The sequence below is a fragment of the Dendrobates tinctorius genome, unplaced genomic scaffold, assembly GCF_039654945.1.
Source record: "Dendrobates tinctorius isolate UK_male_01 unplaced genomic scaffold, ASM3965494v1 ptg000013l, whole genome shotgun sequence".
In the NCBI taxonomy this organism is placed as follows: domain Eukaryota; kingdom Metazoa; phylum Chordata; class Amphibia; order Anura; family Dendrobatidae; genus Dendrobates; species Dendrobates tinctorius.
The window spans coordinates 1809172-1939356 of record NW_027361681.1 but is presented as its reverse complement, the minus strand read 5'-3'; the positions used below and the strand labels follow the sequence as shown (position 1 = coordinate 1939356).

At 45.5% G+C, this 130185-nt stretch overlaps 2 protein-coding genes and 1 long non-coding RNA gene across 4 annotated transcripts; 1 reads left to right on the top strand and 2 right to left on the bottom strand.

Moving 5' to 3' along the window:
- Window positions 1-8913: 8913 nt before the first annotated feature.
- LOC141067904 (uncharacterized) lies at window positions 8914-72761 on the top strand. 2 transcript variants are annotated; one of them, XR_012226490.1, is made up of 4 exons: window positions 8914-9065; window positions 35189-35341; window positions 58330-58498; window positions 70323-72761. It is a non-coding gene; the product is annotated as an uncharacterized lncRNA (long non-coding RNA). The 2 variants fall into 2 exon arrangements; XR_012226491.1 differs by lacking the exon at window positions 8914-9065 and adding an exon at window positions 16771-17210.
- On the bottom strand, window positions 55622-58621 carry LOC141067888 (lysophosphatidic acid receptor 6-like). Its single transcript, XM_073558255.1, has 2 exons — window positions 58388-58621; window positions 55622-57018 (listed from the first exon to the last, which is right to left on the bottom strand). The coding sequence occupies exons 1-2, from the start codon at window positions 58544-58546 to the stop codon at window positions 55945-55947; spliced, it is 1233 nt and encodes a 410-aa protein (XP_073414356.1). The 5' UTR covers window positions 58547-58621; the 3' UTR covers window positions 55622-55944.
- LOC141067454 (P2Y purinoceptor 4-like) lies at window positions 59585-60610 on the bottom strand. Its single transcript, XM_073558058.1, has one exon. The coding sequence runs from the start codon at window positions 60608-60610 to the stop codon at window positions 59585-59587; it is 1026 nt and encodes a 341-aa protein (XP_073414159.1).
- Window positions 72762-130185: the final 57424 nt, after the last annotated feature.

Genomic DNA, 130185 nt, shown 5'->3' with positions numbered 1-130185 from the left:
CCTTCTGAACTCCTGACGTTGCGCCTTAGACAATACTCTATCACATTGCATAGGTTCAGACGTCTGTTCAACCGGTGGCAACACCTCTCGTGCAATCCTGCGTTCACGTAAACGCCGATCAACCTGAATGGCTAATGACATAGAATCGTCCAGACCAGAGGGAACAGGAAATCCCACCATAGTATCTTTTACGGCTTCTGACAAACCCTTCCGAAAGAGAGCAGCCAAGGCATTATCATTCCAGGTAGTAAGGACCGCCCACTTTCGGAACTTTTGACAGTACAACTCTGCAGAATCTCGACCCTGGTTCAATGCCAACAGGGTCTTTTCAGCCTGATCAATAGCATTAGGTTCGTCATACAACAACCCCAAAGCTTGAAAGAATGCGTTCACATTAGTCAGAATAGGATCATCTGGTTTCAAAGAAAACGCCCAATCCTGGGGATCGCCACGCAGCAAAGAGATGACAATTTTAACCTGCTGTGCGGAGCTCCCTGACGAGTTAGGCTTCAAGGCAAAAAATAATTTACAATTATTTTTGAAACTCAAAAATTTAGATCGATCCCCAAAAAATACATCAGGTGTAGGGATCTTTGGTTCAACAGCATGCGAACGAGCAAGGTAGGCGGAAATTCCCCGCACTTCCGCAGCGAGCTGCTCCACATGATCAGACAATTGCTTTATCTCCATTGAGAGAGAAAAAAATTCCCCCTACGGCCTCAGAGATATAGAGGAAAGAATATACACACCCCTTTTTTTTTTTTTTTTTTTTAAACACAATTCTTTCCTGCAATTGAGTACCCTAGGATCTGCGGTATGGCGGGTGATTCTGTTATGATTGAGTCACCGTAGGAGGCAAAAACAGAAATGCTAGCTAAGTCCAGAAAACCAGAGAAGTTGGCAGCTATCGGATTGCAGACCCCTGAACCTATCAACACAACTAGCAGTAGCCGTGGGGGGTTCCTACGATGCCCTAGACCCCTCGATCACAGCCGGAGAATTAAATAGGCCTAAAGAAAGAAAGGGGAAATCTAAACTATCCCCAAAGCAGACCCCAAAGCAATAGGCAGCCCCCAACATATAATGACGGTGAAGCAAGATGAAAATACTAACAGACAGAAAGATAGACAGAGCAAAGAGGGGCCCAAGCTAACTACATAGGGAAGGACAGGAAGGCTGCTGTCTGCAATCCGTGAAAAACCCTATGAAAATAAGAGCCAACAAACTGACAGTGAAAAAGGCCCTGAAGACGCTAGGCTTCAAAAAACTATGTCAGCACTCAGGAATATACTGAAGACAGAGCTACAGGCAAAAGGAGATTCAGCTCACCCCAGCAGGGGATGGCAGAATACTGAAAAGCAAGGAAAACAAAAAACAAAACAAAAAGGCTAACAGCCAAAACAGAAAACTTAGCTTTAGGAGCAGGAATCAGACTGGTGTCCTAGGAGTCCACAGAGAATTCACTTGCAGGGTAGAAGGGCGTCGGCAGCCTTATATCCAGTCTGTGACTCCACTCAGCCAGTCATCCTCATTAGACTCAGGTGCCTGATAATCAGGCTCATTACCTTCCTTCACCAGAATAGGGAGTTCACCAGAATCCAGTGACGAAGGGGAAAATGAACTCACAACACACCCCGTACCCACATGTCTCAACTCTGTACACCCCGTACACACGCGGCTCCGCTCCGTACACCTCGTACACACATGTCTCAACTCTGTACACCCCGTACACACGTCTCAACTCTGTACACCCCGTACACATGCGGCTCTTCTCCGTACACCTTTTACACACATGGCCACGCTCTGTACACCTTGTACACACATGGCTCCACTCCGTAAACCTTGTACACATGCGGCTTTGCTCCATACACCTCGTACACACACGGCTCCGCTTTGTACACATGCGGCTCCACTCCGTACACATGCGGCTTCGCTCTAAGGTATACACCTCGCACACACACAGCTCCACTCCGTAAACCTCGTACACATGCGGCTCTGTGCCGTACACCTTTTATGCACGTGGCCACGCTCTGTACACTTTGTACGCACATGGCTCCACTCAGTAAACCTTGTACACATGCGGCTTTGCTCCGTATGCCTCGCACACACGGCTCCGCTCCATACACACACGGCTCCACTCTGTACACCCCGTACACACGCTGCTTTGCTCCGTACACACGTGGCTCTGCTCTGTACACCTCGCACACACGGCTCCACTCCGTAAACCTCATACACACATGCGATTCTGCTCCTTACATCTTTTACACACGTGGCCACGCTCTGTGCACCTTGTACACACATGGCTCCACTCAGTAAACCTTGTACACATGTGGCTTTGCTCCATACACCTCGCACACACGCGGCTCTGCTCCATACACACGCGACTCCACTCAGTACACACGGCTCTACTCCGCTCCATACACACACGGCTCAGCTCCATAAACTTCGTACACACAAGGCTCAGTTTTGTACGCCCCATACACACACAGCTCCACTCTGTACAACTTGTACACGCGTGGCTCCGTTTCGTACACCTCGCACATGTGCGGCTCTTCTCCGTACACCTCGCACACGTGCGGCTCCGCTCCGTACACCTCGCACACGTGCTGCTCCGCTCTACAACTTGTACACACGTGGGTCTGCTCCGTACACCTCGCACACGTGCGGCTCCGCTCCATACACCTCATACACATGGCTCTGCTCCGTACACCTCAAACATGTGCGGCTCTGCTACATCCACCCTGTAAACCCCCCTGACCCCACACATAAAACTTCCCTTATTCAGCACGCAGCACAGGAGAGTCTTGCATAGTACAATGAGGCCCCTGATCATGTGACCTCGACTCCTCCCCTCCTGTGACCTCATCACAGGTCCTGTGGCAGAGAAGAGAAGACAGCAGAGCAGTGATGGAGATGATCGATAGACCGACGGCTGATAAGCACAGGACCTGTGATGAGGTCACAGGATGGGAGGAGTCAGTGGTCACATGATCAGGGAGCCCTGACTCCTTCCCTCTTGTGACCTCATTAATTACAAGGCTCTGCACACTACCGCAGCACCAGCGTGAAAAGGGCGAGGCTAAATTGTAGGTGCTGGCTGCATGGCACGTTATCTGACTGACTGCAGGGGCGGCACCACACTGCTGCCCCCTCTGTTCAGGGACTTGATGCCGCCCTGAGCCAACGGCTCAAATTGCCCCATTATAGATGCGGCTCTGCTACCAGGAGCGGTGCTCCTGCAGTGTATCGTCGAGTTTCCCGGAGTTCTGCAACTCCGGTATCTCGCTTTCCGGCTCTAGAGCTGCGTGTGAACTTTCCCACGCAGCAATGCTGTAAAGCGAGAGTACCGGAGTCAATGAACTCTGGTAAACTCTTGCACATGCGCAGTAACACACTGCAGGAGCTTAGCTCCTGTCAGTGTGTTTCTGCAGCTATTAAGAACGGTCACATCTCCTGAGGTGACTGTTCTCCATGGCAGATCGTCGTGGGACACTCGTTTATGGACTGCGTCGGAACAGGTGGTATAAATTTGTTTTTTTCTAGGAGATCGATGGCTTCGCAATGGATTGCCTGTACAATAAAAAAATGGTCAAAAATAATGTGTTTTATTTCATTAAAAAATTTTTTTTATTGTCTCTGTTTTTTTTATAACCTTTTTTATATTCTTCTTATTGACATCTCTCCATTATTAACCGGGGTTAATGTCAAAGGTGACATTAACCCCTTTATTACCCCACATCCCACCCCTGCATGGGAGTGGGAAGAGAGGGGCTAAGTGCCAGAATTGGCGCATCTTATAGATGTGCCATTTCTGGGGTGGCTGCAGGGTGATATTTGTAGCCAGGGGGGCCAATATCCACGGCCCCTTCCTTGGCTATGAATATCAGCCCGCAGCTGTCTCCATAGCCTTTCTGGCCCTAAAATATAGGGGCACCCCAGGTCATTTTTTTTTTGGGGGGGTCCCCTATTTTTAGTGCCAGAAAGTCTACGCAGACAGCTGCGGGCTGATTTTCCTAGCCTGGGAAGGGGACATGGATATTAACCCCTTCCAAGGCTATAAATATCTAACTGCAGCTGTCTGCTTAGTCTTTCTGACCCTAAAATATAGGGGGACCCCACGTCATTTTTTTGGGGGGGTCCCCTATTTTTAGAGCCACAAAGGCTACGCATACAGCTGCGGCATGATATTCCTAGCCTGGGAAGGGGACATGGATATTAACCCCTTCCAAGGCTCTAAATATCTAACTGCAGCTGTCTCCTTAGTCTTTATGGCCGCTTAATAAAAAAACTCTTTATTTCATTAAACAAATTTTTTTTTTTCCTTTTTCCACTTTTTGACTAATAATGGATTGGTGTCTTATTGACGCTTCTCCATTATTAACCGGGCTAAATGTCACCTATCAATCAAAGGTGACATTAACCCCTTTATTACCCCATATCCCACCGCTACACAGGAGTGGGAAGAGAGGGGCTAGGCGCCAGAATTGACGCATCTTATAGATGTGTCATTTTTGGGGCGAATGCGGGCTGATATTTGTAGCCAGGGAGGGGACAATATGCACGGTCTCTTCCTAGGCTAATATCAGCCCGCAGCTGTCTGCGTAGCCTTTCTGGCTATGAAAATATAGGGGGACCCCCAAAAAAAGACGTGTGATTCACCCTATATTTTATAGCCAGAAAGGCTACGCAGACAGCTGCGGGCTGATATTCATAGCAGAGGAAGGTGTTAATATGCATGTCCCCTTTGGAAGGCGATGAATATCAGCCCGCAGCTATCTGCGTAGCCTTTCTGGCTATAAAATATAGGGGGATCCCCATGTCATTTTTTAAGGATTGAAATAAGGTTTATGGTATTGATTTGTGTTGGGATTAGGGTTAGGGTTGGGATTAGGGTTGAAGGAATATGTTACCTCTTTTTACACCTATCAGCTTTTGTCCCCGCCATGGACTTATCTACAGCATTCTGGAATGCATTCTGTAATTGCCAGCAAAACTCGATCACTGCCACCCGACAGGCAGTCTCTTTTCTGCCAGATGTCCCTAACAGCTCTAGAGAACCCTGCTCCAATCTACAACTATGAACAGATTTGGATGGGGATTTTTGGCCTATTTAGGCCCAGAGAACAAGGCCAACAACCGACAGCCCCTGTGCGCCAAGAGAGTCAACACAACAGCTTCACCCAGCAGTTGCAGGCAGCAACAAATAATAGGGTGGGAGACTCCGCATCAGATTGCAGTACTGGGTATGGATATTACTATAATTTAAATTAAAGTTTTCTTTTTGTTTATCATTTTTTGTTCATTTTTGAGGAAATGGACTAATATGTGTCCATAACGTTCTTTCACATTGAAAAAATAAGGTGACACGTTTGTCATGAATGTTAGTGTTTACAAAATAAATTTCTAGTTTTCAAAACTATCTTTTGGTCCTGCTTGGTACTTCCTATGTTCTCTGTCTTTGCCCGTTTCTATAGTGAAAAGTAACTTGGTACTCAACTTAAGGCTCAATAGAAGAAAATTTTATTATGCAGTCTGCAAAACGTTTCAGCCTACATGGCCTTCATCAGTCCGACTGCTTAAAAGTATTGTGGAGAAATGGGGAACAAGCGTGAGTTCCTACTGTAATAGAAGACTTGTAGGTGAGCTATCCGGCTCCCTAGTATCGTATATTAATTCAGAATAGTTGTAGGAAGAACCTGTTACGTTGAAAAGGAGGCTTGTTACCAGTTTCTCTGTAGTTATATTAGTTGCCGTGTGGTAGTATAGCAGGTCCTTATGAGGCATGGGAGGTCAGTGGTGATGGGCGTCAGGCTGGACGCGGTTTCCGCCACTTGTCTCGTCACAGAGCCGGACAGCTCACCTACAATTATTACAATTACTATTATTGATGAACAGATATATATGACCACTGAGCTGATGTACATATATATATACAATACCCAAAAGAAGGGGTCCAACAGCATTCGTGATGGAAAGGAGGCGCAATGGTAGCAATCAATTGAACACTTTCCTAGCCATACAGGTGGAGCAAAGATTTTCCCTAGCAGGGTTTTTTTTGCTGAGCAAGATGAACAAAAACTCAGCAAATACCATAAACTCCCCAGAATGATCTATCAAGACTATCATGTGTGCGTCCACACATGTGAATTAATGTGGGCTGCAGGACCATCATCCGTCCCAGAGCAAATAATAAGTCCAGCAGTGCCAAAAAATAATGATAAGAACCCAAATGTGGGATAAGTCCCATGTGTATCGCCACACAAAGGTGGCTTCCTCAGGGAAAGATAGTATAGGTGGTGGTTCCTCACGGGGTCAGCTCTCCCTGGTTGGGTGGGTGCCACGACCCAGAGAGTCCACAGCAGAATCTGACTCCATCACAGTACCTGACCGCAGGACTATGGGATAGAGGATAACTATGATGGGTATAAAGCCGCAGGACTATGGGATAGAGGTTATGAATGATGGCTATATGATATGACTAATGTCTAATAATAATAATGGAGGATATGAAGGACTAGATGTGCGCCCGATGCTATTGCATCGGGAGGGAAGTGTGTGTGTGGGGTGTGTGAGTACATGTGTGCGTGTGAGTACGTGTGTGTGAGTACGTGTGTGACTACGTGTGTGTTATACATGTGTGAGTACATGTGTATGAGTACGTGTGTGAGTATGTGTGTGTTATACATGTGTGAGTACATGTGTATGAGTACGTGTGTGAGTATGTGTGTGTTATACATGTGTGAGTACGTGTGTGTGTGTGTGAGTACGTGTGTGTGGCTATATTTGTAAAAGCAATATGGAAAATGGAAGAGGTTGGACAAGGAAGTGACATCATTTTTTTTTTTCTTGAGTCTATTTTTTCAAACTTTATTTATATCTGATGCTGTGAAAAACGCAGACAATTCTGCAGTTCAAAACCGCACTTACAGTCATATGTTAAAGTTTGGGCACCCCTATTAGTGTTAACCTTTTTTCTTTATAACAATTTTGTTTTTTGCAACAGCTATTTCAATTTCATATATCTAATAACTGATGGACTCAGTTATATTTCTGGATTCAAATGAGGTTTATTGTACTAACAGAAAATGTGCAATCTGCATTTAAACAAAATTTGAGCGGTGCAAAAGTATGGGCACACTTATCATTTTCTTGATTTGAACACTCCTAACTACTTTTTACTGACTTCCTGAAGCACTAAATTGGTTTTGTAACCTCATTGGGCTTTGAACTTCATAGCCAGGTGTATCAAATCATGAGAAAAGGTATTTAAGGTGGCCACTTGCAAGTAGTTCTCCTATTTCATTCTCCTATGAAGAGTGGCATCATGGGCTCCTCAAAACAACTCTCAAATGTTCTGAAAACAAAGATTATTCAACATAGCTTTTCAGGGGAAGGATACAAAAAGTTGTCTCAGAGATTTAACCTGTCAGTTTCCACTGTGAGGAACATAGTAAGGAAATGGAAGAACACAGGTACAGTTCTTGTTAAGCCCAGAAGTGGCAGGCCAAGAAAAATATCAGAAAGGCAGAGAAGAAGAATGGTGAGAACAGTCAAGGACAATCCACAGACCACCTCCAAAGACCTGCAGCATCATCTTGCTGCAGATGGTGTTACTGTGCATCGGTCAACAATACAGCGCACTTTGCACAAGGAGAAGCTGTATGGGAGAGTGATGCGAAAGAAGCCGTTTCTGCAAGCACGCCACAAACAGAGTCGCCTGAGGTATGCAAAAGCACATTTGGACAAGCCAGTTACATTTTGGAAGAAGGTCCTGTGGACTGATGAAACAAAGATTGAGTTGTTTGGTCATACAAAAAGGCGTTATGCATGGAGACTAAAAAACACAGCATTCCAAGAAAAACACTTGCTACCCACAGTAAAATTTGGAGGAGGTTCCATCATGCTTTGGGGCTGTGTGGCCAATGCCGGCACCGGGAATCTTGTTAAAGTTGAGGGTCGCATGGATTCAACTCAGTATCAGCAGATTCTTGACAATAATGTGCAAGAATCAGTGACGAAGTTGAAGTTACGCAGGGGATGGATATTTCAGAAAGACAATGATCCAAAACACCGCTCCAAATCTACTCAGGCATTCATGCAGAGGAGCAATTACAATGTTCTGGAATGGCCATCCCAGTCCCCAGACCTGAATATCATTGAACATCTGTGGGATGATTTGAAGCGGGATGTCCATGCTCGGCGACCATCAAACTTAACTGAACTGGAATTGTTTTGTAAACAGGAATGGTCACAAATACCTTCATCCAGGATCCAGGAACTCATTAATAGCTACAGGAAGCGACTAGAGGCTGTTATTTTTGCAAAAGGATGATCTACGAAATATTAATGTCACTTTTATGTTGAGGTGCCCATACTTTTGCACCAGTCAAATTTTGTTTAAATGCAGATTGCACATTTTCTGTTAGTACAATAAACCTCATTTGAATCCAGAAATATAACTGAGTTCATCAATTATTAGATATATGAAGCTGAAATAGCTGTTGCAAAAACCAAAATTGTTATAAAGAAAAAAGGTTAACATTAATAGGGGTGCCCAAACTTTAACATATGACTGTAAAAACCGCAGATAATCCGCAGCAAAACGCAGCAAAAACCGCAGCAAAACCACACCTGCCAGGCCCGGATTCGCAACTTACCCAACCGGGCATTTTCCCTCTCCTCTGGCCGCTTGCCAGATAATGCGGCAGCCACCGGCCTCTTTTTTCCTGCCACTGGCCCTTTAAATTTGCTGGCACGGCGACAGGCAGCGGCACCCTAGGGGTTAAGAACGTGCCGCGACGTGACGCTGCACGTCGTCGGACGTTCTTTGAGGGCAGAGAGCCGGAAAGAGCACGCCTCCGCTATGCTCTTCTGTCACTGGCTGCCTGCAGGCAGCATTACTTGCCAGGCACAGACACTGGCCTATCATCAGCTTTGCCGCGTTCACTGACCCAGGCCAGGAAGCAGGAATCTGAGGAGGCTGGGCAGTGGGAGCTGCTGTGCGCAACTCGACTACTACCCCCGTGCGTCGGGCTCAGACCAAGCTGAAGTTCAGGACAGGTCCAGTAAGTTCATTCAAAGCGGTGCGGGCCGGGGGTGAGCTAAAAGAGGCTGGGGGGGGTGCACTAATGTGATGGATGTATATATATATATATACAGGGCATCGCTGGGGGGGCCACCATCTGCCTGCACTGATGTGGATGTATATTACAGGGCAGGACTGGGGGGCCGCCATCTGCCTGCACTGATGTGGATGTATATACAGGGACTGGGGGGGCCACCATCTGCCTGCGCTGATGTGGATGTATATACAGGGGCTGCCATCTGCCTGCACTGATGTGGATGTATATACAGGGACTGGGGGGCCGCCATCTGCCTGCGCTGATGTGGATGTATATACAGGGCAGGACTGGGGGGGCTGCCATCTGCCGGCGCTGATGTCGATGTATATACAGGGACTGGGAGGCCACCATCTGCCTGCGCTGATGTGGATGTTGTGAGGTAGCGCTGTCATTTAAGTATTATTATTATTATTATTTTATTATTATTATTTATTTATTGTTATAGCGCCATTTATTCCATGGCGCTTTACAGGTAAGGAGGGGTATACATAAAAACAAGTACAATAATCTTAAACAATACAAATCATAACTGGTACAGGAGGAGAGAGGACCCTGCCCGCGAGGGCTCACAATCTACAAGGGATGGGTGATAATACAGTAGGCGAGGGTAGAGCTGGTCGTGCAGCGGTTTGGTCGATCGGTGGTTACTGCAGGTTGTAGGCTTGTCGGAAGAGGTGGGTCTTCAGGCTCTTTTTGAAGGTTTCGATGGTAGGTGAGAGTCTGATATGTTGTGGTAGAGAGTTCCAGAGTAGGGGTGATGCGCGAGAGAAATCTTGTATGCGATTGTGGGAAGAGGAGATAAGAGGGGAGTAGAGAAGGAGATCTTGTGAGGATCGGAGGTTGCGTGCAGGAAAGTACCGGGAGACGAGGTCACAGATGTGTGGAGGAGACAGGTTGTGGATGGCTTTGTATGTCATGGTTAGGGTTTTGTAATGGAGTCTCTGGGCAATTGGGAGCCAGTGAAGGGATTGACAGAGGGGAGAAGCTGGGGAATAGCGGGGGGACAGGTGGATTAGTCGGGCAGCAAAGTTTAGAATAGATTGGAGGGGTGCGAGAGTGTTTGAGGGGAGGCCACAGAGCAGGAGGTTGCAGTAGTCAAGGCGAGAGATGATGAGGGCATGGACTAGGGTTTTTGCAGATTCTTGGGTGAGGAATGAACGGATTCGTGAAATATTTTTGAGTTGAAGTCGGCAGGAAGTGGAAAGGGCTTGGATATGTGGTTTGAAGGAGAGATTAGCATCAAGGATTACTCCGAGGCAGCAAGCTTGTGGGACTGGGGAGAGTGGGCAGTCATTTACTGTAATTGATAGGTTCGTAGGGGGGGTCACGTGAGATGGGGGAAAGATGATGAATTCTGTTTTGTCCATGTTGAGTTTCAGAAATCTAGCGGAGAAGAAGGATGAAATAGTGGACAGACATTGAGGGATTCTGGTTAGTAGGGAGGTGATATCTTGTCCAGAGATGTAGATCTGTGTGTCATCAGCGTAGAGATGATACTGAAAGCCATGAGATTCTATGAGCTGTCCCAGGCCAAAGGTGTAAATAGAGAACAGCAGGGGCCCAAGGACTGAACCTTGTGGGACTCCGACAGATAGGGGGCGAGGTGAGGAGGTGGTGTGTGAGTGGGAGACGCTGAATGTCCGGTCTGTTAGGTATGATGAGATCCAGGATAGGGCCAAGTCTGTGATGCCGAGGGATGAGAGGGTCTGTAATAATAGGGAATGGTCCACTGTGTCAAAGGCAGCCGACAGGTCCAGGAGGAGGAGGACAGAGTAGTGTCGCTTGCTCTTGGCGGTTAAGAGGTCATTGGTGACCTTAGTAAGGGCAGTTTCAGTGGAGTGGTGTGCCCGGAAGCCAGATTGTAAGCGGTCGAAGAGGGAGCAAGAAGAGAGATGGGAGGACAGTTCAAGGTAGACGTGTTGTTCCAGTAGCTTGGAGGCGTAGGGGAGAAGTGATATAGGGCGATAGCTAGATACAGAGGATGGGTCAAGAGAGGGCTTTTTGAGGATAGGTGTGATGGAGGCATGTTTAAAGCTTGAGGGGAAAACACCAGTTGTTAGTGATAGGTTGAAGAGATGGGTTAGGGTTGGGATGAAGACTGTGGTGAGGTTTGGTATGAAGTGGGATGGGATCGGGTCGAGTGCACAGGTGGTGAGATGTGATCTTGAGAGTAGAGTGGAGAGTCAATCTTCTGTAATGGTGGAGAAGTTGGTTTTGAAGGTGGAGGGCTGGGAAGTCGGGAGGAAGAATTCTGGGGGTTGTTGACCAAAACTTTCTCTGATGTTATCAATCTTCTGCTTGAAGAATGAGGCAAAGTCTTCAGCTGAGATGAATGGGGAGGGAGGAGGTGCTGGGGGGCGGAGGAGAGAATTGAAGGTGTTGAATAACTGTTTAGGGTTGTGAGACAGGGAGGATATGAGAGATGAGAAGTAGGTTTGTTTAGCTGTGGCGAGTGTGGTCTTGAAAATAGTGAAGGACAGTTTGAATGCGATGAAGTGCTCGTTGGAGTGGGATCTTTTCCATCTGCGCTCAGCAGCCCTGGAAGCTCGCCTCAGCTCTTTGGTCAGGCTGGTGTGCCAGGGCTGTCTGTTGATTTTGCGAGCTTTGGTATGTGTAAGTGGGGCAGCGGATTCCAAAGCTACAGCTATTGTGGTGTTATATAGAGCGGCAGCGTCATCCGCATTGTGTAAGGAATCTGTGAGAGGGAGAAGGGATTCAGAGAATGAGTGTAGGTCAAGGTGTTTAAGATTTCTGCGAGGGTGTGAAAGTTTGTGGGGTGGGGATTGTAGACATGGAGTGAAGAGGGAAGAGAATGTGAGAAGGTTGTGGTCGGAGAGAGGAAGAGGTGAGTTAGAGAGGTTAGATAGGGAGCAGAGGCGGGTGAAGATGAGGTCCAGGGGGATCACTCGCTTGCCAGCCACAATATCAGATCCGGCACAGGTTTTCCATAAACCAGTGTAGTCCATGCGGTTTATTAAACATCATAAACCATGACCAACAATATACAGTATAAACGGCATAGCGTCCATGACAGAGCTTCACTCTGTTAGCAATGTCCAATACGCAGGCTTTTCAGCCTCACAGTTATATCTCACCTTGTCAGGGTTCTCTCATGGCTGCTTCTCCATACTGCAGATATTCATTCCCTCCAGGGAACTCTCAGGCACTTGCAGCCATTAAACACAGTGTCCACATGCTTTCAGGAAGGTAGCCACACGAGACCTTCCAAACGGACCAATCAGGTCCCTGCATTCACCACATGTGACCTACCCTGGCCACATTATATGGTCCATAGCCACGCCCACCGGGTCACATGACTATGACCTCATCACAGGTCCTTCAACCACACATATACACTTTACAATAGTGTTATTAAACACACCCCCTGGGTGGGTTTGTAGGTAACTAGTCCCTGACACATTGAACCAGCACCTCAGCAGTATCACTGCTGATTAACACACACATAAATCTCCATCTCAAGGCCACGCACCTTGAGATACATAACGGTCATTCAGTATCTTGCCATTCATCCACTCTCCTGGGACATCCATGCAGCGCCCCCTAGTGGACACAGTGGTCACTACACCACATAGTATATACAAGGGCTGGACTGGTGGGCTGCCATCTGCCTGCACTGATGTGGATTTTTATACAGGGACTGGGGGGCCGCCATCTGCCTGCGCTGATGTGGATGTATATATAAGGGCTGGATTGGGGGGCTGCCATCTGCCTGCACTGATGTGGATGTATATACAGGGATGGGGGGGCGCCATCTGCCTGCGCTGATGTGGAAGTATATACAAGGGCTGGACTGGGGGGCTGCCATCTGCCTGCACTGATGTGGATGTATATACAGGGACTTAGGGGCCGCCATCTGCCTGCACTGATGTGGATGTATATACAGGGACTGGGGGGCCGCCATCTGCCTGCACTGATGTGGATGTATATACAGGGACTGGGGGGCCACCTTCTGCCTGCGCTGATGTGGATGTATATACAGGGCAGGACTGGGGGGCTGTCATCTGCCTGCACTGATGTGGATGTATATACAGGGACTGGGGGGCCGCCATCTGCCTGCGCTGATGTGGATGTATATACAAGGGCTGGACTGGGGGGCTGCCATCTGCCTGCACTGATGTGGATGTATGTACAGGGCCTGGGGGGCCGCCATCTGCCTGCGCTGAAGTGGATGTATATACAGGGCAGGACTGGGGGGCCACCATCTGCCTGCACTGATGTGGATGTATATACAGGGAAGGACTGGGGGGGCCGTCATCTGCCTGCGCTGATGTGATGTATATACAGGGCTGGGGGGCCTCCATCTTCCTGCGCTGATGTGATGTATATACAGGGCAGGGCTGGATTGGGCTGCCATCTGCCTGTGCTAATGTGATGTATATACAGGGGCTGGGGGAGCTGCCATCTGCCTGCACTGATGATGATGTATATAAAAGGGCTGGGGGGGGCGCCGTCTGACTGGTCTGAGATGAGTGATGTGATGTACATTATATACAGGGGCTGGGGGGGCCAGGCAGAGATGATGATGTACAGTTGTGGCCAAAAGTATTGACACCCCTGCAATTTTGTCAGATAATACTCAGTTTCTTCCTGAAAATGATTGCAAACACAAATTCTTTGTTATTATTATCTTCATTTAATTTGTCTTAAATGAAAAAACACAAAAAGAATTGTCCTAAAGCCAAATTGGATATAATTCCACACCAAACATAAAAAAGAGGGTGGACAAAAGTATTGGCTCTGGTCGAAAAATCATGTGATGCTTCTGTAATTTGTGTAATTAACAGCAGCTGTAAATTATCTGTGGCACCTAACAGGTGTTGGCAATAACTAAATCACACATGCAGCCAGTTGACATGGATTAAAGTTGACTCAGCCTCTGTCATGTGTCCTTGTGTGTACCACATTGAGCATGCAGAAAAGAAAGAAGACCAAAGAACTGACTGAGGACTTGAGAAACCAAATTGTGAGGAAGCATGAGCAATCTCAAGGCTACAAGTCCATCTCCAAAGACCTGAATGTTCCTGTGTCTACCGTGCGCAGTGTCATCAAGAAGTTTAAAGCCCATGGCACTGTGGCTAACCTCCCTAAATGTGGACGGAAAAGAAAAATTGACAAGAGATTTCAACGCAAGATTTTGTGGATGTTGGATAAAGAACCTCGACTAACATCCAAACAAGATAAAGCTGCCCTGCAGTCCGAGGGTACAACAGTGTCAACCCGTACTATCCGTCGGTGTCTGAATGAAAAGGGACTGTATGGTAGGAGACCCAGGAAGACCCCACTTCTTACCCAGAGACATAAAAAAACCAGGCTGGAGTTTTCCAAAACTTACCTGAAAAAGCCTAAAACGTTTTGGAAGAATGTTCTCTTAGTCAGATGAGACAAAAGTAGAGCTTTTTGGGCAAAGGCATCAACATAGAGTTTACAGGAGAAAAAAGAGGCATTCAAAGAAAAAAACACGGTCCCTACAGTCAAACATGGTGGAGGTTCCCTGATGTTTTTGGGTTGCTTTGCTGCCTCTGGCACTGGACTGCTTGACCGTGTGCATGGCATTATGAAGTCTGAAGACTACCAACAAATTTTTCAGCATAATGTAGGGCCCAGTGTGAGAAAGCTGGGTCTCCCTCAGAGGTCATGGGTCTTCCAGCAGGACAATGACCCAAAACACACTTCAAAAAGCACTAGAAAATGGTTTGAGAGAAAGCACTGGAGACTTCTAAGGTGGCCAGCAATGAGTCCAGACCTGAATCCCATAGAACACCTGTGGAGAGATCTAAAAATGGCAGTTTGGAGAAGGCACCCTTCAAATATCAGGGACCTGGAGCAGTTTGCCAAAGGAGAATGGTCTAAAATTCCAGCAGAGCATTGTAAGAAACTCATTGATGGTTACCGGAAGCGGTGCTGTGGGGCTGGTGTGGTGATGTATGTACAGGTGCTGCGGGGCTGGCTTTCGATACTTGCGGTACTTGCGATTCTTACCTCTTCCCACTCCTCCGCTGCGGCGTCTTCTGACTGTGCTGGTTCAGGTCAGAGGGTGCAGTGATGTCACGTCTGTGTACATCTGCCTGAATAGTCACAGTGCAGAGAGCCGGAAGACACCAACGTTGAGGGGTCCGGAGCAGAGCAGCAGCAGCCAGCGAGGAGAGGTCAGGATTTCAGTTTTTGTTTTTTTTCTATGTTTTGAGCAGTCGAGAAAGGAAATCATATCCCTATTAGTATCTACTATGAATTTAATTCTTATTCAGATTATATAGAACAATATCTACGATTCATAGATGATATTTTGATAGTGTGGAAAGGATCAAATGATTTAGTGTCTAGTTTTAAAGATTACTTAATGATAATAATTTAAATTTGTCCTTCATAGTAGATACTAATAGGGATATGATTTCCTTTCTCGACATACAACTGAGTGGTGATAGTTCAAACAAAAAAGTAGATTGTCACCTTTTCCGTAAAAAAATTTCAGGAAATTCCATTTTGCATGCTTCTAGTCAAAACCCACAACATGTGATCAGGAATATCCCCACAGGGGAATTCATCAGAGCTCGTAGGTGCTGCACCGATGATAGAAAATATAAGGAAGAATGTGATAATATCAAAAAAAGGCTACAACATAGGGGTTATAATTATAAAATGGTCAAAAAAGCTGAAACAAAGGCTAATGAAAAAAGTAGAGATCAGTATTTACTTCAGTCAAAAAAATCAGATAGGAAAGATTTTTCCAATGAAATGATTTTTTCCACTACATATCATAGTAATTACTACAAAGTAATCAATGTTGTTCGCAAACATTTACCATTATTAACTACTGATAGTACGCTTAGGGAAATTCTAAAAAATGGTTGTAAATTTGTCCCAAAAAAATCCTTGACAATAGGAAATATAATCTCTCCTAGTGAACTCAGTGAGAACACAGGTAAAACAGGTTGTACATGGTTATCTACGAAAGGCTCATTCAGATGCGGGCAGAATTCATGTGGTTTATGTAAATTCATGATAAATAATAATAAGTCTGTTACAAGCAATGAGGGTCAAGTATTTAATCTCAAAACTTTTATGAATTGTGCTACTGATTACTCTGTTTATATTATTTTTTGCACGATATGCAGAAAACAGTATGTAGGGTCCACTAGTCGTAGTATAAGAAGAAGGTTGTCGGAACACATTTATGACATCAATAATATCACTACCCGCAGTCTTTCGGGGGCTTCTAAGCATTTTTTGCTTGAACATAAGGGAGAATTGAGCAGCCTGCGAGTTAGTGCTTTGGAATTTGTTCCTGCTCCTCGGCGTGGTGGTGATAGAATTAAACTACTCCAGATGACTGAAGCTCGATGGATTCTAAAACTTAACACCAGATATCCAGCAGGATTAAATTTGAAGCATGAATTGATGTATCTATGCTAAAATAGTTGGAAACATAGAGATAAATTGAAAGGAAGAGGAAGGGAAAGGAATTAAGATAAAAAGGGAAAAACATTATTTTATTTTTTTATTTTTTCTTTATTTTTTAAAAAAAAAAATATTTTTTAATTTTTATTTTTTTTTTTTGTGCGGTGGTGTGCGCCTGCAATCCTATCCCATCCTGATGAATTTATATATATAAAAATAATTTGGTTAAAAAGTGACTAAACTATTAGATTATCACTAAGTGAGAATTCACATTGTAATATGTTTGTATAAGATGGATGTATCATAGGGTTAATCCAGTGAGGTACTATTACTAACCTTGAATTAGTGATTCTGGTATTACAGCTGATTCTGGTGGGTGTTACCCAAGGCAGCCTTCTTTGGTTGCTTTTCCTTGATAAGTGCTACATTTATCCGGTATTTTATGCTATGATTAAGGGTCAAATATGATCCGAAACGCGTAAGCCTACACATGCTTTTATTACATGGTATTGTAATTTTTAATGATGGACTAAATAAAGCCTTTTTTTTATTTTTCTATATCGTGTGCTGGAACTACAAAAGTTTTTTTCACTAAGAATTTTCTCCCAGATGGGGATGGATTTATTCCGTGCACCGAGATCATGGAAAGGAGGACTGGGAAGGCTGGATCAGGTGAGCTGAAGATTAATTCTATATTGCCTGTATGGAGGACTATGTGGTGCCCATAATACTGTATGGAGCAATATATGGAGCTCATTATACTGTATCAAGCAATATATGGGGCATGTTATTCTGTATGGAGCGCTATGTGGTGCCCATAATACTGTATGGAGCAATATATGGAGCTCATTATACTGTATGGAGCAATATATGGGGCATGTTATTCTGTATGGAGCACTATGTGGTGCCCATAATAGTATATGGAGGACAATACTGTCTGGTTTCTGACCTATTGTAGAATGTACAATAGATATCAGTCATGTAATGTAAGAAGTGAAATCTTTGGCATTGTATATCTATATTTCTTTGCTGTATCTATGAATTGTGGTACGTGTTAAAGAAGCCCACTGAGACTTTCACCCGGGGCCCACAAAAACCTGGAGCCGGCCCTGTATGAACTGCACAGTACCACTTCTCCTGTCGACATTGGACTTTGGGAGGGTCAATATCGGTTTAGTATTTTCAATATTACTATGGCCAGATAAAAATAAAATATTGGAACAGTTGTTTAAATGTATTATCCCAAGTATAACTTTCCAATTCCTGGAGATCCGACTGCTGGGACCTTCATGATCCTGAAAATCGGAGCTCTGTAGAGCACCATGTAAATGCAGCTGTGGTCGATCATACGCACTGTGGTGCCATTCACATGTGGCTCTTCAAATATCTCCTTTTAGGAGAGTGATGAGGGGACGACAAAGTATAGCAAAAATTCACTGATCGGGGTGAGGAGTGTTATAGTTTGTGGGGTCTGTGTGGCAGGGCTGCTTTTTTGTCCCAGTCCGGCCCTGGTTTCTGCTAAGAGCTGCAGTTTTTGTGCAGAAAAATCCACAGGAGAATCTGCAACGTGTGCACATAGCCTTATAAATAACTGCTGCGGCTCATCATTGTGTAGATACCTAAGTGGCCACAAGATGGCACTCTCTCCCCACTGGAAACTATTGTTTACTTGAAATGATCTATAGCAGAACTCTGATATACTGTATGTAATGTCTCAAAATATAGGACGAGGGGAAGAGGGAAAGTCAGCTCACCACAGCATGTTGTTCTGTTAGGCTAAGTGCACACGTACCGGAACTCTCGCAGAAATTACCACGAGAATTCCGGAATTCCAGTCCGCGGGAAAATCGCATTTTAAATTCCAGCGATTTTCCCGCGGAAAAACTAGCATTTTGGAAGCGTAATTAGCTTGCAGAATGCTAGCGTTTTCCAAGTGATCTGGAGCATCGCTTAGAGAACTGATTGACAGGTTGGTCACACTCGTCAAACATAGTGTTTGACGAGTGTGACCAACTTTTTACTACTGAGGCCGCCTATGCGGCATCAGTAGTAAAAGATAGAATGTAAAAAAAAAATAAAAAATGGTGTTATTCTTACCCTCCGACGTCCCGCGCAGCCGTTCCCAGTAATCCTTTGCGAAAATGCCCGCGATGACGTCCGTTCTCGCGGGATCGCGATGTCTCGCGGTAATTCGCGATGACGCCGCGCAAATGACCGCGAGACTTCGCGATCCCGCGAGAACGGACGCCATTGCGGGCATTTTCGCAAAGGATTACTGGGACCGGGAGCGTGGAGAGAGGTGGGAAGGCTGCGCGGGACGTCGGAGGGTGAGAATAACAATATTTTTTATTTTTAAATTCTATTTTTTACAGGGATATGGTACCCAAAGCCCGGAGGACAGTCTCCTCTCCTCCGGACCGTGGGTACCATCCGCAAATGTTCTGCTTACTGTCCGCATGGTGTGCACAGCCACATGCGGAAAGTAAGCAGAACAATGCATTCCTATGGGTGCGGGATCGCCGCGATTCCGCAAATGAATGAGCATGCTGCGGTTTTTACCGCGAAGCGATTCCGCCGCGGCAAAAACTGCAGCATTAGCACAGCATTGCGGAATCCCATAGGAATGCATGGGATGCTTATTTTTCGCAGCAAAATCGCGCGGTTAAAACCGCCGTGGAAACGCGAAAAAAACGCCACGTGTGAACTCAGCCTTAGTGGAAGCCCTCTGCATGGAACCACCCAAGTCCAGGGCGTCAGCAATCAGCAAAAAGAAAGGAAGGTGTGCTCCAGCGATGAAACCATCCACTGATGTATAAAAGTAATAGTTTATTTCTTAAAATACATGTAATGTCTGGTTTATTAATATTTAGCCTTGTAGGCAGTGTGAATGTTGGATGGTTCTGAGTGGTTTAGGCTATTTGCACACGATGCGTTTTTGCGGCTTTTTTTTACTCCTAAAATGCAATGGAATATTAAAGCAAGGTAATTCAATGACAATCCTGAAGTGTGGTGCACATGATCAGTAAATTTCCATCCGTACTTGCAATGTTTTATTTTCTGCAGCATGTCAATTCTTTTTGCGTTTCTGCAGCGTTTTTGAGTCATTCACTTAAATTGAGTCAGTCAAATCTGCAGCAAAAAACACAGGTGTTAAAAAGTTTGAGGATTTGCTGCAGATTTGCTGCAAATTGTCAAATGAAATTATGTCAGAAGGAGGAAGAGTGTGTGGGCGGAGAATACATGCGTGTGTCTGTGTCTGTGTGTGTACCCATGCGACAAACAGCCCATAGTGATTGTACATAAGCGTTGTCTGATGGGACTACTACTCCCATCCGGCTATGTCTGCTGTCACATATAACAGAGACAGCATGAGCTGATGATGTGAGAATAGTCTCATCATCCAGTGCCTCTGTTCAAAAAATCAAAACATTTACATAATTACATACATATTCACATAGAAAATACATACTCACCGAACACCTAATCACCGACGCCCTCATCTCCTGAAAACACTCAAAAATATTAAACCAACATGTACTCGCTGTCCGCCATAGTCCATTTAATACCGAGTGTCCCATGGCGATATCACGTGTAGAGCAGTCACATCGGGAGATGTTATTGCTCTACCCAGCCTCCGGCGATACACTGCGTGAGCGATTTCCTCCTGTCAGTGTATCACTGAGCTGCCCTGAGAGTTCATCAGCTGATCAGCTCCGGTTCTCACGCAGTGGTGCCGTAAGTGACAGCACCATAGCTGATGAACTCCGGTGAACTCTCTGATGGCAGCTCAGTGATACACTGACAGGAAGTAATCGCTCCCGCAGTGTATCGCCGGAGGCTGGGCAGAGCGGTCTCATCTCCCAATGTGACTGTTCTACACGTGAGATCACCATGGGACACTTGGTATTACGTGGACTCCGTCGGACAGGATAATATTATATGTTGGTTTATTATTTTTTGATTGTTTGCAGGAGACAAGGGCATCAGAGTTTAGGCGTTCAGTAAGTGTGGTAAATTTAGATTCAATAAGGAAGTCTGTGATTATTTCAATTAAAGGACTTTATTCTGGGTGTCTGTGTTTTTATACAGTATAACTATGGTGTTAGTAATGGATAGGTGTCTTATAGATGCCTCTCCATTACTAACCTGTGGGCTTAATTTGTCACCTGAGAATACAAAGGTGACATCAACCTCACAAAAATGAACCTCACTTGCTACGGCTACATGGCAAGTGGGAAGAGCGAGGCTAAGTGCTAGAATTGGCGCATGTGCGCCATTTCTGGGGAGGCTGAGAGCTGATGTTATTAGCCTGGGGGAGTACCAATATCCATTGCCCCTTCCCAGTTTATTAATATCAACCTGCAGCTGACTGCCTAGCCTTTGCTAATTCGATTTTATAGGGGGACCCCATGTCACTTTTTTTTCTGGGGTTCCCCTATAAACTAGCCAGTAAAGGATAAGCAAACAGCTGTAAGCAGATATTAATCCCTTCCCGACCTTTGACGCCACATAGCCGTCAAGGAAAGTCGTGCCAATATCACCCATGACGTCTATGTGGCATCATGGATTGATTGCCCCCCTGCGGGTCAGGTGACCGGAGTCACTGAAAGGTCACCCGACCCGCACACAGAGGACACTTTAAAGTCCACCCCAGGGGGCATGGCTTAGCCCCCCACGTGCCTACAATCGCTCTGATTGGCTGTTTCACTTTTAACAGCCAATCAGAGCAATTTGTAATATTTCACCAATGAAATTTGGTGAAATATTACAATCCAGCCATGGCCGATGCTGCAATAGCATCTGCCATGGTTGGAGACCGAGACCCGAACCCCCCCACACTGACTGGCTGGGGTGATCGACCCCCGCCTCCGACGGACAGCGCAATCTGCCGCCGCCGTTAACATCAGCTCCCCTTCCCTCCTCTCCCCCACCTTCCGATCCCCCCCTCACCCCCCACGGTACCTACAAAGTCCCTCTGGCCGTCCCAGTGTCCCGCCATCCCGGAACATGGGTGCCGCCATCTTGGAAAATGGCGGGCGCAAGCTCTGTGCGCCTGCCGGAATTTGCTGGCTGCAGATTCATTTTTTCATTTTGATCACTGTGATAAACTTTCAAAGTGATCAAAATAAAAAAAGGAAATACACCCCCCTGTTTATCACCCCCATAGGCAGTCACAAATAATAAATTTAAAAAAAAAAAAATATTTTTCCATTAGGGTTAGAGTTAGGGTTAGGGTTGGAATTAGGGTTAGAGATAGGGTTAGGATTAGAAATAGGGTTAGGGTTGGAATTAGGGTTAGGGTTGGAATTAGGGTTAGGGGTGGGATTAGGGTTAGGGTTGGAATTAGGGTTAAGATTAGGGTTAGGGGTGGGTTGGGGTTGGGATTAGGGTTAGGCTTGTGGTTAGGGTTATAGCTGGGATTAGGGTTAGGGGTGTGTTGGGGTTAGAGTTGGAGTTAGAATTGAGGGGTTTCCACTGTTTAGGCACATCACGGGGTCTCCAAACGTGACATGGCGCCATCATTTATTCCAGCAAATTTTGCGTTCAAAAAGTCAAACAGTGCTCCCTCCATTCCTAGCACTGACGTGTGCCCAAACAGTGGTTCACCCCCACATATGGGGTATCAGCGTACTCAGGAAAAATTGCACAACAACTTTGGGGGTCTAAATTCTCCTGTTACCCTTGGGAAAATAAAAAATTGGGAGATAAAAAAATTATTTTTGTGTAAAAAAAATTATTTTTTTATTTTCAAGGCTCTGAGTTATAAACTTCTGTGACGCACTTGGGGGTTCAAAGTGCTCACCACACATCTAGATAAGTTCCTTGGGGGTGTCTAGTTTCCAAAATGGGGTCACTGTTTCCACTGTTTATGCACATCATAGGCTCTGCAAACGTAACATGATGCCCGCATGCCATTACATCAAGTCGGTATTTCAAAACGTCACTACTTCCCTTCCGAGCCGGGACGTGTGCCCAAACAGTGGTTCCCCCCACATATGGGGTACCAGTGTACTCAGGACAAACTGGACAACAACTTTTGTAGCCCAATTTCTCCTGTTACCATTGTGAAAATAAAAAATAGCGAGCTAAAAAATCATTTTTTGAGGAAAAAAAAAATATTATTTTCACGGCTCTGCGTTATACACGTCTGTGAAGCACCTGGGGGTTCAAAGTGCTCACTGCACATCTAGATAAGTTCCTTAAGGGGTCTAGGTTCCAAAATGGGGTCATTTGTGGGGGAGCTCCAAAGTTTAGGCACACAGGGGCTCTCCAAACACGACATGGTGTCCGCTAACCATTGGAGCTAATTTTCCATTCAAAAAGTCAAATGGCGCTCCTTCCCTTCTCAGCCCTGCCGTGCACTCACAGTGGCTCCCCCCACATATGGGGTACCAGCGTAATCAGTACAAACTGGACAACAACTTTAGGTGTCCAATTTATTCTGTTACCCTTGGAGAAAAAAAATGGGCTAAAAAATCATTTTTGAGGAAAAAAATGATTTTTTATTTTCACTGCTCTGCGTTATAAACTTCTGTGAAGCACTTGGGGGTTCAAAATGCTCACCACACATCTAGATAAGTTCCTTGGGGGGTCTAGTTTCCAAATGGGGTCACTTGTGCGGGAGCTCCAATGTTTAGGTACACAAGGGCTCTCCACACGCGACATGGTGTCCACTAACAATTGGAGCTAATTTTCCATTCAAAAAGTCAAATGGTGCTCCTTCTCTTCCGGGCCCTGCCATGCGCCCAAACAGTGGTTTATGACCACATATAAGGTATCGGTGTACTCGGGAGAAATTGCCCAACAAATTTTAGGATCCATTTTATCCTGTTGCCCATGTGAAAATGAAAAAACTGAGGTTAAAAAATATTTTTGTGAAAAAAAAACCTTTTTTTTTACGGATCAATTTGTGAAGCACCTGGAGGTTCAAAGTGCTCACTATGCATCTAGATAAGTTCCTTGGAGGGTCTAGTTTCCAAAACAAGGTCACTTGTGGGGGAGCTCCAATGTTTAGGCACACAGGGACTCTCCAAACACGACATGGCAACCGCTAAATATTCCAGCATATTTTCCATTCAAAAAGTCAAATGGGGCTCCTTCCCTTCTGAGTCCTGACCACATGACCACATATGAGGTATGGGTGTACTCAGGAGAAATTGCCAAACAAATTTTAGGATCCATTTATCCTGTTACCCATGTGAAAATGAAAAAATTGATGCTAAAAGAAAATTTTTGTTGGAAAAATTAAAATGTCAATTTTATCCTTCCACGTTGCTTTAGTTCCTGTGAAGCACCTGAAGGGTTAATAATCCTCTTGAATGTAGTTTTGAGTAGCATGAGGGGTGCAGTTTTTAGAATGGTGTCACTTTTGTGTATTTTCTGCCATATAGACCCCTCAAAGTGACTTCAAATGTGAGGTGGTCCCTAAAAGAAAATGGTTTTGTAAATTTTGTTGTAAAAATGAGAAATTGCTGGTCAACTTTTAACCCTTATAACTTCCTAATGAAAAAAAATTTTGCTTCCAAAATTGTGCTTATGTAAAGTAGACATGTGGGAAATGTTATTTATTAACTATTTTGTGTCACATAACTCTCTGGTTTAACAGAACAAAAATTCAAAATTTGAAAATTGCAAAATTTTCACCAAATTTCCGTTTTTTTCACAAATAAACGCAAAAATGATCAACCTAAATTTACCACGAACATGAAGCCCAATATGTCACAAAAAAACATTCTCAGAATCGCTAGGATGTGTTGAAGCGTTCCTGAGTTATTACCTTATAAAGGGACACTGGTCAGAATTGCAAAAAATGGCCAGGTAGTTAAGGTCAAAATAGGCTGGATCATGAAGGGGTTAATAGCCTGGGAACCTTTATGGCTATTGGCTCCTTCCCAGAATATTAACATCAGCACTCAGCCGTCGGTTTTCCCTCTGCTGGTTCTGACAATTATGCGGGAACCCACGCAATGTTTTTAAAACTTCTTTTTTGAAAAATAAACAGATATTTCACACAGATTTCTGGCAGTTGCTGTTTTGTTACAGCATATGTAGGTTAATTATGTTAATGCTCCTACATAGCCTGGTGTGTGTGTCTTAACTTAACTCTTTATGTACCCTTTTATTAATGAGGGTATCTGGCTGACACCTGTTCATTACTAAACCTCGGGCTTGGTATTGCATATGTATCTATCTATCTATATATATTCACTTTTATTTGTTTTGTGTGTGAAAACACAAATTTGAACATGGTATGTAATGACATTATGGTCTTCAATGGAAAATTAAAAAGAGATTGAACAAGGAAATGACATCACAATTCTTTTTTTAATAATGTCTTTATTTAGCCGTATGGATTTACAAAAACGCATAAAGAACTAGTGTATTTTCGCTGCGTTTTTCTGCCAAGAGATGCAGAAACCTTGCAGAAATTTCTGCAAGCAAATATGCAACATGCACACATAGCCTAAATAGTGATTTTTGGGAATTAGGCCAGGGTCACACTAACCGGCGCAAAATACGGTCCGTAGTTTACAGGCGTAATACGGATGAATGACCTCTAAATAGTGCTCCGTAGGTCATCCATAAGCAAGGTGTGGTCGCGTAATTTGCGCATGTCTGCATCCGTATGTAATCCGTATGGCATTCGTATGCAATCCGTATGGCGAGATTTTCTCGCAGCCTTGCAAAATGGACATTTAACGGTTTTGAGGCCTGCAAACTATTTAAATCATTAGCCTGCACCCTATTTATTGGCTCAGGAACAGGTGGCTGCCTCCATTCTGTCCATTTGTGACCTTGCCTTCACTAGGTGTGTTGGTGTTGTATGTGCAACATGGCAGAGGGTCTGAGTTTCAATACAACTGAGCAGGTTCTCTTCAACTGGCTTTTGTCACGGCGCTTTGGGCAACCATACCCAGTGATAGTGGATCCGCGGAGGAGGAGACGCATGTGGGTACATCCACTTTTGAGGCAACGACTCACAAGAGGTCATTTTCACCGCCTTCTATGCGGGAGCATCCTGTTAAATTTTATCAATACTGTCACATGAGCATTGCCACATTTGATTTACTCTTGGAGACAGGTTATCCCAGGGCGTACTTTCAGGACACAAGGATGCGCAAAGCTATATCTGCAGAGGAGCGACTTCTACTCACATTACGGTATGTACTACACAACCACATTCTCTACGTTCATAATGTGTGAGCCAAAGTCTGTATTTATTGCTTCATGGACTAAGTTTAATGCCCTCATCTTATTCCACATATGTTTAAACTTACAGACCAGAATGTTAGGTCTAATATGTGCTGAATATCATTTACTCATTGTGCAACCAAATATGTGTGTGCTAGTCTATCTCAATTCCTACCAAGTTTGGTAGGCATGTAAATTATTTTTTTTTTCTTTCTGCATTCTAAAATTATCCATTTCTGTTGTTCTTCAGCTTCCTGTCCACTGGCCTGTCTTATGCCGCCCTCCACCATGAGTTTCTCATTGGAAGATCTACCATTTCTGGCATAGTCAGGTCAACATGTATAGAAATCTGGACAAGACTCCATCAAGTCGTCATGCCCGATCCCAGGATGGAAGACTGGTTGAGGATATCAAGGGACTTTGAGGAGGAATGCCAGTTTCCAAATTGTATTGGTGCCCTTGATGGAAAACATATCCGGGTGCGTAAGCCGCCGAACTCTGGCTCCCAATTCTTCAATTATAAACAATACTTTACTGTTGTATTGTTGGCTCTGGCAGACCCTCAATACAAGTTTATAATTGCTGACATTGGGGCCTATGCAAGGACGGGAGACTCTAGAGTCTTCAATACTTCCATAATGGCTCGGCGGCTATGCACCAACCAGTTGGATCCACCACGCCAGCTACCAGGCTCCACTGAAGAATCAGTCCCTTATGTCCTTGTGGCAGATGTGGTGTTTCAGTTAACACGCAATGTCATGAGGCCATATCCCCGCCGCAACCTTGACCACAGGCGCAGAATTTTTAACTTGCGCCTATCACGTGCTAGGCGACTGGTGGAGTGTTCCTTTGGCATTCTTTGTGCCAAATGGTGGGTACTCCAGTCTGCCATTCAGCTGAGTGAACAAAATGTTAATGAAGTTGTTAAAGCGTGTGTGGTTCTTCATAACTTCACCAGGATACATGATTGTTCCTCCTCTGCTGGTGTTGTGTGTAGGGTGAGACCACCTATCTACCCTCAACGTAGACCGCTCTCTCGGCTGAAAGTGCGTGATATTTTCACAAATTACGTTATCTCACCTGAGGGGGAAACTTCTTGGCAAGAGCATGCTGTGTCAATGTTATAATTTTGGTTTTTCTGTGTGTCTAAATATATATATTTATACCCCTTCGTATTCTATGACTGTTTCATTGCATCGGTAAGCGTATGATTAGTATGCTGACACTGTTTTAGAGAAATCGCACAGATACGTAAACTGTAGTAGACAAATTTTTACTTTTGCCTTTTTTTTTTTTTAAAGGCAAACATAATATTGCCATATGCAAACTATGGCAATGGGCCAAATTGCCCTTTTTGCATAATAAAACTTTTTTGAAAAGTAACATTTTCAAACAAACCAAAAAAAACCAATATGCAATATCAACATTGCTACATGAGAAAATTTCCCTACAAAGGAAAAAAGAGGTAGTCTCTAGCCCCAAAATTATTGCTAAAAGATAACACTCACATTTCTTCAGAATGTTTTCCAATCATATTAATATTCCACCCTGACAGGCAAGGCTACCTTACACCTTTCAGACAGATATTGCATGTACAAAAGAGAATATTTCCCCGCCCTATACTGTAAAGTGAAAGGATGACAATATACTACTCACTTGCTAATGCCTAGGAAAGGCGTGCTGGCCTTAGTGAAGTAGTCACCTTTTTAGCCAGCTATGTATAGTAACAAATCAAGGCGACCAACCTTAATAACCTCGCGCACTCTCTATGTCTTAACAAGTGAGTAGTGTATTTTCATCCTTTCACTTGACCAGTATAGCATGGTTAAATATTATCTGTTCTACACACATGTAATATCTGTCTGAAAGGCGTAAGGTAGCCTTGCCTGTCATGGTGGATTATTAATCTGATTAGAAAACATTCTAAAAATATGTGACTTTTCACATTTTTAACAAACTTTGGTGATGGAGACCACCTGTTTTTTCCTTTGGATTGATATTTGTAGCATCAGTGAAACCGCACTGGACATCTCCTGGCATCAGACTGATTGTGTAAAGAGAATTATAAATTCTCATACGTTGGGGAAGGAGAACGCGGAAGAGCAGCCTGTGGTTGCTGCTGGCTACTGTGCCCAACATCGCCCTGTGTGGGGCCATACTGATGCCCATGATGTGGGAAGTGTCCTGCCTCCTGTGAATGTTGGGGGTACTGGCCAGAGTAATAATGGGGAGGGGCATCTTGTTGGCTGTGGTAGGGACGTGTCTCATACCCCCCAACATAGCCATATCGTCCCCAACCAGGTTGGGACCAGCCTCCAACACTTGGTTGGCAACAAGTGGCCATATTGGTGGGGTTGGCTAGAGGCAGATATTTGTGGCTGCTGTATTGAAGGTTGGGTAGTGGGAGGAAGGGGGTGAGGTGTAGGCCCACGTATTTGAGGATCCTCAGATCCTGCTTGAGCATGCATTTGTGGGGGGGTGCCTAAGGCGCATGATATTTCTTGGGGAAAGCTGCCACCTCTCAATATATTCAAATAATTCGTAGGGCGTATTGGGGTATGTGCACCCATCAAGCAGGATCTGAAAACATCCTCTAATACGGAGCCTGACGTCATGGGAAAGAGCACAGAGATAATTGGCCAGGCTGCATGAGTATGCCTCCTCCCCATCATCACTATTTACTCTGGCTAAATAATTTAGGACCCCAGTGTCCACATTAGTGCGGGTATCAGTGGCAGCTATTTGCCGCCTTCGGCTTCTTCCTCGCCGGGATGTGGCAGCAGGCTGTGGGGAGCCCCGGATGTGGCCAGTTGGGCTGCTGCTGATGTTGCCCTGCTCCTCTGCTCTTGCTGATGCTGCAGCAGCACCAGATGGTCCTGGTGGTGGGCTTTGGGGCGCAGGCAATGGCACATCCTGACTCGATTCTTCACCCCTGCTCCTAGTAGGGGGAGAAGATGGGCCAGCCACCTCTTCCCCTGCAGAGCCAGGATCGATGATGGGGTCTGTTTCCGAGCCAGTTCCTCTGTCCGTAAGGTTGGACTGAGTTCTGTTATGAAATAGAACAGAGCCAAAAATAACTACATATTTTTGGCCCTGTAAAGTATCTGTGTAATGTGGTGTGAGGTATCTACTTACCGTCTGAGATCCAGAATTGGGGCGAGGAAGGAGAGGCGGTCATAGTAGATGTACTTTCTCTTCACATAGCCCGCATCCCCACTCCTGGACCGCTGCTGACATTCCCGGCGGTATTGGTCCCGGATGCTTTGCCAGCGTCTCATGACATCTTCCACTGCAATGTGACAGGAAATATTGTCAAATTCACATATTTGATAGGTCACATTTGCTACCAGTAGTCTAGGCATGGGGCCTTCTGGGGTGTGCTTTCTATCCATGGTGGCATATGTAATTGGGGCATACAGGCCAGATACACAGGGTCACATTAGTTTATGTATCAAGTAACTACACTTAAAATAACTTGTTTGGCTAGGAGGATGAGGAGCTTGTGGCCTGGCCCAAATTATGGCTGTGTCAAACCACGTGTCACATCAAAATCTAACGGCCTCATGAGGAAAAAAGTACAAGCACAGGAAGGGGGGTGCTGAATCTATATTCATTTTTTGTTCTGCGCTAATTTTAATCATTTTTTGGCTTGTACTTACTAATTTTCTGCTGCTCCTCACGTGGCCGATCACCAAAATCATGGAACATCTGCCTACATATGCGCCTCCATGACGCCTCCTTTCTTGCCCGGTTGGCATAATGGGCATCACGTTGGTCCCATAGTTCGGGCCGCTCCTGCACCAGGACAATTAGCATTTCCACATTAAGAGAAGTGGACGCCATGATGCTGCTGTACTCCGTGGAGGCGTACTTCCTGGATGTCTGGAGCGCTTTTTGAGCTCATTTGCATGTCTCAGCTTCCTGATGATGGATTGGGCCATTTCCTGGCAGCAGCCAAAAGACCTGCGCATTTCTCGCAGGTCACAAGTGTGGTCCGTGTGTAATCCGTATTTTTTGCGCACCCATAGACTTGCATTGGCGTACTACGGCCGTAGTACGCTGACAATCGCAGCATGCTGCGATTGGCACGGACCGTAGAATACGGATGAGAAATATACGGCTGGTGCGAAGTACCCCATAGAGAATCATTTGTCCGTGTCTAATGTGTGCTTTTTACGCCTCTCACTCGTCCGTATTCCTCTCTAGTGTGACCCCGGCCTTACACTGTATATATTTGAATTTTGTTTTTGTTAAAGGAGTTTTCACTTATCGTTAGAATAGGTCATCACTGTTAAATCAGTGGGGGGCTTTCCCTCTAACCAGCTGTTATCTTACAAAGCAAATGTGTGAGGCTAGTCACTACTTAAGACCCCGTCTCACATAGCGAGATTGCTAGCGAGATCGCTGAAGCGTCACCGATTTTGCAACGCAACAGCGACCTCACCAGCGATCTTGCTACATGTGACACGCAGCAGCGACCGCCCCCCCCCCCCCCCCCGCTGGGATTTAAACCTGGTGCTAGAAGCCCTTACAAAAGAACCGTATGAGCCATTACATCAGCTACCCCTAAAGTTTCTGACCCTAAAAACGATCCTGTTAGTGGCCCTTACGTCAGCCCGCAGAATTAGTGACTTACAGGCTCTCTCGGTAAATCCACCTTATACGCAAGTCTTTCAGGATAGGGTAGTGTTAAGAACAGACCCCGCTTATCTGCCCAAAGTAGCATCAGATTTCCATCGGGGTCAGGAAATTGTCCTTCCATCTTTCTGCGAGAACCCAAAAAATCTGGGGGAGGAAAAATTCCATAGTCTGGATGTTAAGAGAGCTCTCGTAGAATACATATCTGTCACTAGCCAGTGGAGGGGGTCCCAGTCCCTATTCGTAGCTTTTCAGGGTGCCAGGAAAGGCTATGGGGTTTCAAAAGGGACTATTGCTAGATGGATTAGGGAGGCCATTAGTGTAGCCTACACAGCTAGTGGTATCCCGATTCCTGACGGCATCAAGGCTCATTCCACCAGAGCCGTGGCGACCTCCTCTGCTGACTTAACCTTCGGTAGAAGGGTGCTGCAAGCGGTGGTCCCTCCCTAAGGTGTTTCGAAGTCTCTAAAAATCTCTCAGGTGGTGCTGTCATTGGTGAAGAGAAAACCACCATGGTTACTTACCGGTAGCCGTTTTTTCCGGAACCCATGACAGCACCCGTATATTCCCCCCCCTTTTCACCGTATGGGTGTGCACAATTAGTAGGGTGTTTTTGAGTGTTGTGGTGTTGGATTAAAACATGTAACTAACCGGGAAGTCCTCTCAATGCTCTGTAACCCAACTGAAGCGGGGGAGAGGTGCCGCCCCTTATGTCTCAGTAGGTTCCTGTCCTGGCGGGGCGGATCCCTCTCTCAGGTGGTGCTGTCATGGGTTCCAGAAAAACCGGCTACCGGTAAGTAACCATGGTGGTTTTCTGTGCATGAGGACATGGCAGTTAGGGTCTCTCTTTGGGAAAGGCTTCCTCTGTCCTGCTGCATTTTCTGGGTCATAAGCCCTTAGAATTTTTGGGAACTCTTGATTTACTTGATCCAAAATTTCCATGTGATGGTGATGATGGAAGATCAGACCTGGTTAGTTTAATGCCCCCCTACACATTAGACTGTCAGCAGAAGGAGACTTTTTCCTGACAGATGATACCTGGGCAGAAAAGGAACTGGCATGTTGAATTATGACCACCGATCATTTTGTTCTCATGGAAGATAAATAAGTGTTCACGTAATATATGATCCCATCAAGTTCATAAGAGTGAGCGACACACTTTACAAAAAAGAGATCCCCTGTAGAGAACCCTAGAGGCCCATATAACCGTTTAGAGTTAAACTTGCATGCGTTTTCAACAGGAAGAGAGGAGGTAAGCCGCTGACAGAGGTGTCTGGTAGAAGCCATCTACTCTGAAAACACAATGAAATTCCAACTGCCCAATCCTTCTGTCAGGAGACCCCCTTACACAGCAGATTGGGAGATGGTCAGCAGGTTCAGCAACTTTCAATTAATGTGTATGGGGGCTTTCAAGATGTGGACCTTGCACTCTGTTAGTGTATGCTTTACTTCTCTCTGCCTGTTTGCGATTCTCAAAACAGTTTATTTAAAAGTTTGTTATGCGGCTCCTCTACTGTTCCCACTAGAAACAAATTGACAACTGGGTCCCAGCATTTCTCTTATGAAAGGAACGAGTCCCTGTGTAAAGGGGTTAAGTAAGCAGGGCCGGCGTTAGGGGCAGGCAGACCAGGCAGCTGCCTAGGGCCCCCGCTCCCCCAGGGGCCCCCAGCTAGCGGCACATCACACAGCTGCTATAGGGCCCCTTGAAGCAGGGGGCCCGCTTTCCCCCAGTGCCGACTCCCCCCGCCACCGCATTGAACTATACCGGCGACTGCCAGTACAGTTCAAAGCAATAATGGAGGAGAGAGCGTCAGCCAACGCTCCCTCTCCCATCATTCCCCGCTCTGCCACTGACACAGCGGGTGCGCGATGACATCATCGCACTCTCACTGTGTGCCGGCAGAGCAGGAGACAGGAGCAGCCAGCAGCGCGGGCACAAGGAGAAGGTGAGAATAGTTTTTTGGTTTTTTTTAATATATCAGTGTGAGTACTGGACTGTGGGGCCATTCTGGGGGGGCGCGGCTATATGCTATGCTGGGCTATACTCTGTGCTGGGCTATATACTATGGTGGCATTGGTGGGCTTTATACCATGCTGCGCTGTATACTGTGCTGGGTTATATACTATTGTGGCATTGGTGGGCTATATACCATGCTGGGCTATAAACTATGGTGGGCTGTATTTATACTATGCTGGGCTATATACCATGCTGGGCTGTATACTGTGCTGGGTTATATACTATTGTGGCATTGGTGGGCTATATACCATGCTGGGCTATAAACTATGGTGGGCTGTATACTATGCTGGGCTATATACCATGCTGGGCTGTATACTGTGCTGGGCTGTATACCATGCTGGACTGTATACTATGGTGGGCTATATACTATGCTGGGCTATATACAATGCTGGGCTGTATACTGTGCTGGGCTATATACCATGCTGGGCTGTATACTGTGCTGGGCTATATACTATACTGGGCTGTATACTGTGCTGGGCTGTATACTGTGCTGGGCTGTATACTATGCTGGGCTATATACTGTGCTGGGCTATATACTATGCTGGACTATATACTATGCTGGGCTATATACTATGCTGGGCTGTATACTGTGCTGGGCTCTATACTGTGCTGGGCTATATACTATGCTGGGCTGTATACTGTGCTGGGCTGTATACTGTGCTGGGCTGTATACTATGCTGGGCTGTATACTGTGCTGGGCTATATACCATGTGGTGCTGGGCTATATACCATGATGGGCTATATACCATTTGGTGCTGGGCTACATACCATGCTGGGCTATATACCATGGTGGGCTGTGCTATATACCATGTGGTACTGTGCTATATACCATGGTGGGCTGTTCTATATACCATGGTGGTGCTGTGCTTTATACTATGCAGCTGAGTTATATACCAAGGGGGTACATTTTACATTATAATCTATGGGGGAGGCTGTGTTATATAATATGGGGGCTTACATTATATTATATGGGGAGGTGGGCAGTATTTTATTCTATTTGGGGCTACATTATATTCTATGGGGGGCTGTATTATATTTATTATATTCTATGGGCGGTGATTGCATCATACTCTATGAGGGGGCTACATTATACTATATGAGGAGGCTACATTGTATTCTATGGGGGGGCAGCATTATCTGTGGGGGCTAGATTACATTGTATGGGGGCTTTATTATATTCTATGGGGGCTGCATTATACTATATGAGAAGGGCTACATTATACTATATAAGGGGCTGCATTATACTCTATGAGGGGGTTGCCATATATTCTATGGAGGGGCTGCATTATATTCTATGGGGGGTTACATTATATTCTGTGGAATAGCTGCATTATACTCTGAGGGGTAGCTGCATTATGCTCTAAGGGGTGGCTGCATTATACTATAAGAGGGGGGCTGCATTATATTCTATGGGGATTACATTATATTGTATGGCGGGGCTGCATTATACTCTGTGGGGTGGCTGCATTATGCTCTATGTGGGCTGCATTATACTGTATTGAGGACTATGGAGAATACATTATATGATGAACTATGGTGTGCATTATACTATGGGAAGTGAATTGTACTACATGGATGACTATGGCGGTGCATTATACTATATGGAGCACTATGAGGAGAGTATTATACTATATGGTGGACTGAGCAGTGTATTTTAATATATGGAGGACTATGGGGAGTGTATTATACTATATTGAGGACTATGGGAAGTGTATTATACTATATGGAGGACTGAGGAGTGTATTATACTATATGGAGGACTATGGAGTACATTATATTATATGGAGGACTATAGGGAGTGTATTACAAAATATGGAGGACTATGGGGAGTGAATTATGCAATATGGAGAACTGAGGAGTTTATTATACTATATGGAGGACTATGGGGCACATTATATTATATGGAGGACTATGGGGTGTAAACTGTAGATGTGCTGCTGATAACATGATACTGTATGGTGATTTGTTAGTGATCCATTAGTGATTGTTCTGTCCCCATCATTCTTTCTCAGACGGTGGAAAGAGGCCGGGAAACAAGTGTTGAGCGACTTCAATATTGTGGATCACACTCATTTAGCGGCCTGAACTTAGCGCATATAAATACAACCGAAATGCTTCTGTGTGATGTGCAATATGTTAGCTTTTGGGGCCCCATTTTAATCTTTGCCTAGGGCCCCACTTTGCCTAAAACCAGCCCTGTAAGTAAGAAATGTTCTTTGTTGTATTTATTACGCTTTGCTTACTGGTACTGCTACATGTGTACATGTATTACCCCACTTATGAATGGTACTGCGACCTCTTCTGGGTATTACCATTGTTTTGTCCTTATGTTTTACTATATTACTGTGTTTACTTGCACATAGTTGTGATAATGTCTTACTGCATTTCATGGTTGGTCACTTATAGTATAGGGAAAGCGATCTCAAACAAACCTCTGAAGCCTTCACAGAACAGCTATAGTTATACTGAGAATAAATCCGCACAGGTGGATTCGATTTACTAATTCTATAGGGGCAGTTGGTCACTTTGGATTTTATTTCAAGATATGCTAGGGGGGCTGAATATAAATGCACATCACAATTTTCATCTTTATCTTTTTAGAAAATCTTGTAGCATTCCTTTACACTTCGCAAATACTTGCTACCTTGTGTTGGTATATCACAAAATCCCAATAAAATACATTTAAGTTTTTGGGTGTAACGATAAAAAATGTGGAAAAGTGCACAAGGATATGAATACTTTTTCAAGGTACTGTACATTAAAAAGTTGCTGGGTGTTATATTTTCTGTTTACTTATTCATAGGTGGAAATTCCCTGGAAATGGATCAGGACCCAGATGTTATACATGATCGGAAATATACATTTTTATTACTATCATATGACTAATAAGACCACAGTGCAAGGATGACACATTTAACAGCGACAGTCATTCCTAGAAGCAAATTTCAAGAAAAAGGTAATGAAAATGAAAGTGACCAATATTTGAGTAAATGAAGCCTCTATTTCTCTTTTACTTAGTGTGGCAGGGCTCAGCTTGTAGGAGACAATTATAATTTTTTTTTACTGAAACATATAATTTATTTAAAGATCATATATTTTATCACTGGTCCATTAACTTCTTCACGACCTTGCTATTTTCCTTTTTTTCGCTTTCATTTTTTGTTCTCTTTATTCCCAGAGCCATAACTTTTTTATTTTTCTTTCAATATGGCCAAGTGAGGGCTAGTTTTTTGTGGGATGAGTTGTACTTTTGAATGACTTCATTGATTTTACCATATAGTGTACTGAAAAGCAGGAAAAAAAATTCCAATTTTGGCGAAATTGCTAAAAAAGTATAATTTCACAGTTGTGTTTTTTAATTTTTAATTTTTTTTTAATTTACCATGTTTACTATATGGTAAAACTGACCTGCTGCTATGATTCTCCAGTTCAGTACGAGTAGGCAGATACCAAAGGTGTAGGTTCTTTTTTATTTAAGTGGTGAAGAAAAAAAATCAAAATTTTATAAGAAGCAAAAATGGCCCCGTTTTCTTACACCCGTAGATTCTCCACTTCTGGGGATAAGGAGATGGTTGAGGGATTATTTTTTGCACTCCGAGCTGACATTTTTATTGATACCATTTTGGGGTAAATATGATGCTTTGATCGCCTGTTATTACATGTTATGGCAATGTTGTGGTGACCAAAAAATGTACCGTAATTCTGGAGTTTTGATTTTTTTTTTCTCGTTCCGCCATTTATTGATCCGTTTATTATTTTGAATGGGGCAAAAGAGGAGTGATTAGAAATTTTAGATTTTTTTTAATATATTTTTTAACCCCTTTACCCCCAAGGGAGGTTTGCATGTTAATGACCAGACCAGTTTTTACAATTCTGACCACTGTCAATTTATGAGGTAATAACTCTAAAACGCTTCAACGGTTCCCAGTGATTCTGAGACTGTTTTTTTGGGACATATTGTACTTCATGATAGTGGTAAAATTTCTTCAATATGACTTGCGTTTATTTGTGAAAAAAAACAGAAATTTGGTGAAAATTTGGGACATTTTCCAACTTTGAGTTTTCATCCCCTTAAATCAGAGATGTCATACAAAATAGATAATAAATAACATTTCTCACATGTCTACTTCAATTTTAAAACCACATTTTTCTTTAGGACGTTATAAGAGTTAAAAGTTGACCAGCAATTTTTCATTTTTCCAGCAAAATTTACACAACCATTTTTTTAGGGACCACATCACATTTGAAGTCACATTGAGGGGTCTATATGATACCCCAAAGTGACACCATTCTAAAAAAATGCACCCCTCAAGGTGCTCAAAACCACAAGATATTAACCCTTTAGGTGCTTCACAGTAATTTTTTTTTTTTTAAATTAATATTCAACTTTTTATTCACAAAATTTGACTTTAGATCCAAATTTTTTTAATTTGACAAGGGTAACAGGAAAAAATGGACCCCAAAATTCATTGTGTAATTTCTCCTGAGCATGCCGATTCCCAATATGAAGAAGAAAACCACTGTTTGGGCACACAGCAGAGCTCAGAAGGGAATGAGCGCCATTTGACTTTTTGAATGCAAAATTTGGTGTAACAATTGGCATATGCCATGTCAAGTTTGGTGAGCCCCTGATGTGCCTAAACAATGAAAATGCCCCACAAGTGACACCATTTTGGAAACTTGACCCCTTAGGGAACTGATCTAGATGTATGGTGAGCACATTGCTTCACAGAAGTTTATAATGTTGAGCCGTAAAATTAAAAAAATCAAATTTTCCCCACAAATAGGTTTTTAGCACAAAATATTGCATTTTCATAAGGGTAACAGGAGAAATTGCACCATACAGTTTGTTGTGCAATTTCTCCCGATATATGTGGGGGACCGAGGAGGATAACAGGGGAATAAGCGAGGCAACCAGATAACCAGAGAGGTTGGTAACTTAGCGGATTGCAGACCCCTAAACTGACAACACAACTATAATTAGCCGTGGGATGTACCTAGGATGCCCTAGACGCCTCGAGACAGCCAAAGAATTAACTAAAACACAAACAGGTAGCACAGATGATCATTATCATCTTTTCATCAGCACTTGCTGACTACTACTGTTATATGTTTTACTGCAGGATATTTCTGCACAATTGTCATTCTGTGCTCTCTGTTTATGTTTGAGTCAGTGGGTGGTATGAACAGTGTCCTACCGACTTGTTCATATGTGTGCATATCACATGTGTTTTTAATTCAAAGAATTAACTAAGCCTAAAGAGAGAAAGAGGAAAGCTAAACTGCCCCGGAGTAGACCCCCAAAGGAATAGATAGCCCCCGAACATATATTGCCGGTGAGACAAGATGAGGCACAAGCACAGGCAGAAAAATGATGGGGCCCAAACTGTCTAGATAGAATAGGACAGGAAAGGATGCTGTCTGCAATCACGCAAAAAACCCTAGGAAAAATTCCAACACGTCTGGTATGCAAAAATACTGAGGCCACACGACCTCTCCCCCACGACACTGATACAACAGGGGATTAGAAACACTGCAAGACTGACATAAGCTGTGGCAAAAGAAACAGAGTCCAGCACAGGTCCCAGCAGGGAACCAGGCTGGACTCACACCAGCAAGGCAGAAATCAGAGAAAAGCAAAAAATGGAGCAAATGCAAAAAGATTCAGGCAGACAAATAACTTATCTGAAAGATGCCGGATGAAGCAGGAGGCAAGCAGACTTCCAAAATGCTCAGGTAGAAATCCAAATCACCGGCAAGAGCTGAGGGAAGGTTGCTCACTTAAATCACTCCAGTCTGTAACACCTGACCTTCAATCATCCTGCTCAGGTGATTGACTTCTGTCAGCCAGACCAGCTCCATTTCCAGCAGCAACCACCAGAGGGAGCCAAAACTCAGAAGCCAGGTCAAAAGTGTTCTCAACAGGAGGGGTCACGAACCCTCACCCATGCCACCAGGCTGATCAGGAAGGGCCCGGTGAAAGGTGCGAACCAATCTCTCAGCATGAATGTCACAAGCAAAGACCCAAGAATTATCCTCCTGACCATAACCTTTCCACTTGACCAAGTATTGGAGTCTCCGTCTAGCCAGACGAGAATCCAATACATTCTCTACCTCATGCTCCAAATTACCCTTAACCAATACAGGGTCAGGGGGCGCCGCCATAGGAACTACTGGCTCCAAAAACCATTTCAACAAAGATTTATGAAAAACGTTATGAATCTTAAATGTAACTGGAAGGGCCAAACAGAAAGAAACGGGATTAAGAATTTTCAAAATCTTATAAGGTCTAATGAACCTTAGCTTAAATTTTGGAGACGCAACTTTCATAGGAATGTTTTTTGAGGACAACCAAACCATATCACCCACTTTCAACCAGGGACCAATGGTCCTATGCCAGTTGGAAAACCGTTGGGGATTTTCCTGAGAGTGGGACAAACTTATCCAGCACTTGGTCCAAATCTGCTGTATTCTCTCTACCTCAGAATCCACACTTGGGCAGGCCAAAGCTTCCACCTGCCCCGAAGAAAATCAAGGATGAAACCCAAAGTTACAGAAAAAAGGAGACATCAAAATGGCAGAACTAGCCCTATTGTTTAGCGCAAATTCGGCCAAGGGCAAAAATGAGACCCAGTCATCTTGATCAGCAGATATGGAACATCTCAAATAGGATTCCAAAGTCTGGTTTGTTCTCTCAGTCTGCCCATTGGTCTGACGATGAGATGCAGGGGAGAAAGATATCTGAATTCCCAGTTCAGAACAAAAAGCTCTCCAAAATCTGGAAACAAACTGGACTCCTCTATCCGACACAATGTTCTTAGGAATCCCGTGCAAACGAACCACCTGTTGTAAAAGCAAGGGCTCCAACTCAGAAGAAGATGGCAACTTTGGGAGTGGTACAAGATAGACCATCTAAGAAAATCTATCACAGATCACCCAGATAACAGTCATTCTCTGAGATACAAGGAGATCAGAAATAAAATCCATTGAGATATGGGTCCATGGCCTCCTGGGCACCGGCAGGGGCATCAAAAAACCACTAGAACGAGAACAGGGCTTGGACCGAGAACAAGTCCCACAGGACTGCACAAAATTCCTGACATCACGAGATAAGTCAGGCCACCAAAAAGACTGACTCTCCAAATCTCTGGTACCAAAAATACCTGGATGAGCAGCTAACGCCGAGCAATGAATTTCAGACATTACTCTTCTCCTCTTCTCCTTGTATGTCAGGGACCTACAATTTTCCCATAGGGCATCGTTCAGGTTTGTCCTCCTGAAATTCCTCCAGGACACGTCTCAAATCGGGTGAGATGGTGGAAAAAACTACACCCTCACTTAGAATGGTAGTAGGCTCGGTCACATCAAGAGAATCCGCAAAGAATCTCCTAGAAAGGGCGTCCGCCTTAACATTCTTAGTGCCCAGAAGAAAGGAGACCACAAAATTAAAACGTGTGAAAACAAGGCCCACCTAGCCTGTCTAGGATTCAAGTGCTTGGCTGATACGAGATAAATCAAATTCTTGTGGTCGGTGAGGACCACAACTTGATGTCTTGCTCCCTCCAACCAATGTCTCCACTCTTCAAATGCCCACTTTGTAAGAAAAAGTCCTTACTGAGAGCTGGAAGAGCCGGGAAAAAGATGTAGATAGTCCTCTTATCAAGCTGAGGTTGAAGTTTATTGAGAGATACACGGCAGCACAGGTACAGAGAGTCAGTAGAGCTGAAGCATGCGGGCACAAAACAGGGATCCACACAGGCGAAGAGTCGCTGAGAAATCTGGCGATGGAAAGGTACAGTGGCATAATGGCTGTGGAATGGCCCCGAGCAACAGTAACAGGGGCTTCTTATACATAATGCGAACAAAGAAAACTGCATCTTGCCACAGAGGGCGTTTACATGATAATTCTAGAGAACCATGTGTTTTAGAGCAGAGAATATAATGACATAATACAACGACATTAATTAACGTTTCCCCAAACAACACTAAAACCCATAAAAGTCATTGCTATCTATAGCTACTGTCCTCAATTTTATCACTGCTTCCAGCCTAAATCCATGCATTTGACATTTTAATAAGTTTGTTCTCTACCAACACTATCACGTATACACACATTGACCATATATTTGTTAACCCTATTCCCCTATTGATCCAATTTTCTTTTATCCACGTCTGCCAAGTTTGCTAGGAGACATGATCTCATTTTACATCCACTTTTCCAAAGTACATCTTAGGCCGGTTTCACATTTGCGTTAAAGGTCGCAGCATCGGCCTGCGCACGGCCGCCGCTAAACCCCACCCCCTGCCGCACCTCCGCCTGTAGTTCCACCTCCGGGCGCATGACGCATCATGCGTCCCCTATCTTTATCACTGAGGATGCAGGCCGTGCGCAGTATGCGTTTGGCGGCGCTTGCTTCCTTTTGACGGTGCGCCGACTGCAACCAAATTGCAACAGGTTGCGTTTGGCGCTGGTTGGCGCACCGTCAAAAGGAGGCAGGCGCCGATAGAACGCATACTGCGCACGGCCTGCATCCTCAGTGATAAAGATAGGGGACGCATGATGAATATATATGAATCTAATGAAAATGTAGAGTCCCTGTGGGTAGAGATAAGGGGAGGGGGGAAAAATAATAAATTACTGATAGGGGTTTGTTATAAGTCTCCAAAAATAATGGAAGCAACAGAGAATATCCTCATAAAGCAAATAGATGAAGCTGCGACTCAAGGAGAAGTCATTATTATGGGGGACTTCAACTACCCTGAAATACATTGGGGAACCGAAACCTGCAGTTCCAGCAAAAGTAATAGGTTTTTGACAACTATGAGAGACAATTACCTTTCACAACTGGTTGAGGACCCAAAAAGAGGGGGGTCACTGCTAGACCTAATATTAACCAACAGGCCAGACCGCATATCAAATATAAGGGTTGGGGGTCACTTGGGTAATAGTGATCACAAATTAATAAGTTTTCATGTATCCTTTAATAAGATGTGAAGTAGAGGGGTTACAAGGACACTAATCTTCAGGAAGGCAAATTTCCAACGGATGAGAGATGATCTTGGTGCAATTAACTGGGACGATATCCTGAGACATAAAAATACACAAAGAAAATGGGAGACGTTTATTAGCATCCTGAATAGGACCTGTGCACAATATATACCGTATGGGAATAAACATGCTAGAAATAGGAGGAAGCCACTATGGCTAAATAGAGCTGTAAGGGACGCAATAAGTGACAAAAATAAAGCATTTAGAGAATTAAAGCAAGTAGGTAGTGATGAGGCATTAACTAAATACAGAAGATTAAATAAATTCTGTAAAAAGCAAATCAAAACAGCAAAGATTGAGACAGAGACTCATTGCCAGAGAAAGGAAAAATATTCCTAAAATATTCTTTAATTATATAAATAGTAAAAAACTAAAAGATGATAGTGTTGGCCCCCTTAAAAATAGTCTGGGTGAAATGGTGGATGAGGAAAAAGCCAATATGCTAAATGACTTTTTTTCAACAGTATTCACACAAGAAAATCCCATGACGGATAACATGACCAGGGATAAAAATTCTCCATTAAATGTCACCTGCTTAACCCAGCAGCAAGTACGGCGGCGGCTAAAAATCAATAAAATTGACAAATCCCCAGGCCCGGATGGGATACACCTCCGAGTACTGCATGAATTTAGCACAGTCATAGACCATTATTTTTAATCTTTAAAGATTCCATAATAACAGGGTCTGTACCACAGGACTGGTGTATAGCAAATGTGGTGCCAATATTCAAAAAGGGGACAAAAACTGAACTTGGAAATTATAGGCCAGTAAGTTTAACCTCAACGGTGGGTAAAATCCTGGAGGGTTTTCTAAGAGATACTATACTGGAGTATCATGGGTTTACAAGGGACCGTTCCTGTCAGACTAATCTGATAAGCTTTTATGAAGAGGTAAGTTCAGGACTGGACCAAGGGAATGCAGTGGACGTGGTGTACATGGACTTTTCAAAAGCTTTTGATACGGTGCCACACAAAAGGTTGATACATAAAATGAGAACAATGGGGATAGGGGAAAATATGTGTAGGTGGGTTAAGAGCTGGCTCAGGGATAGGAAACAAAGGGTGGTTATTAATGGAGCACACTCGGACTGGGTCACGGTTAGCAGTGGGGTACCACAGGGGTCAGTTTTGGGCCCGCTTCTTCTTTTTAACATATTTATTAATGACCTTGTAGGGGGCATAGAGAGTAGAATTTCAATATTTGCAGATGACACTAAACTCTGCAGGGTAATCAATACAGAGGAGGACAATTTTATATTACAGGAGGATTTATGTAAACTAGAAGCTTGGGATGATAAATGGCAAATGAGCTTTAATGGGGATAAATGTAAGGTCATGCACTTGGGTAGAACGAATAAGATATATAACTATGTGCTTAATTGTAAAACACTAGGCAAAACTGTCACTGAAAAGGACCTGGGTGTATGGGTGGACGACAAACTCACATTTAGTGGCCAGTGTCAGGCAGCTGCTGCAAAGGCAAATAAAATAATGGGATGCATTAAAAGAGGCATAGATGCTCATGAGGAGAACATAATTTTACCTCTATATAAGTCACTAGTGCGACCACACTTAGAATACTGTGTACAGTTCTGGTCTCCGGCGTATAAGAAAGACATAGCTGAACTGGAGCGGGTGCAGAGAAGAGCGACCAAGGTTATTAGGGAACTAGGGGGTCTGCAATACCAAGACAGGTTATTACACCTGGGGTTATTTAGTTTGGAGAATCGAAGGCTTAGGGGTGATCTTATTACAATGTATAAATATATGCGGGGACAATACAGAGACCTTTTTAATGATCTTTTTAATTTTAGACCTGTGACTGGGACAAGGGGGCATCCGCTACGTCTGGAGGAAAGAAGGTTTAAGCATACTCACAGATGTGGATTCTTTACTGTAAGAGCAGTGAGATTATGGAACTCTCTGCCATATGATGTTGTAATGAGTGATTCCCTACTAAAATTTAAGAAGGGACTGGATGCCTTTCTTGAAAAGTATAATATTACAGGGTATACACACTAGTTTCCTTAATATTGCGTTGATCCAGGTAGCTAGTCTGATTGCCGTATGTGGAATCGGGAAGGAATTTTTTTCCCCAATGTGAAGCTTACTGTTTTCCACATGGTTTTTTTTTGCCTTCCTCTAGATCAACATGTTAGGGCAAGTTAGGATAGGATATGGGTTGAACTAGATGGACTTAAAGTCTCCCTTCAACCTTAATAACTATGTTACTATGTTACTAGTTCTATTGTAAAAGTTGAATCTTTTCCTAACTTTTACAAGATGGCTGCATGGTTCATCATGACCATTCTCTTACTAGTCCCCCTCTTGTACTCTGCCCAGAGTATAACCTACAGTACTGTAATATTCATGGGTGAATTATTAAAAATAAGAATATTGAGGTAATTCAGCGCTTTATGCACGTGTGTGTGTGTGTGTGTGTGTGTGTGTGTGTGTGTGTGTGTGTGTGTGTGTGTGTGTAAGGCAAAAATCCCTAAAAATAGCACAAACATATAATAGAAAAAATAATTCAAATATTAGTCCCCCAAAAAATAAGTTGCACAATAATTAAGTCTATTGGTCTTTTTCTTCTCATTCTTTGGCTTCTGGATTTTCCTGATCTTCTCCCCCTCTCACAATATCAGAGTCCCACTGTATAGTGTGAAACATCTCCTGAACATCCAATAGGTTCATGGTCCCAAGAGTAGAATATGAAAATCTTCAGCTGACCTGAAGAAAATAGAAAAAAAGTGGAGTATCCGTCCTTACCAGAAATCTCAGTAAAATAATTAAGAAGTCTACAATGATTGATATGAACAATTTTAACACCTTTGTAGCTTGAAATTTGAGCAAAGACTTAATCATTGTTGTTGGGATGTAAGGCACTAGCCTGTCATTAACCCTTTTGTAGTACAGGCACTACCCCTCAATGGGCAGGGACTCAAGGGATTTGAACAGGGATGAGTCTCCATCCTGCTCCTGTGCCTTCACAAGATCTTGAAGAGGAGAAAAAACAAGGGGGGCTCTCTGGGTTTTTTAGTGACTGCAGCAATGTCTTCTTGGGGATATTTGTCATCGCCCATAAGGGCAGCTTCCTTGGCTGCGTGGTCTACATATGCATTGCCAAGGATGTGGGGATCAGGAATCAGCCTCTGGTGCCCTTTAATTTTACAGAAGGACCATAAATTTGGGAATTCTTTGCCCCGCTGCTCAATTTGTTTGAGAATGTCTGAATGTTGCAAAGACTTATTCTGTGAGTCAACCATCTCCCTCAGGGCCCATACATTGAGATACACGGTGAGGGCAGAAACAACATATGCATTGTCACTGAAGATATTCATTGGCTCCGTACACAAGAATGACCTGTAGAGCTGCTTCCTATTCAGCTCTCTGAGCAGAAAAGTGACCGGGGAGTTTATACTGCAGCAGCAGTGGCTTAGCTGGAAGCCACACTGCGAGGCCTGTGACGTAGTGACCCTCATGCCAATATCAAGCTACGTCAATATAGGCACAAGGGACTCCCTCCTGGAAGTCTGCTTGAAAGGGGGAGGGAGTGACATTAGCCTGTTTAATTTGACAATCGTGACTTTTTCCTGCATATTGCATCATCTGGGCTAAGTGATATTTCTCACCCACTTCGACTTGTAAGTCTCTAGTCTCAAAATCAATGATCCATTGGGCCATTCTCTGTGAATTAGTACCTGATGCTTTCCCTTTCAACAAAGTTTTTAAAGTAACATGCGGGGTTTGGAAAATTAAAGGAGCAAATTCCACTATATGTCTCACTTGATTCATAGTCCAGTGCACGTCCAGTAGGTGCTTCATGCACAAAGTAAATCCTTTTTCCACGGGGTTGAGCAACCTTGAGTAGTAACCTAGGGCATACAACTGACTAGACACTTCTGGGCTTTCTTTGGGCCTTTTTTGTAGAAGCACAGAAGAAATAGAGACATCACCGGTGTGAGTCTGAATGTAGAAAGGCTGGGTTAACCAATGCAGTAACTGCCGTAAGGACATGCTTCAATCCCTAAAAAGCCTGTAAGGCTGCTCCCTTCTACATTGATAGGGGCAAATTCATTATCAACATCTCTGAGTAAATCATACAGTGGTTTAGCCAGATAAGCAAAATCTTCAATAAATTCTCTGGAAAAATTGATAAGACCCAAAAAATTTCTGAGCTCAGTAATATTAGTTGGTATGGGGACAGCTTGAATAGCTTTAACCCTGTCATGCATGGGTTTCTTTCCTTCTGCTGAGACAGACACACCCAGAAATTTAACCTCTGATTTAATCAATTGTACTTTGTCTAGACTCATTTTGAGTCCTGCATCTTGTAAAGCCTGACAAACATTCTCAAGGGTCTCTTTGTGTTCACATTCATCGACAGTTTGAATCAATAAATCATCCACATATTGTAGGACTTTGACTCCGTAGCCAAGGGGTTCTAACACTTGAGCCAATGCCTGATGGAAATACACAGGAGAACTGTGAAATCCCATGGGCAACCGCGTGAACAAGTATTGCACATTCTCAAAAGTGAATGCAAAGCGGAGGGCAGATTCAGGTGTAGGGGTACTGAGAAAAAGCCATTTGCAATGTCCAAACAAGAAAACACTTTATAATCACTCCTCAGCTGTGACATAACTTCAGGGACAGATGCAAAAAGGTGAGCTGCTGAGGGAGTGTACTTATTTACAAGTCTCAGGTCTACCAGCATTTGAAAACTGCCATCTTCCTTTTTTACAGGTAGAATAGGACTGTTATATGGGGAATTACCTTTCACAACAACACCTTGCTTTTCTAATTCACTGACTGCAACCCTTATGTAAGGGATTGCGTCCTCAGGAATACGGTACTGACGCTGGAAAGGTGGCAGTTTTTCACCATCAATTTTAACCTGAGTTTGCATTAACCCACAATCAGTTTTCTTTGAGATCCACAATTCAGGGAACCTTTGCTTCTATTCATTTTTCAAAACATCATTGTCAGCATTTTCAAGATTTTCATCAGTACATAATCTGAAACTAGCAATGGGTAATTTGTGACTCTCCTCTTCCTCCTCCACAGGTACAATTACAGAACAGATAGTGGCTTCTTTATTCTGCCACAAGACTTTGTTACATAAATCAACAGCAATTCCCATTGCTCCCAAAACATCAGTACCCAAAATAGTGGACCGTAACTGTGTGTTTACCCAAAAAGTGCATCGAAGACCCTTTTGCTTCGATCCCCCTGTGTCCTGAAATCTCAGGTTCACTGGACGACTTTTTGCTGCTTGAATACAGGAGCCCTCAAATCCTACCAAAGTAGTAGTCTCAGGCAGTCCAGGGGGTGACTGCAATTTATGTCTTGTTACTGAAACTGAGGCTCCTGTATCGATGAGGATGTCTTCCCACGGCAGCCCCTCTATTCTCCCTCTGACATAAGGTTCTCTGTCCTTGCCCAGGGAACGGGGGGCAAGGAGGGTAAGGGAACAGGGGGAGCACCCCATCAATCAGTGTTACCTGCGGTGGGAAGCCCGAAAAATCCATCCCCCATCTGGACACGGCTTCCGTCCAACAGCTGCCACCTCCGCCCCAAAGAGATCTGGGTCGCCCTCCCAGGGCCGTGGGGTACTCGGTACGGGGCCGGTGTCAGCGGGATGTGTCACAGCAGCGGTGACCCGGTCCGTGGCCCCGGGCGCCCAAGCAAAGGCCGGTGTAGAAATGGTGGAATGTAGTTAGTACACTTCGTACACACACGGCTCCGCTCCGTACACCTCGTACACACATGACTCCACTGCTGCAAACACCTCATACACACACGGCTCTGCTCTGTACACCTCGTACACACATGGCTTCGCCGTTCTGTACACACACGGCTATGCTTCGGTACACCTCGTACACACACGGCTCCACTCCGTACACCTTTTACACACACAGCTCTGCTACATCTGGGTCGCCCTCCCAGGGCTGGTGGGGTACTCGGTATCGGGCCCGCGGATCTTCAAGAGAGGGTTTTGTCACGGCAGCTGTGACCCGGTCCGTGGCCCTGGGCTCCCATTTTAGACAGCGGAAATGTTCATTGCACGTGTGGACAATGGTTGAAATTTGGTATAGGAATGATTTATGACGCCACCTGTGGTGTTCGGCAAGGGAGGTGTTAAGCCGACGCTGCAGACAGATCCTCCGGGACAGATGGTGTGGTGCAGCAATGATGTTATAGCCCTCCACAGGCAGGGCTGTTGTCCCAGGGCAGGATAGGTGAAGAGACACTTAGATGGTGTAGTGTTTGGTGCAGGGGATGTAGCAGTACCAGGCGGACGGATGCAGGAAGGAATGGAGGACACCAGGGCATGTAGTTCCAAAGCTTTACTCACAGTCTGTAGTGCCCGCTTCTGTGCCGTGTCCTCCGGGTCAGGGACTCAGTCAACCTTCAGGCAAGATGGAATACCCCCTTCCAACACTCCGCCAACTTATGTGCCTTTTCTGAACGTCTCCTCTATAGCGCCTTTAAGTGTGAAGATCTCCTAGTACTGAGTTACACTGGAGTTCCTCCTGACAGATGTTCCCAAGAACTCTACTTGTACGGCAGACAGCTGTAGCCTGCTTCGGGGACTCTCTACTCCTGAGTCCCGGCTCTCTATCCGTGTTGCTGTTGTGCCCCCAAGCCTTAGATGGGACTAGTGCATTTACAGCCCACTACTCCACCGGTGTCTGCTGCAGAACCATTAGTGTCCATACAACCTCGGGGACCGGGCCCCGGCCTTGCGCTTAGAACTTCTAGGCAGGGTTCTTCCTCTAACCCACGTCCTCTGTGTTCCCTTTCACTCCTACGTTCCGTACTTGTCTTTCCCTTCTATGGAAGCTCAGGCTTCGGTTCAATGTCTTTCTCCTTCTTTCCTTTCCCGTGCCAGCTGGCTTAGATCATTGAGGCAGCTGCAGCACTCCTTCCTCCATCCCTCTTCCAGGGATTTCCTTTCCTCACTCCTCTCTGAGTGACTTCCTCCCTCAGACTGACCTCAATCCTAAAACCTTCCTGATCTTTTATATGTATTCTCAACTCCACCCACCTCCCAGCACGTTTAGTGTTCCAAGCAGGGAACCACCAAAGGTGCTCTGCTTCTCTCTAAGCAAGGAGGCACAATGTGGTTTTGCTGAACTACTCTATTGTGTGGGGTGCGAGTGTTAGAGCGTGGTCAGGAGCCTCCAACTTACCTGGATGGTGGGGCACCACACCTTAGGAGAAGGTGCAGTACCTCTGTGGCAACTGAGCCTCAGGGGCACCACAGATCCTTAGTCAGGGTCCAGTCCTCATGTTCCCGTAGCTCCCTCATCAGCGGAGCATAGGGATGAGGAGGAGTGACCCCTCCCTGAATAGCATGGATCTCCAGGCGTGGATGAGTGGGAGCTGTTGGGGAAGGAGCGGGAGCAGAAGGCTCCTGAGAGACTGGGTTAACCATTTGGAGACTATTATACTGCTGATACTGCCTAGGGTCATTCACTGCTGGATACGGAGATCTAACTCCGAAAGGCGGTCTAGAGAATTCCCGGGGCTGTTGGGGGTGAAATGGCGCCTGGGGTTCAGTCCCTGGCACTAGGTTGGGACAAAATCGTCTAACGTGTCCTAGCTGTCCGCAAAGATAACACGAGGGAGGACCCCTCATGGGATCCTGTGGGGGATCTGCTGAACGGGACCTGCCCATTTTCGGCAGCTGGCGGTACCCCCGCCTGAATTCCTGGCCTCCCTGAATCAGCAGATACACCCTGAGGTGAATGGTATGCAAAAACATTGGACTCATCACCCTTCACCTCGGACTGCATTGTCCTAACATTGGTTAACAAAGCCTCCACAACATCTTCAATAGATTCAGCATTTTGCAAAACTCCTGATTTAAAAACTCCATCCAAGGACACCTTTTTTACAAATTGTTCCATCATAGCAAATTTATCACCCTGGTCCATAGTATCTAAGGTCTTATCAAACACAACACACCAGGCTGCAACCCATTTATCTGCCTCTATCCTGAGATCACTCTCCTTCTTAATTTTAAAAGAATCTACCAATGCCGGAGAGGGCTTTCTCCCCCCTAACTTCTGTGAGATCACAAACTTCATTCTCCCCTGGGGTTCTGTCAGATCATACTGAATTCCTTTTGCTTGCTGGGCTTTAAGATGGGACATGAACTCAGGAGGCACAAAAGACATGAAATAACGGGAAGCATCCTCCTTAGATTTAATTTGAAATTTATCTAGCCATGATTCAAAACCAAGAACATTACGAAACTTTCCTCCCAATTAGGCAAATTTTTAACAAATTTAAGATGGACCAGGGACATTTGGCCGGGATTCATCTTAGAGGTTACCTGATCTCTTTGAGACAAAACGGCTTCTGCACCATTCTCAGAAGCATCTATCTCCACCTGAAATGGGAGTGAAACATCAGGTTGCTGTAGAACCAGAGCAGAAGTGAATCTCCGCTTAAGCTCCTGAAATGCTGAGACAGCCTCTGGAGACCTATTCACCACATCAGTGCCCTTTTTGGTCAAATCCGTCAGAGGTTTAACAATACCAGAAAAATTACTTATAAATTTACGGTAGAAATTAGCAAAACCCAAAAATTTCTGGAGAGCCTTCAGAGAAGTGGGCTGAACCCTATCATAAATGGCCTGTACCTTGGCCGGGTCCATTTCAATAGCAGACGGGGACAAAATGAATTCCAAAAACGAAATCCTCTGTACACCAAAGAGACATTTCGATCGCTTAACATACAGATTATTTTCCCTCAAAATCCGGAACACATTCCGGACATATTCCACATGAGAATCCCAATCACTGGAAAAGATAAAAATATCATCCAGATAAATAATCAAAAACTTATCCACAAAGTCCCGGAAAATATTGTTCATCAAAGATTGAAAGAAGGAAGGGGCATTAGTGAGCCCAAAAGACATCACCAGGTGCTGAAAATGTCCCTCCGGAGTATTAAATGCCGTCTTCCATTCATCCCCGTGCTTAATGCAAATAAGCTTATACGCCCCCCTGAGGTCAAGTTTGGTAAACCAACAAGCACTTTTAACTCTGGAAAATAAATCAGGGGTAACGGGTACTGATATTTAACAGTGATTTTGTTAAGGGAACGACAGTCAATAAATGATAATAATAATAATAATAATAATCTTTATTTTTATATAGCGCTAACATATTCCGCAGCGCTTTACAGTTTGCACACATCATCATCACTGTCCCCATTGGGGCTCACAATCTAAATTCCCTATTAGTATGTCTTTAGATGATCTTAATGAGCCATCTTTCTTGGCCGCAAAAAAAACCCAGCACCTAAAGGTGAAGAGGATGGTCTGATATGACCCTTCTCCAATGACTCCTTGATATAAGATCGCATAGCATCATGTTCAGGTACCGATAAGTTGAAAAGCCAACCCTTGGGAAATTTACAACCAGGCATCAACTCAATTGCACAGTCATAATTCCTATGAGGAGGCAAAGACGCAGACTTGCTCTCACTAAATACATCAGAAAAATCAGCGAAATAGTCAGGAACATCATGAGACTGGCGAGAGGTGGAGAAAACAGGAGTGTCACTAAGAACACATTGACAACCCCAACTCACCGCAGGCACAGATTTCCAATCCAAAACAGGATATGGGTTTGCAACCAAGGAAAACCAAGTACAATAATATCATGTAAATTGTGTAACACCAAAAATGTACAATTCTCTTGGTGGTGCGGGGCGACCCGCATTATCACCTGGGTCCAAAACTGGGGTATATTCTCAGCCAAAGGGATTGCATCAATACCCCTCAAAGAAATAGGGGTAGGGAATAGGAATCGAGAAATAGGAATAGGGGTCCGCAGGGGCACCATGGAAAAACCACAACGTTTGGCAAAGTCAAAATCCATCAGATTCAATGCTGCTCCTGAATCAACAAAAGCCTTAGCAGAAAATGTAGACAAGGAGCAGATCAAGGTAACTGCCAAAAGGAACTTAGGCTGTACACTGCCCACCACAAATGAGTGAGCAAAACATTTTTCTCATTTAAGGCAGACAGAAATAGTATGAGAGGCGTCCCCACAAAAGAAGCACAACTTATTACGCTTTCTAATCTCTTGACATTGCGCACTAGACAAAACACTATCGCATTGCATGGGTATTTTCCGCAGCATGTCATTCTTTTTTGCGGAACCGCAGCTGCAGTTTTTGTTCCGGGAAGAACGAACATACAAATCTCTCTCTCTCTCTCTCTCTCTCTCTCTCTATTTCTTTCTCTTTGAATCTGATGGATTTTGACTTTGCCAAACGTTGTGGTTTTCCCATGGTGCCCCTGCGGACCCCTATTCCTATTCCTCCTATTCCTATTCCCTACCCCTATTCCTTTGAGGGGTATTGATGCTATCCCTTTGGCGGAGAATAAACCCCAGTTTTGGAAATCCCAATTTTCCCATCGGTGCATGCGCAGGCTTATGTCCTGACTGGGCGTCCTGTCACTCACAGTCAGCGATGTCAGTGGAGACCAGGTACATCATTGTCGGCAGTCTCTGTTAACAGCTTTTAGCCTCTGCTGGTTTTTGCCCGCTCTGGCAGTTCCCCCTCCCACAGAAGCCCTGACACTGCCCTCCTGCGAGATGCACGTTCCCACGGCAACTAACTGATTTGCAGCGTGCTGTAGCCCTTTTATCTTAGCCACGCCCCCTACTCCTAGGTGCAGAGGATGGTCCGGGGCTTTAAGCTTTCCCCCCGTGAAACCTGGGTGACAGCCCCGACAGTTCCAGATCCGTCATTCAGTAGGTAGGCCTGGTCCGGGTTTTCTCCTTACACCATGACCAACTGGGAGAGCCCATGAGGTGCCAGAACAGCAGAACCCCCCCTATATGTGACCCCATTTTACAAACTACACCTCTCAATGAATTCATCTAGGGGTGCAGTGATCATATTGACACCACGGGTGCGTCACAGAATTTTATACCATTGGGCAGTGAAGAAAAAATAACTACATTTTTACCACCAAAATTTTGTTTTAGCCCCAGATTTTACATTTTCACACAAGTGTGTAAAAATGGCATCAAAATTTGTCCCACAACTTCTACTGAACGTGGTAATACCCCATATGCGGCTGTATAGTACTACTTAGCCATACGGAGAGACTCGGGAGGAGCGGAGCGCTAGTTGCCTCCTGGAGTGCAGATTTTCCTAGAATTGCTAGAAGATGAGAATCCCCCCTCGTGACCCCATTTTGGAAACTGTACCTCTTGGGGAGTTTATCTACAGGTGTAGTGACAATTTTGACTCCATAGGTATTTTGCAGAAACAAGGAGTAATGAAATTTGACAAGTGAAAATTGCAAACTGCCATTGTAGTGACTAGTATGCTGTAGTGACCAGTACGTTGTAGTGACTAGTACCTTATAGTGACCAGTACGTTATGCCCAGCCCGTGCTTCTGGAGACATGCACCTGTAAGTTAGGCAGGCTCTCATCGCTTCAGAAATCCCAAACGTGGACGCAATATGTGGTTAAGGTACACTGTGGGGCTCATAAGGGATGGGGGCATTTGGATTTGAGAGTGGAGAATTTTCTGAATTTCTTTTGGTAGATGAGGAGCCACTTTGCTTTTCCATAGTGTTTGTACTACCGGTAACGTGGAAGCCCCCTATATTTCTGTTAACAAATAACAGACCTGAGTGGGGACTTGTTTTTTGTGTGGATTGAGTTGAAGCTTTTATTGGGAACATTTTGCAGTACATAATGTTTTGGATCACAATTATCCGGCGCTCGACTCTGACCACTTACTTTGGGGTTTCCATATAAATCTGAGTGACGTGATTCAGATGAAACCCACGAGGGATCCATTCACTATAGTGAGGGGTTAACTAGTGGGACAGTTGAAGGCTATGTGCCCACGTTGCAGAAATGCTGCGGAAATATCCGCAGCATTTTTGCAACTCCCTGCTGTGGGTAAAACGCATGCGGAATTCACATGCGTTTCCCGCAAAACACAAGCGTTTTGCAAGCGTTTTTAGCTTGCAGAATGTTTGCGCTTTTCCAAGCGATTTGAAGCATCGCTTGGAAAAGTGATTGAAGGTTGGTCACACTTGTCAAGCATAGTGCTTGACAAGTGTGACCAACTTTTTACTATTGATCCTGCCTATGCAGCATCAATAGTAAAAGAATGTTAAAAATAATAAAAAAAATAGGAATATACTCACCTTCTGTCGGCCATTGTTATTGTCACAAGGCATCCCTGGGAACGGAACTTGCCGCCAGCGCCAATGACGACCGGAAGGTCTCTGGGGGCCGACAGAAAGTGAGTATAACCCTATTTTTTATTTTAATTCTATTTTTTACAGGGATATGGTACCCAGGGCATGGAGGAGAGTTTCCTCTCCTCCAGACCCTGGGTACCATCCGCATATGAAGCGCTCACTTTACGCATGGTGGGCATAGCCACATGCATAAAGTGAGTGTTTCAATGCAATCCTATGGTGGCGGAATCGCCGCGATTCCGCAGAAATGATGGACATGCTGCGGATTTTACCGCTATGCGATTCCGCAGTGGTAAATTCCGCAGCATTGACACAGCAACTGCGCAATCCCATAGGATTGCATGGTGATGCTTTTTTTAAAAGCGTTTTTTAAGCATTTCCACAGCCGCAAAAATGTGGCGTAAACACATCCCCATGCTGAATAAACTGTCAGCTCTGCACTGACAGAGAAATTTGCTGATCATGCACTGCGCATGATCAGCAAGTTTCCTAGCTCTGGTAACCCGGATGTCATCATGACGATATCGGGGTCCGGCGCCACACATCTCCATAAGCACACCACCTTTTCTGGCATGTACTACTCTGACATGAGCCATTTTAAGCTGTGTTTTGTACAACCATGTGCCATGCTACTACTATCTACCGTGATCATATGGGCAGGAGCATGTATGTATAGCATACATCTATATACATTGAGCTTATGCACTTTACTTTTTCCTACTTTTTACTACTGTATGTACAATCATGCATGCTCCCTTATCCTATTTACATTTTCACAATTTATGTGTCCCCATGGTTGCCAATAGCATGTTTGTATACTTTTAAGTTACTCGTCTATGCAAAATACATTTTTTAGCCAATCTGTGCTGTTTGCTATGCAACTTCACTGTATATGTGCGACTTTGTGCCCCCATTTGCCCTGATACTTGTTCTGATAAAGGCTACCTTAACATTTCTTTCTCCTTCTACTTTAAATTTACCGTTAGACGGGTACTTGGTTTAATTTTGTTTTTGTTATTTAGGTGAGCTGTCTGGCCAAGATCACCACCAGTCAAAAGCTTATTCTCTCTGGTGTTTGATTGCCTGATTCCTGTGCTGAGTTCTGATCTACTGCTCTCTTTTGGAACATGTTCTGACTATCCGTTTGTTATTGTCCCTTTGCTTACCTGCTATTTCTGTGGTATTCTGACCATGGACTGTGACCTGAATTATGCCTTTAGTCTTTTCTCTTAATTTTCTACGTGCTCTCTTGTTAGTGACCCTGGAACATCTGACTTTTCTGCCTCAGGTCCTGTCCGCGAGTTGTGACTAGCATCACAGAATCTATACATCATAGGCCGTGAAAGGGTTGAAGCATCACTACAGCATTTTTTAATTATTTTAGCACTGGAGTGGTGTTACTAATATCAGTTCCCTGACCCTAGTACTATACTCTCCAGCCGCTGTCTTCAGCTGTTCCTGGCGCCGCTCAAGTCCTGATTTGACGTCTTGTGACTTAAACTTCTGAGTGACTAGAAGTTGTCAATGTAAGTCTGTGAGAGCCTTGTTCTGGCCTTGTTCTGGCTCTCATAGACTTACATTGAAAATTGGCTTCCAACTCGCCCAGCAAACACTGGACACCAGCAGGTCACAACCTGCAGAAGATGACCTGAGTGGTGCAGAGAACAGAAGAAGACGGTGGCGGGTGAGTATATTACTTTCTTACTAAGTACAGAGAAAGTACATTAGTGACACAACTCCAGCAATAAAATAAAAAAATGCTGGAGTGGCTGTTTAATGCCATTTTATGTATTTGCAGTGAACAATTGATGGCTATGGTATCCTAGAAAGTCTAAGACAACGGATATCAATCAGAGCAAAATTAGAACTGGCCTGACTGGGAATCCTACAGAATTGTAGTTTTGCAATAGGTGGGTAGTACATATGGTGCAACTTTAGAAGCTTTTATTTAACTTTACACAACCTATTACAATTTGACAATTTTGTTATACATGCAGTGTTGCCCATCGGACCACAACTCTTTCCCAAATAAGCCATACACCCTTTCTGCTGGGTCACACCTTTTGTTTAGAAATTATTTATAACAAATAATAAATCAGATGCACGTCATATGCGACAGTTTTTGGTAGCAATTAGGCTGTAATTCTTGCTCAAAAGTAGGAAATTTTCCTCAAAGGGTTTGAAAACATATTTGTGCAATTGGACATCCAATGGTCAAACAAGGTGAAAAAGACTATAATGTTTTTTGAAAGTTATTTCTCAACACCGGTTGACAGTGAGAGTCCTGTGTCGGTGGTGCTTGCTGTTTGGTGAGGACCATGTTGTCCTGACGTAGTTTCTACTTGATTACTCGGAGCTTTGTCCATTGAGATTTTATCATCTTTTTTGAGACAACTACACCAGCTTGTAAATGTGTGCTTGAACCTTTCTGAAGCATAGCAGTACAGGATGGGATCCAAACAACAATTGGTTCCTGATAGCATCCATGTGACATAATAGGCTACTTCAACATTTTCCAGCAAGGAGCACATAGATGGGAAAAACAAGGTGATGGTCACCCCCATGGTTCTGGTGATGTGCACTGGAATGTAGCAGATTATAAATATTATTAAAGAGACGAATATCGTCTGGACAGATTTGGAGACCATGACATTGGTGAGAGTATTCATGGGATTCACTTTGAGGATATATCGACTTAGGAGACTGTAACAGACTAAGGTTGTAGTGAAAGGAATAAGGAGACCTGAGAAAAGGATGACCCAGTTCCAAACAAAAAATAAAACCGCTTGCTCGGTTTGATGAAAACTGAGACATTTTGTGAGTCCGTGAACTTCAGAGGTCCGCAGAATGAAGAAGAATGGAATTCCTTGTAAGAGGAGACAAATCCAGACAGCAATGCAAAGTTTTGTGATGAATGTTTTTGTGGTCAAGGTCATTCTCTTAACACTTTGAGCAACTGAAAAGTACCTGTGAATACTAATGATAGTAAGAAAATATATACTTCCGTACATGTGAGTGCTAAGGAGAAAGACCTTAAACTGGCATAAGAATGTCCCGAAGGTCCAGTGGTCCTTCAAGGAGTAGATGATGATCAGAGGAGCTGCTGGGGTGATGATTGCATCAGAAATAGCCAAGTTGAATTGGAGAATCACTGTCGAGTTCCATTGTTTTACCCGAAACCAAAATATCCATAAACTAATACAGTTCAGCATGAAACCGATGAAGAAGATGAAACTCAAAAATATCGGGATGAAAGGATTAATTCTTTGAGGCTGACAACCTGTAAAATTTGCAGAAGTGTTCAACATCCCGAATGTCGTTTTGAGCTGAAACATTAAATGCACAGATGACACAGTCGTTAAGAGATTACAAATCAGGGTAAGACCATTTCATAAGTCTTGTAGTAACTCACGATGTAGTAACTTAATATATATTTCAGTTTTCTTGAAATTAAGAATTCCCAATTAAGGCAATGCAAAGTTGCCAAGAAGGTGTTGTGTTGAAATGTGATATGTGTAAAGTATATGAATGTTGTGTAAGAAAAGTCACAAGTTGTACAAGGCTGAAAATCACAAAAGTATGTCAGTTATATACTGCTTATCATGGTAGCTAAGGGAAAAAATTATGTTTGACAGTCAGCAAAGTTAGTGAACAGGGCTATATGGCATACAACTACCATCGTTATAGTTTCAAGCTAGCCTTTAACATGGTGCTGAGGCAGCAGCTATTACAGTTCCAAGGTAGCCATTCACGTGACAGGAAAATATTGCCTATTGTAATTTTCAGGAGCACTATACATGACATGTAAGCAGAACCCCACATTAGTTTCCTTGTGGGCTTTCACATGACTTCAAAGCAGCCCCCACTAGAGTTCCCCTGTATTCTTTACTATAGCATGGAAGCAGCCCCCACTAGTGTTCCCCTGAATTATTTCCTATGACATGGAAGCAGCCTCCACTTCTGTTTCCCTGAATCCTTTCCTATGCCATGGAAGCAGACCCCTCTACAGTTCTCATGTATTCTTTCCTCTAGCATTAAGCAGCCCCCACTACAGTTCCCCTGTATTCTTTCCTTTAGCTTAGAACTAGCCCCACTACTGTTCCTCTTGTATGATTTCCTATAGCATAGACCCCACTACTGTTCCATTGTAGTCTTTCCTGCAGCATGGAAGCATCCCCCACTACTGTTGATTTGTTTTCTTTCCTATAGCATGGAAGCAGCCCCCACTACAGTACCTTTGTATTATTTCCTATAGCATGCATGTAGCCCCCACTACAGTTCCATTGTATTGTTTCATGAAGCAGACACACCTACAGTTCGATTGTTGTCTTTCATATGGCATTCAAGCAGTGCTCTCGTAGCCCTTTACATTACATAGAAGTACAGTAGCCCTCACTGATATACCTAACCTCATTTAATGCATCTGTATTACTGTCAATATTTTTAGAGTTATACCATAAATGTTTTATTTTTATATACTGTACTCTCCATTCATCAGTTATTTGTGTATTTAACATAGTAAATTGATAGTTCAAATTGTTTGTACATCCTCTTAATAATAAGTGAAATACATGGATTTGTCAGACCATAAGTTCATCCATAATTATCACAAATTATTTTTTTGTCTTTTTTTCTAGCAAGTTGTGTAATATACAAAGGAAACAGTTGTGGTGATGTAGGAAATAAAGCACTGACCTGATCACAGCTCTTCCAAAGGTGACTGAAACTGACAGCTGCAGGACGTTTTCTGTACCACTCTGGATGTAATGCGCAATAAGTACCTTCCACTGGTTCCTCTTGTTTCTTGTAAGTTACAGACAAAATAAAAATGCTAGACACAGTAAAAATGCCCATATCTTAAGCACTGTTGTTGGGGGAAGTGAGAAGTGCTGTTCTGCTACTTATTTATAGGATTATTTCAGTAAACCATATTCTGCTCTCACAAACACTAATATTCAAGCAGTGAAATACTTTACAATATGAGAGTCTACAAGGTGTACCACACTTGCAAAATTTTCAATAGTCCTTTATAGTTCCTTGAAATTTAACACACATCCTTTTTGGGAAGATTCACACGATCATGTTGTGGCCATATTTTCTCGACCATGTTGGTGACACCGTTTCTTGGCCTACTGTGGATCCCCTGACCCTAATTAAGTGTTACTATGTGACTGTCTTCAGTAAGGAAGGGTGACCTCAAACTGTCCCTGAAATTTGGACCCTAACTATCCCTGTCCCAGGGGTACTCGTAAAGGTAGAGAGACCCTAGATTCCAACCTTACTATGCTTCTGTTAAACCCTGATCTGTCCCCTCTCCCATCGCCTGACGCATGGGGCAGAAATGTAAGGTAACAAGACACAAAGACAAAACAGAGATAACAGAAAACCTCTATCATACAAAAGCAATAACCAACAATAGGGAGGAGAATAGGGACAGGGAGCAATAATCTAAATGGGAAAAGGGACCAAGAGATAAACACATGTACTTCAGCAAACCACAGTACACTACTACAATACTACAACTACCCTATTCCAATCACATAGTTATAGCACACAGCACAGGAAGACAAATCTTTCACTAGCAGGGACAAGAAGGTCTGACCAGTTTCAGATCACCAGATCAAAAGCAGCTGAAATGGAGCTGCATGCTTCTGACCAGCATAGAAAAGGTCTTCAGCACCAGAGGAAACTAAATCCATGTAATATGGAACAGAAATCACAACATCTCTAAAGAAGACCTGCGATTCATTACCCGATGTGACCGTTTAACTCCAGGTCTTCCAGGGGGCGTTACACCCTTGTGACATTAAGAGCATCATAGGCAATCAGCTTCCTAAAGTTCATAATTGTGATGAATAGGTGTATCCAGCATTATTTTCATTAGTCATTTTTTTAGGCGAGAGACAACCTGTTTTTGTCATGCTCGAGGGAAGACCCTGGTGATGATCTTCTAAAGCTGACATCCATTTTATCTCTACTGCCTCTTCTTTGACTTTGTTGTAAGCTAAACCGTCTCGTAAATGTATTATTAAATCTGTCTGAAGCAAAACAGTATATTATAGGATCCATACAGCAGTTGGTTCCCGATAGCATCCATGTGATGTAATAGGCCACCTCAACTTTTTCCAGCAAGGAGCACATGGATGGGAAAAATAAGATTATGGTGACCCCCATGGTTCTGGTGATGTGCACCGGAATGTAGCAGATAATAAATATAATTAGGGAGGCACATATCGTCTGGACAGATTTGGAGACCATGACGTTTGTGAGAGTGTTCATGGGATTAACCTTGAGGATATATCGACTGAGAAGACTGTAGCACACCAAGGTAATGGTGAAAGGAACAAGAAGACCCAAGAAGAGGATGACCCAGTTCCAAATAAAAAATAAAACAGCTTGGTCACTTTGATGGATGCTGAGACATTTTGTGACTCCATGAACTTCAGAGGTCTGCAGAACAAAGAAGAATGGAATTCCTTGTAAGAGGAGACAAACCCAGACGATAACGCAGAATCTGGTTATTAAAGTCTTCTTGGTCAAGAATATTCCTTTAACTTTGTGGGCAACCATATAATATCTGTGAATACTGATTAACATAAGAAAATATATACTGCCGTACATGTGAGTGCTGAGGAGGAAGACCTTCAACTGACAGAGGAAGGTCCCAAAGGTCCAGCGGTCGGTCAAGGAGTAGATGATGATCAGAGGAGCTGCCGGGGTGATGATGGTGTCTGAGATGGCCAAGTTAAACTGGAGAATCACAGTCGAGTTCCATTCTTTTTCCCGAAACCAAAATATCCACAAACTAATACAGTTAAGCACAAAACCGATGAAGAAGATGAAGCTTAATGAGATTGGAATGAAGATGCGAATGGATTGAGGCTGACAGGTAGTGACATTTCCAGAAATGTTCAACATTCTAAAAGCTGAAAAGAATGAGATCATTTAGGTACAAGTAAAAAAAAATACAATTCTAAGGATAGTTAAAAATGGATTTATCTTCAGCATAAGTTATGGCTTACAACTTGGTAAAGCACTGGACAAGCAGGGATTACTGGAAGGTTCAGTTCTGATACCTACAGAACAGTGAGACAGGATGTAAGTCAGGAACAGTACAGAATAAGTAATTTATGTATGTACACAGTGACTGCACCAGCAGAATAGTGAGTGCAGGTCTGGGGTATAATACAGGATCTAATTCAGGATCAGCACAGGATCAGTAATGTATGTACACAGTGACTGCAGGAGCAGAATAGTGAGTGCAGCTCTGGGGTATAATACAGGATGTAACTCAGGATCAGTACAGGATCAGTAATATATGTACACAGTGACTGCACCATCAGAATAGTGAGTGCAGCTCTGGGGTATAATACAGGATGTAACTCAGGATCAGTACAGGATCAGCAATGTAATGTATGTACACAGTGACTGCACCAGCAGAATAGTGAGTGCAGCTCTGGAGTGTAATACAGGATGTAACTCAGGATCAGTACAGGATCAGTAATGTATGTACACAGTGACTGCACCAGGAGAATAGTGAGTGGAGCTCTGGGGTATAATACAGGATGTAACTCTGGATCAGTACAGGATAAGTAATGTAATGTATGTACACAGTGACTGCACCAGCAGAATAGTGACTGCAGCTCTGGGATATAAAACAGGATGTAATTCAGGATCAGTACAGGATCAGTAATGTAATGCATGTACACAGTTACTGCACCAGCAGAATAGTGAGTGCAGCTCTGTTCAGCTGCTGCTCATTGTGCTAATTGTGGGTGTGTTCACTGCTGATCCTGCTGTGTGCTCCTGAGCTCTGAGAAACAACACCTCTCCACCCTGGGACCTGCTCTCTCTCCTACCCAGGGAGGGAGTGGGTTTCCTGGGATGAGTGAAGGAGCCAAGTCCCAGGCTTCTGTTTCCCGGACCAGGCCAGCGGGGAGCAGAAGAAACCAGCAACCGGCCTGCACATCAGAGGACTCGGGGGGTGAGACGCTCCACCAGGAGTCGCAGCAATGTGGCTCCTACTTCCCCCCCAGGTCTGCAGAGACCCAGAGAAGCCATAAGGCTTCCAACATGGAGGAGAAACCTGCTAGCAGCGTGCAAGATGGCGGTCCTTCCGGAGGAAAGCTGAGTGCTCACGGAGGTAAGGCAGACCTCGCTGAGAAAAGTTGGGGGCTGCAGAAACCAAAGGAGTCTGTGTCCACCTATGCCTCCCAGGTCATGAGTCACCTCCGTGAGTATGAAGAGGCGAGCAAGACCATCAGGAGGCTCCGGGAGGAGATGCGCTGCACTTGCGCCAATGCTGCAGGTTCCTCCAGACCCAGTAAGGCCCAACTCCAGGCGGAGGTAAAGCAACTGAAGCTTGATATTAATGCGCTGGAGGTGAGGAAAGCATTCCTAAGAGAAAAAAGTGGACCATTTAAAGAGAAACTAATAAATGAGGACAGATTTAGAGAAATGGCTGATAACAGAGAGCAAAGGCAGATGGGGCTGCAGCCTGAGAGCCAGGTGGATGATGATGATGATGATGACCAGCAGAAAGCCCCACCTGGCAGCCTGCAAAGTCACCCGCAGGCCACGTGCAGCGAGCTCCCTGCTGGACAGGCGACATTGGCATCTGGTCACAGTTCTGCTGGCTCTGGGGAGGACAGTGACAACAGCGGCCAGGGAGGGGCATTAATGGCGGAGATCAAGCTCCTGGAGTCCCCAGTGCGCCTTCAGAACTTCCATCTTGGTGATGATTTACCAGAGGAGGCACCTGGGGACCAGAAGAAAAAGGTAAAGAAAAACAAGCTAAAGCTCCAGGAAGTGGTGAGTTTTGTATATGCCTCCCTCCCTGTACCCCCTGAGTCAGCTGCAGGGTCAGCTCGCTGTATAAGCCCCATTGCCCAGCCCAACCCGGGTTCTGCTGTGGATCTGGTGCAAAGGCGTGGGGAGAGTACAGAGCACGGTAGTGAGGCGCAGAGCTCCGTCTCTGCTTGTAGTAGCGGGGACATAGCAGCAGGTGCATCAGCCGAGAGGCGGGACAGTGAGGGCGGCCCGGCGGCGGGTATATGGTCAGGCCACGAGACTGTGGTGTGCTCCTCAGTGGGAGGGGGAGCGGCCCAGTGTTGGGGGCAGCTCCGGTAGCCTCGGCGCCCCTGAATGCTGTTGCCGCTGATCACTTAGTTGAGAAGCGGCCGCAGTGTGACGGGAGCTGTCGGGGCAGGGTGCTCCAATCCTCGCAAGATCCTGTTCTGCGTAGGTGCTGCTGGTCAGCAAGATCCTGATGTAAAGGATCAGCGGCGCCTCACAGCGGCAAAAGATCAGCGGCACCTAGTGAAGCAAAGAAAAATACCAACTGATGATGCAGAGGGCACCCGTAAGTCCAGGGCTGAAGTCCCCTCCAGTTCTGTGGAGGAGACTGAGCCCCTTGTGCCTGATGTGGAGGTCAAAATACCACCCCCTGTTGTCACTGGTCCAGCAGGAGTGAATGTGGTGGGAGGTGTGGACGAGGAAATTTCTTTGTCTAGTGGTGTGGTTGCTGGTTTGGTGGAGAGTGAGGGTGTTATGGAGGTGGGTAATAGTGATACTGCTGGTGTTGATGTGTTCCGGTTGCCCCCCCGGTGGTGGCTGTACCCGTTATTAGTTATGCCGCTGTCACCTCCGGGGGAAATAAGGCGTCCTCCTCGTCTCCGGGCTCTGGGGACGGCATGTTGCAGCGGCGTCTCCTGGAGGCTCTAAAGAAGGGGGAGCAATCACTAATGGTAGAGGGTTGAGAAATTGATCTATCCTTCTGGATAGAGAGGCATGGCCTCGGGGCCTTCTGAGAGCAAAATGGGGGAAATACAGTGTGGTCCCTTCCGACAGTCGGGCCAGGTAGTGTGCATAGGGATGTGGTCCGTCTTCGGTGGAGGGGCAGTGATGCGTGTCCTCCAAGGTCTAAGGTTGTGGAGCTCCTGCTGAAGATGGGCTTTAAGGCTATTGACATCTACGCCTTGATACAACCCTATTCCACGCCTGAGTTTGATGTCAGCTTTGTTCGGACAGAGGGGCTTGAGCTCTTCTGGTCGAATTATGAGTTGACAAAAAATGAGCCCGGCTGGCGAGACTTTGCCATCCAGGCAGTGTCTCGCCAAAATCAAGTCAAGAAAGTGACCGTGATGACCTGTAACGAGTCGCTTTCTTGTTATGACATCATGACGTGGCTTGGCAGATATGGAGAAGTGGTGGAGATGCCAAAGAAAAACCGTGATGAGTATGGTATCTGGTCAGGGGCCTGGACGTTTATGGTAAAACTTAAGCGTTCAGGTGGTACGGTTGCCCACATTCCATCATCTGCCTTCCTGGGTAGGGATCATATCCAGGTCTTCTACCAGGGGCAACCGAAGCTCTGTCACAAGTGCAGCGACCCCACACACTTCAGTGCAAACTGCACTGTGTACAAATGTGCTTTGTGTGGGTATATCGGCCATCTTGCTGCATCTTGTGTGGAGACTAGCTGCCACCTGTGTGGTGACTTGGGTCACCCATTCAGCCGTTGTCCTCGATCCTTCGCTAGTGCAGTCATCACCCCAGTGGGAGAAAGCCGTGAGGCTGATTCTGCTGGGGAAGGGACTAGCAGGGGTGAGGGAGCTGAGGGGCCAAGGAGGAAACGCAACAAAAAGATGCCTGCTCAACTGAGGCGTCTAGACAAGCGCAGACAGGAGAGGGAGCTGGGCGAGCCCCGGGCTACTGCCGTGACCCCTGTCCTGGATGCCAGTCTTGCTGCTGAGGCCCCGAGGGATGATGAGTTGGATGAGGAGGTCAGGAGGATCCACAGGGAGGAAACTGCCCCTGCTTCCGAATCCTCCCATTATGAAAGTATGGATGAGGATAATAGGCAGTGGCTAGAGGACAAGCGTAAGCTCGGCACCAAAAAGAGAAAGAAGGGAGATAAAACATCTTGTCCTGCTCTGACCAAGGTACCTAAGGAAGGAAAAACTGACTCCCCTCTGATTGGTCTTTCTAACCGGTTCCAAGTCCTTGAGAACATCTCTTCCTCTGAGGAGGAAGCTGAGGGTGAGGTTCCGGCTTCGGTGGAGCTTACAGGGGGTGCCGAGTCTCCTTCTTCTGGGAATGTAAGGTCCCTGGAGGGAGGGACTGGCCCAGAGTCCGGAGACGAGGACGACAAAAAAAAGTCACGTGGGAATGGACACCTCTGTGTCATTAAAGAGGGGGAAGGATTCCTCCTCTGAAGCAGAGGATAAGTGGAGTGGGAAGAAGAAAGCCATCTAACTCAATCACGAATGATGGCAGTACCCACTCCATTGACGCTGGCGTCTATTAATGTCGTCAGCATAAAGTCAAATACAGACAGATTTGCGGTCTTTGATTTTCTCAGCCGTGTTGAAGCCGACATTTTCTTTTTGCAAGAGACCAGACTGCCAAACATGGCAGACGTGTTCAAAGCCAAAAGGGAATGGAGACTTGGGCCCTCCTATTGGTCTCATGCGGCTGAGCCGTATAGCGGAGTGGCGGTCCTTTTTACTGCACCGGTGGAATGCCGACGGGTTATTGAGTTAGAAATGGGGAGGTGCCTGATCTTAGATGTCCTCATGAAGGGACAAGAGCTCCGGCTTATTAACATCTATGGTCTCCAATCTAAGTGGGACCGGAAGTGTCTCTTTATGAGGATCAAGCCCTACCTTTTTAAAAAGTCGGCAGGTTGTCTTTGGAGGGGACTTCAATACTGTCACGTGGCCCCAAGATAGAGGAGGTTCCAGAGACAAGCTGACTTATGATAGCGTTGCCCTTAATTGTATAGCTAGTGAGGCTTGCCTGGTGGATGTGCACATTCGGCACACCCCAGGCCACGAGGGGTTCACCTATCATAGAGGTGACTGTAGGTCCAGAATAGATAGGTTTTATTTAAAGGAGGAAGCTGTCTCTTCAGCAGTGTCTGTTGTTGAGGTGGAGTTCTCCGACCACTGTTTAATTTTGCTTTCTCTGAATGTTACAGAGACCCTTCGGATGGGAAGAGGCTTTTGGAGGCTCAATTCATCTCTCTTGGAAGAAACAGATATAAGACAGTCCTTTGAGGATTTTCTTCAGAGCCAGGTACCCTTACTGGATCTTTGTAGTAGTAAGTCAGAGTGGTGGGAGATGTTCAAGAAAAGGGTGGCGAGATTCTTCCGCCAGCTCTCGAGCCTCAGGAGTCTGAACAGGTACCGCCTGTATCAGGGTCTGAGGAGGAAACTCGAGCATCTTGTCTCAACTGGAGGTAGCCGCGAGGAGATCTCCAGAGTGAAATCTTTGCTCATGAGGTGTCAGTACGATAGATACGCATCTTTGGTTTTTGAGAGGGATTACGGGAACTACCGCTCGCCCGACCCTTACAGAAACTGCAAGATGTTAGTGAATTGTAAAGTGGTTACAGGACTGGTCGACACTACGGGGTCCCTGAGGCGATCCAGATCAGGGATCCTGGAGGTTGTCAGATCGTTCTACTCACACCTCTTGGGGAAGAGGGATCTTGATTGGGATGAAATGTCGGCTTTTCTGGCTGAAGTCGTTCCCGAACCAGGGGTAGACCCCTCTCTTGACGTTTTGACAGAGATGATCAGGGAAGAGGAAGTTAAGTTGGCGATTGAAGGGCTTGCCCAAAAAAAAAATCACCCGGTCCAGATGGCTTAACATGAGTTCTGTAAGACCTTTAAGGACGCTTTGGTTCCCCTCTTGACTGAGGTATTCAATGAGTGCCTTTCCTCGGGCACTCTGCCAAAGTCAAAGAGGAGGTCTGCCCTGATCATCTTGTCAAAGGGTAAGGACCCATCGTGCATTGAGAATTGGCATTCCTTAGCACTTCTCAATGCAGACAGGAAGGTTCTGGCAAAGGTGCTGTTTAATCGGCTGGTGAAATTTGCACCCCAACTCCTTTCAGAGGCCCAGAATTGCTCTGTTCCAGGTCGCAGCACATTTAGTGCTGTGCTCGTTGTCCGAGAGTTGGTGGAGCAGGGTAGGGCTGGTCAGTGGAAGGGGTACATGCTGTCACTGGACCAGGCAAAAGCGATTGATCGGGTTAATCATGAGTACCTCTGTTATGTCCTTCTGAGATATGGCCTGCCGGGGGGTTGTTGATTGGCTTAAAACCTTGTACGGTGGGGCAAAGAGTTTCCGGCTTGTGAACGGCTGGATTGGCAGCTCTTTGAGGTTGGATCTGGTGTTCGCCAGGGTTGTCCCTTGAGCCCGCTGTTGTACGTGTTTGCGATTGACCCACTTCTTAGGAGGGTGGAGCGTGGACCGTTGGCCGGGATCAGGATGGACCGGGCAGCACCGGAAGCCACTCTGAGGGTGGTGTTGTATGCCGATGATGTCACTGTTTTTGTTTTTTCTCACGAGGAGGCAGGGTGGCTGATGTCAGAGGTAGATTGCTACTCGGAGGCATCTGGGTCCAAGATCAACCAGGATAAGTGTGAGAGTCTCTGGCTGGGAGGAGATCCTGGTTTTGATCTCCCGGACACCCTTCCAGGACCCAAAGTCTCTGCAAAAGTCCTTGGCATCGAATTTGGCCAGGGGGATTACCCCAAACAAAATTGTGACAGCAGGCTAGAGATTGCCACTCAGAAGGTGAACCAATGGAAGGGTTTGTCTTTGACCCTCAGGGAAAGGGTAAACCTGATCAAAACTTACCTGCTCCCTTTACTGATTTATCTGGGCAGTGTGTGCATCTTGCCGGAGTCTCTCTAGACTCGGATCTACAGTTTGTTCTTCCAACTGTTATGGGGGAATAGACTGAACCTGGTCAAGAGTGAGGTTACTTACCTACGAGGAGACTAGGAGGGTTGGGTATGGTAAATCCTGTGGTATTCCTTGTGGATACCTTCATTAAGATCAATATTGCAAACCTCTGGAAAGAGAGGGCTCCTCCGTGGGTATTCTCCTGTAGGGGATGGTTTCAGCCTTTCTTCCAGGAATGGGAGACAGGAGGGTAAGTGAAGGATTTTCACACACCGTATGGACATCTTCCGGCTTACGCTACCTTGGTTCTGAAGGTAATTCGCCGGTGGGGTCTGGGAATGTGGGTGATCAGGACTCTGCCAAGGAAACTCCTTGATAATAGGGTTCTGTTGACCCATTTCCAGAGGCCTCTGGTGCTCAGGGATTGCCCAAGTCGTGATCTTGGGGTGGGTTTGCATCTTTTGAATTCTATCAGGATCACCTCGAAGTTTTGGGACTTGGCTTAGTGCTGCTTCCATGGGAAACTGCATGAGGGACAATCTGAAGTGTAGGAGCTCTGAGGACAGGAACTGTCCTCGGGAGCATTGTGGTAACGTGCTGGAAAGCATGGACCATTTCCTGCTTCATTGTCCCTTCAACACAGAGGTGTACAACAGGGTGGGCGCCTCCATTGACTGGTCAAGGCTGGCTGGTCTCTCCTATGTGGAATGGGCCTATGGAGCCTTCAGAGACCTTGGTGGCCGGGACCGCTGCACATTATTTCTAGTTAGCGCAGTGGTTAGGTATCACACGTGGAACGCACGGTGCTTAGCATCGACGCAACGGAAAATCCTCCCAGTGGACGATGTGTTTAGGACCATACTCGGTGACCTGGTGAAGGTGCGCTCTCTGGAGTATGAGAGACTGGGCACACGTAGGGCCGCTCTCCTCTGGAGGGGCTTTTCTTTTAGTGTGCCCTAGTCTGGTCATCTCCTTTCCTGATGGTGGGCTGCCGCTGACACTGTAGCTTTTTGTTTTGTGATTGGTATACAGTGATGTAGGGCTGCAGGCGCCGAACTTGGGTTTTGTGATTTGTGGGAGTTGTAGTGTTTATTTCTGTATATATTGTATATAGGGATATAGATTTGGGTCTAGGTGTTAGGTTGGGTGGTGGGAAAAGGGGTGAGGTGGGTTTATCTTGTGGGACTATGGGACACTGGGGTGTTTGGGGAAACACTGGCACTGCCTGATCTGGCCTATGGACGTTGGACATGGACTGAGGCATGAGACGCAGGACCAGCTCTCAGGTCAGTGCGGGGATTGGGAATGGTGGACTTGAGTGTGGGGTGTTTAGTTTAGTCTTGTTTTTATTTGTATAGTTTGTGGTTATTTTATTTAAAATTTAAAAAACAAAAAACAAAACAAAGTATGTATATAGTTTTTGTTTGCTATTGTTTATTTTATTTTGTTTGTTATTAGTTTGTTGGTGACTGGACCAGAAGGTGTAAGTACTTAATATTAGTTATTATTCTGTATATATGTATAATATGTGTGACAGGAGAGAATGAGCTGCTGGACCAGTGTTCAGTATACGGATTATTTTCTGGCTGATATTCTTGTTATTTCTGTTATTATTGTTATGTTTTTCATTTTTATAATAAAAGATCTACAGGATGTAACTCCGGATCAGTACAGGATCAGTAATGTAATGTATGTACAAAGTGAATGCGCTAGCAAAATAGTGAGTGCAGCTCTGGGCTATAATACAGGAGAAAACTGTGGACTAGTACCTGAGAAAGTAAAGTGTTTTTACAACAGAAAGTAAGGATTAGATAAAATTATGATCAGAGGTGAGCATACCCTTTTAAGATTTTGATTTTCAACAGCTTTAACTTCCAGTACACATTTCATTAAGGTGAATGAAAAAAAGAAACATATGATAAATGGACAGTGACTATAAATAAAGCATAATGGCATACATGCTCATACCTGCTCACATCGGGTCATACGTCGAGCTGTCAGATCAACTCTGCTCTGTTGTCTTTACAGAAGAAAAGTAAGAAGTTGTATCCTCATAGTCTATATGTTAAATATGAAGAAAAGCCCCTGAATGTATCATAGTTAGGGAAAACTTAGTTATCATTGGGGATTTCCACTGGGAAAGGTCAGGTGTTAAAAAACTAAAACTGGTAGCCACAGATAGGGGATTCCTTAATGAAACCCCCCGCTGCTCTGACCACAAGTCACTGTTGTCATAAGTGGAATGTGAAACTGTGGTCGGGTCGTTTGGCATTATAGGCGGTATACCACAGTAACATGAAGGAGCTGTATGGCGTTATTTGCCTGATGTATGATACTATTGTCTAGACACTGACAAATAGTATTACGTGGGTTCACTGGGGCCTGTTATAAGTCAACTGGATGGCACTATTCAGACACTATGTGTCGATATTTTTTATTTTTGGACACAGTATCACATTGTATTGTGCGGGCGGCACTATTGTATTTACATTCAAGGCAGTATTATGTGGTGTCTGTATGGCACCATTACATTGATATTATATATATTAATGCAAAAGTGACATGACAGGAAAGAAAAAGTGTATTATTACCACCTAAATGTGATTAACTTCTGAACAGGTTTCAACAGCCGGCAGACTCTAAGGCCGCTATTTGGCCACGAGTTGCCATGGCAAACATCAGGACCACACAATCATGATCACAGTGTGCCGATGGGGATAAAGAGGAGGCTGCCACACTCTGTTATCCATTTACAGTGAAGGAAATAATTATTTGATCCCTTGCTGATTTTGTAAGTTTGCCCACTGACAAAGACATGAACAGTCTATAATTTTAAGGGTAGGTTAATTTTAACATTGAGAGATAAAATATCAAAAATAAAATCCAGAAAATCACATTGTATAAACTATATAAATTTTTTTGCATTTTGCAGTGAGAAAAAAGTAATTGATCCCCTACCAACCATTAAGAGTTCTGGCTCCTACAGACCAGTTAGACACTCCTAATCAACTCGTTACCTGCATTAAAGACCGCTATCTTACATAGTCACCTTTGCAAAAGACTCCTGTACACAGACTCAATCAGTCAGACTCTAACCTCTACAACATGGGTAAGACCAAAGAGCTTTATAAGGATGTCAGGGACGAGATCATAGACCTGCACAAAGCTGGAATGGGCTACAAAACCATAAGTTAGACACTAGGTGAGAAGGAGACAACTGTTGGTGCAATAGTAAGAAAATGGAAGAAATACAAAATGACTGTCAATCAACATCGATCTGGGGCACCATGCAAAATCTCACCTCGTGGGGTATCCTTGATCATGAGGAAGGTGAGAGATCAGCATAAAACTCCATGGGGGAACTTGTTAATGATCTCAAGGAAGCTTGGACCACAGTCACCAAAAAACCATTGGTAACACATTACGCCGTAAAGGTTTAAAATCCTGCAGTGCCCACAACGTCCTCCTGCTCAAGAAGGCACATGTGCAAGCCTGTCTGAAGTTTGTCAATAAACTCCTGGATGATTCTGTGAGTGATTGGGAGAAGGTGCTGTGGTCAGATGAGACAAAAAGAGTGCTCTTTGTCATTATCTTTGGCCCACAGCCTCCAATGCCCATCTTAGCTGCTCAGCCCTGTTCCTCCAAAACCAACTTCTCTACCATAACAGATCAGCTCTCCACCCTCCTGTCAAGATCACACCTCACCACTTGCACGCTTGACCCGCTTCCGTCCCACCTCATCCCTAACCTCGCCACAGTCTTTATCCCTACTCTAACACACCTCTTCAACCTCTCAATTACAAATGGTGTCTTCCCCTCATCCTTCAAACATGCCTCAATTACACCCATCCTCAAAAAGACCTCCCTTGACCCATCCTCTGTGTCTAGCTATCGCCTGATATCTCTTCTCCCTTATGCCTAAAAACTACTAGAACAGCATGTCAATCTTGAACTGTCCTCCCACCTCTCCTCTTGCTCCCTCTTTGACCGGTTACAATCAGGCTTCCGACTGCATCACTCAACTGAAATTGCCCTAACTAAAGTCACCAATGACCTACTAACCGCCAAGAGCAAGCGACACTTCTCTGTCCTCCTTCTGTACCTGTCTTCTGCCTTCGACACTGTGGACGATTCTTTCCTGCTATAGATTCTCTCATCTCTTGGCATCACAGGCTTGGCCCTATCCTGGATCTCATCATATCTAACAGATCGAACATTCAGTGTCTCCCTCACCACCTGCTCACCTCGCCCCCTGTCTGTTGGTGTTCCTCAAGGCTCAGTTCTAGGACCCCTACTCTTCTCCATCTACACCTTTAGCTTGGGGCAGCTCATAGAATCCCACGGTTTGCAGTATCATCTATATGCCGACGACACGCAGATCTACCTATCTGGACTTGACCTCACCTCCTTACTGACCAAAATCCCACAATGTCTGTCTGCTATTTCAGCTTTCTTCTCTGCTTGCTTTCTAAAACTGAACATGGACAAAGCTGAATTCATAATCTTTCCCCCATCTCACTCTACCCCTCAACCAGACCTATCCATCAATGATTGCGCACTTTCCCCAGTCCCGCATGCTTGGTGCCTCGTGATCCTCGAATCTGCCTTCTGTTTCAAGCCACATGTCCAAACCCTTGCGTCCTCCTGCCATCTCAAACTCAGAAATATTTCCTGGATCCATGCATTTCTTGACCATGAAACCACAAAAACACTAGTGCATGCCCTTATCATCTCCCGCCTTGACTACTGCAACCTCCTACTCTCTGGCCTCCCCTCTAGCACTCTGGCACCACTCCAATACATCCTACAATCTGCTGCCTGTCTAATCCACCTGTCTCCCCGTTATTCCCCAGCCTCTCCCCTATGCCAAGCCCTTCAATGGCTTCCTATCGTTCAGAGGCTCCAGTTCAAAACCCTAACTATGATATACCAAGCCATCCACAATCTGTCTCCTCCATACATCTGTGACATGGTCTCCCGGTACTTACCTACACGCAACCTTCGATCCTCCCAAGATCTCCTTCTCTAATCCCCTCTTATCTCTTCTTCCCACAACCGCATACAAGACTTCTCCAGTGCTTCCTCCATAATCTAGAACTCTCTACCCCAGCACTTCAGACTCTCGCCTACCATGAGAACCTTCAAAAAAGAACCTGAAGACCCACCTCTTCCAACAAGCCTACAACCTGCAGTGATCCTCAGTCTACTGAACCGCCAAACGACCAGCTCTACGCTCTCCTAGTGTATTCTCACCCATCCCCTGTAGACTGTGAGCCCTTGCGGGCAGGGTCCTCTCTCCTTCTGTACTTCTGTGTGCCTTGTATTGCTAATGTTTATTGTACTTGTCTATATCTACCCATTTTCTCATGTAAAGCGCCATGGAATAAATGGCATTATAAAAATGTATAATAATAATAATTAACTCAACTCGCCGTGTTTGGAGGTAGAGGAAAGCTGCCTATGACCAAAAGAACATCGTCCCCACTGTCAAGCATGGAGGTGGAAACATTTTTGGGGGGTGTTTCTCTGTTAAGGGCACAGGACTACTTCACCGCATCAATGGGAGAATGGATGGAGCCATGTACCATAAAATCCTGAGTGACAACCTCCTTCCCTCCTCCAGGACATTAAAAATGGGTCATGGCTGGGTCATCCAGCAAGACAATGACCCAAAACATACAGCTAAGGCAACAAAGGAGAGACTCAAAAAGAGGCACATGGAGGGAGTTGAAACTCCGAGTTGCCATCGACAGCCTCAAAATCTTAATGATTTAGAAGTGTACGGAGCGAAGCCGTGCATGTACGAGGTGTGCGGAGCGGAGCCGCGCGTGTACGAGGTGTGCAGAGCGGAGCTGCGTGTGTACGAGGTGTGCGGAGCGGAGCCGCGCGTGTGCGAAGTTTGTGGTGCGGAGCCGCGTGTGTACGAAGTGTGCGGAGCGGAGCCACGCATGTGTGAAGTTTGCGGAGCCGCGCGTGTGTGAAGTGTGCGGAGCGGAGCCACGCGTGTTGTGAGTTCATTTTCCCCTTCACCATTGAGGTCTGATGAACTCCCTCTTCTGGTGAAGGAAGGTAGTGAGGCTGATTACAAAGCACCTGAGCAGAATGATGATGACTGGGTGACTGGAATTGCTGACTGGATATAAGGCAGCCGACGCCCTTCTGCCTTGCGGGTGATTTCTCTGAGGGATTCTTGGAGACCAGTCTGATTCCTGCTCCTCAAAAGCTAAGTTTTTCTGCTCTGCTTTTTGCATTTGTGTTTTGGTTTTGTTTTGCCTTGTTTTTCTGATTTCTGCCATTCCCTGCTGGGTGAGCTGAATTCCTTTTTGCTCTGTCTTCAGAAAATACCTGAGTACTGATATAGTCTTTTTGAAGCCTAGCGTCTTCAGGGCTTTTTTCCCTATCAGTCTGTTGGCTCTTGTTTTTGAGAGGGTTTTGGCGGATTGCAGACAGCAGCTTTTCTATCCTGTCCTATATAGTTAGCTTGGGCCCCATCATTTGCTCAGCCTATCTTTCTATCTCTGTGAGTGTTTTTTCATCTTGCATCACCGTCATTATATGTTGGGGGCTGCCTATTGCTTTGGGGTCTGCTCTGGGGCAGTTTAGATTTCCCTTTCTGTCTTTAGGCTATGTAGTTCTCCGGCTGTGATCGAGGGGTTTAGGGCACCGTAGGAACCCACCACGGCTACTGCTAGTTGTTGTTGTTAGGTTCAGGGGTCTGCAATCCGATAGCTGCCAACTTCTCTGGTTTTCTGGACTTAGATAGTATTTCTGTTTTTGCCTCCTACGGTGACTCATTCATAACAGAATCACCCGCCATACCGCAGATCCTAGGGTACTCAATAGCAGGAAAGAATTGTAAAAAAAAAATGTGTGTATATTTTTTCCTCTATATCTCTGAGGCCGTAGGGGGAATTTTTTTTTTCTCTCAATGGAGATAAAGCAATTGTCTGATCGTGTGGAGCAGCTCGCTGCAGAAGTGCGGGGAATTTCCACCTACCTTGCTCATTCACATGCTGCTGAACCAAAGATCCCTACTCCTGATGTGTTTTTTGGGGATCGGTCTAAATTTTTGAATTTCAAAAATAATTGTAAATTATTTTTTGCCTTGAAGCCTAGCTCGTCAGGGAGCTCCGCGCAGCAGGTTAAAATTGTCATCTCTTTGCTGCGTGGCGATCCCCAGGATTGGGCGTTTTCTTTGAAACCAGATGATCCTATTCTGACTAATGTGAACGCATTTTTTCAAGCCTTGGGGTTGTTGTATGACGAACCTAATGCTATTGATCAGGCTGAAAAGACCCTGTTGGCATTGAGCCAGGGTAGAGATTCTGCAGAATTGTACTGTCAAAAATTCCGAAAGTGGGCAGTACTTACTACCTGGAATGATAATGCCTTGGCAGCTCTCTTTCGGAAGGGTTTGTCAGAAGCCGTAAAAGATACTATGGTGGGATTTCCTTTTCCCTCTGGTCTTGACGATTCTATGTAATTAGCCATTCAGGTTGATCGGCGTTTACGTGAACGCAGGACTGCACGAGAGGTGTTGCCACCTGTTGAACAAGTGTCTGAGCCTATGCAATGTGATAGAGTTTTGTACAGGAAGCAACGTCAGGAGTTCAGAAGGCATAATAAGCTGTGTTTTTTTTGTGGAGATGCCTCGCATATTATTTCTGTCTGTCCTAAACGAGAGAAACGTTTTGCACACACGTTTTCTGTGGGTGGTGTTCAACGTAAGTTTCTTCTGGCAATTACTCTGATCTGCTCCCTGTCCACATTTTCCGCCAAGGCTTTTGTGGATTCGGGAGCAGCCCTGAACCTAATGGACTTGGATTTTGCTAAACGTTGTGGATTTCCGATGACACCTCTGCGGACGCCTATCCCTTTGAGGGGGATTGATGCTACTCCTTTGGCTAAAAATAAACCTCAGTTTTGGACCCAGATGGTAATGCAGGTCTCCCCAGACCATCAAGAAAATTGCAGATTTTTGGTGTTGCATAATTTGCATGATACCATTATTCTGGGGTTTCCCTGGTTGCAAATTCATAATCCATTTTTGGATTGGAAATCTGTGTCTGTGGTGAGTTGGGGTTGTTGGTGTGCCCTTATTGAGGCTCGGGTTTTTTCCACCTCTCCTCAGTCGCATGATGTTCCTGACTATTTGGCAGACTTTTATGATGTATTTAGTGAGAATGAGTCTGCGTCTTTGCCTCCTCATAGGAGTTATGACTGTGCAATTGAACTGAGCCCGGGGTATAAATTTCCCAAGGGTCGGCTCTTCAAGTTATCTGTACCCGAGCACGAGGCTATGCGATCCTATATTAAGGAGGCGTTGGAGAAGGGTCATATTAGACCATCCTCGTCACCCTTAGGTGCCGGGTTTTTTTCCGTGGCCAAAAAGGATGGTTCATTAAGGCCTTGTATTGATTATCGTGCCCTCAACAAAATTACTATTAAATATCAGTATCCGTTATCCCTGATTTCGGATCTATTCTCCAGAGTTAAAGGTGCTTGCTGGTTTACCAAGCTTGACCTCAGGGGGGGGCGTATAATCTTGTCCGCATTAAGCATGGGGATGAATGGAAGACGGCGTTTAATACTCCGGAGGGACATTTTGAGTACCTGGTGATGCCTTTTGGGCTCACTAATGCCCCTTCAGTCTTCCAGTGCTTCATGAACGACATTTTCCGAGACTTTGTGGATAAATTTTTGATTATCTATCTGGATGATATTTTGATCTTCTCCAAGGATTGGGATTCTCATGTGGAACATGTTCGGACTGTGTTCCGGATCTTGTGGGAGAATTCCCGGTATGTCAAAGGATCGAAATGCCTTTTTGGGGCACAGAGGATTTCATTTTTGGGATTTATTTTGTCTCCGTCAACTATTGAAATGGACCCGGCCAAGGTACAGGCCATTTATGATTGGGTTCAGCCCACTTCTTTGAAGGCCCTCCAGAAGTTTTTGGGTTTTGCTAATTTTTATCGGAAATTTATAGCAAAATTTTCTAGTATTGCCAAGCCATTGACTGATCTGACTAAGAAGGGTGCTGATGTGTTGAATTGGTCTCCAGAGGCTGTTTCTTCCTTTCAGGAGCTGAAGAGAAGATTCACTTCTGCCCCGGTTTTGCGGCAACCTGATGTCTCACTCCCGTTCCAGGTAGAGGTGGACGCTTCTGAGATTGGTGCAGGAGCTGTTTTGTCCCAAAAGGATCCTGTAACATCTAAAATGAATCCCTGTGCTTTCTTTTCCCAAAAGTTCTCTCCATCTGAACGTAACTATGATGTGGGGAATCGGGAACTGTTAGCCATGAAATGGGCATTTGAGGAGTGGAGACATTGGTTGGAAGGAGCTAAACACCAAGTCGTGGTCCTCACTGACCACAAGAATTTGATTTACCTGGAGTCGGCCAAATGCTTGAACCCTAGACAGGCTAGGTGGGCCTCGTTTTTTACACATTTTGATTTTGTGGTCTCTTTTCTTCCTGGCACTAAGAATGTCAAGGCGGACGCCCTCTCTAGGAGCTTCTTTGCTGATTCTCCTGTGGTGACCAAGCCTGCTACCATCTTAGGCGAAGGGGTAGTTCTTTCTGCCATCTCGCCCGATTTGAGACATGCTCTGGAAGAGTTCCAGGAGGGCAAACCTGAGCGTTGTCCCAGTGGAAAGTTGTATGTTCCTGACCAGTGGAAGAAGAGAGTGATGTCTGAAGTTCATTGCTCTGCATTGGCTGGTCATCCAGGTATTTTTGGTACTATAGATCTGGTGAGTCGGTCTTTTTGGTGGCCCGCCTTGTCTCGTGATGTCAGGAATTTTGTGCAGTCCTGTGGGACTTGCTCCCGGTCTAAACCTTGTTCTCGCTCTAGTGGGTTGTTGATGCCTTTGCCGGTACCCAGCAGGCAATGGACCCATATTTCAGTGGATTTCATCTCTGATATGCCTGTCTCTCAGAGAATGACTGTTATTTGGGTGATTTGTGATAGGTTCTCTAAGATGGTTCATCTTGTACCACTCCCTAAGTTGCCATCTTCCTCTGAGTTGGTGCCCCTGTTTTTGCAACAGGTGGTTCGCTTGCACGGGATTCCTGAGAACATTGTATCTGACAGAGGAGTTCAGTTTGTGTCTAGATTTTGGAGGACTTTCTGTTCCAAGCTGGGAATTCAGTTATCCTTCTCCTCTGCTTTTCACCCTCAGACCAATGGGCAGACGGAGAGAACAAACCAGACCTTGGAGTCGTATTTGAGATGTTTTATTTCCGCTGATCAGGATGATTGGGTTTCATTTTCGCCCTTGGCCGAATTTGCTTTAAATAATAGAGCTAGTTCTGCCACTTTGATGTCACCTTTTATTTGTAACTTTGGGTTTCATCCTCGATTTTCTTCAGGGCAGGTGGAGCCTTCTGCCTGCCCAGGTGTTGACACTGTGGTGGAGAGAATGCACCAGATCTGGGACCAAGTGGTGGATAAGTTATCTCTCTCCCAGGAAAAGGCCCAGCGGTTTTCCAACCGACATAGGACCATTGGTCCCCAGTTTAAGGTTGGTGATATGGTTTGGTTTTCATCAAAAAATATCGCTATGAAGGTGGCTTCGCCTAAGTTTAAGCCTAGATTTATTGGACCTTACAATATTTTGGAGATTATTAATCCGGTCTCTTTTCGTTTGGCTCTTCCTCTCACATTTAAAATTCATAATGTGTTTCATAAGTCCTTGAAGAGGTTTGTTGAACCAGTTGTTCCTGGGGTGGCACCTCCGGACCCTTTATTAGTTGAAGGTAACATGGAATATGAGGTAGAGAAGATACTGGATTCCCGTCTGGCTAGATGGAGACTCCAGTATTTGGTAAAGTGGAAGGGTTATGGTCATGAGAATAATTCCTGGGTCTCTGACTCTGATATTCATGCCAAAAGATTGGTGCGTGCCTTTCATCGGGCTCAGATCGCCCTGGTGGCGTGGATGAGGGTTCAGTGACCCCTCCTCAAGGGAGAGGTACTGTTGTGAGTTCATTTTCCCCTTCACCATTGAGGTCTGATGAACTCCCTCTTCTGGTGAAGGAAGGTAGTGAGGCTGATTACAAAGCACCTGAGCAGAATGATGATGACTGGGTGACTGGAATTGCTGACTGGATATAAGGCAGCCGACGCCCTTCTGCCTGGCGGGTGATTTCTCTGAGGGATTCTTGGAGACCAGTCTGATTCTTGCTCCTCAAAAGCTAAGTTTTTCTGCTCTGCTTTTTGCATTTGTGTTTTGGTTTTGTTTTGCCTTGTTTTTCTGATTTCTGCCTTTCCCTGCTGGGTGAGCTGAATTCCTTTTTGCTCTGTCTTCAGAAGATACCTGAGTACTGATATAGTCTTTTTGAAGCCTAGCTGTTGTGAGTTCATTTTCCCCTTCATTACTGAGGCCCGAGGAACTCCCTCTTCTGGTAAAGAAAGTTAGTGAGCCTGATTATCAAACACCTGAGGCTGATGATGATGACTGGCTGAGTGGAGTTACTGACTGGATATAAGGCTGCCGACGCCCTTCTGCCCTGCGGGTGATTTCTCTGTGGGATCCTTGGAGACCAGTCTGAATTCCTGCTCCTCTAAAGCTAAGTTTGCTGCTCGGCCTTTTGCATTGGTGCTTGACTTTGTTTTGCTTTGTTTTTCTGGATTTCTGCCATTCCCTGCTGGGGTGTGCTGAATTCCTTTAGCTCTGTCTTCTGAAAATACCTGAGTGCTGATTTAGTTTTTGAAGCCTAGCTGCTTCAGGGCCTTTTTCATATCAGCTTGTTGGCTTTTGTCTTTGATAGGGTTTTGGCAGATTGCAGACAGCAGCCTTCCTGTCCTTTCCTATCTAGGTAGTTTTGGGCCCCGTATTTGCTCAGTCTATCTTTCTGTCTGTGTTAGTGTTTTCATCTTGCTTCACCGTCATTATATGTTGGGGGCTGCCTATTGCTTTGGGGTCTGCTCTGGGGCAGTTTAGATTTCCCCTTTCTTTCTTTAGGCCTATTTAATTCTCAGGCCGTGATCGAGGGGTCTAGGGCATCGTAGGAACCCCACACGACTACTGCTAGTTGTGTTGATAGGTTCAGGGGTTTGCAATCTGATAGTTGCCAACTTCTCTGGTTTTCTGGACTTAGCTTGTATTTCTGCTTTTGCCTCCTACGGTGACTCATTCATAACAGAATCACCCGCCATACCGCAGATCCTAGGGTACTCTATAGCAGGAAAGAATTGTAAAAAAAAAAAAAGTGTGTATATTTTTTCCTCTATATCTCTGAGGCCGTAGGGGGAATTTTTTTTTTCTCTCAATGGCGATAAAGCAGTTGTCTGATCGTGTGTAGAAGCTCGCTGCGGAAGTGCGGGGAATTTCCGCCTACCTTGCTCATTCACATGCTGCTGAACCAAAGATTCCTACACCTGATGTATTTTTTGGGATCGGTCTAAATTTTTGAATTTCAAAAATAATTGTAAATTATTTTTTGCCTTGAAGCCTAACTCGTCAGGGAGCTCCGCGCAGCAGGTTAAAATTGTCATCTCTTTGCTGCGTGGCGATCCCCAGGATTGGGCGTTTACTTTGAAACCAGATGATCCTATTCTGACTAATGTGAACGCATTTTTTCAAGCCTTGGGGTTGTTGTATGACGAACCTAATGCCATTGATCAGGCTGAAAAGACCCTGCTGGCATTGAACCAGGGTCGTGATTCTGCAGAATTGTACTGTCAAAAATTCCGAAAGTGGGCAGTACTTACTACCTGGAATGATAATGCCTTGGCTGCTCTCTTTCGGAAGGGGTTGTCAGAAGCCGTAAAAGATACTATGGTGGGATTTCCTGTTCCCTCTGGTCTTGACGATTCTATGTCATTAGCCATTCAGGTTGATCGGCGTTTGCGCGAACGCAAAGCTGCACGAGAGGTGTTGCCACCTGTTGAACAGATGTCTGAACCTATGCAATGTGATAGAGTTTTTTCCAGAGAGCAGCGTCAGGAGTTCAGAAGGCGTAATAAGTTGTGTTTTTTCTGTGGAGATGCCTCGCATATTATTTCTGTCTGTCCTAAACGAGAGAAACGCTTTGCACCTACGTTTTCTGTTGGGGGTGTTCATCCTAAGTTTCTTCTGGCTATTACTCTGATCTGCTCCCTGTCCACATTTTCCGCCAAGGCTTTTGTGGATTCGGGAGCAGCCCTAAACCTAATGGACTTGGATTTTGCTAAACGTTGTGGATTTCCGATGACACCTCTGCAGACGCCTATCCCTTTGAGATGGATTGATGCTACTCCTTTGGCTAAAAATAAACCTCAGTTTTGGACCCAGGTGATAATGCGAGTCGCCCCAGACCATCAAGAAAATTGCAGATTTTTGGTGTTGCATAATCTGCATGATACTATTGTTCTGGGGTTTCCCTGGTTACAAATTCATAATCCAGTTTTGGATTGGAAATCTGTGTCTGTGGTGAGTTGGGGTTGTCGGTGTGCCTTTAGTGAGGCTCCGGTGTTTTCCACCTCTCCTCAGTAGCATGATGTTCCTGATTATTTGGTGGACTTTTATGATGTATTTAGTGAGAATGAGTCTGCGTCTCTGCCTCCTCATAGGAGTTATGACTGTGCAATTGAACTGAGCCCGAGGTGTAAATTTCCCAAGGGTCGGCTCTTCAATTTATCTGTACCCGAGCACGAGGCTATGCGATCCTATATTAAGGAGGCGTTGGAGAAGGGTCATATTAGACCATCCTCGTCACCCTTAGGTGCCGGTTTTTTTTTTTGTAGCCAAAAAGGATGGATCATTAAGACCTTGTATTGATTATCGTGCCCTCAACAAAATTATTGTTAAATATCAGTATCCGTTACCCCTGATTTCTGATCTATTCTCCAGAGTTAAAGGTGCTTGCTGATTTACCAAGCTTGACCTCAGGGGGCGTATAATCTTATTCGCATTAAGCATGGGGATGAATGGAAGACGGCGTTTAATACTCCGGAGGGACATTTTGAGTACCTGGTGATGCCTTTTGGGCTCACTAATGCCCCTTCTGTCTTCCAGTGCTTCATGAACGATATTTTCCGAGATTTTGTCGATAAATTTTTGATTATCTATCTGGATGATATTTTGATCTTCTCCAAGGATTGGGATTCTCATGTGGAACATATTCGGACTGTGTTCCAGAACTTGAGGGAGAATTCCCTGTATGTCAAAGGATCTAAATGCCTTTTTGGAGTATAGAGGATTTCTCTTTTGGGATTTATTTTGTCCCCGTCAACTATTGAAATGGACCCGGCCAAGGTACAGGCCATGTACGATTGGGTTCAGCCCACTTCTTTGAAGGCCCTCCAGAAGTTTTTGGGTTTTGCTAATTTTTATCGGAAATTTATAGCAAAATTTTCTAGTATTGCCAAGCCATTGACTGATCTGACTAAGAAGGGTGCTGATGTGTTAAATTGGTCTCCGGAGGCTGTTTCTTCCTTTCAGGAGCTGAAGCGAAGATTAACCTCCGCCCCGGTTTTGCGGCAACCTGATGTCTCACTTCCATTCCAGGTAGAGGTGGATGCTTCTGAGATTGGTGCAGGAGCTGTTTTGTCCCAAAAGGATCCTGTAACATCTAAAATGAATCCCTGTGCTTTCTTTTCCCGAAAGTTCTCTCCATCTGAACGTAACTATGATGTGGGGAATCGGGAACTGTTAGCCATGAAATGGGCATTTGAGGAGTGGAGACATTGGTTGGAAGGAGCTAAACACCAAGTCGTGGTCCTCACTGACCACAAGAATTTGATTTACCTAGAGTCGGCTAAGCGCTTGAACCCTAGACAGGCTAGGTGGGCCTTGTTTTTTACACGTTTTGATTTTGTGGTTTCTTTTCTTCCTGGAACGAAGAATGTCAAGGCAGACGCCCTCTCTAGGAGCTTCTTTGCTGATTCTCCTGTGGTGACCAAGCCTGCTACCATCTTAGGCGAAGGGGTAGTTCTTTCTGCCATCTCGCCCGATTTGAGACGTGCTCTGGAAGAGTTCCAGGAGGACAAACCTGAGCGTTGTCCCAGTGGAAAGTTGTATGTTCCTGACCAGTGGAAGAAGAGAGTGATGTCTGAAGTTCATTGCTCTGCTTTGGCTGGTCATCCAGGTATTTTTGGTACTAGAGATCTGGTGAGTCGGTTTTTTTGGTGGCCCTCCTTGTCTCGTGATGTCAGGAATTTTGTGCAGTCCTGTGGGACGTGCTCCCGGTCTAAATCGTGTTCTTGCTCTAGTGGGTTGTTGATGCCTTTGCCTGTCCCCAAGAGGCCATGGACCAATATTTCAATGGATTTCATCTCTGATATGCCTGTCTCTCAAAGGATGACTGTTATTTGGGTGATTTGTGATAGGTTCTCTAAGATGGTTCATCTTGTACCACTCCCTAAGTTGCCGTCTTCCTCTGAGTTGGTGCCCCTGTTTTTACAACAGGTGGTTCGTTTGCACGGGATTCCTGAGAACATTGTATCTGACAGAGGAGTCCAGTTTGTGTCTAGATTTTGGAGAACTTTCTGTTCCAGGCTGGGAATTCAGTTGTCCTTCTCCTCTGCTTTTCACCCTCAGCCCAATGGGCAGACAGAGAGAACAAGCCAGACCTTGGAGTCATATTTGAGATGTTTTATTTCTGCTGATCAGGATGATTGGGTTTCATTTTTGCCCTTGGCCGAATTTGCTTTAAATAATAGAGCTAGTTCTGCCACTTTGATGTCACCTTTTTTTTGTAACTTTGGGATTCATCCTCGATTTTCTTCAGGGCAGGTGGAGCCCTCTGCCTGCCCAGGTGTTGACACTGTGGGGGAGAGAATGCACCAGATCTGGGACCAAGTGGTGGATAAGTTATCTCTCTCCCAGAAAAAGGCCCAGCGGTTTTCCAACCGACATAGGACCATTGGTCCCCAGTTTAAGGTTGGTGATATGGTGTGGTTATCATCAAAAAATATTGCTATGAAGGTGGCTTCTCCTAAGTTTAAGCCTAGATTTATTGGACCTTACAAGATTGTGGAGATTATTAATCCGGTCTCTTTTCGTTTGGCTCTTCCTGTCACATTTAAAATCCATAATGTGTTCCATAAATCTTTGTTGAAGAGGTTTGTTGAACCTGTTGTTCCGGGGGTGGCACCTCCAGACCCTGTATTGGTTGAAGGTAACATGGAATATGAGGTAGAGAAAGTACTGGATTCCCGTCTGGCTTGATGGAGACTCCAGTATTTGGTTAAGTGGAAGGGTTATGGTCAGAAGGATAATTCCTGGGTCTCTGCCTCTGATATTCATGCCAAAAGATTGGTGCGTGCCTTTCATCGGGCTCACCCTGATCGCCCTGGTGGCGTAGTTGAGGGTTCGGTGACCCCTCCTCAAGGGGGAGGTACTGTTGTGAGTTCATTTTCCCCTTCATTACTGAGGCCCGAGGAACTCCCTCTTCTGGTAAAGAAAGGTAGTGAGCCTGATTATCAAACACCTGAGGCTGATGATGATGACTGGCTGAGTGGAGTTACTGACTGGATATAAGGCTGCCGATGCCCTTCTGCCCTGTGGGTGATTTCTCTGTGGGATCCTTGGAGACCAGTCTGAATTCCTGCTCCTCTAAAGCTAAGTTTGCTGCTCGGCCTTTTGCATTGGTGCTTGACTTTGTTTTGCTTTGTTTTTCTGGATTTCTGCCATTCCCTGCTGGGGTGTGCTGAATTCCTTTAGCTCTGTCTTCTGAAAATACCTGAGTGCTGATTTAGTTTTTGAAGCCTAGCTGCTTCAGGGCCTTTTTCATTTCAGCTTGTTGGCTTTTGTCTTTGATAGGGTTTTGGCAGATTGCAGACAGCAGCCTTCCTGTCCTTTCCTATCTAGGTAGTTTTGGGCCCCATCTTTGCTCAGTCTATCTTTCTGTCTGTGTTAGTGTTTTCATCTTGCTTCACCGTCATTATATGTTGGGGGCTGCCTATCTGCTCTGGGGCAGTTTAGATTTCCCCTTTCTTTCTTTAGGCCTATTTAATTCTCCGGCCGTGATCGAGGGGTCTAGGGCATCGTAGGAACCCCCCACGGCTACTGCTAGTTATGTTGATAGGTTCAGGGGTCTGCAATCTGATAGTTGCCAACTTCTCTGGTTTTCTGGACTTAGCATGTATTTCTGCTTTTGCCTCCTACGCTGACTCATTCATAACACCTAGCGTCTTCAGGGCTTTTTTCCCTATCAGTCTGTTGGCTTTTGTTTTTGAGAGGGTTTTGGCGGATTGCAGACAGCAGCTTTTCTATCCTGTCCTGTATAGTTAGCTTGGGTCCCATCATTTGCTCAGCCTATCTTTCTATCTGTGTGAGTGTTTTTTCATCTTGCATCACCGTCATTATATGTTGGGGGCTGCCTATTGCTTTGGGGTCTGCTCTGGGGCAGTTTAGATTTCCCTTTCTGTCTTTAGGCTATGTAGTTCTCCGGCTGTGATCGAGGGGTCTAGGGCACCGTAGGAACCCCCCACGGCTGCTGCTAGTTGTTGTTGTTAGGTTCAGGGGTCTGCAATCCGATAGTTGCCAACTTCTCTGGTTTTCTGGACTTAGCTAGTATTTCTGTTTTTGCCTCCTACGGTGACTCATTCATAACACGCGCGTGTGCGAAGCTGAGCCACGCGTGTGCGAGGTGGATGGAGAGGAGCCACACATGTGCGAGGTGGACGGAGAGGAGCCACGCATGTCTGAGGTGTGCGGAGGAGCCGCATGTGTACGAGGTGTACGGAGTGGAGCCGCACGTGTACGGGGTGTGCGGAGAGGAACCGCGCATGTACGAGGTGGATGGAGCGGAGGTATGCATGTATTTTGGCATGGGGGGGCCATGCGTGTACGAGGTGTGCGGAGCGGAGCCGCGCAGGTACGAGGTGTGCGGAGCGGAGCCGCACAGGTACGAGGTGTGCGGAGCGGAGCTGCGCGTGTACGAGGTGTGCGGAGAGGAGATGCACATGTACGAGATCTACGGAGCGGAGGTGTGCGTGTATTTTGGCATGGGGGGCCCATTTGAAAGTTCACACCGGGGCCCATAACTTTGTAGTTACGCCACTGACTGGAAATATCAAGACATGTGAAGAGGGCCTTAGGGAGTTGTCCCCTGAAAATATACTTACCAGGGGCTTCCATGACCTGAAGTTGCTTTGAATATTGAAAGAAAATTAACCATAATCATTTCACTAGCCAATATTTTACTTTATGAAGTTGTGCAAAGAAACCAGAAATCTTCCTCCCACACACAGATCTCTGTGTACCCACAGTGATTGTGTAATGTGAAGTTACGCCACTGTTAGCAGTACTACAGTGTGGTAACGTATGGGGGCATCATGTACTGTGTTTACTAAAGGTTAATTCTGTTCACAGGAAATTTAGAAATTTCCATAATTTTAAAAATGTTTAGCGAATCTTCGCTGAGCCCACATATTTAAGAAGCAGGGAAAGTTTCCTGAAAGGCTTCAACCAATCTGCAAGTTCAAGGAAACGGCGAGCGGCTGCACTGTTAACGGGGATTTCCAGTTTATTCATCCATGTATATTCAAAATTTCTCCAAACAATGCAAATTGTAAATGAAGTGCTAGCCCATATTTCCAAAGGGCTTGCGTGCGCTGGTATCTAGGGTAAATAGCGGGTATCCAAGAGCCACGCAGCTCTTAGTTACCCAATGTTTACATTGGAAACCAGCGTCCAGCGTCGCTGATCGCTGGTCTCGCTGCCACATGCAGTGATGCGTGCTGGCCAGCGGGAGACCAACAATCAAAAAATAGCCCAGGACGATCCTGCACGATCAGCGATACCCGGCAGGGGGGCCGGTCGCTGATCCCTGTCACACACAGCGATATCGCTGTAGAGATTGCTGATGCGTCACAAAATCAGCGATCTCGCTAGCGATCTCGCTGTGTGTGACGGGGCCTTAACACTTTTCACAGCTGTGGGTTTGTTCTATTTAGTCGTCAATCCTCTGTGAACATGAACAGCACTGATCTCTCTATTTCTCATGCACTCTATTTCATCCCCCAGCCCTCATCACTGTTCCAGCTCTGTATGCCTGTCTGACTATTGTCTACAATGTTTCCTTGTAGTTAAATAGGTCTGAAAGTAAACATAGAAGACTTTCTAGTTCGGATACAATTGTAACCAACCCCATAATGTTCAGTACTCTGTTTTAGTGTTTAAAGGGTACAATAATACAATGTGGGATGTGCTATGGAGTCGGAGTCTTGAATAGTAATAATAATAATAATTTTATTTCTATAGCGCCAACATATTCCGCAGCACTTTACATTATAGAGGGGACTTCTACAGACAAAAGACATTACATTATATCGTTTGGCATTGCTGCCAAAACGTTCTTTTTGGTTTCATCTGACCAGAGCATCTTCTTCCACATGTTTGGTGTGTCTCTCAGGTGGCTTTTTATGGATATCTTTGAGAAATGGCTTTCTTCTTGCCACTCTTCCATAAAGGCCAGATTTGTGCAGTGTACGACTGATTGTTGTCCTATGGACAGACTGTCCCACCTCAGCTGTAGATCTCTGCAGTTCATCCAGAGTGATCATGGGCCTCTTGGCTGCATCTCTGATCAGTCTTCTCCTTGTTTGAGATGAAAGTTTAGAGGGACGGCCGGGTCTTGGTAGATTTGCAGTGGTATGATACTCCTTCCATTTCAATATGATCGCTTGCACAGTGCTCATTGGGATGTAAAGTTTTGGAAATCATTTTGTATCCAAATCTGGCTTTAAACTTCTCCACAACAGTATCACGGACCTGCCTGTTGTGTTCCTTGGTCTTCATGATGCTCTCTGTGCATCAAACAGAACCCTGAGACTATCACAGAGCAGGTGCATTTATACGGAGACTTGATTACACACAGGTGGATTATACTTATCATCATTAGTCATTTAGGACAATATTGGATCGTTCAGAGATCCACAATGAACTTCTGGAGTGAGTTTGCTGCACTGAAAGTAAAGGGGCTGAATAACATTGCACACCCCACTTTTCAGTTTTTGAATTTCCACAAAAATGTAAAATAACCAATAAATTTCGTTCAACTTCACAGTTGTGCCCCACTTGTTGATTCTTCACCAAAAATTTACACTTGGTAAATGTTTGAAGCATGATATGTGGGAGAAGGTTGAAAAGTTCCAGGAGGCCGAATACTTTCGTAAGGCACTGTACATGTCTGCAGTAACAAAGCCAGTCTCTAATTCATGCTGCCCGTGAATATGGTTTGAATGGAAACAAGAATATTCTATTCCCTGACTGCAAACAGATTTCTAAATAGTGAGCAATTAAAACAAAGGTAAATATGAGCAAATCTATTTGCAGGACCTGGGTCCAGTGGCTGCTACCAGAGACTGCAGATCAGCTTCTGCAGAGAGTCATCAATAGCAAAGTAGCAGACTATACCTAAAACTTTGATATTCAGAACAGAGACCCCTGAAACCTCATAGTCATGGAGCAGATGTGAGGAAGTGTCTTTCTGTTTCAGTGAAATGACAGGGTGAACAATAAATATTGAAAATCGTCTTTTTTTTTTTAAATAATTTTTATTCTTTTTAACTTGTTTTTTTTCTGGAACACAACATGTACTTCTAATGTTTCATGAAGAAGAACAAATTCTCAGAAAAGTTCATAATCTGAAAAAGGAAATCAAAATGACAGGCATTACTTCCCTAAATTGGAACTAAAGCTGGCACTAATATTAACCCCTTCCTGACATCAGACGTACTATCCCGTCCATGGGACCCGGGCCCCTATGCCCATGGACGGGATAGTGCGTCTACCGCGATCAGCGGCGCCCACGTGGTGAGCGCCGCTGATCGCGGCCGGGTGTCAGCTGATTATCACAGCTGACACCCGGCACAATGTGTCAGGGGCGGTCACGGACTGCCCCCGACACGTTAACCCCTTGCACACCGCGATCAAACATGATCGCGGTGTACCGGGGGTTAAAGGGAAGCATCGGCAGGGAGGGGGCTCCCTCCGTGCTTCCCTGAGTCCCCCACGGCAGCGCAATGTGCAGCGCTGCTGCAGGGGGCTCCTTCCTGCAGGCCCCCGAATCCAAGATGGAGACGGGGGCCTTCGGGGGCCTGCAGGAAGCTGGCTTCCTCAGTGCCTGCAAAGCGCAGGCATCAGGAAGCCTTCTGCACTGCCTGTGACAGATTGCTGATCTGTCACAGTGATCTGTGATGTGACAGATCAGCGTTCTGTCACAGGACAGTGATGTCCCACCTGGGACTATTTAATAAAGTTAAAAAAAAATAAAAAAAAGTGTTAAAATAAATTTTAAAAAATCGACAAATAAATTAGAAAAAAAAAAAAAATATTCCCCCAAATAAATCCATTTTTTGGAAATAAAAAAAAAACCAAAACAATAAAAGTACACATATTAGGTATCGCCGCGTCCGTGACGACCCGCCCTATAAAACTGTCCCATTAGTTAACCCCTTTAGCGAACCCCTTAAAAAATAAAAATAAAAAATAATGATTTATTATCATACCGCCAAACAAAAAGTGTAATAACGCGCGATCAAAAAGATGAATATAAATATCCATGGTACCGCTGAAAACGTCATCTTGTCCTGCAAAAAACGAGCCACCACACAGCATCATCAGCGAAAAAATAAAAAAGTTATAGCTCGCAGAATAAAGCGATGCAAAAATAATTATTTTTTATATAAAATAGTTTTCATTGCATAAAACCGACAAAACATAAAAAAGGACCTAAATGAGGTATTGCTGTAACCGTACTGACCCGAAGAATAAAACCGCCTTATCAATTTTACCGCACGCGGAACGGTGTAAACCCACCCCCCCAAAAGAAATTCATGAAACGCTGGTTCATTCTGCGTCCCAAAAATCGGAATAAAAAGCGATCAAAAAATGTCACGTGCCCGAAAATGGTACCAATAAAAACGTCAACTCGTCCCGCAAAAAATAAGACCTCACATGACTCGGTGGGTCAAAATACGGAAAAATTATAGCTCTCAATATGTGGTGATGCAAAAACTATTTTTACAATAAAAAGCGTCTTTTAGCGTGCGACAGCCGCCAAACATAAAACCCGCCATAAATAGTAAATCAAACCCCCCGTTATCACCCCCTTAGTTAGGGAAAAATAATAAAATTAAAAAAATGTATTTATTTCCATTTTTCCATTAGGGTTAGGGCTAGGGTTAGGGCTAGGGTTAGGGTTAGGGTAGGGTTAGGGCTAGGGTTAGGGTTAGGGCTAGGGTTAGGGTTAGGGCTAGGGTTAAGGCTAGGGTTAGGGCTGAGATTAGGGTTAGGGGTGTGTTGGGGTTCGGGTTGGAGTTAGAATTGGGGGATTCCACTGTTTGGGCACATCAAGGGCTCTCCAAATGCAACATGGCGTCTGATTTCAATTCCAGCCAATTCTGAGTTGAAAAAGTCAAATGGTGCTCCTTCCTTTCCAAGCTCTGCCATGCGCCCAAACAGTGTTTTACCCCCACATGTAGGGTATCAGCCTACTCAGGTCAAATTGCAAAACAATTTTTGGGGTCCAATTTCTCCTGTTACCCTTAGGAAAATAAAAATTTGGGGGCAAAAATATTTTTGTGGAAAAAAATGATTTTTTTATTTTCACGTCTGAGCGTTATAAACTTCTGTGAAGCACTTGGGGGGTTCAAAGTGCTCTCCACACATCTAGATAAGTTCCTTAGGGGGTCTAGTGTCCAAAATGGGGTCACTTATGGGGAGTTTCAATAGTTTAGGTACATCAGGGGCTCTCCAAACGCACATGACACCCGCAGACCATTCCATCAAAGTCTGCATTCCAAAACGTCACTGCTTCCCTTCCGAGCCCCGACGTGTGTCCATACAGTAGTTTTCTCCCACATACGGGGTGTCAGCGTACTCATGACAAATTGGACAACAACTTTTGGGGTCCAATTTCTCCTGTTACCCTTGGGAAAATGAAAAAATTGGGGACTAAGTGATCATGTTTGTGGAAAAAATACGATTTTTTTATTTTCATGCCCTGGCATTATAAACTTCTGTGAAGCCTTTAGGGGTTCAAAGTGCTCACCACACATCTAGATAAGTTCCTTAGGGGGTCTAGTTTTCAAAATGGGGTCATTTGTGGGGGGTTTCCACTGTTTAGGTACATTAGGGGCTCTCCAAAGGCAACATGACACCCGCAGACCATTCCATCAAAGTCTGCATTCCAAAACGTCACTACTTCCCTTCCGAGCCCTGACGTGTGTCCATACAGTAGTTTTCTCCCACATATGGGGTGTCAGCGTACTCAGGACAAATTGTACAACAACTTTTGGGGTTCAATTTCTCCTGTTACCCTTGGGAAAATAAAAAAATTGGGGACTAATTGATCATGTTTGTGGAAAATATATGATTTTTTTATTTTCATGCCCTGGCATTATAAACTTCGGTGAAGCCTTTGGGGGTTCAAAGTGCTCACCTCACATCTAGATAAGTTCCTTAGGGGGTCTAGTTTTCAAAATGGGGTCATTTGTGGGGGGTTTCCACTGTTTAGGTACATTAGGGGCTCTCCAAAGGCAACATGACACCCGCAGACCATTCCATCAAAGTCTGCATTCCAAAACGTCACTACTTCCCTTTCGAGCCCCGACGTGTGCTCATACAGTAGTTTTCTCCCACATATGGGGTATCAGCATACTCAGGACAAATTGGACAACAACTTTTGGGGTCCAATTTCTCCTGGTACCCTTGGGAAAATAAAAAAATGGTGACTAAAAGATCATGTTTGTGGAAAAAATACGAATTTTTAATTTTCACGCCCGGGCGTTATAAACTTCTGTGAAGCACTGGGGGGTTCAAAGTGCTCACCACACATCTAGATAAGTTCCTTGGGGGTCTAGTTTGCAAAATGATGTCATTGGGGGGGTTTCCACTGTTTAGGTACATAGGGGTTTTCCAATCTCGACATGGTGTCCGATCTCAATTCCAGCCAAAAGCGTCAAATGGTGCTGCTTCCCTTCCAAGCTCTGCCATGCGCCCAAATAGTGGTTTACCCCCACATGTGGGGTATCAGCGTACTCAGGACAAATTGCCCAATAACTTTTAGGGTCCTGTTACCCTTGGAAAAATAAGAATTGAGGGTGAAAAGATCATTTTTGTGGAAAAAATATGATTTTTTAATTGTACGGCTGTATGTTATAAACTTCTGTGAAGCCCTTGGGGGTTCAAAGTTCTCACCACACATCTAGTTAAGTTCCTTAGGGGGTCTAGTTTCCAAAATGGTGTCATTTGTGGGGGGTTTCCACTGTTTTGGTACATCAGGGGTTTTCCAATCGCGACATGGTGTCCGATCTCAATTCCAGCCAAAAACGTCAAATGGCGCTGCTTCCCTTCCGAGCTCTGCCATGCGCCCAAATAGTGGTTTACCCCCACATGTGGGGTATCAGCGTACTCAGGATAAATTGCACAATATCTTTTAGGGTCCTGTTACTCTTGGAAAAATAAGAATTGAGGGTGAAAAGATCATTTTTGTGGAAAAAATATGATTTTTTAATTGTACGGCTGTATGTTATAAACTTCTGTGAAGCCCTTGGGGGTTCAAAGTTCTCACCACACATCTAGATAAGTTCCTTAGGGCATCTAGTTTCCAAAATGGTGTCATTTGTGGGGGGTTTCCACTGTTTTGGTACATCAGGGGTTTTCCAATCGCGACATGATGTCCGATCTCAATTCCAGCCAAAAACGTCAAATGGCGCTGCTTCCCTTCCGAGCTCTGCCATGCGCCCAAATAGTGGTTTACCCCCACATGTGGGGTATCAGCGTACTCAGGACAAATAGCACAATAACTTTTAGGGTCCTGTTACCCTTGGGAAAATAAAAATTGGGGTGAAAAGATCATTTTTGTGGAAAAAATATGATTTTTTAATTGTACCGCTGTACATTATAAACTTCTGTAAAGCCCTTGTGGGTTCAAAGTTCTCACCACATATCTAGATAAGTTCCTTGGGGGGTCTAGTTTCCAAAATGGGGTCACTTGTAGGAGGTTTCCACTGTTTAGGTACATCAGGGACTCTCCAAACGTGACATGGCGTCCGATCTGAATTCCAGCCAATTTTGCATTGGAAAAGTCAAACGGCGCTCCTTCCATTCTGAGCTCTGCCATGCGCCGAAACAGTCGTTCCCCCCCACATATCAGGTATCAGCGTACTCAGGACAAATTGCACAATAACTTTTGCAGTCCAATTTCTCCTGTTACCCTTGGTTAAATAAAAAAAATTGAATCTGAAGTATTTTTTTTGTGAAAAAAGTTAGATGTTCATTTTTTTTTAAATATTCAAAAAAATTCCTGTGACGCACCTAAAGGGTTAATAAACTTCTTGAATGTGGTTTTGAGCACCCTAAGGGGTGCAGTTTTTAGAATGGTGTCACTTTTGGGTATTTTCTATCATATAGACCCCTCAAAGTGGCTTCAAATGTGATGTGGTCCTAAAAATAAAATGGTGTTGTAAAAATGAGAAATCGCTGGTCAACTTTTAACCCTTATAACTTCCTAACAAAAAAAAATTTTGGTTCCAAAATTGTGCTGATGTAAAGTAAACATGTGGGAAATGTTAGTTATCAAGTTTTTTGTGTGCAGTATCTCTGTGATTTAAGGGCATAAAAATTCAAATTTGGAAAATTGCGAAATTTTCTAAATTTTCGCCAAATTTCCGTTTTTCTCACAAATAAACGCAAGTTATTTGAATGAAATTTTACCACTAACATTAAGTACAATATGTCACGAGAAAACATTGTCAGAATCACCGGGATCCATGGAAGCGTTCCAGAGTTATGACCTCATAAAGGTACAGTGGTCAGAATTGTAAAAATTGGCCCGGTCATGAATGTGCAAACCACCCTTGGGGGTGAAGGGGTTAATGTAGTGTGACAGCGTCACTGGCTTTGTGGAGGAAGGGAGGTACGTGTCACGGCGCATGCAGCGGTCAGTGATGTAAAACCGGAATGTTTTTGTGTTTCCAGCACTCTATGTGCTGAGAGGCTGATACAGAGTTTAATGGGCTGGTTTTCTGTGAGCTAGTACATGTGATGATATACCTGGACCTGTGGTTCAGTTGGTGTGTGTGTTGGGAGAGAGGTGGAACTCCCACGTGGCTCCCATAGGAGCTAAGGACACTGTGTTCATTACCTGCGGTCAAGCCTGCAGGACAAGGACTCTGAGAGACTTTATCTTTGCCAGAAAGACTTTGTTTGTATTTCCTGAACCCTGCAAAGGTTTATGCTGTCTAAAATAAACCAGCAGTTGAATTTCTACTAGGGCTGTTCCTGTGTCTCCAAGAAAAGGAAGAAAGGTCCAGCTCCAGAAATTTAAAATCCAGGATTTTTATTGTATCATGTTTAAAATACATTCATGGCTGCTTGTGATCAAGTAACGGCAACAAAGTTCACCGCATGGGGATATTCTCCAGGTCTCTGTACGCGTTTCGAGCACAAATGCTCTTAGACTCAGAGTAGCTGTGGAATTTCAGCTCACCTCTTGTAAGTTCGTAAGAACTATTGAAAAGCTCTGAGCGCGGACACGTCTCTGCCAGGACGTATAATGACTCCAAGAAAGGGAAGAAAGGTCCAGCTCCAGAAACTTAAAATCCAGGATTTTTATTGTATCATGTTTAAAATACATTCATGGCTGCTTGTGATCAAGTAACGGCAACAAAGTTCACCGCATGGGGATTTTCTCCAGGTCTCTGTACGCGTTTCGAGCACAAATGCTCTTAGACTCAGAGTAGCTGTGGAATATCAGCTGAACCACATATAAAACTCTGTCACAGGTGATCTAATCAGAAGTGAACAATTTATACAAAAATAATAAAATCAGAAACATGAGAAAAAAAGAAGAAAAAACACAAAAACACATTAATACATAACATAATAGAAATATATAAAAAAATTCAATATTACAGCATAAATTCCTTTTTTTTTTTAAATTTGATCTCAGAGGAACACGTGTATCAAGCATATATATCCAATGTGCCTCTCGGTTCCTTAAAGGTTTTTCTATGTCTCCACCTCATAAATCTCTTCTAATCCTCTCCGCTGCATGAATCTTGAAACCAGATAAATCCCTGTTATAAACAAAAGTAAAATGCTTTGACAGATAAAAACATTCCTAGTAGTAGTTTACCCAACATCATATAGGTGTTCACATGTTCTCTCCTTTACTTTACAGATAGTGGATCCTGCATACTTTAAACCGCATTTAGTACATTCAGCTATATAAACCACATAGTTTGAGTTACAATTTAAAAACTCTTTGATCTTATATACCTTACTATTAGTGGCATTAGAGAAAAATATATAAGATACACATGCAAACCTACTACAGGTCTACCTTTGTGAAGCAGCAGAGCGAGTCAACCCCTCACAGTAGTTAGTACGTTTCGCTCTAGCTTTGTCTCAGGGGGTGAGACAAAGCTAGACAAAGCTAGAGCGAAATGTACGTTGGGGATCTCTTCCTCACAAGCTTGTATGCTTCCATATGCACTTTGCACTTTTATTTTTGGGTGGGCAACATGGCTTATATGGGAGGAGAGGCGGTGTTTTCACTTTAGGCAGTATTTGGATGTACATGTCGCACACTGCGTGCACTGTATCAGCTACCACCCATATGAGTCTTACTAGGCTGTATGCCTCCATATGCACTTTGCACTTTTTAGCTACCACCCATATGAGCGATATTTGGTAGCATTAGCCCAGGGTTGACATAGGCCTTTATTGTATGCTGTATAGCAAATGTGGTGCCAATATTCAAAAAGGGGACAAAAACTGAACTTGGAAATTATAGGCCAGTAAGTTTAACCTCAACTGTGGGTAAAATCCAGGAGGGTTTTTTTAAGAGATACTATACTGGAGTATCTGGAGAAGAATAACTTCATGACCCAATATCAACATGGGTTTACAACGGACCGTTCCTGTCAGACTAATCTGATAAGCTTTTATGAAGAGGTAAGTTCCGGACTGGACCAAGGGAATGCAGTGGACGTGGTGTACATGGACTTTTCAAAAGCTTTTGATACGGTGCCACACAAAAGGTTGATACATAAAATGAGAACAATGGGGATAGGGGAAAATATGTGTAGGGGGGTTAAGAGCTGGCTCAGGGATAGGAAACAAAGGATGGTTATTAATGGAGCACACTCGGACTGGGTCACGGTTAGCAGTGTGGTACCACAGGGGTCAGTATGGGGCCCGCTTCTTTTTAACATATTTATTAATGACCTTGTAGGGGGCATAGAGAGTAGAATTTCAATATTTGCAGATGACACTAAACGCTGCAGGGTAATCAATACAGAGGAGGACAATTTTCTATTACAGGAGGATTTATGTAAACTAGAAGCTTGGGCTGGTAAATGGCAAATGAGCTTTAATGGGGATAAATGTAAGGTCATGCACTTGGGTAGAACGAAAAAGATGTATAATTATGTGCTTAATTGTAAAACACTAGGCAAAACTGTCACTGAAAAAGACCTGGGTGTATGGGTGGACGACAAACTCACATTTAGTGGCCAGCGTCAGGCAGCTGCTGCAAAGGCAAATAAAATAATGGGATGCATTAAAAGAGGCATAGATGCTCATGAGGAGAACATAATTTTACCTCTATATAAGTCACTAGTGTGACCACACTTAGAATACTGTGTACAGTTCTGGTCTCCGGTGTATAAGAAAGACATAGCTGAACTGGAGCGGGTGCAGAGAAGAGCAACCAAGGTTATTAGGGAACTAGGGGGTCTGCAATACCAAGACAGGTTATTACACTTGGGGTTATTTAGTTTGGAGAATCAAAGGCTTAGGGGTGATCTTATTACAATGTATAAATATATGGGGGGACAGTACGAAGACCTTTCTAATGATCTTTTTACTCTTAGACCTGTGACGGGGACAAGGGGGCATCCTCTACGTCTGGAGGAAAGAAGGTTTAAGCATAATCACAGACGCGGATTCTTTACTGTAAGAGCAGTGAGACTATGGAACTCTCTGCCATATGATGTTGTAATGAGTGATTCCCTACTAAAATTTAAGAAGGGACTGGATGCCTTTCTTGAAACGTATAATATTACAGGGTATATACACTAGTTTCCCTAATATTGCGTTGATCCAGGGAGCTAGTCTGATTGCTGTATGTGGAGTCGGGAAGGAATTTTTTACCCAATGTGAAGCTTACTGTTTGCCACATGGGTTTTTTTTGCCTTCCTCTGGATCAACATGTTAGGACAGGTTAGGACAGGATATGGGTTGAACTAGATGGACTTAAAGTCTCTCTTCAACCTTAATAACTATGTTACTATGTATGCGATTTAACTCTACATGTACTTGAAATCTTATGTACCACATTTATTTATACTGTTACAGTCTGTGCACATTGCACTTTGATTACAGAAAGTACTGTGTGGGTCTATTTAGGTACACTACTTGGATTTTTAGTATATTGATACTGCAATTTACTGACCTTTATGATATGAGTGATATTTTCTGTGGTAGGCCTTAATTGTGGACCCTTTTTCCATTCTGAAGCTACATTTACCTTTTCTTGATCATATAGTCCATGTGTTTCACAGTAGGCTACATGTTTTAGTCGTTTATTTGTCTGTATACTTATACTCTGCATGGCTTTATGTGTACATATTTATCTTGTGAGTCATATTGGACATGTGTCTCTTTTAATGTTTTTATTTTGTTTGCCATTTGTGCAGTAATAAAGGATACATTATTTTATGGCTAAACTTCATGTGTCTTGTTTGATGAATTAGTTGATTTTTAAAGTGCCATACATTAGGCCCATTTTTTTTTATATATCTTTTTAATGGAAGACTGATGATTCCTAATGTGTAGCCTGAAAGCTGACTACCACTACTACTCAGAGGATGCCTCCATACCTCATATGCCAGCGTTGTAAAATTAACTGGAATGCTGAAATGGGTGAATGACCTGCAAAGAAGATTGAGTGCAATGCAATACCCTGAGCAAGGGTTCGCTCACGATGCTGTATAACATCACCGAGTGCTGTCGGATTTGGTTTTTTTTAGAACTCAGGTCCCACACAAGGCATATCACAGTGCAGGAGCAAATAAGGATCCAATGAATAAGGAGCTCACAAAATATAGCTTTTAGTTGAACGATTCGGCCGCAGCTATCTCTAGGCTCCTCCATACACAAGAGGGTTTGGCTCTGTCGACTGCTTGTGTATCCTGTATGTACAAGCCACTGACACACCTCTTGTGGTGGCTTTTCTTGCCAAGGACAAATGGATCGGCGCCCCAACATCATCTGCCCGGGGAGTCGGAAGGCTTCATACAAATTGGAAGGTCGACCAAGACCACCGATTTGACAGGGTATTCTAATGATTATGGTGGGTCCTAAAGACACCCATACGCATTAGATGAAAGTTGGCTGAACCCACTGATATCAGGAGGCCAGATCTAACCAATGTATGGCGCAAGAGCAGCACAGCACTGTACTCTGTGTATTGAGTACCCAGGCCGCAACCGAGGGGACCGTCTTCTAGGTTCCTGGGGTATCTGTTTCCAGGGAGCAGAGCTAGGGGATGGGCCGCTGAGACTGACAGGGCAGTTGGGGGAGGAGTCCAGATAAAAGGGCCAGACTGAGGGAGTTAGCAGAACGGGAGAGAAGGAGGAGGAGACTTGGTGAGGGTGCAGGGAAGGTGGACCGACGTACGGACCTGTCTGTAGAAGAAGGGCGGAGGTGTAGTGTATAGAAGGTGGATTGTTGTAGTAAAAAAGGGGAAACAGCTGGAGATAGGAAGGAGGGCTGCAGTATTGGATTTTGACCATTAGAGGGCAATGGAGATCTGTCAGGTTAGGACTGAACAACAGCCATTGGCTAAGAAAACCGTTGAGTCATGGTGGGCAGAGTTACCAGAACGTGAAGGTTATATAAAAGAGGGGGAGAAGGTTCTGGAAAAGTCAGTCAGCGAAGGGAGCACAGGAGACAAGAAGTACGTTTGAGGAGAGAGGAAAGAAAGGAAGCTCCTGAGAGGACTGACAGTTGTGAATGTTACGGGGGGTGGCCCTGAAAGGAGTAGCTGCAGACAGTAGAGGTCACAGACGGAGAGCATAGAGAAGCCGCAGACAGAGAGGCCAGATTGGTGAAGCGCTGTGGTAGATAGGCCTAGGGCAGCCACGGCGAAGAGAACCACAGAGGATGTCACGAGTACAGGAAAAGAGAGTGAAGGTACCCGGGCCTGTGTACGAAGTCAAGCAGCTACGGAGATTGTCGAGCAGCTGCTGTATGAGGCTGCGGAGATTAACGTGCAATTGCTGTGAGGTGCTGTGGGTCGTGGAAAGACGATCAATAAAGAAGGACTGTTGAACACGTTCCTGTCTCTGTCTCGAGTCTGTCTGCGGCCAGAAACGGACCACCCCCCAGTCGGTCCCCCTACCTACAAGGGCCAGGGAGCGAGAGCCACGAGCAGCTACCAGGGAGGACAGCGACAGGAGGGAGACTCTCGGTGGACCGCAGGGAGACGGCGCCGAGCTTACCGACAAAAGAAGACTGCTGCCTCACTCCAGCTCTCGGCTGTGGCCTACTCGCACCCTCACGCCAGCTCACGGCTGCGGCCTTCTTGCTGCTGCCCGCAGCCACTGCCGCTTCACTCCCGACCACGGCGGTGACTCCTCCTTTGCCGCCCGCAGCTGCCACCGCCCCGCTCCAGTCCATGGTAGGGACTGGGCCTGCGCCCGCTGCGGATCCTCCAGTGCGGCCGCAGACTGCGCCTGTGGCCTATCAACCGACACTTATCACCGCCGCTGCCAGTCCCTGTCAGGGAGTTGTGACCTCCACTCTCCCACTCCCAGGCGGTATCCCGCTGCCTCCGCTGGGGGACATCCAGCCAAAGAACTCTCCGCGGGCCTGTTGTGCCCCTGCTTCGCCCGGGCGTCGGAACGCCCGAAGACTACGCCAGATGTTCAGCAGCTGGGCCCAGTGGCTGCGACTCCGACACACCGTGGAACAGGACGGCGAGAGACATCAGGACGGATAAGTGACACATAGTGACTAAGGACCTGTAGTCGGCCATTGCGCGGCCCTATAGTAACCGGTCTTTGCCGGATTAGTCGTGTTCTCCCAATCCTTGTTTATGTGTATTAGCTCCCTGCGAGGACAACTAATGTTATTCTGTTGGTTGCTTAAAATAGCCCTTATGGCATTTATCTATAAAAGTTACCGTTTAAAGTTATATCTGTCTCGCGTCTCGTCACTGCATCCTGCGTACCTGCTATTACCACACTGCACCCATAACACTTTCAATAAAAGCTGACCTGTAGTACCGAGAAGGGCCACTGAGAGAGGATGGGTGGTGGACCCTCAGTGATGTGATATTAATAACCCGCGCTTAGCATATGTAATCAGCGTCGTAAGCCTCCTTTCTAAAGCAGTTACCACCTTAAAGGGGTCTTCCATTTTCAGCAAAGTGGACCTCACCGTCTTGCAGGTCTGTAAAATAACAAAGCCAGATGGTACAATCTCTTGAGTCACTGAACTCAGCGATCGGCTGCAGCGTTGATGAGCGATGTTAATATATCATCACTGCAGTGAATATACAGAGCCGAAGGGTGAGTACCATCTGGCTTTATTTTACATGCCTGCATGTGTTTTACGTCCACTTTAGGGGTTACCTTTCTGCTTCATCATCTATTTTATTTTTAGGGAGATTATACTAAGGTGTTTGAAGAGACAAGTTCCCACTGAATCATAGCGCTCCTATGGAAAGTCCCACCTGACCCCCAGTTGCTGCCAGTCTGAAGGGTGGGACCATGGGGGGCTTACTGGTTGACATCCATGTGATTGGGGGTTTTGCAGTTGGTAAACTTAATTAAGAACTATATTGATGTCTAGATTGTTAGGAACTTTGCTTTCTCTTGTTTTTCGGTCTGTGGTAGGTGTTGAGGAGGTCCTTCTGTGGGATTAGTAGATTTATTCCTTTCACCACTGAAGCCAATAAGGAAGCCGTGTCCCCTGACATCTGGGGAATGGGATGACTATAGTGTGATGACATCAGAGGGAGGAAATCCCTGACACCATAGCAATGGCCACAGGAAGAAAAGTACACAGTCTTCCAGCAAATCATTAACCCATCATGGTGAGGGCCCATCAGAGACCAGAAAATACAGCATTAGATGCTCTCTCAACCTTTTAAAGGGGCCCCCAGGGCTGCTACTAGGAATTTCGGGGCCCCATACTGGCAACATTTTTGGGGCCCCCTTGAGACTCCGTCCAGGCTCCACCCCAGCCCCGCCTCCACCCCTTGAACTGTCCACAGTCCCACCACGCTCTCTTGGAAAAACTCCACTTCTCACCAGTCACACATTAACAGTTCCCATCACCAGATCACACATACAGCAGCTCTTGTTTTGGCCAAAAGATTTTTTTAATCTGCCGCCACGACAAGCTAGACTCTTTTGGCCGGGCCCTACTCTACTCTAACCTATTAAACATTTGTTAAACTATCCAATACAATTTAGGTATATTTTTATTTATTTTTAAATTTTTAAAATGACCAATAATATCACATCCAAAGGGACAAATACCACCGCACCCTGTCCAGACAACATATTACCACCACATGGTGACCAATAATACCCATACAAGGAATAAATACAGCCACACCATGACCAGACCACATATTAATATAATAATAATAATAATAATAAATTTTATTTTTATAGCGCCGACATATTCCGCAGCACTTTACATTTCAGAGGGGATTTGTACAGACAATAGACATTACAGCATAACAACAATCACATACAGTAGATTATAACAAATACCAAGAGGAAAGAGGGCCCTGCTCGCAAGCTTACAATCTATGAGGAAAGAGGTAGACACGAAAGGTGGGTGGTAACAGTTGCCCTGATTGTATGGACCAGCCATAATGTTAAGTGTGTAACAGTACAAACACAGAGGGCTAATGGATGCATAAAGCATGTGGGAACATGATGCGGGAAATCTGGTTATGGTAAAACTTTTGGCTGTGCCACCCAGGGATAGATTAGGTTAATGTGTTGAGGCGATAGGCCAGTCTGAATAAATGAGTTTTCAGGGCACGCTTAAAATTGTGGGGATTAGGGACTAATCGTATTGACCTGGGAAGTGCATTCCAAAGAATTGGCGTGGCACGTGTAAAGTCTTGGAGACAGGAGTGGGAGGTTCTGACTATTGAGGATGCTAACCTCAGGTCATCAGCAGAACGGAGGGCGCGGGTAGGGTGGTATACTGAAACAAGGGAGGAGATGTAAGGTGGTGCTGAGCTATGGAGGGCTTTGTGGGTGAGGGTAATAAGTTTATACTGAATTCTGGAGTGGATGGGTAGCCAGTGTAATGACTGGCACAAGGTAGAGGCATCGGTGTAACGATTGGTGCGCAATATGATCCTGGCTGCAGCAATCAAGACAGATTGGAGAGGAGAGAGTTTGGTAAGAGGGAGACCGATTAGAAGAGAGTTACAATAGTCAAGACGAGAATGAATAAGAGAAACAGTAAGAGTTTTTGCAGAGTTAAAAGTAAGAAAAGGTCGAATTCTAGAAATGTTTTTGAGGTGCAGATGACAAGAGCGAGCCAGTGATCGAATGTGGGGGGCAAAAGAAAGCGCGGAATCAAGTATGACCCCAAGACAGCGGGCCTGTTGCTGGGGAGTAATAGTGGAACCACACACAGAAATGGCAATGTCGGGTATAGGTACATTGGTAGAGGGAGGAAACACCAGGAGTTCAGTCTTTGACAGGTTCAGTTTCAGATATAGTGAGGACATGATATTAGACACAGCGTTTAGACAATCGCCGGTGTTTTCTAGAAAGGCTGGCGTGATGTCAGGAGAAGAAGCATATAATTGGGTGTCATCAACATAGAGATGGTAGAAGAGGAGGGGGCCTAGAACCGATCCTTGAGGGACCCCAACAGTAAGGGGAAGGTGAGAGGAGGAGGAACCGGCAAAAGATACAGTAAAGGAGCGGTCGGAGAGATAGGAGGAGAACCATGAGAGAACGGTGTCCTTGAGGCCAATGGAACGGAGCATAGTGAGGAGGAGCTGATGATCCACAGTGTCGAATGCTGCAGAGAGATCCAAGAGAATTAGCATGGAGTAATGACTGTTGTGAGTTCATTTTCCCCTTCACTACTGAGGGCCGAGGAACTCCCTCTTCTGGTGAAGAAAGGTAGTGAGCCTGATTGTCAAACACCTGGGGCTGATGATGATAACTGGCTGAGTGGAGTTGATGACTGGATATAAGGCTGCCGACGCCCTTCTGGCCTGCGGGTGATTTCTCTGTGGACTTCTAGGAAACCAGTCTGATTCCTGCTCATCTAAAGCTAAGATTTCTGCTTTGCCTTTTTGCATTAGTGTTTTGTTTTCCTTGCTTTTCTGGATTCTGCCATTCCCTGCTGGGGTTAGCTGAATCTCCTTTTGCCTGTTGCTCTGTCTTCAGAATATTCCTGAGTACTGACATAGCTTTTTTGAAGCCTAGCGTCTTCAGGGCCTTTTTTACTGTCAGTTTGTTGGCTCTTATTTTCATAGGGCTTTTCACGGATTGCAGACAGCAGCCTTCCTGTCCTTTCCTATCTAAGCTAGCGTGGGCCCCATCTTTGCTCAGTCTATCTTTCTGTCTGTGTTTTGTTCTTTCTTCTTGCTTCACCGTCATTATATGTTGGGGGCTGCCTTTTACTTTGGGGTCTGCTCTGGGGCAGTTTAGATTTCCCCTTTCTGTCTTTAGGCTATGTAGTCCTCCGGCTGTGATCGAGGGGCCTAGGGCATCGTAGGAGCCCCCCACGGCTACTGCTAGTTGTGTTGATAGGTTCAGGGGTCTGCAATCCGATAGCTGCCAACTTCTCTGGTTTTTCTGGACTTAGCTAGCATTACTATTTTTGCCTCCTACGGTGACTCAATCATAACAGAATCACCCGCCATACCGCAGATTCTAGGGTACTCAATAGCAGGAAAGAATTGTATAAAAAAAAAAAAAAAAAGTGTGTATATTTTTTCCTCTATATCTCTGAGGCCGTAGGGGGAATTTTTTTTTTCTCTCAATGGAGATAAAGCAATTGTCTGATCGTGTGGAGCAGCTCGCTGCGGAAGTGCGGGGAATTTCCGCCTACCTTGCTCATTCACATGCTGCTGAACCAAAGATTCCTACACCTGATGTACTTTTTGGGGATCAGTCTAAATTTTTGAATTTCAAAAATAATTGTAAATTATTTTTTGCCTTGAAGCCTAACTCGTCAGGGAGCTCCGCGCAGCAGGTTAAAATTGTCATCTCTTTGCTGCGTGGCGATCCCCAGGATTGGGCGTTTTCTTTGAAACCAGATGATCCTATTCTGACTAATGTGAACGTATTTTTTCAGGCCTTGGGGTTGTTGTATGACGAACCTAATGGGTCGTGATTCTGCAGAGTTGTACTGTCAAAAGTTCCGAAAGTGGGCGGTACTTACTACCTGGAATGATAGTGCCTTGGCTGCTCTCTTTCGGAAGGAGTTGTCAGAAGCCGTAAAAGATACTATGGTGGGATTTCCTGTTCCCTCTGGTCTTGATGATTCTATGTCTTTAGCTATTCAGGTTGATCGGCGTTTACGCGAACGCAGAGCTGCACGAGAGGTGTTGCCACCTGTTGAACAGATGTCTGAACCTATGCAATGTGATAGAGTTTTTTCCAGAGAGCAGCGTCAGGAGTTCAGAAGGCGTAATAAGTTGTGTTTTTTCTGTGGAGATGCCTCGCATATTATTTCTGTCTGTCCTAAACGAGAGAAACGCTTTGCACACACGGTTTCTGTTGGTGGTGTTCAACCTAAGTTTCTTCTGGCTATTACTCTGATCTACTCCCTGTCCACATTTTCCGCCAAGGCTTTTGTGGATTCGGGAGCAGCTCTAAACCTAATGGACTTGGATTTTGCTAAACGTTGTGGATTTCCGATGACACCTCTGCAGACGCCTATCCCTTTGAGGGGGATTGATGCTACTCCTTTGGCTAAAAATAAACCTCAGTTTTGGACCCAGGTGGTAATGCGGGTCGCCCCAGACCATCAAGAAAATTGCAGATTTTTGGTGCTGCATAATCTGCATGATACTATTGTTCTGGGGTTTCCCTGGTTACAAATTCATAATCCAGTTTTGGATTGGAAATCTGTGTCTGTGGTGAGTTGGGGTTGTCGGTGTGCCTTTAGTGAGGCTCCGGTGTTTTCCACCTCTCCTCAGTCGCATGATGTTCCTGATTATTTGGCGGACTTTTATGATGTATTTAGTGAGAATGAGTCTGCGTCTCTGCCTCCTCATAGGAGTTATGACTGTGCTATTGAACTGAGCCCGGGGTGTAAATTTCCCAAGGGTCGGCTCTTAAATTTATCTGTACCCGAGCACGAGGCTATGCGATCCTATATTAAGGAAGCGTTGGAGAAGGGTCATATTAGACCATCCTCGTCACCCTTAGGTGCCGGGGTTTTTTTTGTAGCCAAAAAGGATGGATCATTAAGACCTTGTATTGATTATCGTGCTCTCAACAAAATTACTGTTAAATATCAGTATCCGTTACCCCTGATTTCTGATCTATTCTCCAGAGTTAAAGGTGCTTGCTGGTTTACCAAGCTTGACCTCAGGGGGGCGTATAATCTTATTCGCATTAAGCATGGGGATGAATGGAAGACGGCGTTTAATACTCCGGAGGGACATTTTGAGTACCTGGTGATGCCTTTTGGGCTCACTAATGCCCCTTCTGTCTTCCAGTGCTTCATGAACGATATTTTCTGAGATTTTGTCGATAAATTTTTTTTTTTTTTATCATAAAGGTTTTTATTGAGTTTTCAGAAAAAATACAAACTTCTCATACAAAAACATCAAGAACAGGAGCAATGAGTAGCAAGAGGTGGAATAACCTCGAGCCATTATTAGAATATCAATCTGGGACATTAAATACCCCTTCCAACAACAACTTGAACATAGAAGCGGGGAGAGGGGGGAGAGGGAAGGGGAAGCAGCTCTACATGCATGGCATTCTTAGGCACAATCAATTTATTTATGGTGTAGGTGTCTGTATCTGGGGGAGGGCCGTTGCATAAAGGGAAGTGGCCCACGGATGCCATTGTTTAAGTCTCACCGTTCTCTTCTCTAGATTGGGGGTCAAGTTGGTTTCGTATAGCCAGTGTAGGTTGGTCCTCTCAATTAGTTCTGTTTTTGTAGGGGGGCTCACCGACCTCCACTTGTATGCCACACAGTACCTGCCGGCTATGAGAATGTGAGAAATGATATTTTTTAAAAGATCCGGGATCCCATCTAGGCCAATGTGTAGCACCGCTAAGGTTGGGTTTGGGGAAAGACGGAGACTAGTAACCTCATGGATTAGATTGAACACCTCCTGCCAGAAGTTAGATAACTTAGGGCAAAACCACCACATATGACACAAGGTGCCCCTGTGGTTGCATCCCCTCCAGCACAAAGGTGACATATGTGGGGAAAAAGAAGCCAGTTTAGTAGGGGAGTTGTACCACCGCAGATGAACCTTTTTTAATTGCTCTATGTGATTGAGACATGAAGAGAATTTGTGGATCCATTTTGAGGCCGCGAACCATTCTTGCGACGGAAGCTGAGAGGCTAGATCTTTTTCCCATTTGAGCATATACGGCAATTGTTTGTCCGGTTCCGGGGAGTTTAGCAGGTTATGGATGTATGAAAGGCCTTTGATTTTGCTATTTTGAAAGAATTTTTTAATTGCAGCGTGGTCGGCTGTTGTGGGAACCGGTAGGTGAGGAGCGGACTGAAGGAAGTGACGTATTTGAAAAAACTGGAATAAACTGTGTCGGGGGAGGTTAAATTTAACACACATTTCTGAGTACGGGAGTAGGACGCCTTCTCTATAGAGGTCTGCTAGGGTAATTGGACCTCCACGTGTCCAGGCGGCAAGATTCAAATTCGGAATGAAGGCTTCCAGCGATCTAAGGGGAAGGCTGGGACCTAGAGCCTGTGACACTGGCTTGCTCCATAAGGACCAAGCTTTCTTTAGAGCTGCTGTGGTGGGTAGAAGATCGCCGGGGGGCGAAGGGGTTAGGAGCAGGGAGTCTATGAATTGTTTAGGGGAGTGGGCCTGTGCCCAGGTGTACTCAATCTGTAACCATCTCAAGTCTGAATCATTCTTCCACCAATCTCGAGCCGGTTCCAGGATAGCAGCTCTGTGATATGTTAGAATATTAGGAATACCCATTCCTCCACCACTGAACGGGGCATGCATACATCTCAGGGCTATTCTAGGTTTTTTCCCAGCCCATATAAATTTACTCATTAGCGAATGAATTTTGGTGAGATACCGTTGCGGAATTGTTAGGGGCAGGCACCGAAGTAAGTAGATAATTTTTGGGATACAGATCATTTTAAAAGTCTGCATTCTCGCCACCCAAGAGAGCGGGAGAAGAGAAAGGCGAGTAAGTTCTTTATCCAATGAGGTGTGCAGGGTCAGCAGATTTTTCCGGATCACGGAGTGTAGCGGGGCCAGCATAATACCCAGGTAGGGGATTCCCTCGTCTTCCCATTTGAAAGGGTAAAGATGAGAAAGAGTGGCTCTGGTAGAGGCTGGCAAGAAGAGCGGAAAAATTAAGGACTTGGTAATATTAAGCTTGTAATACGAGACTTGAGCGAAGGAGGACAGGATCTCCATTACGTGTTGTAGGGACACCTCTACATTAGTGCAAGATAAAATCACGTCATCTGCATATAGACTGACCACATGATTTATACTCCCCACTCGAATCCCTGAGATCCGAGGGCATTCACGGATAGTCTGCGCCAGAGGCTCTATAGCAAGGGCATAGATGATAGGGGAGAGCGGACACCCCTGGCGTGTCCCATTGGTTAATTCAAAACTCCGAGATATAAATCCGGATGCCAGAACTTTGGCGTTAGGGTTAGAGTACAGCGCCATTATGGCATTAAGTATGGGGCCTTTGAAACCACTTGGCCAGAACAGATTTCAGATATCCCCAGTGCACCCTGTCGAACGCCTTCTCTGCGTCCAGGGACAGGAATACACTGGGGATTTTCCTCCCCACAGCCACTGCAATCAGATCCAGCATACGTCTCGTCCCATCTTTCGCCTGCCTCCCCGCCACAAACCCCACTTGATCCGGGGAAATCAGTGATGGAAGAACTTTATGTATTCTAGCTGAGATTATTTTGGCGTACAATTTTAAGTCGCAGTTTAGGAGGGATATTGGCCTGAAGTTTCCCGGTGAAATAGGGGTTTTTCCTGGTTTTGGCAGGGTAGTTATAATGGCCTCTAGATTATTTGGTGAAATATCTGCTGTGGCTCGCCAAGAGGAGAAAAGTCTCAGGAGGAAAGGAGACAGGGTTTCAGTGAATTGCCTATAATAGGAGTTAGTGAGGCCGTCTGGGCCTGGAGCTGAATTTCTTTTGGCTGTGGTCACCGCCTGGCGAACCTCTTCCAGAGAAAAAGGGGAATTTAGTTGCTCCAGCTGTACTGCAGATAACCGAGGAAGATTAATATTGTTTAAGAAGGAATTAATTGCCGTTTGGGTAGGCTTTGGGGCAGTGGGGTCATTTTTAAGGTTGTAGAGAGACTGGTAAAAGTCAGCGAATGCGTTGGCTATTTCCGTTGGGTTGCGTATTGTGGCATTAGAACCCGTCACGAGGTATTCAATTTTATTTTGCATTTCTCGTTTTTTAACCCTCCTGGCTAGTAAGGCACCCGCCCTGTCACCCATCACATAGTACCGCTGTTTGAGGGATCTTAAGTTTTTCTCATAGTCTGCCATCAACACCTGGCGGAGCTGTGTTCTTAGTTTCCTGAGTTCGTCAGATGTCGACAAGTTTGGGGCAGATTTATTGTGGGCTTCCAAAAGTACTATGTGGGACAGTAGAGCTTTGTAAGTTGCCTGACGCCTCCTTTTCTCCCTAGTGGCAATTTTGATGAATGACCCCCTAATATAGGCCTTGTGTGCAGACCAAAGCGTTTCCTCTGTCACCTCCTTGTTATCATTAAAGTTAAAAAACTCTGCGAGGTCGGCCTGCAACTCCTCAGAGATTTGTCTACAGGCTAGGAGGGAGTCATTCATGCGCCACCGGGTAAAAACAGGCGCGCGGTTTTGCTCCTGAACTGTCAGGTATATGGGGGCGTGGTCCGACCAAGCTATAAGTCCAATTTTTGAATCGGAGCAATCCATAATAAGTGAGCAGAAAGTAGTCCAATCTGCTGTAAGAGGTGAACCGAGGCGAGAAGAATGTGTAGTCCCTCTCATTTGCATGTTGGTATCTCCATATATCATGGAGATGCCTTTCTGAAATTATTGTGCTCATCTCATGAAATTATTTCTCATTTCATGAAATTATTTCATGAAATTATTGTGCTCATCTCCTTCCTCCTTACAGCAGTATTGGAGCAATCCAGAGTGCTGGACATTACCATGTTAAAATCCCCGCAGATTATTTGCTTACCCTCTTTAACGGATGAAAGCTTGGAAAGAAACCTCCGCAAAAAGCTGATCTGACCAGAGTTGGGGGCGTAAACGGTTGCAATAGTATACTTAGATCCATTTATGGAGCAATTAATAATGGCGTATCTACCGTCAGGGTCTAAATGTTGTGAATGTAGTGTGAACGCAACAGTATTTTTTACACAAATGAATACTCCAGCCTTTTTTTTTTTCCACAAGCCAGCAGTATGAAAGGAAATTTAGCATTATTTAACCTGTGCGAGTCCCCTTGGAGGAGATGAGACTCCTGACCACATATTATATCACATTTGGATTTAACCACTTCCCGCCAAAACATGGATCTCTTGGCTGGCGAGTTCAGACCCCTAACATTTATAGACATACAGTTCAGTACCATTGTACATGAAAAAAAAGTCTCTTGCCTAGAGCTGCAGGGGGAAAAGGAAGGTTAGGCAGGAAAGAGATAACACTAACAATATTGACATCACTAACATTACTGATGTAGGGAGCATCAGTCCACAAAGAAAAAAGCCCAAAAAAGGGGCCTGCGGTATGGTGGAAATTTACCGCCATGGGGGTTCAGGGTCCTGGTTGAACAAAACCAGCGGACCTTAAAAGTAGCAACTAAGTCTCAGCTGCGACTCAAACATATCACATATGTAACTCACACGACGGACCAATCTTCATTCACTTTATCCTGTTGGGATGATCCTGTAGCTCTTGGAGATCTGGCCGGGAGATTTGCCAAGTTCCATGAGGATAGGAGCTTTGCCAACTGCTGTGGGGAATGGCAGGCGTGGGTATTTCCTGCTCGGAAAAGCAGGATCTTTACAGGGAAACCCCATCTATAGGATATAGCTTCATCCCTGAGAACTTTGGTATAAGGAGCAAATTCCCTCCTTTTTGCCAGGGTTCCTGCAGACAGATCTAGAAAAATGGACAGGTGCCGGAATTGCTCAGACAGAGGGGGTCTCTTTCTCAGGGCTTGCAGCAGGGCTTCTTTGGTCTTGTAAAAGTGCAGGCGAGCTAAAGTGTCCCGAGGGACATCAGCACTGAGGGATTTAGGCTTAGGGACTCTGTGTATTCTGTCCACCAGGAAATCAGTTGCAGTCAGGTCTGGGAGCAGCTCCTGCAGCAAGGAGCCCAGAAAACTCTGCAGCCCCTTGTCTGGTATGGCCTCTGGAATTCCTCTGATTCTTATATTATTTCGGCGGGACCTATCCTCTAAATCCAAGACCTTGGTATGGAGCTTTTGCACTTGTTCCTCCAGTGCTGCATTGGCATCAATGAGGCTATTGTGTGACTTTGTCAGCTCCCCCATTTTAGATTCAATATGTGCTGTACGGCTGCCTATGGCAGTGATATCTCCCCTCAGCTCAGCCACCATATCTTTCCAATCCTGCTGCAGTGATGAGCGGAGAGCACTGAGCAGTTTCTGCATTGTACCTTTGGTAAGCGGTATATCTGCAGCGTCTGTGTCCAAGTCTGGGCCTGCTGTGGATCCCCTCCTGGATGAGCGTGAGGAAGCTGTGGAGGAGGATGCTGCCGCCATTTTCCCTCGCCCCGTGCTGGAGAAGAAGTCTGTAACTTTCGCCGGGGACGGCTTCTTCTGGGATTTTCCCCTTGGCATGCTACGATCCTGGATACCTCTGCAGCACTCCCCCCCCGTGTGCAGAGAGATTGGTGCCGCAATGAGCCGATTAGGAGTCGAAGTGGCTGGAGCTCAGCAGCTAAGTGACCGGTGCCATTAGCAAGCAGGCCACGCCCCGTCGATAAATTTTTGATTATCTATCTGGATGATATTTTGATCTTCTCCAAGGATTGGGATTCTCATGTGGAACATATTCGGACTGTGTTCCGGATCTTGAGGGAGAATTCCCTGTATGTCAAAGGATCTAAATGCCTTTTTGGAGTACAGAGGATTTCTTTTTTGGGATTTATTTTGTCCCCGTCAACTATTGAAATGGACCCGGCCAAGGTACAGGCCATTTACGATTGGGTTCAGCCCACTTCTTTGAAGGCCCTCCAGAAGTTTTTGGGTTTTGCTAATTTTTATCGGAAATTTATAGCAAAATTTTCTAGTATTGCCAAGTCATTGACTGATTTGACTAAGAAGGGTGCTGATGTGTTAAATTGGTCTCCGGAGGCTGTTTCTTCCTTTCAGGAGCTGAAGCAAAGATTCACCTCCGCCCCGGTTTTGCGGCAACCTGATGTCTCACTTCCGTTCCAGGTAGAGGTGGATGCTTCTGAGATTGGTGCAGGAGCTGTTTTGTCCCAAAAAGGATCCTGTAACATCTAAAATGAATCCCTGTGCTTTCTTTTCCCGAAAGTTCTCTCCATCTGAACGTAACTATGATGTGGGGAATCGGGAACTGTTAGCCATGAAATGGGCATTTGAGGAGTGGAGACATTGGTTGGAGGGAGCTAAGCATCAAGTCGTGGTCCTCACTGACCACAAGAATTTGATTTACCTAGAGTCGGCTAAGCGCTTGAACCCTAGACAGGCTAGGTGGGCCTTGTTTTTTACACGTTTTGATTTTGTGGTTTCTTTTCTTCCTGGAACTAAGAATGTCAAGGCTGATGCCCTCTCTAGGAGCTTCTTTGCTGATTCTCCTGTGGTGACCAAGCCTGCTACCATCTTAGGCGAAGGGGTAGTTCTTTCTGCCATCTCGCCCGATTTGAGACGTGCTCTGGAAGAGTTCCAGGAGGACAAACCTGAGCGTTGTCCCAGTGGAAAGTTGTATGTTCCTGACCAGTGGAAGAAGAGAGTGATGTCTGAAGTTCATTGCTCTGCTTTGGCTGGTCATCCAGGTATTTTTGGTACTAGAGATCTGGTGAGTCGGTCTTTTTGGTGGCCCTCCTTGTCTCGTGATGTCAGGAATTTTGTGCAGTCCTGTGGGACGTGCTCCTGGTCTAAATCGTGTTCTCGCTCTAGTGGGTTGTTGATGCCTTTGCCTGTCCCCAAGAGGCCATGGACCCATATTTCAATGAATTTCATCTCTGATATGCCTGTCTCTCAAAGGATGACTGTTATTTGGGTGATTTGTGATAGGTTCTCTAAGATGGTTCATCTTGTACCACTCCCTAAGTTGCCATCTTCCTCTGAATTGGTGCCCCTGTTTTTACAACAGGTGGTTCGCTTGCACGGGATTCCTGAGAACATTGTATCTGACAGAGGAGTCCAGTTTGTGTCTAGATTTTGGAGAACTTTCTGTTCCAAGCTGGGAATTCAGATGTCCTTCTCCTCTGCTTTTCACCCTCAGACCAATGGGCAGACAGAGAGAACAAACCAGACCTTGGAGTCATATTTGAGATGTTTTATTTCTGCTGATCAGGATGATTGGGTTTCATTTTTGCCCTTGGCCGAATTTGCTTTAAATAATAGAGCTAGTTCTGCCACTTTGATGTCTCCTTTTTTTTGTAACTTTGGGTTTCATCCTCGATTTTCTTCAGGGCAGGTGGAGCCCTCTGCCTGCCCAGGGGTTGACACTGTGGTGGAGAGAATGCACCAGATCTGGGACCAAGTGGTGGATAAGCTATCTCTCTCCCAGGAAAAGGCCCAGCGGTTTTCCAACCGACATAGGACCATTGGTCCCCAATTTAAGGTTGGTGATATGGTGTGGTTATCATCAAAAAATATTGCTATGAAGGTGGCTTCTCCTAAGTTTAAGCCTAGATTTATTGGACCTTACAAGATTTTGGAGATTATTAATCCGGTCTCTTTTCGTTTTGCTCTTCCTGTCACATTTAAAATCCATAATGTGTTCCATAAATCTTTGTTGAAGAGGTTTGTTGAACCTGTTGTTCCGGGGGTTGCACCTCCAGACCCTGTATTGGTTGAAGGTAACATGGAATATGAGGTAGAGAAAGTACTGGATTCCCGTCTGGCTAGACGGAGACGCCAGTATTTGGTTAAGTGGAAGGGTTATGGTCAGGAGGATAATTCCTGGGTCTCTGCCTCTGATATTCATGCCAAAAGATTGGTGCGTGCCTTTCATCGGGCTCACCCTGATCGCCCTGGTGGCGTGGTTGAGGGTTCGGTGACCCCTCCTCAAGGGGGAGGTACTGTTGTGAGTTCATTTTCCCCTTCACTACTGAGGCCCGAGGAACTGCCTCTTCTGGTGAAGAAAGGTAGTGAGCCTGATTGTCAAACACCTGGGGCTGATGATGATGACTGGCTGAGTGGAGTTGATGACTGGATATAAGGCTGCCGACGCCCTTCTGGCCTGCGGGTGATTTCTCTGTGGACTTCTAGGAAACCAGTCTGATTCCTGCTCATCTAAAGCTAAGATTTCTGCTTTGCCTTTTTGAATTAGTGTTTTGTTTTCCTTGCTTTTCTGGATTCTGTCATTCCCTGCTGGGGTTAGCTGAATCTCCTTTTGCCTGTTGCTCTGTCTTCAGAATATTCCTGAGTACTGACATAGCTTTTTTGAAGCCTAGCGTCTTCAGGGCCTTTTTTACTGTCAGTTTGTTGGCTCTTATTTTCATAGGGCTTTTCACAGATTGCAGACAGCAGCCTTCCTGTCCTTTCCTATCTAAGCTAGCGTGGGCCCCATCTTTGCTCAGTCTATCTTTCTGTCTGTGTTTTGTTCTTTCTTCTTGCTTCACCGTCATTATATGTTGGGGGCTGCCTTTTACTTTGGGGTCTGCTCTGGGGCAGTTTAGATTTCCCCTTTCTGTCTTTAGGCTATGTAGTCCTCCGGCTGTGATCGAGGGGCCTAGGGCATCGTAGGAGCCCCCCACGGCTACTGCTAGTTGTGTTGATAGGTTCAGGGGTCTGCAATCCGATAGCTGCCAACTTCTCTGGTTTTTCTGGACTTAGCTAGCATTAATATTTTTGCCTCATACGGTGACTCAATCATAACAAATGACCATTTGATTTAGCTGTTAGCAGATCATTAGAGACTTTAGTGAGGGCAGTTTCAGTGGAGTGTAAAGAGCGGAAACCGGATTGGAGAGGGTCGAGAACAGAGTTTTCTGAGAGATAGCGGATAAGACGGGAGTGGTCCAGGCGTTCCAGGAGTTTAGAGATGAAGGGAAGATTAGAGACAGGTCTATAGCTAGCGGCACAGTTTTGGTCGAGGGATGGTTTTTTAAGTAGTGGATGTATGATGGCATGCTTAAATGAGGAGGGGAAAATACCAGAAGAGAGAGAGAGGTTAAATATTTTAGTTAGGTGAGGGGTCACAGCAGGGGAAAGGGACTGGAGGAGATGTGACAGAAATGGGTCACTGGTGCAAGTGGTTGGGCGAGAAGATGCAAGGAGCCTTCTTGCTTCTTCTTCTGTGACTGGTTCAAAATCAGAGAGTGAGCTAGATGCAGTGGGGGAGGGAGGATAGTGCATGGTATGAGGTGATTGGGAGATAATTTCCTGTCGAATCTGGTCAATTTTTTCTTTGAAGTAATTTGCCAGATCGTCAGCTCGGAGCTCTGTGGTTGGGGCCTGTACTCTTGGATTGAGTAGAGAATGAAAAGTGTCAAAGAGACGTTTCGGGTTATTGGACAGTGAGGTGATGAGGGTGTTGAAATAGGCTTGTTTGGAGAGGTGAAGGGCAGTGTTGTATGTTCTAAGCATAAACTTACAATGGATGAAATCTTCGGGTAGGTTGGATTTTCTCCAGAGACGTTCGGCGCACCTGGAGCTCCGCTGCAGGAAACGTGTTTGCACCGTGTGCCAGGGTTGTCACCGTCTGCGTTGTGGTGTTCTATTTATAGGGGGTGCAAATTCATCCAGGGCACTTTGAAGTGTTTCATTGTAATGCTTCAATGCAGAGTCAGGACAGGAGAGGGAGGAGATAGGGGCCAATGAAGACTGCAAGTTCTTCATAAGTTTCTGGGTGTTAATGGCCTGTATGTTTCTATAAGTCTGGACAGTGGGGGTGACCTGAGTGGGCTGGCAGTTCTTGATAGAGAATGAAAGAAGGTTGTGGTTAGAGAGCGGGAGAGGGGAGTTTGCAAAATCACCCACTGCACAAAGCCGAGAGAAGACCAAGTCGAGGGAGTTTCCGTCTTCATGCGTTGGAGAATTAGTAAGCTGTGAAAGGCCAAATGAGGAGGTTAGAGATAAAAGGTGAGTAGCAGATGGTGAGAGGGGAAGAGCAATGGGGATGTTGAAATCTCCCATGATGAGGGTAGGGATGTCACAGGAGAGAAAATGTGGAAGCCAAGTGGCAAAATGATCCAGGGACTGATGGGAGGGGCCGGGAGGACGATATACCACCGCCAATGGCATGGAGAAGGGGGTGTAGAGTCTGATGGCATGGACCTCAAAAGAAGGGAAGGATAGTGAGGGTAGTTGAGGGATAACCTGAAAGGTTCATTTTGGTGATAGGAGCAGACCAATGCCTCCACCAGCTCTATTGTCTGATCTTGGGGTATGAGAGAAGTGTAGCCCCCCCGTATGAAAGAGCAGCAGCAGCGGTAGTGTCTGACTGCTGGATCCAGGTTTCAGTAAGAGCCAGGAGGTTAAGAGAATTAGAAAGGAATAAGTCATGGATGAAGGAGAGTTTGTTTCACACTGAGCGAGAATTCCAAAGTGCACAATTAAGAGAGACAGATGGCAGGCAGGGAATATTAATAAGATTAGAGGGGTTTCTGAGTGTAGCAGTCGGGGGGTTTGACTTTCTATAACATGGGGGACCAGGGTTGGGAGCAATGTCTCCTGCGACTAGGAGAAGGAGGATAGAAAGAGTGAGCAGATGGTTAAGTGATTTGTGAGAGCGTCTCTGATGTTGAATGGTGGGACTGACTGGGTCTGTGCAATTTAACAATGTGAAAAGAGCGTGAGTGCTATACATAGGAGAGGAAAGGAGTGAGGGGCCGATATGGATGGAGTGTAGAGAGTTAATGCCAGGGCGGTGGATGTGTGTGAATGCAGCGGCCAGGATATAAAAATTATACAAATGCATAGGGTATATATTTGATGTACTCCAAATGTACAGGGAGTAGATGTATATAAATGTCTTACCTGTCTAACTGTCATGTTATAACTGCCAGTAGTACTTTGATACATGTGCATAAATGCCCTCTGCATAAATGCTCCCCCTAGCTATGTCTGAATATATAGGAGGTTAAGGCTAAGATTTTTTTTTTTTTTTTTGCTCTCTCTCTTCTCGTTAATCAATCACACTAAATTGAAACACCAGGACCCAATAAAATGTTGTGGTCAAATAAACAAATGTCCAGCACTACATGGATCATAAAGCACTTTGAAAAGTTTCTTGACCTCACAACATAAGGGGACAAGCAGAGTAAGTTGAAAAAACTAAATATCAGATATAAGCTTGCATAGTTGAAAACACATAGCATTCAGGATTAACTGCTTGCTAACATTGAATGGAGACACAGGAGTGGATTCAGAGCAGAGATTGGAAAAGCTGGTTACCAGATATAAGCTTGCATAGTTGAAAACACATAGATAGCATTCAGGATTAACTGCTTGCTGACATTGAATGAAGACACAGAAGTGGATTCAGAGCAGAGATTGGAAAAGCTGGTTACCAGATATAAGCTTGCATAGTTGAAAACACATAGATAGCATTCAGGATTAACTGCTTGCTGACATTGAATGGAGACACAGGAGTGGATTCAGAGCAGAGATTGGAAAAGCTGGTTACCTGTACGAAGAGAATAGAGATGCGTGTCACATTCATCCATGTTATAACTGCCAGTAGTACTTTGATACATGTACTTCGATTACATGTGCATAAATGCCCCCTGCATGCACGCATATTACCACCACAGTGACCGAATAATATCACATACAAGGGACAAATACCACCACACCATGAGCAGACCACATATTACCACCACAGTGACCAAATAATATCACATACAAGGGACAAATACCACCACACCATGACCAGACCACATATTACCACCACATGGTGATCAATAATACCACATACAAGGAACAAATACCACCGCATCATGTCCAGACCACATATTACCACCATAGTGACAGAATAATAGCACAAATGTGGCGCCCCTGAGGGTCCAGTCACCACAGAGGTACTGCACATCATCCAGAGGTGTGGTATCCCACCCTCAGGTAAGGAGGGAGCACCACCCAGAACTCCTAACACTCGCACCCAACACACACCAGTTCAGTCAGGGCATCTGGGTGTACCCTTTGGGAGGATGGTCTCATCCCAGGCTGGCTAGGAAAGGGAGTCAGTGAGGAAAGGTAGGTAGAAGGGGAGGAGCTTAGGAAGTGGGGTGATTGAGGACATCCAATCAGTGACAGTAAGGTGACAGTTAGTGGGAGGAGTAGTGTGAGGTAAAAAGATCTTTCAAGAAAGAGTCAGTTGGTGACGGGACAGCGGAAGAGCAGGACTGACGTGGGAGAGTAAGGGTCGGAGAGACACATCTAGTAAGAAGGAAGCTCCTAAAAGAATAGAAGGGGTCCTTGGGGCATGGGTAGTGCGGAGACCCACCCGTGGGGCCCGTATCCAGATGTGGAAGAACTAGGCTACAGCGGGGGAGCTGGTGCCTAAGTCTAGTGGAGAATAACAAACGAGGCTCAGCTAGCAAGCCGGAGGCTGAGGTAACTTCAAGTGCCTCAACCACAACCACAATTTTTCCCCCAAAAAGCAGACAAATAGGATCCCAGGGCCTGCCGCACGTCGCCCGCTGAGGTCCGTGGCTGCTGGCTTGGGGACACTGTTTGAGAAGGCGCAGGGTAAAAGAGATACAGATTGGCGCAGTGAGACGGCCAGAAGAAAGGTCACATAAAAGGGAATCCTGGCGAAGTGTTTCCCAATCTACCTGGGAGTTTGCTAGGACCCCTCCCCCGGAGGACACAGTGCTAAGGGGGTCACTGTGTGCACAAGAATCATGAGTAAAAACTGTGAAACTGCACACTGCTGTGTCATTCGTGTCATTTGCGTCTCTCCTGCTCCATACCGCACGCACCATCACAGTCACCAACTCACCCGTTACCACCTTAACTGCCCTGGGACATAGCTCTACTCGTGGAGAGCTTCACCATCTCTGCTGCCTTATCACCATCCCAGAAGATCTGCATTGGAACATCAGCTACCCTTGCCGAATACCACGGGTGGCATCACAACAAACTTCCCATTTCCCCACCATCTCCCTGTCACTTTTCCCCATTATCATCCCTAGTTTAACAACCATTTTATAACTGGACGCCCAGGGCCACAGACCGGTTCACTGCCACCGTGACATCCCCTTTTAAGAGCCTGACTGGCCCGGTACCGATTAACCTAAGGCCCTGCTGGGCGCTCCACATGCAAGGTACAAATACTACCACACCATGACCAGACCACATATTATCACCACATGGTGACTGAATACTACAATACTGATCATTAATAAAAAAAACACAATACTATCACCATAAGTGCCATTAGACACAGGAGATCTGTACTTAGTATGTAGTGTCTGTGTACAGGTAATATAATGATCACCGGTGACATTATACACAGGAGCTCTGTATATAGTGTCAGTATGGATCGCCCCGTGCCAGGGCCGTGGGGTACTCAGAGCCGGGCCGGGTGGATTTCAATGGGAGATGTCACGGTAGCTGTGACCCGGTCCGTGGCCCTGGGTGTACATTGTAAAAGGGGGGTTAAGGGTGATGGAGTAAAGTTTATGAGTGAATGATTCGTGACGCCACCTGTGGTGTTCAGCAATGAAGATGTTAAGCCGACGCTGCAGACAGATCCTCTGGGACAGATGGTGTGGTGCAGCAATGATGGTGTAGCCCTCCACAGGTAGGGCTGTAGACCCAGGGCAGAGTAGCTGAAGAAGATAGGTGTTAAGGGAGAGAGTGTAGTGTCTGGCACCGAGATGTAGCAGTGCTGAGTGTGTTGGCGCAGTAATAAGCGGAGGACACCAGGGCATGTAGTTCCAAAGCTTTACTCACAGTCTGTTGAGCATACAGGTGCCCGCCTCGGTACCATGTCCTCCAGGTCAGTGGCTCAGCCAACTTCCAGGCAAGATGAAGTACTCCGTTCCAACACTCCACCAACATATGTGCCTTTTCTGAACGTCTCCCTTTTGCGCCTATAGTGAAGTACTCTCAGTACTGAGTTACACTGGAGTTCCTCCTGTCAGAGGTTCCTATGAACTCTACTTGTACGGCAGACAGCTGTAACCTGCTTCGGGGACTCCTTGCTACTAAGTCCCGGCTCATTCTCATTGCTGTTGTGCCCCCAAGTCTGATGTGAGAATAAAATGGTGACAACTTCTATTCCTCCGGTGTCTGCTGCAGGACCATTAGTATCCATACAACCTCGGGGATCGGACCCCGGCCTTGCGCTGTGAACTTAGGAAAGGGTTCTGCTCTAACCCTAATCCTTAAGGGCATGTCACACTAAGAGATATCGCTAGCAATATCGCTATAACTAGTGACGTTGTCTGATACTTACCTACGACCCGCTCCCCCGCTGGTTATCGCTGATCGCGCAAGAACAGGCTGGACTGTTTCTCGTCGTCAGCTTCCTGCGGCGCTTCCTGCTGTGACGACGAGCGACGCGTGGAGCCGGGCGGGAGGACGTCAGGATCGCCTCGTCTGACAGGTAAGTAGCGACCCCCGTCCCCAGCGATGTCGCTAGTGAGATCTGCCTGTGTGGCAGCTCACTAGCGACCACCTAGCGATGTACCAGCGATCCTGACCGCGTCATATCGCTGGTCGGGATCGCTGGTACATCGCTAAGTGTGACAGTACCTTTAGTCCTCTTCTCCTTACGTTACGTACTAATCCTTCCTTCTCATGGAGAGAGTTAGGCTTTCCATCAATGTCTCTTTCCTGTGCCAGCAGACCCAGGTCACTGGGGTCGGCTGCAGCACTTCCTTCATCCATCCCACTCAGGGGATCTTCACTCTTCCACTGACTCTGTCAGACTGACTAAATCCTAAACTCTTCCTGCTCTTTTGGTGCCAACTAACTCCACCCGCCTCCCAACACGCTTCGTGTTCCAAGCAGGGAGCCACCAAAGGGTGCTTTGCTACACTACTGTGTTGTGTGGGATGCAGGTGTTGGAGCGTGGTCAGGTGTCTCCACCTTACCTCAATGGTGGGGTACCACACCTCAGGAGGAGGTGCAGTACCTCTGTGGCGACTGAACCCTCTGGGGTGCCACATACCCCCCGTTAAACACAGCACGTCCGCGGGCTGCAAGTGAAACAAAGTTAGACAAACAAAGGAACATGCAAAAAATTTTTGAATGCTTATAAACAATACTTATCTAAACTTCCCAATGTGGGAGGCACTCACTCTTAAACATTGCAAACAATTTAACTTACTATCTATGTCGAAATATAGTACCTAATCAAAGTGCTACTGGCAGGAAACTCACTACCAGTTCAAGTATTATCATTAACACATTTTCTATTACTTCTAGACTTCTAAACCCTAGGTGACAACCGCTGATGCCTGGTTCATCACCTGCATTTTCAATCTTCATTCAAATTTTCATCTTTATTCACACATTAACATGAGCCTATACGCTGCAAAACATTCACTATTCCTATATAAAATCTGTTCTATCTCTTTATTAAACACTATCACTATTTACTTTCTCTATCAAAATGCTAAACATTATTATTAAGTGCAAGTAGACATTGATCCAGCCAAGATGTCTTGAAATGTCCTTATTAAAGCAGGTCTATGTAAAACCAAGAAAGGGCACCTAAAGAGGTGCAACTATGTACAGGACAGTTCTGGATCATTCATTGTCCATGATCTCACAGTTTAAGTATAAAATGCTGCCAAGGAAACTGGGCAAACTGGAACAACAAGATGAACCAAAACCAAAAATGAAAAATTAAAAAGGCATAACAGTGCCTATACCCTCCTGGGTAACAGTTAGTTATTATTAATGCTGGTCCCCTCCTGGGGTGGTGGAAGCGGGTCGCTTGGGCTGCTTCCAGGGGAGAACTGCAGGACATCCTCTTCTTGCTGATTGTCCACAAATTGCATGTATTCCCTTTCCCAGGAAGTGAGGTTGGTATTTGCCTGTGTAGTCAGAATCTGCGGCAAAGGGAACCCGTGATGCATATTGTGACGGGGTATACGACAGAGCAAGAAGGGACAACAGGCCGAGGGACGATCCAACGAGATTTATTAAGGCAGGAAGCATACAACATCAAATATCCATAATGTCTTTGGAGTCCATGAGAAGTCCACAATAAGTCCACCCAATGGAAACAAATCCGGGCATCTCACGATAGTCCTTGTGCCAGATGCGATAACAATAATCCTTGCAGTAGTCCACAGGATTCCACACAATCCCACGGACGTCACGAGCTGGCCTCAACTCAGTTCGTGACTCCTTCACGTCTGCACTCAAAATCACAACTGATCTTAAAAGAAGAATGTATTGTCAGGGCTCCTGGGATCAGCCCATCTGAAGGGGGGTAGGGGTCACACCTACTATTCAATGGTTTGGTCCATCAGAAGATTCTAGAAATGTAAGGGCTCCACTGAGTCTACAGGATGTGTATTGTAGGTTATCTTCTGCTTAGGAAAACAATAGCCCTAAAGTTCAACTAGCTGTTGACACAAGCCTAAATTAGATTATGGTCCAGGTACATCACAAGACATTGCAAAGTATTGGGGAAGGAGACATGGTTAATTTACAGCAAATACAACCAGGTAAAGTTAAATGACATATTATACAAAATACAGGACAGGGCAAAACTACAAATCATGACACATATTAATACCCGTCTGCTGTTCGGACTCTTCCACCAAACCCACAAGATGCCGAATGGGACGTGTCTGCTCCAGCCTCACTCTTTTCAGCAGGGATTTCTTCCACTTCCCCATCGCAGTCAACTTAGTGCCTCTAAATTGGGAGCATAGCTCTTCCATTTCTCCTATATGGAGTTCGAGCATGCCGGTCGCACTGCATGAAAACTCAGGGGGTAACCCGTTGGCAGGGGTGGCGGTCATACCTGGAGTTTCCCGGCGGTGCACGATGTTCACTAGAGTTGCCCGTCCCAAGATCGGAGACGATGGCGGGGCAGATGGCGGCTCCGGGTCCGCAGGGGTCTCCGGTGGGACCTGCACAGCCACGTCAGGTCCAGGCAGGAGTTTAACTTCCTCCGCTTCAGCCCCCAGGCCCCCAAAGAACTCCTCATGACAGTCCGCGCTCTGCGGTGATTGCAGCACGGAGATGGAGACAGGCGCCGCCGGTGATAGGGCAGCGGCCGTGGGTTCCACAGGTGCTGCCTGGGGGAAATCTTGTGCAGCAGTGACGGGTACCGTGGGTGAAGGTACCGGCGAGATAGCAGCGGCGGCGGGTACCGATGGAGAGGGTACAGAAGAGGAGCCAGAAGTATACAGGTAATGCAGTAATCACCGGTGACAATATACACAGGAGCTTTGTATATAGTGTCAGTGTACAGGTAATACAGTGATAACTGGTGACATTGTACACATGAACTCTGTAGTATTATTTTTATTTCTATTATTATTATTATTATTATTATTATCATTAATAATAATAATATTTATATAGCACCATTGATTCCAGGGTGCTGTCCATGAGAAGGGGTTACATACAAATTACAGATATCATTTACAGTAAATAAACTAACAATCACAGACTGATATAGAGGGGAGAGAGGACCCTGCCCTTGCGGGCTTACATTCTACAGGATGGTGGGGAAGGAGACAGTAGGTTGGGGGGTTGCAGCAGCTCCAGTGATGGTGAGGCGGTAGCTCCAGTAGTGGTGAGGAGGCAGCGGGGATACTTGAAGGCTGTAGGCTTTCCTGAAGAGATGGGTTTTCAGGTTCCATCTGAAGGATCCGAGTGTGGTTGATAACCAGACGTGTTGGGGCAAAGAATTCCAGAGGATGGGGGCTATTCGGGAGAAGTCTTGGAGGCGGTTGGGTGAGGAGCGAATAAGTGTGGAGGAGAGAAGGAGGGCTTGGGAGGACCGGAGATTACGTGAGGGAAGATATCAGGAGATTAATTCAGAGATATATGGAGGAGACAGGTTATAGATAGCCTTGTAGGACAGTATCAGTAATTTGAATTGGATACGTTGAGGGAGTGGGAGCCAGTGAAGAACTTTGCAGAGGGGAGAAGCGGAGGAGTAGCGAAGAGAGAGGTGAATTAGTCGGGCAGCAGAGTTAAGGATGGACTGGAGAGGTGCGAGGGTGATAGCAGGGAGGCCACAGAAAAGGATGTTGCAGTAGTCGAGACGGGAGATGATGAGGGCATGCACAAGCATTTTAGTAGAGTGAGGGTTGAGGAAGGGACAGATTCTGGAAATATTTTTGAGCTGGAGGCGACATGAGGTGGAGAGAGCTTTGATGTGCGGTTTGAAGGACAGGGCAAAGTCAAGGGTTACTCCGAGGCAGCGGACCTCCAGTACGGGAGAAAGCATGATGTTGTCAATTGTTATAGATAGGTGAGGTAAGGAAGATCTGTGAGATGGGGGAAAGATGATCAGTTCAGATTTGTCCACAGTGTATAGTGTCAGGGTACAGGTAACACACTGACTCACCAGTGACGTCTCTAGCTTTTCATCTTCATCCAGCACAGACCGCCATCACGACTTCCAGCCAGGGCTTGTCTCTACAGGAAATAACACAGTTATCTAGAGCTCCGCTTGCAGAACACATTACTTATTTTTTTCCCTTAATTATCCCTTGTGGTAATAATTTCCTGGATCCAGCCATATGTTCTCCCATCCTACCCTCATGAGTCTCCATTCTGCCTCCATATGTTCTCCCCATCTTACCCCATCTGTCCCATGATCCTGTCCATCTGTCCCTTGATCTTGCCCCATCTGTCCCAAGATCCTGCCATTCTGCACCATGTGTTTACATCCTGCCCCCGTGACTCCCATCCTGCCCCTGGGTCTCCCATCCTGGCCCTGTGTCTCACATTCTGCCCCAGTGTCTCACATTCTGGCCCCCTTGCGTCTCACATTCTGCCCCCTGTAGCTCACATTCTGCCTCTTATGTCTCACATTCTGCCCCTTGTGTCTCACATCCTGCCCCGGGCTTGCTGCTTTCAATAAAAATAAAAAATTTTTTAAAAAACACTTTCTCTTTACCTGACCGCAGTCCAGTGCCGATATCCACCCCAGGCATTTCAGCGCAGACTCGCTGGCAAATGACAATGATGTCATACACCGGCGGCGTGCTAGCTCTCCCCATTGTGCGCCATACGCCAGTCAGGGCAGTAATGCCCTGATGACGGTCCTGCCCCTAACCCTCAACATAGCAACACTTCTCCATCAACCCTTAACCCCCCCTGCCAGGCTCATCTGTCAGCCCTTCCACCCCTCCTGGGCTCTTCCGACCCTTCTTGGGCTCCTAAGTATATCTCTCTGCCCCCACTCCTAGGCTCTCCAGTCAGCCCACCCCCCTCTCCCCCATCTTCTTTGTCAGCCCTTCTGCTTTCTCCTGGGCTCCACCGTCGGCCCTTCCGCCAACTCCCGTGCTCCTCCGTCAGCCCTTCCACCCCCTGGCGGGCTCCCCGTTTCTCCTCCACTCACTCTGGACTTCCCTGTCTGCCCCTCTGCCAACCCGCACCCTGCACTTTGCAGTCAGCCCTTCCAACCCCGGTCTCCTCTGTCGACCCTTCCACCCCCTCCCGGGCTCCTCTGTCGACCTTTCCGCCATCTCCCGTGCTCCTTCGTCGGCCCTTACACCGCCTTCCTGTGTAACGGGCCAGATTAACCCCCCGCCCAGAATATTCCCGGGGTTAGCCAGATTATACCCCGGGTATATTCTGGCCTTGGCCAAACTACACCCCGGGGTATAAATTGGCCTAGGCCAGATTATACCCCTCCGGGTCAGAATATACACCAGCTTCTGTAGATCAGGCAGTACACGGGGGGGGGGGGCAGAGACAGCAAACGGAGTCCCAGGCAGCACACGGGAGCCCCAGGCAGCACACAGGGCCACAGGCAGCCCACGGGGCCCCAGGCACAGCACAGGGACCACAGGCAACACACGGGGCCCCAGGCAGCACACGGGGCCTCAGGAAAAGCACAGGGGCCACAGGCAGCACACCCCCCAGGCAGCACATGGGGGGCCCCAAGCAGGGCACAGGGGCCCCAGGCAGCACACGGGGCCACAGGCAGCACATGAGGCCCCAGGAAGAGCACAGGGGCCCCAGGCAGCACATGGGACCCCAGGCAGCACACGGGGACACAGCACAGCACAGGGGCCACAGGCAACACATGGGGCCCCAGGCAGACCACAGGGGCCGCAGGCAGCACACGGGGGCCCCAGGCAGCACACAGGGCCCCTAGCAGCACACGGGGCCCAGGCAGTACACGGGGCCCCAGGCAGCACACGGGGCCCCAGGCAGCACACAGGGGCCCCAGGCAGTGCACAGGGCCCCCAGCAGCACACGGGGCCCCAGGCAGCACAAGGGGCCCCAGGCAGCACACAGGGGCCCCAGGAAGCGCACAGGGCCCCCCGGCAGCACACAGGGCCCCAGGCAGAGCACAGGGGCCCCAAGCAGCACACGTGGGGCCCCATTCAGCACACAAGAGCAGAGACAGCGACCGGGTTCCCAGGCAGCGCACAGGGCTCCAGACATCACACAAGGGGTCCCAACATCGCACAGGGGGGGCAGAAAGCGCACAGGGGGGTAGAGACAGTCTTTCCCCCCTTGCACACTGTCTCTGCCCCCCTGTGCGCTGCCTGGGGACCCTGTGCACTTCCAGGGGTCCCTGTATGCTGCCTTGGGCCCCTGTGCGCTGCCAGGGGCCCCTGTGTGCTGCCTGGGGCGCTGTGCGCTACCAGAGGCCCCTGTGCTCTGCCTGGGGCCCCGTGTACTGCCTAGGACCCCGTTCGCTGTCTCTACCCCCCCGTGTGCTGCCTGGGCCCCGTGTTCTGATCTACAGCAGCTGGGGTATATTCTGACCCTGAAGTGGCTGATAACAGAGCATAGTATAATAATAATATCTTTATTTTTATATGGCGCTAACATATTCCGCAGCGCTTTACAGTTTGGACACATTATCATCACTGTCTTTGAGTGGACCACTCCCTATTATTACAGACCCTCTCATATCGTGATATCACAGACTTGGCCCTATCTTGGATTGCCTCATACCTAGCAGACCGGACATTCAGCGTCTCCCACTCGCACACCACCTCCTCACCACACCCCCTATCCATCGGAGTCCCGCAAGGTTCAGTCCTAGGGCCCCTGGTCTTCTCCAATTACACCTTTGGCCTCGGACAGCTCATAGAATCTCATGGCTTTCAGTATCACCTCTATGCTGATGACACACAGATCTACATCTCTGGACCAGATATCACCTCCCTACTAAACAGAATCCCTCAATGTCTGTCTGCTATTTCATCCTTCTTCTCCGCTAGATTTCTAAAACTTAATATGGACAAAACAGAATTAATCATCTTTTCCCCATCTCACGTGACCCCCCCAACCATCCATTCCATTAAAGTAAATGGCTGCCCACTCTCTCCAGTCCCACAAGCTCGCTGCTTTAGGGTTATCCTTGACACTGATCTCTCCTTCAAACCACATATCCAAGCCCTTTCCACTTCCTGCCGACTTCAACTCAAAAATATTTCACGGATCCGTACATTCCTCAACCAAGAATCTGCAAAAACCCTAGTCCATGCCCTCATCATCTCCCACCTTGACTACTGCAACCTCCTGCTCTGTGGCCTCCCCTCTAACACTCTCGCACCCCCCCTCCAATCTATTCTGAACTCTGCTGCCCGACTAATCCACCTATCCCCCGCTATTCCCCGGCCTCTCCCCTATGTCAATCCCTGCACTGGCTCCCCATTACCTAAAGACTGCAGTTCAAAACCCTAACCATGACATACAAAGCCACCTGAGTCCTCCATACATCTGTGACCTTGTCTCCCGGTACTTACCTGCACGAAACCTCCGATCCTCACAAGATCTCCTTCTCTACTCCCCTCTTATCTCCTCTTCCCACAATCGCATACAAGACTTCTCCCGCGCATCCCCCTACTCTGGAACAACATGTCAGACTCTCGCCTACCATGGAAACCTTCAAAAGGAACCTGAAGAACATGTCAGACTCTCGCCTACCATGGAAACCTTCAAAAGGAACCTGAAGACCTATCTCTTCCGACAAGCTTACAACCTGCAGTATCCACTGATTGACTAAGCCACTGCACGACCAGCTCTACCCTCGCCTACTGTATCGTCACCCATCCCTTGTAGATTGTGAGCCCTTGCGGGCAGGGTCCTCTCTCATCCTGTACCAGTCGTGACTTGTATTGTTTAAGGTTACTGTACTTGTATGTATTATGTATACCCCTCCTTACATGTAAAGCGCCATGGAATAAAAGGCGCTATAACAATAAATAATAATGATAGTATGCAGTGAGCTCCCTCTAGTGGCAGCTGCAGGCAGAACGACTTGTAACACTTCCCTCCATGTGAAGTGTATCAGGGGATTTGAAACTTTATGTCAGAAAAATTGAGCTAATATCTACTGGTGACACAGCGTCCATCTGTCAGGAAGAAAAGAAAGTCCTTATTCTCTTCCTCTAAATATAATTTTAGTATTCACTTACACCATCCTGTCAGCAGGGGGCAGTCTCTCATTACTCGTACACATTGTCAGCGGGTCAGAGATGTGCAGAGGAACTAAAAATCGATTCTCCGAAAGGAATAAAAGTGTCTGGAGATCGCAATATCTCCTGCCTCAGTCATAGCATTTTAAAGGTTTATTTTATTAACATTTTTATGTAATTAATGAACAATAATAATTAAAATACTAATAAAAAAGCAATAATTGGGGAGATGACAATGACCTCCGTCAGGGTGCCCGTGTGATGTTACTGACGTCTCACCTGAGTTCGCCTGCAGAGGTCACTACTTTAGGCCTTCGGCGGCCTCTTTGTGCTGGTAACTGCCTGACATTTCAGGAGGACTTCACAGCCGCCCTCCTTGTCGGATTTCATCACCACATCAATATTTCATCGGAGTAAGACAGATCTCAGGTTCAGTAGGGAGATTGCTTGGTTGCTAAGCACTCGCCATCCCATTCGCTATGCTGGAAAGGGCATATTATCACCGCAGCGCCATTTTATCTGCATGGGAGCAGTGGCGTCAGGGAAAGCTTGGATCCTCCGGGGAGTGGAAAACTGGGAATAGAATGACCAAAGGAAGACGAGAAGAGGAAATGAACTGTGTATATGGGAGAGTCACCTAAACAAGTAAACCTTAATCCATCAGCTCCTGGGAAAGCTGGGTGACCAGCAATATGGCTGCTGCTACTGGGATAGCTGGGTGAGCCCCCTGTAACAAGGGAATAGAATTTTGTAACAAGTTGATAGGACCAGTGTAATAAGGACGCGAGGAGTGTGTGATCCCTGAGTGATACAGGGGGACGCAGGGTTCCCAGCAGCACAGAGTATTTTAGGGAAGGGATGCTTGATCCTTGTCTGTTCACATGATTGTATGACGTGCTATGTGCCCACGATCCGGAAGTAGCTTCACATTGGACGCATCGTATTAAGGTCCATCCAAAACGCTGTGTTTTATTCACACAGGTGAATCTGCATGTGTTCACTGTACTATGGGGATTTGCCTCTTTCAGTATACATTCTATTGGGGAAATGTCTGTTGCGGAGTCTAGTATCTCCGCAAGAGAAAAGGGCCCTGAAAGATGCACCCACGTCAGTCTCCGCAGGGGCGCATATTTCTAGAAATCCCATCCACTATGCTGTAACATATGGCCGCTGCGGTTTTGATGCTGTATGTATACGCAGTGTCAAAGCTGCAGCAATTCCTGAACGTGGGCACATACCCGGGCACAGACTGAGAGTGGAAGAAAGGTTTCAGCTGCACAGAGTATTTCAGGAGTGATGTTGTGGGGAAGGATGGGGTGGTGTCCTGTCCTCTTATGTCATTGTTAGGTAGGTCAGTTCTACATGTGGTAGGGACAATGTCAGAATGAAGAAAGGAATGGAGACACATAGGAAGTGGTAAAATAAAAGTGGAAGATGTCTCCCAGCAACACAGAGTATTTCAGGGGAAAAGTGCACTCATCTTGTAGGTTGAGGGCGAGGCTGCTTGATACAGGGGAATGGAGACACATGGGAGGCCACAGACTGAGCACGGAAGTAATGGGGGTAGTCACAGTTTCCAGATAACACCTTATTTTACCTCATTTGGTAATTAAAGTGTATTGAAACTGACCAAAGCAGCACAGAGTATTTCAGTTTTAAGGTCAGAAATGATTACGTTAACGGAGAGAAGAGGGAAGTTGAAGGCAAGTGAGGGTAGTATACAGACTGGTAGTGGCAAGAGCTGCACAGAGTATTTCAGAGGATCAGTGAGCACACGGCTGCTGTATGTACCAGGGCCGTGTTGTGAGACAAATGAGTGGTTCCAATCTGATAGCTGAAGGAGCAGAGTCCCCAGCAGCACAGAGTATTTCAGCAGACTGTCCTCAGTTCTCTCTCTGACATGTGTAAAGGGTTTGCTGAAGTTCTTTCCTTTTCAGCAGCACTCGACAGCCATGATGAATTATACATGTAGTAACTCACGGCTCTTAGGCTAGGTTCATATTTGCAGTTGAGTCTACAGCGTATCATCCGCAACCATGAATGCATGCAAATGCATAAAAATGCAGCTTTTTTAGCCGCATCATCTTATGCAAGATGTCAAATAAACACTGCATTTTTATGTGTTTGCATGCGTTTGCGTTTTTTATGTACATGCTTTCCATTTGGAAAAAAATTTCCAGTAGATATTCGTGGACACAAGCCACGCCCAATGGGCGTGTCTCATGGGATTTCCTTATATAGACCCTTGTAGAGCTGAAATTAGCAGATTTTGATCCTGTATCCTGCGGTGTCAAGATGGATATTTCCAATGAGAGATTCTTGTTTAGGCTGGAGTCACACACAACGTATAAAAATACGGTCCGTATTTTACGGCCGTAATACGCAGAAATGGTCCCTAAATAGTGATCCATATGTCATGCGTTGTCAGGGTGTGGCCGCGTATTTTGCCCATGTAAGCATCCGTAAGTAATCCATATGTGATCCGTATACCGTTTTTTTTTCTCGCAGGCTTGCAAAATGGACATACAATGGATCCCTATGACAGGTTAAAACCCAAACGAAAGAATAGATATAGACACATAGAATACACACGTGATATATATACACATGTCATGGAGACACATATATATATTTACATTTTATAGAGTTCTAAATAGCAGAATAGCCGATAATTCAATTGGCGGCTTCTGTAACATCATTCCCCAACCCGACATGAAATGACACATAGTTTACATACAGTAATCCGTTTGTGTGTAAAATTTGGGATGTCTAGGTGTTAAATTAAGGGGTTAATTATTTGGAAAAAATCTATGTGCTCCCGCGGCAAAATCGCAACCAGAGAGGTAAAGCAGGTGAGTGAGGGCAGATGTTAATAGCCTTGAGAG

Coding starts and splice junctions, on each gene's coding strand:
- LOC141067888 (XM_073558255.1), bottom strand. CDS start 58,546: ATGGGCATTTTTACTGTGTCTAGCATTTTTATTTTGTCTGTAACTTAC. Junction 57,019..58,387: donor TTTGGAAGAGCTGTGATCAG/GTCAGTGCTTTA, acceptor TTAATGTTTCAG/CTCAAAACGACATTCGGGAT.
- LOC141067454 (XM_073558058.1), bottom strand. CDS start 60,610: ATGTTGAACATTTCTGGAAATGTCACTACCTGTCAGCCTCAATCCATT.